Source organism: Saccostrea echinata, unplaced genomic scaffold (genome assembly GCF_033153115.1).
Source record: "Saccostrea echinata isolate AGI-Se365-2 ecotype Australia unplaced genomic scaffold, CSIRO_AGI_Sech_v1 ptg000014l, whole genome shotgun sequence".
NCBI classification, from domain to species: domain Eukaryota; kingdom Metazoa; phylum Mollusca; class Bivalvia; order Ostreida; family Ostreidae; genus Saccostrea; species Saccostrea echinata.
Genome location: NW_026889763.1, coordinates 6,671,539 through 6,815,717, shown reverse-complemented (window position 1 = coordinate 6,815,717; position 144,179 = coordinate 6,671,539). Strand labels below are relative to the sequence as shown.

General features: G+C 33.8%; 5 protein-coding genes across 6 annotated transcripts; 3 read left to right on the top strand and 2 right to left on the bottom strand.

Annotated features, from left to right (window-relative positions):
• Positions 1-3,228: 3,228 nt before the first annotated feature.
• On the bottom strand, positions 3,229-4,914 carry LOC133187039 (uncharacterized). The gene has a single exon (XM_061322409.1). The coding sequence runs from the start codon at positions 4,912-4,914 to the stop codon at positions 3,229-3,231; it is 1,686 nt and encodes a 561-aa protein (XP_061178393.1).
• Positions 4,915-45,992: 41,078 nt separating this feature from the next.
• LOC133187166 (schlafen-like protein 1) lies at positions 45,993-48,190 on the bottom strand. Its single transcript, XM_061322531.1, has 4 exons — positions 47,473-48,190; positions 47,092-47,244; positions 46,653-46,795; positions 45,993-46,285 (listed from the first exon to the last, which is right to left on the bottom strand). Exons 1-4 carry the CDS (start codon positions 48,164-48,166, stop codon positions 46,169-46,171), a joined length of 1,107 nt encoding a protein of 368 aa, XP_061178515.1. The 5' UTR covers positions 48,167-48,190; the 3' UTR covers positions 45,993-46,168.
• Positions 48,191-49,827: 1,637 nt separating this feature from the next.
• Positions 49,828-50,863, top strand: LOC133187165 (Golgi SNAP receptor complex member 2-like). The gene is made up of 2 exons (XM_061322530.1): positions 49,828-50,232; positions 50,477-50,863. The coding sequence occupies exons 1-2, from the start codon at positions 49,958-49,960 to the stop codon at positions 50,841-50,843; spliced, it is 642 nt and encodes a 213-aa protein (XP_061178514.1). The 5' UTR covers positions 49,828-49,957; the 3' UTR covers positions 50,844-50,863.
• A 2,038-nt stretch (positions 50,864-52,901) lies between these two features.
• Positions 52,902-107,918, top strand: LOC133186693 (coiled-coil domain-containing protein 13-like). The gene is made up of 17 exons (XM_061321949.1): positions 52,902-53,109; positions 54,729-54,800; positions 95,400-95,496; positions 95,593-95,735; positions 96,040-96,111; positions 96,267-96,386; positions 99,406-99,510; positions 99,684-99,857; positions 99,952-100,028; positions 101,583-101,682; positions 101,982-102,188; positions 104,436-104,605; positions 104,859-105,026; positions 105,562-105,687; positions 106,249-106,379; positions 106,592-106,724; positions 107,080-107,918. Exons 1-17 carry the CDS (start codon positions 52,927-52,929, stop codon positions 107,243-107,245), a joined length of 2,244 nt encoding a protein of 747 aa, XP_061177933.1. The 5' UTR covers positions 52,902-52,926; the 3' UTR covers positions 107,246-107,918.
• Positions 107,919-111,362: 3,444 nt separating this feature from the next.
• Positions 111,363-128,366, top strand: LOC133186690 (uncharacterized). Of its 2 annotated transcripts, none has more exons than XM_061321944.1 (15): positions 111,363-111,427; positions 115,022-115,228; positions 115,602-115,771; positions 117,381-117,486; positions 118,622-118,722; positions 119,208-119,369; positions 120,637-120,730; positions 121,219-121,282; positions 123,821-123,936; positions 124,379-124,641; positions 124,836-124,893; positions 126,360-126,574; positions 127,400-127,490; positions 127,639-127,756; positions 127,998-128,366. In XM_061321944.1, the coding sequence occupies exons 2-15, from the start codon at positions 115,117-115,119 to the stop codon at positions 128,209-128,211; spliced, it is 1,884 nt and encodes a 627-aa protein (XP_061177928.1). In that variant the 5' UTR covers positions 111,363-111,427; positions 115,022-115,116; the 3' UTR covers positions 128,212-128,366. The 2 variants fall into 2 exon arrangements, with proteins under 2 accessions (XP_061177928.1, XP_061177927.1); XM_061321943.1 differs by lacking the exon at positions 111,363-111,427 and adding an exon at positions 114,503-114,557.
• The last annotated feature ends 15,813 nt before the right edge of the window (positions 128,367-144,179 follow it).

The following is a 144,179-nucleotide window of genomic DNA, read 5'->3' as shown; positions in this document are numbered from 1 at the left end:
TCTTGTTAAATCCTTTTCTACTATAAAATGCTTTTACATAGGAAATAACTTTAAAATCTTCTTCTCAAGAACCACTAAGCCATGATTAGTCATATTTATATAGAAGCAACCTTAGATATTGTAGAATCAAGTATTTTCAAATCATGGGGGCACAACAGAGGGTCAACTAAGTTTTGCACAAGAAAAAATATAGGAATCATCTTGAAAAAAATCTGCTCAAGAACAGCAAAGCCATGATTAGTCATATTATTATAGGAGTTTTACATAGGAAAACATAGGATTGATTGATTGTATGTTGTTTTACGTTCCGTACAAGAATTTTTCATTCATATAGAGACTTCACCTTATACCGGTGCAGGGCTTCAAATTTAGACCTTTACTCGGCACTCAGGGCCATTGAGCAGTGGGGGATCTTTATCCTGCTTACGCCTGCCGTGACATGGGCGTCGGTCATTAAGGTCTCATCTGAAGGACCCGCAACTTTTACTTCAAAGTGCCGAGCGCTTTGCGGGGGAACAGTTGCTACCTATTTTTCATCGAATTAGGTCAGTCGCGGCCGGGGCTCGAACCCCTTACCTTCCGATCACGGAGCGAGCGCTCTACAGAATGAGCTACCGTGACGGTGGAAATCTTTAAAATTCTTCTGTTTAAGAACAGCAAAGCCATGATTAGTGATATTTATATGGAAGAATCCTGAGGTAGTTTAAATTAAAGTTTGCCCCCTCCCCCTTCAATACTGAACTGACTACTGCTTCTTCCTAGCCAATGAGCACAGGTGAGCGATGTAGCCCAGCCTCTTGTTGTATTTACTACCACCCGGTAAATTAAAAAAACTACATTATAACATTATTAATACCAGTGTCAAATTGTCCATTGCTCTTAATCACAACTCCTTTTATAAGGGGTCTAGAAAATGCATATCCATTGAAATCAGGCTTTATAACACCAAGATATTTTAAAATAGTACTCAGATTTTAAAATACTCATAGACATGGATAAATGATCCTTCATTTTTTCCATATGTTTAACTCATGTAATTTATCTGTAAACATACCCCCCACCCCCACCCCCAGGAACAACAAGAGTTTTGGTATGAATTTGTTAAATAATAATTCAAAATTGCTGGAAAAAGGAGAGGGGGATGTTTTAAAAATATTTTCCGTTGATTTCTATAGTGAAAAAAAAACAAGTTTTTTTTTTCAAAATTATAGAGCGCAGTTTCCGAATACTTATGATCGTACTTTCATTTTCATTTCTCCACAGCTTTTAGAAAATAGTAAAATGGCGGTTTTTACATTCAATAGCACATTTTGCTATTTTCGCGCGATGTTCTGGCAAATATTTTACATACTTGATCCGTTTTATTCTTGTTGTAGCAGTAGATTCAACTTTTCAGTTTCTTCAATACACATACTTGTAATCCCGGCTAATATGTAAAGGATTAGGCGATGAGGGAGAATTTGTTAGTTTATCCCAAGTTTTTCATTTTTATCCAGTTTGATATAGACTTGTTCTTAACTCTGTGAAGACTGAAAAATGAATTTAACACGAACAAAGAAACCGCGTTTCCTGTGTGTTTATTCAGAAATTATTTCTATAAATTTAGCAATCTGTTTGTTTGGCTATGTGTACGAGGTACGACGTAGTACTTTTGATGTACTTTTTCATTGTGACAGTTTTTTTTTCATCTTTTAATCATTAAAAAAGGATAACTGTGTTATCTATCCTGTCGCTTTAATAAAAATGCACTTTTCCTTTCAAAGTACACCAAGTACTAAAAAAAAGATTATTTTTTTTTTCATTTTTTAATAATAAATCGGAAGATTAGGAAAATGGCAATGATTGTATTTAATTATTTGATTAATTTTTTCTACTACATGTAGGACTGACACAAAATTCGACAGGGATTTCTGATACAATGGGTGCACGCAATCGGGGCGTTGGGTGAAAGACTATTACTACATGTATATATCTCCCAAAGCTATGGAAAATTCCTTGTATTAAATGTTGTTTATAGCTCAAAACGTGTCGTACATTAACTCTTCTTTACAAATAAATCATTTTTTTTAAATAAATCTGTTCCATATATCAAAAGAGCCAGTTTGTTTCACACTGAGCTCATGAACGATTTCATTGTGCATGTAAAACGTCAAATGACGTCATAGTGCATTTTGTGTATTTTACTCGTAAAAGTTCCGATATTCAACAACAAATATCTCTGTAACGGATACATGTACCTTATAATGTCCGGAATAAAAAAAATGTAAGGCATATTCCCAGCTTTCAGGTTATGGCATTTATTTTTTATTTTATTGCGTTTGTAATTTAGATAAAGCCAATAGAAGATAGCACAAAATCAGTCATTTATTGTAGTTTTATCAACTTCCTGCAATGATATGCAATATTCAATTCAAGTTTATGATAATTTCTCAACATCGCACAGAAAACTTTTGAGTAGAAAAAATGTTTAGTTTCTTCTGTAGTTTCAGAAAATATCAATTGTTTTGTTGTAACCCGAATATTTAGAAAACGCCAACAATTAAATATCTGTGATGCTGAAAATGCGTCTCTGGGGGTTAAAGGGTTAAGATATTTTATTTCATTTTCACAACTTTGAGTAAGTTATAATTTTAAACTAGTTTTAAACTAGTTTTCCACCGGTCACTTCTTTGACGTTTAACCATTTATCGAGCGATTTAAAAACCACTCCAAATTACAGTTTATGTATTAATATATGTAATTAAAGTCCTAATTGAAAGATCAATTTATCCACAAAAAAGCAGGAAACAATAAAAAAAAAAAGTATATATAAATATATAGTTAATGGTTATTCTATACTAAGTCTTATTTCAAATAGAGCATTTCTATTCTTTGTCAATGGCAATTTAAACATGTTATTTCTCTGAAAAATGGCGCATATTGAGTTCACGCATACATTGTCTATATATATATATATATATATATATATATATATATATATATATATATATATATATATATATATATATATATATATATATATATATATAGGTACAATTTTAAAAATGAAACACGAAAACGTTTAGTAAAGCTTTAGCGCTTTCATTTTCAATCTATAGGTAACATAGCAACATAACGTCATAACGTCATAATAAGCGGAACACAAATTCTAGCGTCTATAGTGACGTCATCGTTAAACAATGCGGGAAATTTGTAGAATGGAAACAATATGTACAATTGTGATTACGATTACGATAAATTGTTAAGTTTAGGTTTGAAAATATGTATAAAATGTTTTTCTTTTTCGCGTCTCCGGATGTCACTTTCATTTGAAAGTTTGTAAAAAGGAAATATAGTAAACTGTTTATTTCCACAGCGATCCAAATGCTCACTTAGAGGGATTTGTCGATATTCCGATGAATTAATATGTTGTCTGTGGACACGCACACGGGCGCGAAGCGGGTTGCTTGTTTCCCCGATGTAATACTGGTGGCATCCAGGACATGTAATTACATATATTACATTTTTAGTGTCACAAGACATATTTGCGTTGACTGTAAATTGTCTTCCGTTAAAGTTATAAGTTGATCCTTCTATGATATGTTGGCATGTACCACAACGTGCGTCCTCACACTTGGCGACTGCGCAGGTATTTTTAAAATGGGAAGAACACAGGATTCTTCTAAGATTCTTAGGTTGTCGTCTACTGTTGATAAATTTTACATCTTTATATATTCGTTTTGTTGATAGGTCATCTTTAAGAATGTTGTTCAGTTGGTGAATTATAGAGGTCAGGTTATGATTCCGTGGGTTGTGAGTATGCACAAATGGAATAATTTCCGTTTTATTTTCCTGGCTCTTTGTAGACAGTAATTCAGATCGTGTATATCCTTTGGCTTTCAACATACCGTTATCTATGAGGGTTTCAGGATATCCCTGTTTTTTAAGGTACGACTTGAGCTCTTTCAGTCGGATATCTCTAGTGTTATCATCGCTAACGATAGCACATAAACGTCCAGCAAGATTGTAAGGGATTGCTGTTTTTGTATGGTGAGGGTGACAGGAAGCAAAATGTAGGTACTGGTGGGTGTCAGTTGATTTGTAATAGATATCCGTAGAAAGTTTTGTATCTTCTTTGATGACTGGGACGTCAAGAAAAGGTAATTTAGTATCACTGCTTTCCATTGTAAATCTGATATTAGAATCCAAGCCGTTTAACAACCGGTGGAAAACCGATAATCTGTCAACATTGTCATTCCATAGAATAAAACAATCATCCAGAAATCTTTTCCACTTTGACATTATAGATTCATCATCTTCCTCTCCCCATAGAGTGGCTAGTTGGTGATGTAGTTTCTGTTCGAGATATCCTAAGGTTAAAGTGGCATATGTGGGAGCCACTTTTGTCCCCATCGCTGTTCCTTTGGTTTGTATAAAATGATCTTTTCCAAAGGCGAAGGTATTGTTCAGAAGTATTATTCTTAATCCTTCCAATATAAATTCTTTCTCAAAACGATCTTGTAGTAAATCTGGATATCTGTCAATCCAATATTTAACAGCTTTTATACCCAAATCCACTGGTATATTTGTGTATAAACTAACGACGTCGAATGACACCAGCTTCGTGTTACTTTGAATATGGTCTGGTAGGTGATTAATAAAATCTAAATCATCTCTAATAAAACTGGGAACTTTTTCATAATAAGGTTTTAATAAAATATCTAACAAGTGACTAAGTCTTTGTGTTGAACAATTAGGTCCCCCTACGATGGGTCGAAAAGAGAGATCTTCTGGATTAGGACAGCAGATGTATTCTCCTTTTTGAGCATGTATTGCGTTTTTGATTTCCGATGATTTATGTACTTTTGGTAATCCATAAAATTGACTCTCACTGGTATCAAAGTTTGTTAGATAGTCTTTCTCCTTAGCAGTCATATTCCCGGAAGATGGCCCACTGACAAGTTGTTTTGTCTTTGCTAACGTTTTTTTTTCTCCTGATTTGCATTAATAGTTCTATAGTAGACCGGATCCTGCAGCATATTCAAAATTTTACGTTCATAAAATGCTTTATTCATGATGACTACCCCGCCTCCTTTGTCGGCCTCTTTGATAACTATGCTTTCGTCATTATATAGGTCATTTAAATCTTTTCCCTCCTCTTTGGTGAGGTTAGATTTAGCATACTTAGTAACATTGGGTAGCTTTATATTATCTAGAGTATCACTTACCGCATCTAGAGTTCGGTTTCTACCTCGTTTTGGGATAAAGTGGGATTTATTTCTAACGAGATCCTCTGGTTCTTCACGTTGATTATTTTGTGTTGCTTCGTCGTCCTCCTCGTTGAAAAATTCCTTTAGTCGCAGTCGTCTTGTATATTCTTTTACGTCCGATTTGAGTTCTTGGTTATTCATACGTGGAGTGGGAGTATATTTCAAGCCTTTAGATAATAATTTTATCTCTGCTTTAGTTAATATCCTGTCGGAAAGATTGAACACTTTAGGATCACTTTGTATCGATTCCTGTGTTACATTTGTTTCTTCTACCTCCACTAAGTTTGCGTTTTCTTTTGATAAAATTGTGGCTTGTATCTCTGCCCTTGGTTGGGCTTGCCGCCTCCTAAAAAATAGTGTCGTACACCTCGTCCGATGAATGTTGTTTTTTCATTTCTGTAGATATTTGATGGTCTATATCGCTTAGTTATCCTTTGGTTAAGGTGGCCCTCATTGTTTTTCCTAGGGTAATTTATGTGTGGATTATTTCTCCTACTATTTTGGTCTCCTGGATAAGACTGGGTTGAATTTCGTCTCACATTGTTGAGCGTTGTCCATCGAGTATATGGGCGATGTAAATTTTGCTTTCTGGGCAATGATTGACGTCCTTTGTGATTTCTCGTAGAATATAACTTTGATCCTGTCTGTACGTATACTGTATCGTTGCTGACAACAGATGCATAACTAGCTTTTGTTGTTTCCTTCTTAAAGGGTGTTTTTTGTGCTGGTTTTCTTGTCGCCTGTTTTATTTGCGACTGTTTAGTAGACTCTTTGCCATATGTTCTCGCGTAATCTAAAAGCCAGGTTTCAGTGAATCGCCATCTGTTGAATGATTTGTCCTCTTCCTTTTGACAATCCGATTTCCATATTTTTAGAAGCATTTCTAAAATTAACCCAGTTGCGTTTTTCTTTAATGTTTGATCCATCTCCTCGTCTAACCTCAAAATATTTTTCTGGTTATTCTCTGCTCTCATCCGTAGCAACTCTATTTCACCCCTTACGCGATTTTTAGCAACATCTATACGTACAACACAAAGACTTAGTCACTTGTTAGATATTTTATTAAAACCTTATTATGAAAAAGTTCCCAGTTTTATTAGAGATGATTTAGATTTTATTAATCACCTACCAGACCATATTCAAAGTAACACGAAGCTGGTGTCATTCGACGTCGTTAGTTTATACACAAATATACCAGTGGATTTGGGTATAAAAGCTGTTAAATATTGGATTGACAGATATCCAGATTTACTACAAGATCGTTTTGAGAAAGAATTTATATTGGAAGGATTAAGAATAATACTTCTGAACAATACCTTCGCCTTTGGAAAAGATCATTTTATACAAACCAAAGGAACAGCGATGGGGACAAAAGTGGCTCCCACATATGCCACTTTAACCTTAGGATATCTCGAACAGAAACTACATCACCAACTAGCCACTCTATGGGGAGAGGAAGATGATGAATCTATAATGTCAAAGTGGAAAAGATTTCTGGATGATTGTTTTATTCTATGGAATGACAATGTTGACAGATTATCGGTTTTCCACCGGTTGTTAAACGGCTTGGATTCTAATATCAGATTTACAATGGAAAGCAGTGATACTAAATTACCTTTTCTTGACGTCCCAGTCATCAAAGAAGATACAAAACTTTCTACGGATATCTATTACAAATCAACTGACACCCACCAGTACCTACATTTTGCTTCCTGTCACCCTCACCATACAAAAACAGCAATCCCTTACAATCTTGCTGGACGTTTATGTGCTATCGTTAGCGATGATAACACTAGAGATATCCGACTGAAAGAGCTCAAGTCGTACCTTAAAAAACAGGGATATCCTGAAACCCTCATAGATAACGGTATGTTGAAAGCCAAAGGATATACACGATCTGAATTACTGTCTACAAAGAGCCAGGAAAATAAAACGGAAATTATTCCATTTGTGCATACTCACAACCCACGGAATCATAACCTGACCTCTATAATTCACCAACTGAACAACATTCTTAAAGATGACCTATCAACAAAACGAATATATAAAGATGTAAAATTTATCAACAGTAGACGACAACCTAAGAATCTTAGAAGAATCCTGTGTTCTTCCCATTTTAAAAATACCTGCGCAGTCGCCAAGTGTGAGGACGCACGTTGTGGTACATGCCAACATATCATAGAAGGATCAACTTATAACTTTAACGGAAGACAATTTACAGTCAACGCAAATATGTCTTGTGACACTAAAAATGTAATATATGTAATTACATGTCCTGGATGCCACCAGTATTACATCGGGGAAACAAGCAACCCGCTTCGCGCCCGTGTGCGTGTCCACAGACAACATATTAATTCATCGGAATATCGACAAATCCCTCTAAGTGAGCATTTGGATCGCTGTGGAAATAAACAGTTTACTATATTTCCTTTTTACAAACTTTCAAATGAAAGTGACATCCGGAGACGCGAAAAAGAAAAACATTTTATACATATTTTCAAACCTAAACTTAACAATTTATCGTAATCGTAATCACAATTGTACATATTGTTTCCATTCTACAAATTTCCCGCATTGTTTAACGATGACGTCACTATAGACGCTAGAATTTGTGTTCCGCTTATTATGACGTTATGACGTTATGTTGCTATGTTACCTATTGTAAAGCTTCTGAAGATTGAAAATGAAAGCGCTAAAGCTTTACTAAACGTTTTCGTGTTTCATTTTTAAAATTGTACCTATAATTTACCGAGCACTGTGGATTTATATTTATATTTCAATATATATATATATATATATATATATATATATATATATATATATATATATATATATATATATATATATATATATATATATATATATATATATATATATATTTCAATATATATATATACTCGTTGTGTGTTTTTATCCCCTCGCCAAGGCTCGGGGATAAAAAACACACAACTCGTTGGATAAAAATCATATCCAACTACAAATCATGGGAGATCCTATATTTATCCCATGTTTACCCCCTTTATCCCGTGGATATGACTCATTGGATAAATTTTTCATAATCCACAATTGTGACGTCACAATGGTTTTTGCGTTAGCGCGATGAAGTAAAATAAAGTGGAGTCATATATAAAACAGTGTAAAACATTGGTTGTGAAGTATTAAACATGGGATAAAAAGAATCTCCCATGATTTGTACTTGGATATGACTTTATCCAACTCGTTGTGTGTTTTTATCCCCTCGCCAAGGCTCGGGGATAAAAAACACACAACTCGTTGGATAAAAATTATATCCAACTACAAATCATGGGAGATCCTATATATATACAGTCAAGACCTTTCTTTGAGGTCGCCAAAAGCATTCTATTTTAAGTCCATTCCTTACTTTCAAATGAAAGCACAATAAACAACAACACACTGTTTGGACATAGCAACGACACGTAGCAGCTTTATTGTACAATGTACATATAACATGTAAGATATGAAAACCCATAATTATATACATGTATATCGTAATATTGGATTGAATAAATATAGATAAAATTAAAACTTTTATTGTGCACTAGTAATTCATTATAACACCAAGTAGAATATGATTTCTGTCTAATTAGTTCCTCAAACGAAAGAAATCATATTTTCAATAACTATTTCCAATTCACATTAGTACATGACATCTGAGGTGCTAAAATTTGTAATATCCAGAAAAAAACAATATGATAGCTGAGAAGGAATAATGCAATACATGTATTATATGCCAAGTATTATTCTCCTACAAAGATCACTCTTTCATTCAAAACATCAAGTTTCCATTACCAATATAATAAACTTCATTGGACAATCATTGAACATGCGTTAAAATTCTTGTAGATGAAAATATCTATGATAAGAATATTTTTCTTCGAATAAAAAAGGTCTTAATTTTAATTTTTTTTATTTCACAGAAGGGATTGTTGAAATTTTAAACTGGGTTACTTCACATCTTTGACTTTTGTGCACATATAGACCAATTTAAAAAATAACCTAAATTACAGTTTATATACTATATATGTAATTAGACTTCCAACGATTTAAGATATGCTATTATTTGTGTGAAAGATGGTGGAATTCCTCTTCCAATTTAAGCAGTAACTAATTCATCTTTTGGAATGTGATAGATGGTGTCCTGTAGATGTGCAATAAGGTTTCATATTTTTTATTTTCATCCTGGAGGCCAAATGGGAGTTGAAAAACGACGTTTTTTAAATACAAAAATCTGGTTCCCAAAAACTGCTATAATTACATTTTAAACAGTTGCCAATTCATTTGTTGCAAGATGATTTGAGTTGTCCTGCAGATGTGCAAGAAGGTTTTCGGAATTTTCATTTTTCATCCTTATGGCCAATTTGGGCTGGTTTTTCTCTTCTCTTTTTTCTTTAAAGAAAGAACATTTTTCTGAAACACACTGTATTAAAATCAGAATTTACTTCATCATAATCTTTAGTTTCAGACCAGTAATGAATGAATTATTTCAAATACAAACATAAGAGGCCCATAGTCATATGCTCACCTGTGCATTTTATGCTTAATTTGATACATGTATTCATATTTTATGTAAATTATAGAAATATTTTTGTGGCTTCTTTACTACCCAAGTACATATGGGTAGATTTAGAGGCAAACACTGACGTGCGGTTATTGCTGTCTTATGATGACAGCATCTAGTTAATGTTGTTATTGATGTACGAGCTTCTTTACCTTTCCATCTTTCAGAAAGACATATTGTGCATGTTTAAGTAAGTTATAATCTTGAAAACGATGCAGATTTATGTGTTGAAAAATAACACTTATTAAAGATTCTAATGGTTTGATACATTTTTTTTTGATTGGTTAATTTAATATAAATCAAGTTTTAATGCATTTGAGCCAGATATATAAATCAGCTGTAGGCTTAAGGGATTAAAAGAAAATTTCAAAATATGGAAAGACAGCATCTTTTTCATAAAAACTTCTTTTTAATTCTGATATATGTATACTAAAAACAAAACAACAAACAGTTTCTTTTATTAATATATAAAAATTGAAATAAACACTTTATATGGACTTAGTAATTTACAGTCTACATAAGAGTTTCAGTCTTCTCGAGAGAAATTAAAATTGATGAATTCATAATTTAGTAATTATATTTTCTACTAGTTAATGGTTCTCTTAAGCTTGTAAAATTCAGTGTAAAGAAAATGATACAACATAAGGACAACACTATATAACGATGAAATAGGAAAATATTCTTTTTTATAAGACCAGTTTTAGAAAAGTAATTCATTATATGCGGCGAGTAATAATAAACCTTAACGTCATTTCGAATGTTATGGATTTTTATTCAGTATGTTTTAATGTGTTATATACAAGCATAGAAAATACAAGTACTCACAAACAATATTTCATTTATTCACATTTAATCACAATATTAAAAAATAAAACAAACATGTAACTAAAATAATGATATTATCCATTTTTTAAAAAAATTATTAAAAAAAACCTAAATCAGTCATTAATCTCATGATGTTGTTGTAACAACCACACTGAAAAATCTTATTAAAAAACTGACATTCATAAAACATTGAAGTCATTTTCCGTGATAGTAAACTTTTACATAATAATAATAGCATTTCTGTAGAGAGATATACATATGTGTATATTATATTATAATACTTTCATGTTACTGTATTTAATCTTATATTTCGATGTTATCCGTTTGCATGCTACTTACAGCTGTTATATCCGTCTGAGTACCTAACAGTGTCTTTTTAGATTTAAAAAAATTCATTACTTGTGATGAAAACACAATACTAGCGAAGATAAAAATGCCCTGCGAGGATGTCAGAAAAGTTACAACGAAAGAGAAAAAGGAAATATGCATGAAACTATCTATAACCTGTAATATCCAAACTGCTCCTGTTAAACAAAAGAACTTACAATATACAACGAGTTCAGACCTGTTCTCATTGGACTTTGTAATGTGTATGATGGTTAGAGTGAAAATTATTATGTTGCTGATGCAAGTGGAAACAAGAGGGGCTATAAAGGTTGCTATGTTTTGAATGAAGTGTTCTACAAAACATACTTTGATACCATAACCAATACTACCGTCTATATAATAAGACACGAATAGATTAACAGACACCACTGTTAATGGAAACATGTAGCAAAATAAAACATACCTTACAAACACTTTGTTAAATGTTTCACCATGCACAAAGCTTGTATTAATAAACCCCTTAATAGTTAAAAACATATGCAAACAACAGATAAACATACAACAGCATAAACACAGCCAAAAGTAATGCAATAAAACTCCTACTATCTTACAGGACAAGGTTTCCTTCTCCAGAGCATTAGCAATCGTATATGTCAGCTGCATGCCCAGAAGAGAAAACGTTGTACTCATTCTGTTCCTTCCGGAAAGCGTGTGCATATCGGGAATGACCAGGTAAATGACGAATAAGAGAACAAGGGAGACAATACTGAATGCATTGACAATATTTGTCAAGGTATCCAGTGTCTGAGAAATACCTGGCATCACAGGTCGATCTATTAGGAACTCGTTGTAGACTTTTACCTGATTACTGTAACCCACAACGTATTCTCCAAGGTAAAATACCTCATTAGAATCTTTAACAATGATACGATAATTTTTGTGGTCAAATTCTATATTCTTGAAATTGATAATACGAAGACGACTAGTCAGTACTCTACTAACAATTACACCGTTGTCAGGGAAATCTATCAGAATTGCATTGTAATCTTTCCTGAATGAATGGTAATCCTTTTTTGGTATCAAATTCCACGATGTTAGTGTTTCACTTATATTGCTAAATGTGATACCCTTTAAGACAAACGAAATGTTCCCAGGTCCTTGGTGCACTATTTCTAATGTCTGATGAGTTTGTAGTAGAGTGTTTTCTACAGCATCTCTATCGAAACTATTGTAATACACTAAATAATAAATTAGAGTGACCTGTGCTTCGTAGTAGAATAACCCTTGATGATTAACCTGAACATCAGATGGTCTAGCTAGAATATATAATTTTGCTATTTGACCGGTACCAATGTAAGAAGAATTCAATAATTTTTTAAAAACAATCGACTTCACCTGGGACAAAACGTGTACTGTATCGTTCATTGATGCAGATACACTCAGCTTACACAGAATATGTAGATGGTACTTAATTTGGCGGGGGAAAGCAATGACCAGTCGGCAGATTCCATCTTCTAAAACACGCCCTGGATAGCAACCATATTCTGAGGACTGCTGAAAAGAAAAGACTTTTTCAAAATTGTTTGTATGAAAAAAGTTCATTTATAGCTGGGCATGACTCGTAAAAGGGAGAGATTAAGCCTTGTCCACCATACTTCTTTTCGCTCGTCTAGTTTCTCAAGCCCCTATATATATACCTCTGACTCTTGTTTCGCTGTACAGATCTCACTTATGTAGACGTAATCTATATCGCTGTTTTTACTCAATAACGATAAAATTATCAAATGTATGCACTCTTCTACGTCTGAACAAAAAGTATCATCAACTACACAGGTCAATGCATGCATTAAAACAAACATAAATGCACGTAAAACAATGAAATAACATGTAAAACTTAAGACAACGTAGGAAATGATACACATCTGCCATGAGTTCCAGGTGTGCACTTACGTATAACAAAGGCGAAGGGTGTATATACCCTAACGTTAATATCGGAGATAGAAAAACTAACGTGGTGTATTGCTATTTTCGAGTCGTGTTCAGCTTTAAGGATTAGTTTTACAAGATAAGGAAAAAGTTGAATAATGCCATGCTGCACTTAAACAAAGTAAAGTCAGAATTTCTTACTGTATCTTGTTTCTCGAATTTATTTTTGAAAGAATACCATCTGATATGTTCATATATTTCTTAAGACTTGAATACAATAAACAAAATCATTCCCTGATACAGACTGTATTAAACAAATGTGAAAAAAAGATATCTTATATAGAATGCTTAATATCTAGCATACTTGCCTCGGACTTAAGTTTGAATGTAGAGGCTCGCACTCCCATCATTGGAACAAATAAATCTCTCATCATTCTGGAAGACCGCGGTCTTATTCCCCCAAAGACAGGAATACAGCCCAGCGAAGAGTGACGTTGATGTGAGGCATTATATTCTTCTACACAGTGAGAACAGAAAATGTTTCTATAAGAATGAAATAGACGCTGTTGTCCTTCATCTGGTAATGTTAGACAAGCGTTCTGATACATCACATACTGGACATTAGATTGAACACAAACCTCTACCTTGTCAAAGACTTCCAAGGCACCAAATGGTTTGCATAGTTGACAAAATTCACTTTGGGACTGGGAACCAGTTTTTTCACATCTCCAATTTTCAGTTGAACGTGCATCAAAGAGCGTGTGCGTTCCTTTGCATTTATTTGTTCTTTTAATCGTCAGACTTGTTTCTTTATGGCATAAAACAATGTTTTCATCGCCATATGTAATATCGCATTTATTCCTTAAAGCCTGTTCAAGGACTTCACTGAAACGCATTAAGAAATCAAACTGTAGGGGACTGTTGCAAAGGATGTTGATATCCACAATTTCATATGGATCGGTAATAAGAGTTCCGTTTGCAATTGTATAGTTTGTGTTGCAAAGAAAACAAAATATATTTTTGTACGTAATTTTATTCGATAAAACAGGAAATTCAAAATCGTATAAATCTTCCTCACATAAGTGTTTAATCTTTTCTCTATGCTCAAAAGTATTTATTGTGGTTCCTTCATAGCAGTTTTTCACAACTTGCAGTTTCCTTTCTTGTAAAACATCTTGTTTGGAGAAAATAGCCCTTGCATTGCTGACACACCCTATCTGATACATTAACGCTGTATCTAAGCAACAGCTACAGGGATTTTTAAACAAACATGAAAAGGAACATTCACAGTTTTTCATGCTGACGTTTTGGATAATATCTGAAAAAATGCCTTGGTTACAAATTCGATGTGGATAGACAGTTGCCAGGTTTGTAAGGAGAGGTTTCACTTGATTTGAAGTGAATTCAGTTGTCTTACCAGGACTTGCATCCTGTTTCAGCACTGTATTCCAGATCTTGTTGAGAATAGAAACATCATTGTAATAATTATTTTGAAAATTCAGTAGATGTTGATTGTTTTGTTGTCCTACTATTTCTTCAGTTACATTGCTCAAAAAGTCGAGAAAAACATACTTTCTAGCTCTAATGACATCTTTGTGAAGAGAGCGATTTTGTCCAGTATTGTATGATGTTGGGATATTACAAAGGAAGCAGTAAAAATTTCTATACGGATACGTCATATCTGAAGCCGAATTATCTCTACATAATTTTTGAATAGTGTTTGTAACTGTTTTTGGGCAAGTATTTATGAAGGGCTGAGAACGTTTAAGCTTTTTCAGTTTACAAAGGTAGCAAAATACGTTTTTGTAAAGTCTAAATACGTTTACATATGATGAAGAGCATGCAATCTGAAGATCTCCCCCATCCGGACACGGATCCGTAAAATGGTTACTTTCTGTAAAAACTGGAAAAACCTTATTTTGAAGGATGGGTGGAGGGGTAAATATTACAAAGTTCTTCCGTTGTTTTATCACTGAAAGCAACTCATGCTTGGACTCCATGAAAAACATAAAACTTATACGCCAGTCAACAGATATGTCCCATTCCACAATGTCGGATTCTCTTTCGCCATTACAAAAGGCACAAAAAATATTGTAATATGAATAATTACTAACTAGAGACGTAACGAAATTCCGGTCTTCAATCCCACTGGCGGGATTATTACATTTATCAGCCTTCTCTGCAAATTCAGGACATGAATCAATTACAGAATATAATGGAAACTGAAGAGCCTCTTTTTTGTAAAATGACCATTGAAAAACTGAATGATGGTACCTTGTTATTTTTCTTTCGAAGTATTTATCAGGGCAACATGTATTTTTACGAAAACACGTATCTTCACAAGAGCATGGTGGACATCGAGACAATATTGATTTTCTCGGGTATTCTATTACTCCAGGCCATTTCTTACAAATTCCTTCTTCTCCGCAAGAATTGATATAAAGACCCATCAGGCTTGTAAGGTTTAATTCTGAACTTGTGTGAATTGTAAAAAGTGAAAAGGCAACGCATATGTATATACTTATTTGATACATGATGCCGACTCGATAGAGATTTTTCTTCTTCAGTTCATCTGAAAAAGCAAAATTTGCAATTAAAACATCATCGAATAAAAATTATGAAATATAGAAACAAGATGACAATTGCATCCAATCCTCTTGTATATCTTACGATATTTACGTTTATAATTCAAATAATCAAATTCTGTCGAGTTAAATAAGTTGAATAACCTTATACTTTTAATTAAAGATAATCTTCTGACACAAAGACATATTTGTTACAATACTACAGACTAGAATATACATGTACTAATAATGGATATAAATGGGAAATGATTTTTTTTTTTTTTTACACATTTTACAGAGCATCGCTGATACTGTGTTGTTACGAAATCAAGCTATTGAATCATGTGCTCTTTAGTATATGAGTTCATGTGAACAATTTTTTTTTATTTTTATTCTCCCCCTTTTTTTCAAAGAAACTGCTTTTATGCGGTACAATTTTGCTAATTTACAAAATCAGAAAGATTTGGAATAGTCCAAAAATTCTTTAGACAGAGTAAGAAAATTAATCTTTTAGTAAATAGACCCCTTGTTTCGAACTTGTAAATAGCTTCCCAATTGCAGAAATAAGGACAAACTGCCAATAACTTGACCGACACATTAACAGTATTAATCCAACATAGATTGCTAATATGCGGTGAATGCACGTATTGTGTGTCCTAGATGAGATATACATTTCCACCGTTTGGTTAAACCTGTAGAAAGTGTCACAAAAGGAACCATTTCGAGAACATGTGTCGAAAGACATGTGATGGAAATTTTAATTCTTCATATTCGGGCCATATATATGCTGTTCCATAGTAGGTAAACGATGTTTTCTTAAAGTTTGCATGAATTCTAAACAAAACAGTTAGAATTTCCTCTATCAAACAGACAACTGCAATATCATACGTTTCATGCAGAATGTCAGAATCGTACAATGTGGAGAAACAAAACTGTGGCACTTCAAACAGAGCTACATGTGGAAAACCAAAGATCATTCTCTTTGTAAAAGTCACTAACAAAATGTACTTTTCGGCATGTATTGGAGGATACAGCACATTAGGTTTTATGAATTTGATATGCATTATAGGAGAATAGCACTTTAATTTCCAACTTTTTAACAAATTCAGCATCAACCAAGAAGGGTTCCAGAATAGTCATTCCAAACCTTTCTGAATCAAGTAAGTCGTTGAGAAGACTTATACAATCAAGGATATTATATGGCACTGGTAATTTTAAAGTCAGTGTTGTGAAACAAGTCAGCATTAAGCCACTGCTCAAATACTTTGACGTCATGGAAAAGGTCAGATAATTCAGTATGACACATTTGAAATTGATTTGTGTAAATTGAATTGAAAGTAGGACAACCTGTGGCTTATGCATCACGAGTGCTCTTACAGACAAGACAACGATATGCTCAGATACAGAAAAAAAAATGTCTAGCATTAGTTTTTGCATGTGAACTTTCTTCAGCGTAAGCACGGAAAAGTATGTGTTACACTTCAATCTAGCTAAAAGAAGCCATTCTCTTTCTATTTTCAGCCTCGAAGCGCTTTCAGACGATGATTCTCCATCTGCTAGTAACCAGTTAGCTAGTTTGTTCCTTTTAACTCAGAGGTACTTTATAATGCTTTTTACCATCTCCAGAACTTCATACTGATAAGAAATTTAATTTCTGCGCCTTTGCATTGGAAATTCCGCAGGTCAAGTAACCATGCTGATATAGCTTCCAACGATCAGCCAGCCCTGGATTCAGAAAAACACTTAAAAATTTTCTAATCCAGTTCTCCGAACTCTGACAGCAGTTATACTTACTAGGTGATATAAAATGTAAGATGAAGAACCAGTAGTAGTACATATGAAAGGCATCTGGAACATTAATAAAGAAATAATAGCCCAGAGTTGATTGATCTACAAAGGCAGTCTTATAGTAGGCATAAGGAACATTAGAAAAGCAATAATAGCCCAGAGTTGATTGATCTACAAAGGCAGTCTTATAGTAGGCATAAGGAACATTAGAAAAGAAATAATAGAATAGAGTTGATTGATCTACAAAGGCAGTCTTATAGTAGGCATAAGGAACATTAGAAAAGCAATAAAAGCCCAGAGTTGATTAATCTACAAAGGCAGTCTTATAGTAGGCATAAGGAACATTAGAAAAGAAATAATAGAATAGAGTTGATTGATCTACAAAACCAGTCTTATAGTAGGCATAAGGAACATTAGAAAAGAAATAATAGTCCAGAGATGATTAATCTACAAAGACAGTCTTATAGTGATTCGTAGGCATAAGGAACATTAGAAATGAAATGATAGTCCGGAATTGATTGATCTATAAAAGCAGTCTTAATGTGATTCGTATAAGCATAGTATAGGCATAAGCTTCCAGAATCATGGACATGATATTAGGAATCAAAGTCTGTACATGTCTGTATATAAAAGCAAGGAATGTGAAGTATTTTAGCCATTTTTGTGCAAGACATGTACATATATACAGGCAACAAGCTGCACGACAAACAACCCATGGGACTTCTAACACAAAAGCCTGGAGTTTCCCAGCAGATACATAATAGTAATTGGAGTTTTTACAAATGTAAGTCATTTATGTATTTTTTTTTTTGTATACATGTACAGTTATGGATCATAATATTAGGAACAAATTGGAAGTTTACAATTCAAAGAAAATATTCATATTATTTGAAATTATGCTCGTTCCTTTAAATTCAGTCCGAATATATATTAATAAAAATCTCACGACTTGATCCAAGACATTAAAAAATGTACAGTCAATATACTTCTTATATTTGTTTATATTAATAAATATTAATAAATATATGTGTAAAAGGCAGGAAAGCAATTACTACTGACTTTAATTTTGTGTTACTTTACTGAATGATTATAGTACATTTTATTGTCTAAATCACTTTACATTTAACACATGATGACACTATAATTAATTAGATATTTATCAATGTAATTATACAAATGTAAAAGTATACATCTTGTTCTAAAGAAGCATAGAATTTAAAATTTTATCAAATATTGGTAAGAAAAAAGTTTAAATGGATGATTTCACAATTCATATATAAATCTAAAAAGAGAAATTTTCTTTTGCTCAAATTTGACCCACTGTTTTGAAACATCATGTAGTGAACAAATATGTAACAAACAAGAATATATATTGATTTTATTGATCTATCTAATACCAGGTATGTTATAAAATTTTCTTTTTGAAAGATATTTGTAAACATACTATAAGGGGGTCGCTGATTTGTGTTGTTGTGAAATAAAACCATGAAACATCGACTGTCAACAGTAAATGGTAGACACTAATGTGTATTTCTTAGCAAATATTATAATTAAGCAATATGATGAAAAACTTACCTTTTACGTGGTCTTTACTTCAATTAAATTATATGAAATGCATACCTTTCGGGAAAATGCATTATCTTATATATACCCTTTTGATGCTGTGTATCATTACAAGAGGATATATTGTTCATCAGTACCAAGTAATAGACGTTATTTCCTGAAATAAAATTTAATCTGTGAAAATCATGCAAAAAATAAATATATTTATTGACGTCACATAGGATACTGGTGTTATAAAACTCTCTCAGAATGCATACAGATTTTGAAAACTCGGAATTGTGTGGAATCCTTAATCGATCCTGAGATGAAAACAGCTAAATAAAATGAATAGAAAATGCCAAGATTTTGGCCTCCAATGTCTGATCCTTAATTGAGGAATCTAAGACCTGCAATTCTGATTAATATTAAAGAAACAAAAAAAGCTAGATTGGCCTTAAGAATCTTTGAATCATAGCAGGCAGAAAATTGTATGAAAAATAAACCGAAAACATTAAAAGGTAATAGTTTTATTTACAAACCAAATTCGCTTCAAGAAACACCATTTACGCATAAATGGCAAATTCATTTCCTCGAAAAATAGCCTATTTACAGATCCCCAAGTGCTTCTAGACGCAAAAATAAAAGGAATACCCACTCTGTTAAGGAGGAACAAACCATGCCAGGCAAGGAAGTGAATAAAGTCGGGTAAAATTTCCTTACTCCTCCAACGCACCTGTTTTAACCTATGGTGTTTCCAGGGGGCTGTTATTTGCCTTATTCACGATTTGTATTCTTCTTAGGATTTGTGAGGATCACAGATCGTTTTATTGTAAGTCAATGAAAAAGAAAGACTCATTTACAAGAACACATTTATCAGTCATCAATTGTGACTTCGACAGAAGGAAAGTGCATATTTTAACGCAATCTCAATTCAAAGATGGTGAGGAATCTTCAAATACTAATGGTACTTTGGGTGATATATTGTATTAAAAGAACAGAAATAACCATATTTTGATCTAAAATCTGACCGGATTTTCGGAATAAGACAATAAACAAATTCTTTTAAATATTGACTCTTAAAGACAGTATGTCAATCATTCTGTACAAGCGCCAAAGCAGCATTCAGACAGTTCAACATAAGAGTAGACGAACAGCTTATCACATTGAATACAAGACATTACACAATTATGAATTTTTTTATTCACATTGCCCAATATCATAACATGTATAAAAATAAGACAGATTATGAGCTCTTGTTACATTATAATCACTTTCACTCGCAGACACTATCTTACATACAGACTCACTCTTTAGAAGATAATAATAATGGCAAAATGGTTGAAAAGGATTTATAGTACATATATATAATCACAACTTTAGGCCAAAATAAAAAATACCTTTGTTTCCCCCTAACGCGACCGACCCAATGAAATCGCGCCAACTGAAAAGTTTTTTAAATAAGATAATTCTAATTCAATTTTTTTTATGTTTATCAACTTTCATAAAATTTCATCAAAATCTGTTTTCTAGATTTTGTTCTAATGTGATTTTCAAGCGTTTGTTTGAAAAAAAAATGGCCAACACAACATGTGGTCACAGAGGCTGAGAGGGTTAATTCGTGTTATAAAACAACAGCAACGTTTCAACCTTACCTTTAGCTTATTAGAATCCTACATTCTTGAAACATTTCGTTCATAAAATTTACCATGACTAATTAAGAGTGTTTTTGTGGTATTTACAAACCTGTCTTTTAAAATTAAAAATTAACCTTGTGAACGCATCAATCAAATTCACTGCATATTATTTAATTTGAGTTTTGATCTAATAATATGTTCCTATGTTTACTATACGGGACAATAGGATTTGTAGATATTTCTGCATAAGTCATCCTGTGAAAATAATTCAGACATCCTTTCTTCATGCCTTTCATTCATGGGTTAAACTTCGTGACTGACATTGTATATGGCATTTTTATCAAATTAAGATATGGTTTGGTTCCATTAAATATTGTTTACGTACTCTTTCCAAACAGTTTTGAAATCTTGATACAGTTTCCTGACACGTCCAGTGTATTTTTCTTTAATTAGACCCTTGAAGACTGGTCTCTTTTTTGGGAGGGGGGTTAAATCCCTTGTAGAATTATTGGGACGAAATCATTTGAATATTTTCCCGGTGAACTTGTACTCGAAACTTTTGGCCATTGAGCAGTGAGGGATCTTTTCATGCCAGCATCTACTGCGACACTGGACCTAAGTTTTTAAGCTCTCATTCGAAGGACCGGTCTCAACGTCCCGCACTGGGATCTTAACCTGTGTCTTAGAATTAGCTCCTTACTTCGGAAATCCAAAACGAAATGTTCTAGAACCACTTCACAATTCGAGGCCCTTGAAAAAGTACGCTACATATGTAAGCACTAGTTTGAAAATATTAAATATTCACTTTCAATAAATTCACTTTGTATGGCATGAGATATTTCACTAGTTCAATTGAATGTAATTGTGAATTAATTTACCTCCAATATTGCTTTTCAGTGGCATTTGTATGTTATTCTGTTTACAAATCGCTTTCTTTTGTATTTTTTCTTATTTATAAAGGTATAAAACCATTAAATTTCAGAATGGATTTTCAAAGCTGCTGTCAGAAAAAAATTATTTACCTACCTACCTACCTAACTTGGAATATATATCTACTACTTTTATATTGATTTATAGACACATCAATGAAAATCTAAATATGATAGCAAACAATGTAATAGTTTTAAGCTGATTGAAATATGTTTTTCCACAAGGACCACTCTTTTTCAAATTTTTCTATGTGGAAATTTTTAATAGCTATACATTTTTCAATATTATATTTCAATTTAATATGACTCAAAAGCCAAAACAAAAAAAATGGAATTTTACCTTGCATTAAACATGTAAAAATGTACTGTTTTATATATACATGTAATATAATATTTTATTTACTTTTTGCTATATGTCATTGGTAGTTCGCCTAAAATAATATTTTCAACATTAAGGATACATAACACAAACAAAAAATTGATGCATGGGTTGTTATATATTTTTTGACTTATTTTGAATGGAAATGACAGAGATAATAAATCCCTAAAATTTTAAGAAAACGTAAGTTTTCTTTGATGCTTAGATATGCGACTTTGTGACCTTTTCTATGTAATTCTATACAAAATTTTGCACATATTTTGAACATTGTGACAAAATCTTATAAAATTCTCCCACTTTGCCTGGCAAACATTACTCAGATTACCTATTTGAATATAAATCCATGAGAAATATTGCTGATATCTGAAAAAAAGTTTGTTTGTGTTATTTATCCTTAAAACCAACTCTTTTGTTCATGTGTTATAAATATGTAAACTGAGGTTGAAAAGAAATTATGGATTTTTAGCTTAATTATGGTGGTGAATATGGTTTGATATTTCAAGTGAAAGTTGCGGATCTTTCGGTTGACCTTAAAAATCGAATTCCCTTGTCAAGGCAGGTGTTGGCGCGAAAAAGATCCGTTCATGTTCAATAACCCTGAGTGCCGAGTAAAGGTCTAAATGAAGCCCTTCCGATGACGTCTCATATGAATTAAAAAAATCGAGCAAGGGACGTAAACTATAATAATCCATTAAGAAAAAAAAAGGAAAAAAAGAAACTATTTTTTAAAAAAAGGTGGCAAAACCTAACGAACTGTTTGAGCACATGAAAAAAGCTCCTCCTATTATATATATGCTTACCAATTTGCAAATTAAGAAAATTCAATAATTTACCCCCATAAAGTTTTTGGCTGATCATGTCGTTATTAGAAGAAACTGAATATTAAAAGATGCCAAAAAATCCGTCTTTGTCTGCAAAAAGGAAAAAAAAAACTGAAAATTCCAAAAGATTCAACGAATGTATTATTTAGACATATTTATGGAAATGATGTCACCTTAGTATGAATTTATTAGAATGTTAATACAGGTATGAATTTTAATGTTGATTTTAATATGAATTTTCAGTAATATTATAAAATTTTATATATTATATATCATATTATAAATATTATTAAAATTATTATTACAATATTATATATTCATAAAAAACATTAAATTTTTTAATCAAGCTGTGTAATAAGAAAATCAATTCATGATGTTTGGTTAATGATTTGTGATTTCTTCAGGTAAAATTATCTTGCTGCACAACCTTCAAGGGCCAATAAGTCATAGACACGGAAGCTGTTCACACCCTCACTATAAACTACTATTCCCTTGCGTCATTACTAAATATCTGCAACATCACGTCCACACTATAGCAATAGGGTGTGATTTCACCTTATATAAAAATCTGTCAGTTATCAAGGGTTTGTGCCAATCACTTTTTAACACTTTTCTTCTGTTGGTTTCTGATTCTTCTTCAGATTCTAAAGGTCTGTCAAAAGCTGGGGTTCTGGATTTTTTTGATTCTGGTTTTTTTTCTTCTGAAAATTGACGCTATTTCAAAATGCTGCATCTGAATGTTGCATAACACAAAATGGAAATTAAGTGACTGGAAGCGGGTGTACCACAGTCTACAATTGCAAGTGGTTTTAATGTTGTACCAAACACCATATCTCACCAACCAACAGCATGTTACAGCAAATATGGCAGACCACACGTGACATCAGCAGCACAGAATCTCAGACCGACAGAGTATGGCCACATCAACACCACTGAACAGTTTGATTTAGCTACCAACATGTTTATTGCGAGGCCTGGTGGAAGAATCAGCGTGCATAAGCTTCGTAATAAACATTTTATTGAAAACTGCTTCCGGGCTGTTGATAGATTTGGTGTTGGTAGTTTAATGATGTGGAAAACGTTCTTATATACAAACAGGACTGATTAGGTTCATAATTAAAGGGTTTTGATCGCAAAAAGTACTCTGAAGATGCCCTACCTGCAAATGTCTTTCAAATAATGCAGCACCCTGGAGCAGTATTTCCATCTGACATTACACAACCACATACGGCTCGTCTGACAAGCGCATTTTTGTAAAGCAACAGTATCCTGTTCTGCCTTGGCCATCTTAATCGCCAGCTTTAAACCCCACTGAGCATGAATTGTACAAAATACGAGGGCCGTTCAAAAATTACGCGAACTTGTTGCACAGAAAATATATTTGACGACATAATCAAGCAAAAAGTCATGAATAATATAAAAGAATCTTTTCATATATGATCATCAAAATTTCATATCAAAATATTGTAAATTGGTATCAATTTCAAGTGATTTAACAGGACATCTCATAAAGTCACGGGGCAGTACAACTTCCAACGTCACGGGCATTTTAAAAAATGGGAGCTTTCATTTTCTTAATATTTTCCCTTTGTATTTGATACTGTATAGTTTGGGTTACCCAATCCACTCAAAATAAACATCCATATACCATTTCCGATTCAGCTTAAAAAACTATAAAAATATAATTGTGTGTTTTAGTTTGTGTTAAACCCCAAAACTGCAGATATTTCTGAGGTAAAGTTTGACGTCAGTCGATCTCAATCCCATTCTTAACAGCCCAGATCAGTGTTTTGTCGATGAACTTCATCCATCCCTCCCGGATTGCCTTTTAACTAAGGTCTAACAATCTAAAATTCTTTTTTACATTTTGTAGAGATGCGTTGGATATTCCGCTGGTTTACTACATGTTTCATTAGGATTATTTGGGGTCTGTATCGGCGTTTTCCCAGCATGATTCATGATTTGACAAAAGTGCGCTGCTCCGTCAAATCACGAGACGTCATTTTTGCAGTTACATCGGAGAAAAATTACAATATTTCTGTTTGTACTTCAAATATTACGCCAAAAATCTAAATACTTAATATTAAAAAAATAAAAATAAATTATAGAGAAAATTGATAAATAATATCGTGAAATATGGAAAATAACTGAATAAAATTTTGGATACCGCATGTTTGTTTTTCAACATTTTTGCCGTGCTCCGTATATAACCATCAGCAGTATCAAGACGGCAATAATTTTATGAGATATTAAATAAAATAAAAAAAATTATCAAGAATTTATTGGAATTTTCAAGAGATATGTTCCGTGAAATTTCAATTCTATAAGACGTCTGTAAGAGTAAATAATAGAAGAGTCCGCGTAATTTTTGAACGGCCCTCTTAGATAGGCATATCAGCCAAAGACAACTGCATCTCCAGACTCTGTAACAGCTGACCCTAGCTCTACATTTAGAGTGGGAGAGTGTGCCGATACAGTTTTAGTACATTCATTTTCATCCATTCAGGTGATGTTTTATGCTATCATATGTGTCAAGGGGGGGGGGGATACCAGAGATTGATCCTTAATGACCTTGAACTGTCTATGATTGTAAAATTCTTGTGTAATTATTGTCATGTAGATCGCAGACATACTCAGTATTTTTTACCACATTTCTTTGTCATCAATATACCATTCTACTAAGTAACATTCATGTTCAATGCGCCACTAAAATTTTACTGTGCGTTTCTTTTAAAAGTAAATTATAGACTAAATAAAATTGGGTAGTTAATATGAATTAATATTGATCTGAAAATATGGAACTATATAAACCATGAAAAAGTTCATGTTTTGCCTCTGATACTACCATTTATCAGATGTCAATCTTTATTGAAATACAAACAATCAGCACTTTCATGCATTCTAGTTTTATTCTATATATCTTTGAATGCATATACAATATTGTGACCTCTAAGGAAGTTAGAGGGCAGAGTTTATACTCGATCTATCTGTCTATTTATCTGTCTATCTGTCAATGAGGTTTCTCAAGAAGCTGGAAAATGATTTTTAAAAAGTTCAAAAATATATATGGTTTTAAATTTGAAAAATTGATTAAATTTTAATAGATACAGAAACAATGTGGTAACTAAATGATAACAAATGACACAGAATGTTGCATGAGTGGATGTCTTTATATCTACGTGCATTAATGATCGATATATTTATTTCACAAACTTAAGTGGACAGATTTGTACTTAAAGAAAGAAAAACACAAAGAATTAGAAAGAAACCTTTCGCAAGAATTAAAATAGATCATCATAGAGAAATGTTTTGTCATATTAATGTTGCTTTTTGAGTTGCGGGGATGCTCAAAAGTTCATTATTTGCTAGAAAGTTTATTTGATTTTATTTCGTCCTTATTTCTATTGTTGACGCATAAAACAACTTCATCTTTAAGATTAAGCATGCTTAAGGAATGTTTGATGTTATCATTATTAACATTCGAAAATGTTTTATTCCAGGAGCAAGCTCATATGTATGAACCAACTTCACACGTTGAAAAATCCATGAAACATTCGCCGTCTGGTCAGGGAATGGTCATCTTTTACTTTTGCATTTACAATATACTTTCATCTACGTACATGTTTTTTCAAAAAATTAGTTACATAATCACTTTTTATCTCATCTGGGCCACAGGCTCAAGTGAGCTTTTCTGTATTCAAATGAAGGGCTCCGCCCCTCCCAAGAGGGGAGTAGGCAGTTAGAATAATCAAGGTAGTATAAATAAGCAGGTGATATGCGAGGCATACTTATAATACAATAAAATCATACATAAAGTGTTTCAATTTATGTTACCGAGAAGGTGTCGTTTGAAAGGAATAGTTGAATTTACTGCATGTGCAAATGAATTATGTTAATGATTATTTAGTCGTATACCTACTCAAAAGATAAAATGTAATAAAATTTTGGAGTTTGCATTGCATATAGACAAGTCCTCAACTTTCAGGTATGTTAAAAACCAGCTGAATTTGCAAAGAACAAGGTATATAAAGGGGTCGCTTCTACTTGTAAAGAAGTGTGCAGGTGTGACAAATTGGTGGATAAAGGATTGATTGATTGTTGTTTTTGTGAAATATATGGAGATAACGAACAGTATTCAAGCTTAAAAGTCCATTAAACAATACAAAATAAGAGCAAACACGGACCTCTAGATATCAGAGGTGGGATCAGGTGCCATGGAGGAGTGAGCATCCCCTGCCGACCGGTCACACCCGCCGTGTGCTCCTTGTCATGATCGGGAAATAACGGAAAAATCCGTCGACAATTCAGTGTATAAATAATACGTCTCATTCGAGAATTTTTCACTCATATATAGACGTCACCATATACCGATGAAGGGCTTCAAATTTAGACCTTTACTCGGCACTAAGGGTCATCGAGCAGTGAGAGTTCTTTATTGTGCCAACGCCGACCGTGACACTGGGCCTCGGTTTTAAAGGCCTCATCCGAAAGACACGCAACTTTCACATCAAAGTGCCATATGCTTGGCGAAGGAACAGTTGCTACCTATTTTTATCGACTTAGGTCAGTTGCGGCGGTAATTCAAACAAAACCTTCCGATAACGGAGCGAGCGCTCTACCGACTGAGCTACCATGACGGCCGCGCGTAAAGGAAGAACCTAGACATTAGCCTCGAAATAAGTCTGATTCTAAATTTTAAAAGAAACCTTAAATTTTAATATATTTTAAAGAAACCAGAATACGTGCATTATTTGTTATTGAAGTATAACAGGGCTCGGAGAGAATACCGAGGTTTTGAAATCAAATAAAGATAGAGCTCCTTGTTCTGTCCTTATAAATATTTTTCCTGTATGATTGATTGATTGTATATTGTTTAACATCCCATTCGAGAATTTTTCTCTCAAATAAAGACGTCATTGTATGCAGGTGAAGGGCTTCAAATTTAGAGCTATACTCGGCACTCAAGGCCATTAAGCAGTGAGGGTTCTTTATCATGCCAACGCCTACCGAGACACGGGACTCCGGTTTTTAAGATCTCGATCTCATCCGAAAGACCCGCGACTTTCACTTCTAGTGCCAGTGTAAAGACGAATAATGACCCCCGTAGAAAAATGACCCCATATCCGTTGAAAAATGTAAATTTTTGTAGAAATATTCCCTTGCCTTTTTCTGATTAAGTCTGGACACAATCAAAAGTATTTAACAGCATTAAATGTGCTCTTTTTATTAGATTTATTGTGATTTCAGCATACCAGTGAAAGTGCACAATAGATACGTCACAGTGGCTATTGGTTAAAGCTGTTATGTCGACCAGAACTTTAGTTAGGACGACATATTGTTATCGCTAGACCTATTATTTTGTCCGAGCATTTTTTCAGAGATGTCTTGCACTTAAAATGATACTTTTCAGAAATCAAGGTCAGCAAATCTAAATGTTCATTAAATATTTCAATTTTCTAAACTTACCACAATTGCCATGGAAACAAAAAAAATTGACAAATTTTATCAACGAATGTTTCACGGTTGGCTTGGACAATTTTAATGAAACTTAACAAATTCATTTACATTTAAGATTTTAAAACCATTGCCATGGAAAAGGTTGGACAAACCTTTTTACATAACGAACGATTTACCTAACTTGTACAGTTCGATTTTTTTTTCCGGGAGGTAGAAAATCTGTCCTCATGTGATCATTATGTATGGATCACTGTGCATGCCTATTGCTTGCAATAGCAAACATTCTAGTCTCAATCTCTTTTTATAATCTGTTTCAAATTTCAATATTTTCCTCATAATAGATGTTTATGACCAACTATCAAGCGGAATCGGCTTCCCCATCGCCAACTTCTTACATGTATTTATGTAGTAATATTCCATTATCGCCTGCATATGGTGTTTTTTGTCTACCAACTTATTCGGTACGCTAGAGCATGGTCTGAGTACAAAATATTTATGTGGATAAATAACTTCTTTCTTCGGACAAATTAAATATATTCGTACTCTAGAAGATTAATTGTTTTTATTTTGAAGAATCGGATGTTTACTTGTATAATTTAGCGAATTACATATTTGTTCGAACAGATCTGATGTTTCTTCTTTGGACCAGACTTTTCTCTGATAAAGGAGAGCATCCAGAAAATCAAACATAGTACATGTATAAAGCACATGGATCAAGCGCACGTTGGTTACGAGATATGGATATTTTTTGTATTGATTCTATTCCTTTGCAGTTTAGGTTAAAATTGCTTTCATCTCAACTTTTGTTTTCATATTTAGTTAATTAATGCTTCTTCTTTCGGTTTTCATGAAAATGTACGAAAGTCTCTAAAACATCACGTAATCCTTCTTATTCATATTGTTCATTGTCTTAAAAAACAGACACTTGGACGCAACTTAATTAACAAGCAGATAGACATTATCAATGGGGTCTTATGTGCCAGGGGCACGAAGAGGATAGGTGAGATGAGGTGAGACATTATCAACAATTCTCTAGACTCTAGAAGTGTTTGCTAAAAAAAGATCCCTCATTGCCCAAAGGCCGTAATTGTTGAGTACAGTCTAAATTTGCAGCGCTTCATGAGCAAGTGGTGACGTCTCAATATAAGTGAAAAATTCTCGAAAGGGACGTTAAACAACAAATAAACGAATCTCTCTCTCTCTCTCTCTCTCTCTCTCTCTGGATAATTTAAGCGAAAAATGAAAAAAAAAATCGATTATATTGTTGTCAATTTATCATTAAAAACATTTGAAAGATTTCATGAGAACAAACGATCACCGCTGTATCCTCAATTTACATCAGATGAGCATTTTGATCCACGGGCCTCTTGATTTATAAATCTTAGTCTTTTAAACCAAAAAGAAAATATAACCCTAATAAAATCTACAAGGGGTCATTATTCTCCAGGGGTCATTTTTTTTTACGTAGGGTATGCAGATTTTAAGGGTGATGCCACTTTTCTACAGGCAAAAGCGTCATTTTCAACGTCGAATAATGACCCGGAATCATCTCTCGACGTCGAACAATGACTCCTGGTCATAATTTTATGGGGGGTCATTATTCGTCTTTACACCAGGCGCTTGGCGAAGGAACAGTCACTACCTGTGTCTCAGTTTTGACGCGGCGCGGCGAACGAGAATCGATCCCGGACCTCCCGATCACGAAACGAGCGCCCTACAAATTTTTTACATTTTCATTCTACACATGTTGTATTACTGTGGTAATAAATATGAAATGTGAAAATGAGGAACAGTGATCATTCTTAAAAGTCCATTAAACAATCAAATTATGAGCAGAGCCAAAAATAAAGGTGGGATCAGGTGCCATGGAGCAATAAGCATCCACTGCCCAAAAGGCCATTCCTTTGTCATGATCGAGTAAACGAAAAATCCGTAGATTTCAGTGTGACAATATGTATGACCTGACAATATGTATGAACAAGATGTGTTTGTGAAACACTGATGCCCCCGTAAGGCAACTTATAGCAAAGGTTAAACTTTCTCAAATGCAAATCAAATATGTTGGTACCCAAAGTTAGGTCTTGTCTCGAAGAATAAACCTGTGAAATATGAAAGCCCTAGCAGCAATCATTGAATAAATATGGAAAAGGTTAATTTTTTTTCAAAAGTATGTCAAACATCAAGATCAAGGTCAAATGGTCAAAATTAATGGTACCCAAGGAAAGATCTTCTCCCAAGAAATACACAGGAGAAATATGAAAGCCGAAGCACCAATCATTCAAAAGTTATGACCAAGGTTAAACTTTTCAAAAAGTAGGTCAAACTCCAAGGTCAAGTCAAAGGGTCAAAGTTGTTGGTATCCAAAGGAAGTTCTTGTCACAAGGATTACACATGTGAAATATAAAAGCCCTAGCACCAACCGTTCGAAAGTTATGGCCAAGGTTAAACTTTTCCAAAAGTAGGTCAAACTCCAAGGTCAAGGTCAAAGGGTCAAAGTTGTAAGTATCCAAAGGAAGGTCTTGTCACAAGGATTACACATGTGAAATATGAAAGCCCTAGCACCAACCGTTCGAAAGTTATGGCCAAGGTTAAAGTTTTTCAAAAGTAGATCAAACTCCAAGGTCAAAGGGTCAAAGTTGTTGGTATCCAAAGGAAGGTCTTGTCACAAGGATTACACGTCAAGTATGAAAGCCCTAGCTCTAATTGTTCAGAAGTTATGGCCAAGGTTAAAGTCTCATAAAATTTTGCAAAACTGGGTCAAACTCTAAGGTCAAGGTCAAAAGGTCAAATATGGTGGTACCCAAAGAAAGGTCATGTCACAAGGAATACACATGAATGTGAAAGCCATAGCTCCAACCAATCAAAAGTTATGGGCAAGGTTAAAGTTTTTGCGGACAAACAGACAGACAGACAGACAGACGGACAGGGCAAAAACTATATACCCCCAAATCTTCGATACGGGGGCATAAAAACGTCAGTCAACTTAAAAACAGATTGTATTTGCAAACAAGTTCATTGAATTGACCGTTGAATTTGCGAAATGTTGACTTTAAACAAGATTGTTGATATCCATGTATCATCAACTTATTTGTCAATAGCCTTCTTCGTTTTAGAAATTGTTCGTACGTTGAGCATGGTCTTGTGTATCGAATCAACTGGAAGACAGCTCCATATGTAGGTGAAAATGGTATATCAATATATAAGTAAGGGGAAATGACGACAGAAAAGTTGAGTCACATTTATCATAAAGTTGTCATTTTGCCATCAATGTCTTTCTCTAGTAAAACATTCAAATATGAAACAGTAATATCAGGTTCTGTTGTGTCTTTTATTTCGAGTTCAGTGGAATACATTGTATTCTTTTCATGTAGAAGTTTGTTTTTTTTTTAATAGATGAGTATACAGGACATAATAACATACTTTTTTTTATTGCTTCATCCATCTTATTCATGCATGCTGCGTTAATAAATTGGAAACACGGACAAAAATCGGCCTTAATATATACCACTTTACTGTAAATTAATACGAAAATACATGCACAGTTTGATTGTCTGGCCTTTAATTAGATAAAATACATATGTATATAATAAATTATGTTACAATCCACTAATTTTCAGATTTTGATTCATTGTTCCTTTCGTGGGACATTCTCATATAAATCCTAAGATGTAAATATGCAAAATTTCCTGTTACTTTCAAATTTGGAAGTGTTCACAGATATAATTTTGCGACACTACTTTAAAAAAAAAATGGCCAAGACAAATCTGTAAATCAGGCTCTGAGGATAGAAAAGTACTGCACTGTAGTTTGATTTTATTTATTTAATATTTTTTTTAATTTATTTATTTAATTAAAATAATGTTGTATAAAAACATGCTTCATGGATACACAGCACATATATATGATCGAGGAATTGTCCCAGCGGTGGTTTCCATCTGCCCTGTAGTGGTGTCTGTCCTAAGATACAGCTGATTGGAGCCTGTACCGGGTTCTCCGGAGTCCCACCGGAAATACGTCACTGGAGTACCGTCATCGTACAGGAAAGGATCCGAGACAGTGGCCCGTTTCCCTTGGAAATACGTGATACAGAGGCCATTCACATCTGAAATGCCGTTTAATTCAAAATGATATAAATACTTTTCCTCCACAATTAATACTACTAAGATTCTAAAGTGGTGCGGTTTCTAATTTTGACTATATTTGGCTTGAAGGAAATACTTGAAGGAAAGTATTACCTCCTCACGCATTTGTACAGTTTAAGAATATGTATCGCCGTTCGAAATAATGCGTACTTAAAAGAATTAATGCATTACATGCCATTTTAAAAATTAAAGGCCATTATTTAAACTTCACATATGACCGTGTTCTATTTGTTTTCTTCTTTCACTACTAGCCTAAGTGACAGACAGAATCTGTAGGTATACATATAATGTACCGGGTATGTGTTAATGTTTACCAGTGAATTCGATATTTCAAGAAATTCAATATGTTTGAACAAATTATAAGCCGAGACAGCTTACTGAAAATAAGTTGAATACAAGGGTGTCTCTCAACATTTTGCGTATTCTATGGTAGACAGAATGAGTTTCTTGCGAAACGATCTGTTGCCAGGTCGAATATTTACCGACGTTTTTCTGAAACAAATTGCTAGGTCATTATTTTCATGCTGAATTGTCTCGACGGATAATTCCCTTTATCGATGAAGAAAAAGGACTCGGGTCGGGTGCGATCGGTGGGCAGGGAATGCTTACTCCCCAATGGCACCTGATCCTCTCATTTTTTCTTGCTGAATAGGACCTTTAAGCATGAATACTGTTTGTTATCTTTACATTTCATGTGTAGTATTCCTTCAGTTTTAAGAAACCAAGATACATGAATGTATCAAGAGGATACATATATTGAGTGATCCGAGTTTATTTCGAAGAAAAAAAATTAACTTAATGTAATACGATACTAGTTGTAAAAATTATTTTATGAATAAAATAGAATTAATTCATTTGTAGGACCCCAAGAAAAAGATATGAGAAGATATTTTGATGCTGTGTATAATTTTGTTTCAATATTTCCAAGGCAAGAAGGGTATAATTATATGTAATATGTTCCCAATCGCTTGACACATAGTTCTAATTTATATTCACAATTACCAATTTTTCTCGAAGAAAACAAGGATTCAAAATTATAAAGTATATCCCCATTTTTTAACTTTTTTCTAATAATTATGACCGACAAATTTTCATTGCATAGTTGCTTCATAATGATATTGGAATTGTAGAGAACAACTGTTTCTACAAATAAATGCATGTACTCCATAATTTTTTTTATAAGAGTATATAATTAAATACGTGCATGTACGTACCAATCTGTTCTTGAACAAAGTCATATATTGCATTACTGTTAATCCGTATCAGTTGAGCGTTAGGTCCGTCTGCATTACACGCGGAAGTCGCGTCAGTGACGGTAAGTCTGGGTTTCCTGACGACTTTGTAGCATATATTGTAGGTGTTATCGTATTTATAGGCAGGGTAGGCATCACAATAGGATGATGGTAGAATTAGGACAGCTGTGGCGAGTGATAGCCCTAGCCACTCTGGAAATGACAAATCGGTGACTCCTGCTGTAGAAATGAGAGATATTGCTAGATCTGATGTATAAAGAAAAATAAAGAACTTTACAAAATTGTTGTCCATGTGTTGATATTGAATAAATGATCTTTTAAACTTTTTTGATTTATTAATTAAGTACTGAATACGACGACTTCTGTCTAGTTGAAAGAGTCTGCCAGCTTTTACATCGTCGACTTTCCTTATTATGTAATAATATTCCGATATCAGCTGCATATGGTGTTTATGTCTCCCAACTTATTCGTACTCAAGAGCATGTTCGGAGTATGATTAATTTCAAACTGAGCAGGCTACTGACTGATAAGTTGATGTTACAGGAATTTCAACAACCTCGTTTACAGTCAGCATTCCATAAAGTCTATGATCGTGAAAATGACCTTGTTAGCAAATATAACCCATCACTGGGTCATATATTTTGACTATTTCATATCAATTATTAGGCCTTTGTTTTGTTTTTTTTTTTGTTTTTTTTTTTTGTTTTTTTTTTTTTTAACTAAATTTGGCTACGGAATATTCCGTCTACATGATCAATACATAGGGCTCACAGCGTTGTGACCATTCGACAGGGGATGTTTACTCCTCTTAGGCACATCTGGATTATCCGGGGGTCCGTGATTTCTTTGCTGTTCACAGATTTGTATTATGGATTTTTTTTTTTGAGATCGATCACTATTCGTTATCTTCACCTTTTCATAGGACATGTTACTTTAAGCGTACATTTATTACCTTCCTGGTACATGTATATGGTGAATTTGGGATCATATCACACTAATTATTTATTGTTCCATTTTTTTCTTAAACAGGTTTGGAACAATCGCCGAAATGGGATATAATAACCCGTCTGGGATATAATATCCCAAATGGCATATAAATTTACAGTGCAAAATATGAAAATTGTTATTTTGGCTATAGATATCATAAATCCGCATCAAGATACTTTAAAGGAATAACGTTTGGTTAACAAGTTTTTTCTGAAATCTTACGGGTTGTAAGATTGATCCCCAAGAAGTTTAGGAACTTCTGATGGATCAATCTCTTAAACAGTGGGCATACAGAAAAACTTGTTAACCAAAAGTTATTCCTTTATAAGTATCTTGATGCGGATTTATGATATTTATAGCCAAGATAAAAATCTTCATATTTTGCACAGTAAATTTATATCCCACTGGGATACTATAACCCAGACGGGTTATTATATCCCAGACATGCGATTGTTCACAACCTGTTAAATAAAATATCGGGATTCCGATAAAAGTATCCAATTTTTATAGTTAGGTCTCTTACCAGCGTTGGACGCTAGTTGAGATACAACAGCACCAGCCAGGAGAGTTTTTACGACTGGAGTACGTGAGTGAGTGACCGGAAGTGTTAGATAGGCCAAGAAAACCAGCAGAGGGAAAATCCGGATATTCATCTCTCAGCAAATTTAGGTCTGAGCTGTAATGCCCCCGAGACTGTAATAGTTACATTTTATTCTACAAAACACAAGTTAATCTGTAAGAAACAATTTGAAACATACGTATACGCACTGTCAATTTCTTCACAGGTATTGAACGAAATGCTTTTATGGATATTTATTTTTACTGGACATATATTCTTTTTCAGAAATTATGTGAAGGAATTTGACACAAATATGAAACTACAGAAAGTGTTCTTCAACTCTATTTAGGGTTACATGAAAATAAAAGAACATACTCTTGAATAACTAAACTTATTACAATATGGATTCGATTAGGAAACAAACCTTATCTGAAGACAATTCACTTCTTTAAACTACATGTATTTATATCCACAATTTTAATGTTTTTTTCCAAGCAAATGACGAGTTAAAAAAAACCAGCAGAGATGAACATTATAAAAATAAAACTTTCAATAAATGGTCCTGTAATAATCCAAGCAAAACATAATATAAACATACTACATGTTTGTAATGGATATATGCCGAATACTGTTCTATATGTAAAATTGTCAGACTGTTTGAGGCCCGTTAGGGCCGAAAACAGTCTGATAATTTTACATATAGAATTGTATGAGGCATATATCTTACTTAAAACATTGCTATTTAAATGTCCAAAAGTTACCTGGAGGAGTCCGATAATTACACAATAGGAGTTCAGGCATATAGTTTTCTACCTGAAACCATCTAATAAGTAGACAAAAGAAAAGAGAATTTTTTTTCTTTAGACAGTAAAATCAGTGAGTGAACTCTTTTATTTCATTCATTCAATGGCAGTCGTTTGGCTGAGCAGGAACTATGGACGGTGGTCAGGTAATGAAGGATTTTTTAATGATTCGGAATATTTTTTTTTATTAAGTGCGTTTGACATTGATACAGATCGATGTTGGATGATATCTTCAAAATGCATTTAAAGTAAAAATACGGATTTTGATCTAAAATTTTGATTGGATGATATAATGAAAATCTTGGGTTTCAAAAGTGCGGTATTTGGCGAACAAACCTCGTTAAATGAAGAGATTCGCAGACTGGTTCTTTATCAGAAATGGATTTAAATTGGCTTATTCACAGTGCTGTATCGAAAATGCTTTGAAAAAAACACACATGGAAAGTGTTACTTTTGAGGAAGTTTAAACTCCAGTTTCTTCTTGGATTTGCTATTTTTAACAACTTAATTTCCTCGCGTTCGCTTTCCCTGAATTTTTTCTCCCTAACTTTTTTTTTTTTTTTTTTTTGGTTTCTGGACAAATTAAACCTTGATTTCACTCTAGTTGTTGTTTTTTAACTACTGTACGATTTTGTTATCACTGCCGTCCGATAATATATTATTGGACTGCTTATTATTATTATCGGACGGCTACAGGTAAATTTTTAGACAGCAAGAACAAAGGCATGACGTCACAGCAATGTTTTAAATACATGTAGATGTAAATGCGCAAAAGACAGTTTACACATACACGCTCGAACACATACTCAAAGGGCCAGTAGTGTACAACTGTGCATCAAATACATTTTAGAAAAGGTAAACATCTATATATATATATATATATATTTATTTATATATATAAACCTGCGGGAGGTGGCTGAAAATGTTCGAGAGCATATAGGATGTTCTAAGATCCCACATCAGTACCTTGTCTCAATTTGCATTTACAAATTTCTAATTTGAAATTAATAATTTGTCATTGCAAATTGATACTTTGTAATAACAAATTAAGAAAAGCCCCTGGTGTGACCCTTAGAAACATGTAGATCTGCGCGTCATGAATTTGATGAGGATGTAGTAAAAATGCATGGTTCCACTTCGCTTCCTGTCTTGTGATTGTTTAGGAAAATCAGTAAACTTAAAAATATATGTAGGCTACTGGTATACAGGATGGTTTCCTAAAAGTTCGTGGGCAGTTACGAGTACATTTTTAAGATAAATTAATATCATATAAATATTGCACCCCAAGAAAACCATTGTCAACCGAGGCGCAGTCGAGGTTGACGATGGTTTTCGAGGGGTGAAAATTTTCAATGTTACACTCAGCTACATGCAATATTTATTATTTTATACTGAATGTTTTATACAAATACATTTAACAGTGAACTTTGCGCGCATAAATGTTGCGCAGTCACTATTGCTTGGAATATCACCCGTCGTCAAGCAATGTTGACTGTTGCTACGCTTGAGGGCGTGGCTTCATCATTCAGCGGGCAATAGTGTGTTTTAACAAATGTCTCTCGACAAATCAGATTCAATTAATTTACATGAAAGTATGATATCAATAATTATACTGTTGGATGCATAAAAACATAAAGTATACAAAACTCTTTATCAAACAATTGACACAAATCTGATCAATATTTGTGTATAAAGCAATATTTCTCCTATTCATGTTATGAATCACGGTAAGGTTAAGAAAAATATGAAATACACAATGGAACCAAAGCCATTCGACCAAATTGAAATTTAGAAATTAGAAATAATTTAAACACTAGTATATAAAAATATGGAGGGACGATGAAAATGAAAGAAAAGATATAAAATAAATCTTTAAATTAAAATCTAAATAAAATCAAATATACAAAACCATTCCTATAGCTCCATAACAAATGAATACAGAATTACTTACTTGATTTAAAAATATTTTAGACCATCTGGACATAAACTTCAGCACATTTTACTGGTAGGTCAAGCGTCTACGATGATTTGGTGACGTAACTGACAAGTATGCTGAAGGGTCACAGAGGTGACGTAATTAGTCGAACACCATAGACTACGTATATTCCCATTTCGCCCCAGGAAGAAAATTAATTTTTATTATTCCTTCAATAGCTTGTACTTTTCAGAAGATTTTTACATCTACTCTATTAACCCCTAAAGATAATTGGGGCATAGAACTCCACCCTAGCCTCACCCCCTTTGTTTTGTTTTATGTTTTTCCTAATCTTGATACTAGCTGAGATCGATGACAAACTTTTCCTTCTCATCTTTCTAACTTATAAAATTGTATAAACATTATTTTGTTGACACAAACACAATTACAGTAATTAGCAAAGGTCCAAGGTGTAAACCGTTTAAGACCATAGTAAAGATATGCATCAATCAACATTTTATTTCATGTATCATTTGCAAATATTTGTTAATAAAATTAATGAGCATGTTATTTTTAGTATATTTTAAACATTTACTTCACAAAGCTTAACTTTTGGAGTGTCTTACTAAGGTGATATTCCAAACTTTTATATAACAGATGTTAAAAGTATGATTATCTCTTTTGACATATGAGTTCATCATTAAAAGACTACAATAAGCTCTCAACTAATTGATGTATTTTTTTTCTGTCAGAGAAAATGGGACAAAAATGTTCTTATGTTTGCAAACAAGACAACCGAGCTCTTTAAATTTGCTAACTAATAAATAATATCAATACATAACAATAAAATCAAATAAAACATGTCAAGTTGACATTTTAGCATTTCTTTATCATAAGAAATAATTCATGAATATGAAAAGCATAATTTGTTCACTTTTTTTTAAATATATGGATGAAATATTCAAGAAATTGAAATAAAAATTTCGAGATTTAAGAAGAATCGTTATACAAGGTTGTATAATACAGTACTCGGGTGACCGTCAAGGCCCTCGGGCTTCTTGTTTTATGTAAAATTAAATTTTTTTTTTCAAATTCAAAAAATAATGTCAATATAACGCAGTTGCCACGGAAAAATCAAATTGCTTAATAAGTTAAGCTAATTTGTAAACTATTTAACAGCTAAACGATCTTTTTGTGAAAAGTTTAATATTTCCACTTAATATCCACTCAACTTGGCATCAGCTTCTTTTTGATCGGCATAGTACTGTAGACTATTTTTTTTTCTATTTTGCAATGTTGTTTTGATTTCTTTTTTAAGTATGATTGTATAGTATTTCTTTCATATATGTAAAATGTTTTTGGAAGAAATCCATAGATTAAAAATAAATTCACAAATTGTGATTTTTTTATGTTTATAAATATTTTTATACTAAAAAAATTAAAATGCTAACTGACTCTTCTTGACATGTTTTATTAGATATTTTAGTATTCATTAATATTAACAGCAAATTTGAAGCTCTCGGATGTCTTATTTACCGGTACAACAAAAACTTTTCCCCTGAAAAAATACAAAAAAATTTTATTGAAATAATTAAGATAATTATTTTGGTCTTTAGATGATGAAATCATATTTCATAAGAGATACTTTAAACATCCAGTAAATAAAACTTTGGTGTGGCACACCTCCTGAATCTCATTCTTCTATCAATAACTGATCGGTTTGGATTTCTTCTGAGTATGTCAATTTATCCGTGGTATGTAAAAGTATAAAAAAAAATCACGCGATAAAACTTTAGTTTTGGTGAATTATCAATTTTTGTAGCTTAAGATTCTTCTTGTAAATATTGAATTGTTATTCTCTTAGTAATTTGTTTTATTGAACATTCTTTTTTCGTACTGTACAGCAGGAAATTAACTCGCGGAGTTAATATTTGCGGAAATAAAAATTCCGCGAATTCAACATACAGTGAATAATTCTTCAAAAATTGATAAGGATAAATTGAAATATTACCGATGTCTGCGATTAGATTTGTTAACTCTGTTTGTGTTTTCTTGCAAATATAAAAGCAGTAATTAATATAGCGGAGATGTAGACTGTCTTTCTAATTATGCTGGTGTACGGATCAATTACTAACACGTAGTTGTTGTTTTTTTTAAAGCTTAATTGATAAAAAACATCTATAATAACATTTAATTCTGCCACCCAGTAGAGGTGCGATGTAATTGTCTATAAAACACGTATTGTTAGATTTCACCCGTGCGTATCACTTAGTCTTATTATCTTACGTAGTAAAGACAACACTGTTACACATTAATTCAATTTTATTAATAGTTCAACATTCTGACTATCGGTACTGACAACTGATTTAGATTCAGAGGGATTTAAACATATTGCAATAAATACTACTCTTTACTCTACTCAAAACATACCTATGAACAAACACCTGCCAAAGAGCTTCTTTTCTTTACATGTCATTGAATGTTTTGGATACGACTTGAAATCACTTGAATAAATCACTCGAGTCTAGACTCATATGTATTTCAAAAATATTTAATAAAAAGAAAGAAAGAAAACACGAGAAAGAAAGAAAATTTATCTGAATGCGTAACATTGTAAATCGTGCGACATTTTGTCTTCTAATCGGGATCAGTACGGTGTTTCGTTCTATTTAATCGGGTTCAGAATTGACACAATACGCAAGAAAAATATTTGCAGTGCTGAAAAAGTTTTTTTTTTTTTTTTTTATAATTTTTCCTTTCTGCGAATACAAACGACCGCGATTTGCTGCAAGTTGAACAAATTGCTATCTTTTCAGACCGCGATTTTAACCAACTGTACAGTATTACATGAAATTGAAAAACTTAATTTGTTGAAAATGGAAAAAATATTATTGTTGTTATGATGTGATCAACGTCTCTTTTACAAATTGTTAAGCCGTTATTTTCACGTTGAAATGTCTACGGATTCATCCGTTTACCCGATGATGACAAGGAGCACACGGCGGGTCTGTCCGTCCGACAGGAGATGCTTACTCCTCCATATGACACCTGATCCCTAGATTTAATCTATATTTTTGAATATACAATAATTATAATGTACCTAACAAAGTGAAAAGAAGGTTGAGTTTTCATCCCTACTACATGTATCTGTCTGTTTATCCTTCTACAAGTCCATAAGATTTCTCAATAAACTGAAAAGTGATTTTTCTTTAAGTTAAAAAATATATTTGCTTCAAAATGTAAAATAAAAAAAAATGATTAAATTTTAATAGATACAGAAACTATGTAGTGATCGAATGATAACTAATGATACAGAATGTTGCATTAATGATTACCTTAGGATCTACATGCATTTATGATAGAACGCTCGCTCCGTGGTCGGGAGGTCATGAGTTCGAATCTCGGCCGCGACTTACCTTAGTCGATAAAAAATGGGTAGCAACTGTTCCTTCGCCATGCGCTCGGCACTTTGAAGTGAAAGTTGCGGGTCCTTCGGATGAGACCTTAAAAACCGAGGTCCCGTGTCACGGCAGGCGTTGGCACGATAAAGATCCCTCACTGCTCAATGGCCGTAAGTGCCGAGCAAAGGTCAAAATTTGAAGCCCTTCACCGGTATATGGTGACGTCTCTATATGAGTGAAAAATTCTCGAATGGGACGTAAAACAACATGCAATCAATCATATTTCATTAGTGGACAGATTTGTAATAAATATATCATTAGTGGATGCTATGTTATCCTCAGATGCTTCATCATATCATAATTGATTTTATATCATATGTAGCTGCTGAACTGTAGTGTTACAGTTTTATATTTTAGTCTTTGACCATAACGCTAATATAATGCAAATATGGTGCAATTTAGGCGGAAGATTTTCTGCGCATGGTTGGGGATGTATTTCTCCACTTTCCAGCATTGGTCAATCAAGTAACTTTCATTCCCTAATTCTTGACATATTCTATTATCAACCTTTATATTTTATCCACATTCCAACAGTTTGCCTGCAAGATGCCCAGGAGCAGAGAAGATGATTTTCAAAGAAATAATGCATTTTCACCATACATTCAACATGGGCCAACCCTAACATTAGAACCCTTGACCCAGGGGCCAAGAAATTCACAAGAGGCATTCTTGCTCATCATAACCAGGCACTTAGTTTGTTTGCTTAATACCTAGGGGCTGAGAATTTTCAAAGAAATGATGCATTGTTACTATATATTCAAAAGAGCCCCGCCCTTACACGAAAAACCCTGACCCAGGCGTAATGAATTTACACTTCTTGAAAAGGCATCAATGCTTATCATAACCATGCACTTAGTTTATCTGCTAAATACCCCAGAGCAGAGAAGAAATGTTCAAAGAATTAATGCATTTTCGGTATATAATCCAGCCTTAAAACTACAACCCCTGACCCGGGGGCCATGAAATTCACAATTTTTGAAGAGGAACCATTGTTCATCATAACTATGCGCTTGGTTTGCTTGTTAAGTGCCCAGGAGCAGAGAAGAAGATTTTCAAAGAAATAACTTAATGTACTTCTACTATAATCAATAGCCCCCCCCCCCCCCCCCCACCGCAGAACCTCTCACTTTAGGGCCTAAAATTTCACAATATTGAAAGAGGCACCCTTGATCAACATAACCATGCACCTAGTTAATCTGCTTTAAATACAGAGGGAAAGAATAAGATTTTTAAAGATTCTATGCATTTTCTTTATATGATCATTAGAGCCCCATCTTAACTACAGAACCCCTGACCCTGGGGCATAAAAGTGTTAGTCTTTCCCTCATTCTGTCAATAACCAATTTTTCCGGTTTTCCTCTGAGTTATGATCAATGTACCTCGGCGTTTAGAATTATCAAAAATCAGTTGATTAAGTTTTAGTTTTGGTGAAATATATTTTTTGTAGATAATATATAGTTTTTCTCCGATTAATTGAAGAAGTAAAGAAACGATGGGAGTAGTGGTATTTCAATTTGTGTGGACTCTTGCTTCATAGATTTTAAATGCTTATGTATTATTATAGTAATAAAATGGCTCCAAAATTTTATACATGAGTATACAAAAACAAAGGTCTAACAATTAGTATGAAATGTATCATCAAAATACGACCCAATGATAGGTCATATTGCGTAACAAGGTCATTATAACGACAACAGAATTTACGAAATGCTGACTTTAATCAAGGTTATTGAAATTCCTGTAACTGAAAAATATACTCCTGTCTATGAAGGTTGTCTACCAAAATCTACAAGGAGCATTATTAGTTTTACAGTGTATACCGAGTACTTCCTTTATAAAAGTAACATGCGTAATGTGAATTTTTTTTTCTATAATTACAGAATTTTCATCCGTATTATTCATGTTATTATAAAAACCTCAATTTTCACATCAATGAACTGATGTTACAATCAATAGATATGAAGCCATTACTAAGGAAATACAGATGGATCGGCTACGTCTTAAGAAAGCCAACAAATGACAAAACGAGAGTGGCACTCAGATGGACTCTAAAAGGGAAAAGGAGGAAAGGTTGACCAAAAACAACTTGGAGGCGAACAGTTGAGCAAGAACTCAGAGACATGGAATTTCCTTGGGGAGAGATGGAGAAAATAGCTCAAGATAGAGCAAAGTGTTAATCCCTTGTCCTTGCCCTTTGTGTCTCCGGGTGCAGCAAGGACTATGTACAGGTAGGTAGGTGTTACAACAGTCAAAAAGTTTTGCTTTTTAAGGTAACACGGACAGCATAACCAATAGTTTTATGAATCTTAGTTAAAATAGGCTTTTCTGACCTTTTCCGTGAGAACTGTCATAACGTTGTTGAGCTCTAATATGTATTTTTTGAAAATAATGTATGTTGACAATATAAACGTTTTGGCTCATTGAGTTATTTGCAATAATCGCCCTTTCAACTGACACTCATTTTTAAGGAATGACTGTCTAGTTTTTCGGTTAAAATTACATGATCAAAAAGTTTGCTCACATGATAATTTGCGTTTTTGCATAAAATTATCATGAGAACAAACTGTTTGATCATCATCATAAAACAAAAAACAAACAAACAAACAAAAAACAGGACAAAACAAACAAAAAAGTTTTTCCTTATATTTAAATTTTTACCTGGTCTTTGATTAAATAACCAAAAAATAAGATATCTGCGTTATTTTTATTCAATAATTAGAAATTTAAGACTTGTCTACAAGCCCCGTCCAAAATGTAAATACAAGTAAGTAATTACTAGCAGCCAGAAGGCAGTTCCGTCACGTGATGAGTAAAAGGCTTGATGAAAATATAAAGCTTTTCCCCTTATTTGTAGTTTTATCTCAGAAAATTGAAAATTTTAAATGTGTATGGAACAAAAAGAATTTTGAGACTTTGAAGCTTTTGGAAGTTACGTGTTTACATATTGATCCAAAAAAGATCAAAACTCAAAATTTTGTCCTACCTTCACTATTTTGACAGAGCTGCGCTAGTAGATATGACTAACATCGACTTGCAAATGCATAATGTTGTTGTTTTGCAGTGTTGTGAATGAAATAAGGGGTCTCCAAGGTAGATTTACATGTATGTTAGTCATATCCTCAGAGGAGAAGTCTTTGTATAAGCTGATACAAAAACTGGTTATAATTATCTCTGAATCTACATTGTAGATTCTTTTCTGAACTATACAATGTAGACTCTTAGTACTGCATAAAAATAAATAGCTTTAAAACTAAAAATCACAGAGTTTAAAAAAATATATTTATTGACTTCCAATTCACAATACTGATATATCATATCACAGATAAGCAAAATCACAAAAAACTAATAACCGGGAATGCATATATGTATGAGTATAAAATATAAGATGACAAAAATTACACATTCAAGAAATATTTTTATATAAATTATGGATGTATTCTTCTGATGTGTCAGTCATTTTTACTATTCTTCTCTCCATCAAAATAAGCATATTTTTTAAATTTGCCCACTAATTAACAACAACCCCAACCTTTGATTCTTTGTAATTTTGAAATCTTTAAAAAAAAATATTTTAAAAAATTCAATTCTAAATCATTTGTTTTCAAAGACGACTTCATTCAAGTCAAAGAAAAAGCCAAAGAAATCTGGTTTCTTGCAATATTTTCAATGCCTTATATCTCAAAAACCTGATCACTAACTCATCTTTTTTCTTTGTTTCAAAAAATGAATACTTAGTACATCAAATTGAAATAAAAACTGAAAAGTTGAATTTAATTTATCTCTGCAGAGTACACGTATTTCCATAAAGGAGAATGACCTTCTGCTCACTATTTTGTTATGATGACAATTTTCGGACGGAAGAACGAGAAGATGGAGATGTATATTTAAGGAATCACTGTCTAGTTAGTAGAGTATGCCAGGGCATCAACGATAGTTGGAAACGTGGGATAATTTGCATAACGGGCAAAGCCCGTTATGCATAAATTATCCCACGTTTCCAACTATCGTTGATGTCCCTGGCATACTCTACTAACTAGACAGTGATTCCTTATATTTCCATTTCATTGTGAAATAAAATTGTAAATTTAGATTTTAAAAATGTAGATTAATAGATTTAAATTACATGAGGCCTCACATGTCAATTTCAATAGTCCCCGCCCACTGACGTCAAACACAAAGACAGCCGCACGAGATTTACATGCATATTAGGCCTCCTTAGAGTCAGACACAAAGACAGCCGCACGAGAATTACATGCATATATTAGGCCTTCTTAGCTCCTGACATTTCGCTTGGCGAAATTTGCATTCGAGTGGAATGATCAAGAAATCAACTCTCCTAACTTTCAAAGAGTTATCACAGAGAAAACAAATCGAAATGGAAATATATAATATATAATAATATATATAAAATTAAGGCAAATTTGGCATAATATACAGAGCCAATTTTGAGACAAATCATTGAAGATGAAAATTTTATAAGGATTGAAAGTTTTACAAAGGAAACATGGCAGTTTATCAATGTAAGTGTAATCTTTCTAGGCAGAGGGTCGTTTTTCCTGAATCATGTTTTTTATCCTATCCTGGAAAAGAGGTGCATCACATTTTCTATTTTAGAAAAGAGGTGCATCACATGTTTTCTATCCTAGGAAAGAGGGGCATCACACATTTCCTATCAAGGGACAGTCGTATCTCAACTTTGCTGATTAAGTTGAACATAAATCCTAATACACAGAAACAATCAAATTGCACAAAAGAAGTAAAAGCAAAAAAAATATTATGCATACTAATGTTAATGATTTCAATTAAAACAAATCACAGCAAACATATATTCTTTTTAAATTTAAATTGAACTACATGTACTGTTAAACAGTGGTATCTATTAAAAAGCTTCAATATAAAAATCTTAAGGTGCAACAAGACTTGGAAGTCTTAAAAGCTATTGCTCAATGCATTGAAAGTAAATGAATTAAGTGTCCTGGATTTTTGTGTGTTGAGCTAGGAGAGATCTTTTTCCTCAGGTGAACAGAACTACATGACAACACAGACTCTGGATTTCTTGTCCTTTTCCTCCTGTGTTCTCCTCTCAAATAAGTCCTCCTGTTTCTGGAGCCTTTCCTCCAATCTTCTTATTTCTTTCTGGTGTTTCTGATGAGGAAATTTAATCAGAAATCAAATTTTAATTGTAATTGCATGCCTTTTACTTCCAGCATTGGACATTTTAGTGGATTGAAATGCCTTTTAGCAGAAAAAAAGTGGACGTTTAAGCAGAAAATTTATGGATATTTTAGCAGAAAATTTATAGGACATTTGAAATTAAAATAGGATGTGGACATTTTAGCAGAAGATTTATTGGATACTCTAAATAAATTAAAGTAGGATGTGGACAGTCAGAAACACAGTATATTTACAGTGTTTACATCTCTGCTTAATATTTCTATCTGAAAAAAGGCTTACAATGTTTCCAGTTGATTAATTAACTGTTCTCATTATTTGTATCTGTATTTGGATTTACCTGAATTGACCACTCCTGAATCTCTGGGACAGTCAGTGATTGCACCCCTCCATCCCTCCTCAAGAAAACTCCATGGGGAGAATGATACAATCGGTCTATATCCCCTGTGCCATGGACTATTATTTCTATTACTTTATAATCCTCTGTAATTGTCAAATTTTAGCTCTGTTACTTTCTGCATGCATATGAACATTTTGAGATTAAACAAATGCTGGTACAACTTATTAAGTCTATACTTTCATTGCAACCTTTCAGATATGGATTGTAATATGTTAGCATACATGTAATTTGTTACTAATAATAAACATATTTTTTCCAAGATAAAATTCTTTTTATTCTCTCTCAAAAAATAAAAACAAAGTACAGTATTTGTGGCTTAATATCTAAACCAATTAAAGCCACAGAATACTTTTCTTTTATTATAAAGGTAATGTCATACCTTTGGGGACTCCTAATTTATAGAACACAGGTGTGAACTTGACTTCGTAGATGTTTGGGAACACAGGAGGAATGATAGTTTTTATTGCTTCATCAATGTCCAACCTTACCCCATCCTCTCTGGCCTGTTGGCAAGGGATTCCCTCAACACACCCTAAAAGGGAAAATGTGTGGATAATAATTTAGTTTGAGCCATTAATTAAATCACCTTTCTTAATTTTTTTTCCCTCTTAACTGTATATATAAACCTTTACTCTAATTTTATACCTGTAATTTGAAACATATCTACCCCATAATGCATTTCTATTAAATTACACAAGAAATGCTCTTACATAATGAGTGTATTTGAAAGTTTTTTTTTTAAATTAATCTATATACTTACCATTGTCATTCACCCCTAGATACAAAGTACCCTCCTCTCCGCTGTTCAGAAAAGCACACACATACTTTGAAACGTGTTTTTTCATTACATTTTTAACATATTCTCCTCCACCTTTTTTGAATTCCTTATTTCTAGTTTCATTGCCAAGTTGTTCTCCATCTAAGTATATCCCAAGAGCAGGCTGGTCAATTTTCTTTGTTAAACCTAAGAAGTTCTTTCCACTCTTTAAGGAGGGTAGGCTAGTGTAATCATTCTCTTGAAGCGGCTTTTCTCGAGTTAAGTCCTCTGGGTAATATTCATCAAATTGCTCTGTAATATCAGGGGAGTCATTACCCTTTGGTTTTCTCTTCTTTCTTCTTGATTTCTTGTTTTTGTGTTTTGTTTCACGTTTGTAGTCGATCAACAAAGGCTGAGATCCTTCACAAATGGAAGTAAAATTAAAGCGAGTGTGTCTCCTAGACTCCCATGTCTCCAGCTGATCAAGGACAAATTCTGCTTGGTGTTCCTCGTGACAATTTACAAAAGCATACCAGGAACCTTTCCCATGATTCGTGTGTATAAAGATATCATCAAGGGTAATTCCGATACCCAAGTAGTGTCTGAATAGATTTAGGATGTTATCTTTGAGGTTCTTCAGGCCTGTGTCACTGCGAAGATTTCCTAGATACACCACTCTATAGTTGATCAATGCCATGGTAAATGACAGATGATTTCACTATGATCATCACTGTGTCCCTAGAACTATAAGTGAAAGATCCATGCTACATAAATGAGGAGTCATTTGAGAGAATGGTCAATTTCAAATCCAAAAATTTTACATTATTTTGTACAAAACCACAAAATATTCTACATATATGCACTCTAAAACTATATTTCTTTGCAAGCTGTCTAGAAGGATGGAAGATTTAAATTGTAAAAGTTTGTTGCTTGAAGTTACCATAAATGTATTTGGTGTGTATGACATTGGACAGAAATTGTTTTTTCAACAAATAAGCATAGATTTGATTTAGCACTTTCTGAATGTGCTTTATATGTCAATGAATATACAGTTGAACTTTGGTATCTCGAACACGGATATCTCGAATACCATGTATAAGTTGAAGTCATTTTGAAGTCCCAATCGCTTATTTCTTTTCTAAATTACGAATCAATCCCCCCCCCCCCCCCAAATAAATATAGTAAAGTTTTACTCTTCTTCGTCTGTTGTGAATTAAACATTGAAGTATATTTTTTATGGCAATAATATACATTTATACAACTTAATTATATACATGTATTTATAAATAAATTATAATGCGGCGTATTTAGCTTGAAATAATTTTATATTACGTGCTATGTGTACTTATAAAAACATACTACATGTATATCACCATAATAAGATAATTTGTTGAAATCCCGAAAAATTTAAAGTCCCGAACCGTCTTTACCCAAGTCCCGAACTGTCTTGTCGCTAGTCCCGAAACGTCGTATTAGTCAGGTCCCGAAACGTCGGGGTCCCGAAACATCGTGCACCCGACATATTCATGCTCATCCACGCGAGTTCACATGGAAAATCACAGTCCTATTCGAAAAGAATCTTAAGGGAAAGTTATTTAATAGAAATGTATAAATATATTAGTTGATGATTTTGATACCCTGCAAAAGGTACATAATGTACACAAAAAAGAATGAAAACTTCAAATGAAAGAAACCCACAGCTAAAAGACAGAATTGCAAAAGAAATCAATTGCATCATGTATAGGAAAGTTGATGAAAAATATATTTTATGATAGAGTGTGTATAATAGCTACAAAAAAATCCCTTGCTAATGCAGCAGTGGTTGGAGCATGGGATTCAAGGAAAACATCAAATTAAGGGACATATAAAAATACATATTTAAGGGACGTATATAAATACATAATTATTTAAGAATGGTGTGAATCCAAGTCAGTTCTGTTAGGCTGTGTGTGCGGTTTTTTTTTTTAATTTCTTGTCATGCTAAATTAAATGTTTAAACCAAAAAACTATCGCAGAAACAATGATTTTACTAGCAGTGTTTAAAACTGTTACTAGAAATTAAAAAAAAAAGAATAAACTCACCATTGAAAAAAAGAGAAAGGGTTTTCATGCTTCACGCATTGTAAACAAGGAAGTCCAATGTAAACATTGTAGATGCGCGGTGAATAAATTGTGACTAGTAGGCCTATGTTTATTAAAAAAAACAATAACTGAAGAAATATTTTATACTTCATATTAAGGTTTAATTTTTATAACTTTTATATTATCATGATTATACAATATTTTAAAAAGAGCATATTGTGGATCTTACACGAACCAGTTCATGTACGAAATATCACACATCTGTCAGAGCGGAAGTGGCTTTTGTACTGACAGCTGTCTTGGTATGACACGTAGATTTTTGCTATTTTAGAGCAATATTTTCGTTGATGAACACTTGAGTTTCTTTTTAATACGTAGATTTGGTATATTCAAAGGCGTTTCTTCAATGGAGTCCTTATATACCAACACAAACAAACTTATTCAGGAGGTACAAAGTGATCTTGGGAAATTGGCCAGGTTTACAGATAAAGATGGGGTTCATCTTTTTGAGAATGAAATTCAAGCAAAAATTGACATCATTGTTAGTAACTGTGAGCGACTTACCATTCTAGTCAACAAAGAACCTCCCACAAGGAGAGCCAATGCCAAACTGAGAGCCGACCAGCTGAAGTATGACTGTCAACACATCCAGTCTGGACTTCGGCAACTACAACAGAAAAGGTAAAACTCCTGTTTCTGTTAGTTTCATTTCTTAATTTACACAACAGAAGGTGTAATTACTGTTTTTATAGATAAATTGCAAGTAATTATTTGAACTTAGTCAGAATCAATATTTATCTATTGACTAACCGTATTTTGGGACGAGCACACATTGTATAATCCATTGCAATAATATGCAATATTTCAAACCTTGGAATGGATTTATTGCCATTTGTTCCTATCAAACTTTATCCTTTTTTACAAGGCATATGTTGGAGCAACAAGAACTAGATAGAGAGGAGTTGATGTCAAGGACCTTTACGGCTAATGATCAAGACACCTCAATTGAAATAGACCATGCTGTTCAGCATCATGACAGACTAGCGTTTTCTAACAGGGAAGTGGACAACATGATTTCATCAGGCCATGGAGTTCTTGAAAACTTGAGGTCTCAACGCTTAACACTGAAAGGGGCACAAAGAAAAATTCTGGATTTAGCCAACACACTCGGACTATCGAATACAGTCATGAGACTTATTGAGAGGAGAACATACCAGGATAAATTCATATTATATGGTGGAATGATTTTGACTTTGATTATTATGTTTCTCATTTGGAAATATTTTTCATGATTAAAATGGTTAATTTCTTATTGTTGTATTTTGTGTTTAAATGATATATTGATTTTATTGACACTGGTGATGTGCATTTTAAAATTATTTTTATAATTATGTGAAGTCTACATGAATTTTGTGATAAAGGAAGTTTTATCACATACTTGGCCAAAGTTCAAAAGCTTCTAATGTGCTTAAAATGATCTCATTTTCCCTAAGCTTTAAAAGCAAATTAATTTATTATTCTGTGTTAAATTTCACTGCTTTGTAACTACTTTAGGAATGGGCAATAAAACCCATCTATTACACTAGTGAAATTGATATTTGTCTTTTGCATTACATGTTGAAAATTAACAATTTATATTATGCTAAAAAAGATTACATTGAATGTCAGAATATGATGATGGGAGAATTGACATTATTTACAAACATATGCATAAATTCATGAAGAAGACAAATTTTCAAACAACAAATACTTGTACTTAAAGGAGATTCATCAATAAATGAAAATTAAAGAAAAAATATTGTTTGATAATCCTCTGAATCAATATCACTAGAATTTAAGCTCACCTGTCATTTGTTGTCTAAGCTTTTCATATTTTTGACATTTTCTCTAGAACCATTGTGCCAGTTTCAAACAAATCTTGCACAAAACCTCATTGGTGGGCTTTTGAGTTTATTGAAATGACTGGTCACACCCTTTCAAGGGGAGATAATTAAAATAAAAAAGGTGAATATAACAAACAGTGTTTGATATCAAAAATCTTTTAAATAAAAGAAATTTGTGAACAGGGCATAAAACACAGACACCTTGATACTTCAGAAGTGGGTTCAGGTGCCTCTAGCTAGGAGGAGTAAGCATCCCCTGTAGATCAAATGACTGAACAGCTACTTGTCACAACTGGCCTTATAATTATGGTATGAAACGTGTCAGTCAATTAAAATGCAACCCATTGATTGGTTGTATATGCAAATAAGGTTGTTATAACAATCATAGAATTTTTCGAAATGCGGACTGTAGAAATCCCTGTAATATAACAACTTATTTGCCAGTAGGTTTGAGGTCCCAGGGTGGGGCCTAGTTTGTTATGTATTAAAAATGCTTTACATTCACACATAACTTTTTGTATACTCTAAGTCAACTGGCTAATTGCATAAATGATTGTAATGAACAGTTATCAGTTTACCAACATTGTGAAATTTGTCCCTGTGTCCAGGGATCAGGCCTAGGGTGGGGGTATAAGTAGTCATCCTCACAGTGAGTCCACTCATGGTTTTGGGACCCCTGACAAACTTCATTAATTTTTTACAGCTTCTCTCATGGAGAAGCACAAATCAAATGGGGGCCTTCATAAGTTGATATAAGATGTGAACAGAAAGTATAAGCAGTTGACACCTTTTGTTTGTAGTCGAAAGGTTTAATGTCATTTGTCAAGGTATATAAAATTTATATTCTTTAGAATTTAACAAAATGGGAAATGATATCAGCTATAGATATCAAAATGTAACATAGGCATAATATGTCAGGAATTCATGTTTTAGGTGCTTAACAAAAATCATAATATTATAGATGTGTTTGGGGTATTAGGCCTACATCATCCATGTGTCACGTGCCTGTATAAAACATAAATCATTAAATATTTTGTAATCCTATATAAGTATGAATTACGATGTAAAATACAGAGATTTTCTTCTGTCACTCAGAGTATTTCCCCTTTACAAGATTTAAATTTCCCGCATTTTCATAACAAAAAAATCAACCACTCAGAGCGCGCCGATAAAGTCGGTGCGATTCTAAAAATGCCATTCATCGACTTCCGTTTTGTTGCTACCTACGCGAATGGAGACACCTGAATGATGCTCTTTTTCGCGTTTATCTATCAAAAATTAACATTCAAAAGGTTTGGGGAAAATCACGAGGTAAGTATATCATAATTAGTTCAAATATTTTCTTGTTCAATTATTTTATTTGATACAAAATTCAAATAAATAGCCAATATATACATGAATTTTTATCCGAATTTTCTCGCTATATATATAGATATTTGTGTTATGTAAATTTAATTACAGAACCGAATAAATTAAATACATTCACTGGATCATGGCCACAGAAACAGCAAGTGAGACACTAAAGCAACAATTTTTACTGCTGCAAGAACAGCAACAACAAAAACTGTTAAGACGTAAACAAAGAAAAGAAGAGAAAGAGAAGGAGAAATCAAGCCTCACTAGTAGAACAAGCTCATCGGTAGCATTTGGGGTAGAAGATAACTTAGACCTTAAGGTATACAGATGATAAGTCTATAAACTCTGTAAGAAATAATTGTACTTTGCAATAAATTCATTTAATAGAAATCTCATCCTACAAAATGCAGGACCATTATATTCTCCCTCACTCTGGTTGTCTGAATATAAATTAATTATACTTTAATGTTAACAAAAGACTTTGTATAAGAATGATGCTTGATTTGTTTATTTATTTTCAGTAACATTTATTACAGCATTCATTCAAACGAAATAAAATGACATGTGTATCCAGCTATTATCAGTGCAATTTATCATAGCGCTTGATCATTCAAATAGCATATAGAGACATATGTATCCAACTACTCATATATTAATAAACAAATAATAATTTGGCATGATGAACAATCTTGTAAACTTTAGTTCTAGTGAGTAGTTGAATGACTTGAACAGCACAGACTTACTATGTATATCATCTATCAGTCACAAAAACCATAATAAAAGTAAAAACTTGTCCAAGCATATTATAATTAATAATGTTCATATTGGGATCCATATAACCAATTTTTTTAAAATTATTATTATTATTTCAAATTCATAACTTTTATCTCAGCATTAAACTTATTATTTATATTTATTATTATTTTTTAAAATAAAAATCTAATGATAGCAGCTGCTTACACATGACTAGAGGAAGTAGGGGTGCCTTTATTTTATCTTATAAATATTTAAATGAACAGCAATAAACAAAACAGTCTGAATTTTAGGACTTGAACTCATAAAATAGTAATAGATCTAGTTAATGAAGTTAACATATTTTGGGTGTGTACAAGTTGTTATTTACACCATCATTTTGTTTCTCTTTGTGAACAAAAAAAAAAAAAAAACAAAACAAAACAAAACTATTTTCAATGACTCCATTGACAGCATACTGCAACATCTAGGGCATTGTCAAATCACCAGTTACAAGTTCAACTCAACCTTGACACACAATAAATTATAATTATGTCCTTATAATGAAAAGTAAAGAAGAGTATCAGTCATTTTAAAAGTTATCAAATGAAATATTCATAAATTATAATAATTATCAGCTTAGGAATTGGAATTAAAATATTTTAGGCAGTACTTGTATTAAATTTTTAAAGTTGTGTGCCTTGTATTTTAAATTAACAATTAGCAATTAAAACCACAACACATTGTTTATTGGAAAGTGAGTTAATTTCTCCTGGATAAATATGGGGGAATTCAACAGGATTTTCACAAAAAATTAATTCAACTTCATTCATACAAGTAACCTTCGTGAACACATTTATGAAAAGTTAATGTTCACAGCAATTAATCGAAACGTCACCGTTTACACAATCATGAAATCATTTCACTCCTAGTAGGAAGCAATTTCAGTTGGGGGAACAGTTGAAAAGAAATTCCTTGACAAGAAAAAAAAAAGTAAGAAAAGAAAAGAAGAAAAGTTAGCCATCAGATGTTAGTGTTGAGGAGGCGAAACTGCTATAGCTCTATTTTCTATCTTATACATTAGCAAAATTGTTCCCCTTCTCCCAGAAAATCATTTTTTATCAACCCCTCTCTGGTTCCACTTCCTATTGCCATCATAATGGTCATTATTATGAAATATTTGAATGAATATTTTACATTTTCCAGTTAGCTGATCCCACTGCCAAATCTAGTTTTGTCTCAGAAGAGCTTGTGGACCACCTTAATGACCAAATTAGAGTAAGTATATACTGATATCTCTGTAAGTCATTTCAGTTTTATATAAACTGTACAGTTAGGGTGAATTCACCATGCATCGGACACCCTCGTACTTCAACAAGTTCTAGCGATATCGCTACCGATCGAATATTATCAAAACAGAGCTTAACATGTAATATGGGATTAAAATATAAATTTTTGACACAAATATATGCTATTTATTGAGAAAATATCACTAAAAACCGATTTTTTTTAAATGAGCCAGATTTCACCATGGATCGGACAATATTCACCATGCATCGGACAAACGGTTTTTTGAACCAGAAAAATGTCATAGCTTTATCTCGGTGGTTTAAAATTAGTGATCTTGAAAATTTTTTATCTTTTATTTAAATATTAACCTTCTAGTTATGTTCCCCAAACGAAGTTTGGGAACATATTGTTTTTACTCTGTTTCTTATTATTATTATTAAGGTCTTCCGTTTTCACGGAAGACCTTATAGTGATTCTACTGTTTCTTATTATTATTATTCTTCTTCTTATTATTATTATTTTTTTGACCAAATTTTGTGCAGGCGTTTTCTCGAAAGCTATTCATTGGTTCTCCGTGAAACTTTCAGAAAAAATTGGTCATTGTATGAACTTGTTTCATCACAAGAAAAATTTGGAAAATTCCATTTTGGTTCCAAGTTACGGGCAATTTCCTGATTTTAAAATGAGATTTTGTCGCCCCTTTTTTTCAAGAATGGCTAAAGATATGAACTGGAGACTTATTGGAGAGCATAGAACGTGACTTCTAAATTTGCAGAATCGCATTTTCGTTCGTCGTCGGCACTTCCGGTCGTTTACGGAAGTGATCAAAGATATCGTAAAATTTCAACTTTCTTTTTTTAAATCAATACTTAATCACATTATTGCACCTCTTTTGTAGTTTCGAAATATGTTGGTCCCACCGGAAACAAAAACGTCAACTTCCGGTTATAAGAGAAAAACTACATAATTTGAGTATTTTTCTTTCCCATTAATATCCTTTGAAGATAAAGTATTTGAAATGAATTTTAAATATGTTATTTAGACTGCAAATATCTAGAGTAATGTCAAATATCTTTGAAAAATTCACTTCCGGTCGCGTGATTTCCTGTCCTCAAAATGAGAAGTTGTGTGAGCAAGATCTCGGAAACGGTAAGAGATTATGACACCAAACTTTTATGAGCAACAGATCTTAAGATGTAGGCAAAACCATTTGGGTTAAGAGCGTCAGTCGTCACTTCCGGTCGTCACAGGAAATGATCAAAGAAAACGGGAATTTCAAGTTTTCTTTTTTTAATTAAAAATTGCATCACTTTATTGCATCTTTTTCGCAGATTGAAAGATGTTCGTCCCACCGGAAACAAATACGACAACTTCCAGTTAGATGAGAAAAACTAAATAATTTGAGTTTTTTTTAATTTCTTGTAAATATTCTTTATAGATAAAGTATTTGAAATGAATTTTAAATGTGCTATTCAGAGTGCAAATGTCTAGAGTAACCTTAAATATTTTTTCAAAAATTCACTTCCGGTCGCGTGTTGTTCTGTCCTCAAAATGAGAAGTTGTCTGAGCGAGATCTCAAAAACAGGTAAAAGATTAAAACACTAAAATTTTAAGAGTAATGGACGTTGAGGGGTAGGTGAAACCATTTGGGTTAAACGCGTCAGTCGTCACTTCCGCTTCTCACAGGAAGTGATCAAAGAAATCAAAAATTTTAACTTTTCTTTTTTAAATTAAAACTTACATGACTCTATTGCATCTCTTTTGCTGTTTTGAAATATGTTAGATTCCACTGGAAACAAAAACGTCAACTTCCGGTTTTAGGAGATAAACTACGGTTTTAGGAGATAAACTACGTTATTCTTATGTTTAACTTTCTCATAGATATCGCTTATCGATGAAGTACCTGAAATGATTTTATGCATGTTGTAGATATTGCAAATGTCTAGAGAACAGTCAGAGATTTTTATAAAATTCACTTTCGGTTGTGTGTTTACCTGTTCTCAAAATTAGAATTTAGTCCCACAATATTGTTCGGCAACAGTAAACGACTGAGGACTAAAACTTTCAAGACTGATGGTCAGTCATCAGTTATATGAATCGTGAGAAAATCTTGCATCGCCGTTACTTCCGGTCATGAAAGGAAGTGATGTAAAAAAGTGAATGGTTAATGGTTAGCACGTTGGATTTTCACGCTGGCGATTAGGATTAAATCTCCAGAGTGTCTGAATTTCTTTTATCACTTTTTCAGCTTGAATTTTCGTTTTTTATTTTCAGAATCGGACGGAAGACCTCTCATTGCTCGCAATGAGTTTCTAGTTATTAAGTCTTCCGTTCACAACGGAAGACTTATAGTGATTGTATTGTTTCTTTTTATTATTAAGTCTTCCGTTCACAACGGAAGACTTATAGTGATTGTATTGTTTCTTTTTATTATTATTATTATTATTATTATTCCTCCCAAATTTTGTGAGCGCGATTACTCAGAGATGGTTGGATAGATTTTCACAATTTTTCACATGATAGTAGGCTGATATATGAAGTTTATATAAAATTCCGTTTTTTGAAAAATTCACTTCCGGACCGAAGTTACGGCCGAATTTCCAATTTTTAAATGGACTTTTGTCCGGAATTTTTCTCGAAAACGGTTTGAGGTAAAGATGTGAAATATACAGGGGTATTAGATCATGACATTCTCTTTGTTTCGAAGTTGTTTTCGTGTGTTTCCGGTACTTCCTGTCCGAACCGGAAGTGAACTTGTGTTTGGTCAATTTTCAACTTTTTTGTTTTTTAATATTTTTTCAAGATATTATTATGTATAACAGAGGTTATTCTACAAATACTAAATATATAATTTGTTTTGAAATCAGATTCCACATTTTGCAGATTTTCGGTACCCTCATTTTCCCTATTTACCTAGTGTGTAGACAATGGGCAAAGAAAGATAACTCTGACTTGTAAGTGAGAATAGAACTTTCGAGATAAAGGCGGAAATAGTATCGATGACGTTAGAGACATATACACTCTCCATATCAAAATATTTAGACGTGCTATATTCACTCCTCAAAATTTAAGAGGACGTTGGTTACCGCTTCCAGTGCATGTAAAGTTTGAAGTTGCCAGTGTAGTGTAAGTCTGTATTGACAGTTAGTTAATTTACACATGAATATATCTAAAAAAAATTAATATATATATATATGCTAGGTAGCTAATTCAAGTAAATATATTATAAGCACTGAATATACATTTATAGTGATGGACAGGCATGCAGTTTTATCTATTTCGTATATTAAGTTCAGAATACGATAGTTATAAGCCTTCTATAATGCAGACGATTTATTATTCTTTATGATCTGAATGCGAAATTATCCCGATTTCCGAGTTTTACTTTCGATATTAAAAAATATTACATACACTCAAAAAAGGAATTAAGCGATAGAAAATTGTAATACAGTACTGTTTTAAAGCCTTTATAAATAAATTGATATCTGCCACTGAAAAGAAAGAAAATCAATCTATAGATTAGATTTGGTTATTACATATATATTTGATAAAAGGTTAAATTATTTATGACACATGATCTATACTCTATATACCCAAGTAATTATAAAAGATGTGAAAAGGCGATTCTTGGATTCTTGTGAAATACTCAAAGAGTTAAAGAGTGTGTGAAATAATGGTACGCTATATGTTTCTTTTGGAAAAAAAAACATGATAAAAAAATTGTACAAGTCTGTTGATATGTGGGATAAGTATATCTGAATGAACACAATTTTATGCAATGATATATAATCATGTACATGCAACTGACGTCCGTACTTTTCCTTGTAATTCATAAAATTATCTAATTCCTTTGAAGCCCCCCCTCCCCCCCGTCTTGAATTTGAATCATATATTCGTTTTAGATTTAAATCTGGAACATGTGAATAACATTACCATTTACATGTATACAGAATTTCATATTTTATAATTATGAAATGTTCAATTTACATGTCTGAGAGAGAGAGAGAGAGAGAGAGAGGAGAGATTCCCTCTTAATCCCGATCCAGACCAAAAATTAGTTCTTTATCGGTCACACCCATTCTTTATTAGATGTTTTCTGATTTCATAGTCAGTCATGGTCACATCCTGTATATTTTTCAGCTTAAAAAGTATCACACGAAGTGCACGTGTGTTGACCTGTCAATCAAAATCACTTGACGCTGTATGTACTGCAATTAAGTAGCCTGAGTTCGAAATGATCTTGAAGTATGATCTTTAAGTAAATCTGCTGCAACAAACTTGTGAAAAAAAATAGAATAAAATAAAAAATAAAATATCTCGGTATTATGAACTTCGACTGTGGGACGTGGAGACCGGTCCTTTGGATGAGATCGTATAAATCGAGGTCCCTTGTCGCAGAAGATGCTGGCATAAAAAAGATTCCCCACTGCTCAATTGCAATAAATGCCAAAGTATAGGACAAAAATTTACAGTCTCCACCGGCGAGTGGTGGCGTCTCCATGTGAGTGAAAAATTCTGGAGAGGGACGTTAAACAACATACGTATAATCAATCAATCAATCAATCAATCAATCAATCGATTGCTGAAGAATTACTGTAATTGAATAATTTGTCTTATAGGTATGTTGTCAAATCTTGATATTATAACTTTACAAAACTCAGTGACTTTACGTTTAATGTGATACTAAATTAATTCATTATATTTTTTTATAACACCATCACAATTATGCCAAAACATACACACAGTGAAGTTTATGATAGTACGGTGTTCGTTCGTCTGTTTGTTTGTCTTAGAAATGATTGCAAACATTTTTTTTTTAAATTGCTAATGATATACGGATATCTCTTATAGGTGCCAAATGTATTATACAAGATTGATAATGAAAATCAAAGTACCTTAAGTACTGAAAGGACTTTTTTCCAATTATTTTTTTCTTTCACAGTAAATATGATATGTATGTTTTTTACACAGAAAAAAGCAAATTCTTACAGATTTAGAAGAACGGAAGACTTTTTTGTTGCCATGGCAACAAGAGTCTAGTTATTATTATTATTAAGTCTTCCGTTCACAACGGAAGACTTATAGTGATTGTATTGTTTCTTTTTATTATTATTATTATTATTATTATTATTATTCCTCCCAAATTTTGTGAGCGCGATTACTCAGAGATGGTTGGATAGATTTTCACAATTTTTCACATGATAGTAGGCTGATATATGAAGTTTATATAAAATTCCGTTTTTTGAAAAATTCACTTCCGGTCCGAAGTTACGGCCGAATTTCCAATTTTTAAATGGACTTTTGTCCGGAATTTTTCTCAAAAACGGTTTGAGGTAAAGATGTGAAATTTACAGGAGTATTAGATCATGACATTCTCTTTGTTTCGAAGTTGTTTTCGTGTGTTTCCGGTACTTCCTGTCCGAACCGGAAGTGAATTTGTGTTTGGTCAATTTTCAACTTTTTTGTTTTTTAATATTTTTTCAAGATATTATTATGTATAACAGAGGTTATTCTACAAATACTAAATATATAATTTGTTTTAAAATTGGATTGCGCATTTTCTAGATTTTAGGTACCGTCATTTTCCCCATTTACCTAGTGTGTATACAATGGGCAAAGAAAGATAACTCTGACTTGTAAGTGAGAATAGAACTTTCGAGATAAAGGCGGAAATAGTATCGATGACGTCAGAGACATATATACTCTCCATATCAAAAATATTTAGACGTTCCATATGCACTCTTCTAAATGTAAGAGTACGTTGGTTACCGCTTCCAGTGCATGTATAGTTTAAAGTTGCCAATGTAGTGTAAGCCTGTATTGACAGTTAATTGATTTACACATGAATATATCTAAAAAAAAATAATATATATGCTAGGTACCTAATTCAAGTAAATATATTATAAGCACTGAATATACATTTATAGTGATGGACAGGCATGCAATTTTATCTATCTCGTATAGTAAGTTCAGAATACGATAGTTATAAACTTTCTATAATGTAGACGATTTATTATTCTCTATGATTTGAATGCGAAATTATCCCGATTTCCGAGTTTTATTTTCGATATTAAAAAAATATTACATACATTCAAAAAGGAATTGAGCGATAGAAAATTGTAATACAGTACTGTTTTAAAGCCTTTATAAATAAATTGATATCTGCCACTTAAAAGAAAGAAAATCAATCTATAGATTAGATTTGGTTATTACATGTATATTTGATAAAAAGTTAAATTATTTATGACATGATCTATACTCTATATACCCAAGGAATTATAAAAGATGTGAAAAGACGATTCTTGGATTCTTGTGAAATACTCAAAGAGTTAAAAAAAAATATGTGAAAACGCGATTCTGTGTGAAATAATGGTACGCTATATGTTTCTTTTGAAAAAAAAACATGATAAAAAAAATTGCACAGGTCTCTTGATATGTGGGATAAGTATACCTGAATGAACACAGTTTTATGCAATGATATATAATTATGTACATGCAACTGACGTCCGTACTTTTCCTTATAATTCATAAAACATAAAACTATCTAATTCCTTTGAAGCCTCCTCCCCTCCCCCCCCCCCCCGTCTTGATTAATATTTGGAGACGTTCGTGCAGCTAGGCATTTGAATTATATATTCGTTTTAGATTTAAATCTGGAACATGTGAATATAATTACCATTTACATGTATACAGAATTTCATATTCTATAATGGTAGATTTGTCATTATGAAATGTTCAATTTACGTCTGAGAGAGAGAAAGAGAGAGAGGGGGGGGGAGAGAGAGATTCCCTCTTAATCCCGATCCTCCTATCCATTTACATAGACCAAAAATTAGTTCTATATCGGTCACACCCATTCTTTATTAAATGTTTTCTGATTTCATAGTCAGTCATGGTCACATCCTGTATATTTTTCAGCTTAAAAAGTATCACACGAAGTGCACGTGTGTTGACCTGTCAATCAAAATCACTTGACGCTGTATGCAATGCAATTAAGTAGCCTGAGTTTGAAATGATCTTGAAGTAAGATCTTTAAGTAAATCTGATGCAACAAACTTGTAAAAAAAATAGAATAAAATAAAAAATAAAATATCTCGGTATTATGAACTTCGATTGTGGGACGTGGAGACCGGTCCTTTGGATGAGATCGTATAAATCGAGGTCCCTTGTCGCAGAAGGTGCTGGCATAAAAAAGATTCCCCACTGCTCAATTGCGATAAGTGCCAAAGTATAGAACAAAAATTTGCAGTCTCCACCGGCGAGTGGTGGCGTCTCCATGTGAGTGAAAAATTCAAAAATTCTGGAGAGGGACGTTAAACAACATACGTATAATCAATCAATCAATCAATCGATTGCTGAAGAATTGCTGTAAATGAATAATCTGTCTTATAGGTATGCTGTCAAATCTTGATATTATAACTTTACAAAATTCAGTGACTTTACGTTTAGTGTGATACTAACTTAATTCATTATATTTTTTATAACACCATCACAATTATGTTAAAATATACACACAATGAAGTTTATGATAGTACGGTGTTCGTTCGTCTGTTTGTTTGTCTTAGAAATGATTGCATACAATTTTTTTTTTTAATTGCTAATGATATACGTTTATCTCTTATAGCTGCCAAATGTATTATACAAGATTGATAATGAAAATCAAAGTACCTTGAGTACTGAAAGGACTTTTTTCCAGTTATTTTTTTCTTTCACAGACAATATGATATGTATGTTTTTTACACAGAAAAAAAGCAAATTCTTACAGATTTAGAAGAACGGAAGACTTTTTTGTTGCCATGGCAACAAGAGTCTAGTTATTATTATTATTCCTCCCAAATTTTGTGAGCTCGATTACTCAGAGATGGTTGGATAGATTTTCACAATTTTTCACATGATAGTAGGCTGATATATGAAGTTTATATAAAATTCCGTTTTTTGTAAAATTCACTTCCGGTCCGAAGTTACGGCCGAATTTCCAATTTTTAAATGGACTTTTGTCCGGAATTTTTCTCGGAAACGGTTTGAGGTAAAGATGTGAAATTTACAGGAGTATTAGATTATGACATTCTCTTTGTTTCGAAGTTGTTTTCGTGTGTTTCCGGTACTTCCTGTCCGAACCGGAAGTGAACTTGTGTTTGGTCAATTTTCAACTTTTTTGTTTTTTAATATTTTTTCAAGATATTATTATGTATAACAGAGGTTATTCTACAAATACTAAATATATAATTTGTTTTAAAATTGGATTGCGCATTTTCTAGATTTTAGGTACCGTCATTTTCCCCATTTACCTAGTGTGTATACAATGGGCAAAGAAAGATAACTCTGACTTGTAAGTGAGAATAGAACTTTCGAGATAAAGGCGGAAATAGTATCGATGACGTCAGAGACATATACACTCTCCATATCAAAAATATTTAGACGTTCCATATATATGCACTCTTCTAAATGTAAGAGTACGTTGGTTACCGCTTCCAGTGCATGTATAGTTTAAAGTTGCCAGTGTAGTGTAAGTCTGTATTGACAGTTAATTGATTTACACATGAATATATCTAAAAAAAAAATTAATATATATACTAGGTACCTAATTCAAGTAAATATATTATAAGCACTGAATATACATTTATAGTGATGGACAGGCATGCAATTTTATCTATCTCGTATAGTAAGTTCAGAATACGATAGTTATAAGCCTTCTATAATGTAGACGATTTATTATTCTCTATGATTTGAATGCGAAATTATCCCGATTCCCGAGTTTTATTTTCGATATTAAAAAATATTACATACACTCAAAAAGGAATTGAGCGATAGAAAATTGTAATACAGTACTGTTTTAAAGCCTTTATAAATAAACTGATATCTGCCACTTAAAAGAAAGAAAATCAATCTATAGATTAGATTTGGTTATTACATGTATATTTGATAAATAGTTGAATTATTTATGACACATGATCTATACTCTATATACCCAAGGAATTATAAAAGATGTAAAAAGACGATTCTTGGATTCTTGTGAAATACTGAAAAGAGTTAAAAAATATATGTGAAAACGCGATTCTGTGTGAAATAATGGTACGCTATATGTTTCTTTTGAAAAAAAAAACCATGATAAAAAAATTGCACAGGTCTCTTGATATGTGGGATAAGTATACCTGAATGAACACAATTTTATGCAATGATATATAATTATGTACATGCAACTGACGTCCGTATTTTTCCTTATAATTCATAAAACATAAAACTATCTACATGTAATTCCTTTGAAGCCTCCTCCCCCCCCCCCCCCCCTCCCCGTCTTGATTAATATTTGGAGGCGTTCGTGCAGCTAGGCATTTGAATTATATATTCGTTTTAGATTTAAATCTGGAACATGTGAATATAATTACCATTTACATCTATACAGAATTTCATATTCTATAATGGTAGATTTGTCATTATGAAATGTTTACGCGTCTGAGAGAGAGAGAAAGAGAGAGAGAGAGAGAGAGGGAGAGAGAGATTCCCTCTTAATCCCGATCCTCCTATCCATTTATCCATAGACCAAAAATTAGTTCTATATCGCACCCATTCTTTATTAAATGTTTTCTGATTTCATAGTCAGTCATGGTCACATCCTGTATATTTTTCAGCTTAAAAAGTATCACACGAAGTGCACCTGTGTTGACCTGTCAATCAAAATCACTTGACGCTGTATGCACTGCAATTAAGTAGCCTGAGTTCGAAATGATCTTGAAGTATGATCTTTAAGTAAATCTGATGCAACAAACTTGTGAAAAAATAGAATAAAATAAAAAATAAAATATCTCGGTATTATGAACTTCAATTGTGGGACGTGGAGACCGGTCCTTTGGATGAGATCGCATAAATCGAGGTCCCTTGTCGCAGAAGGTGCTGGCATAAAAAAGATTCCCCACTGCTCAATTGCGATAAGTGCCGAAGTATAGGACAAAAATTTGCAGTCTCCACCGGCGAGTGGTGGCGTCTCCATGTGAGTGAAAAATTCTGGAGAGGGACGTTAAACAACATACGTATAATCAATCAATCAATCAATCGATTGCTGGAGAATTACTGTAATTGAATAATCTGTCTTAAAGGTATGCTGTCAAATCTTGATATTATAACTTTACAAAACTCAGTGACCTTTCGTTTAGTGTGATACTAACTTAATTCCTTATATTTTTTTATAACACCATCACAATTATGCCAAAATATACACACAATGAAGTTTATGATAGTACGGTGTTCGTTCGTCTGTTTGTTTGTCTCAGAAATGATTGCAAACAATTTTTTTTTAAATTGCTAATGATATACGTTTATCTCTTATAGGTGCCAAATGTATTATACAAGATTGATAATGAAAATCAAAGTACCTTAAGTACTGAAAATGGACTTTTTTCCAGTTATTTTTTTCTTTCACAGTAAATATGATATGTATGTTGTTTACACAGAAAAAAAGAAAATTCTTACAGATTTAGAAGAACGGAAGACTTTTTTGTTGCCATGGCAACAAGAGTCTAGTTAAGGTCTTCCGTCTCCAACGGAAGACCTTATTGTTTTCGTTCGGTTTCTTTTTCCCTATTATTATTATTATTATTCTTTTTTTTTCTTACCGATTTTGTGCACGCGAGTTCTCGGAAACAACTCGGTCGATTTTCATGAAACTTTCAGATCTGATAGATATTGATCTGAACCTTATTGGAAATTTTTTATATTGATGACGTCACTTCCGGTCGTGAGATATAGACAATTATCTGATTTTCAGAGGGTCGGCTTGTCCTGGTAATCACTCCAAAACGAATAAAGATATTGAGTTGAGATTCTCAGTGACGGTAGAGGAGGGATTGTAGATGTGCTTTTTTGCGTCCATATCTTTCCAGTGCAAAAGGCGCCAAAGCTCGCCTGGGCTCGAAAAATAGGCTCACAAGCATCTCGCAAATTTTGACAAGTTTTCTATCATATCTTTATACCTGTAAATATTTTGTTAAAACATAAACAAAAGTTGTGCAAAATGATATGTGCTTTCATATGATATCAAGAAAAAGGGGCTGACCCCTCAAGTTAGGGGCTCAGAGGGGCCAAAAGTCTTTCATCTATAACTCTTTAACGATCAATATTTTGTTATACATTACTGAAGCAAAAATGTTTATCTTAACAATTTACAACAATATATGATAAGATTCTGATCATACGTTACGTAATAAGGGGTCACAAGGGGCCAGAATGCTAAATCTTTGACGCTTTATATCTCGAAAAGGGCGAATATTTTGATAAGCAATACTGAACAAAAGATGGTCAGAATAATGCTCTAAACAATATGCACCCTTTCAATTTTTGTCAAACGGCCCCATTAAGGACTTGGAGTGGTGGCCCCTAAATATTTCCATTCAGCATATCTCCACAACGAAAAGAAATCTCTGAATAGTTGTTGAACAAAAAATGTTTAAAAGCACAAGACTTTTCATTTGATGCCAAGAAAAAGGGGCTGACCCTTCAAATTAAGGGCTCAGAGGGGCCAATACTTTTTCATCTTTAACTCTTTAACGATCAATAATCTGTAACACATTACTGAAGCAAAGATGTTTATCTTAACGATTTACAACAATATATGATAAGATTCTGATCATACGTTACGTAATAAGGGGTCACAAGGGGCCAGAATGCTAAATCTTTGACGCTTTATATCTCGAAAAGGGAGAATATTTCGATATGCAATGCTGAACAAAAGATGGTCAGAATAATATTCTAAACAATATGCACCCTTTCAGATTTTGTCAAACGGCCCCATTAAGGACTTGGAGGGGTGGCCCCTAAATATTTCCATTCAGCATATCTCCACAACGAAAGGAAAAATCTGAATATTTCTTGAACAAAACGTTTTCAAAATCACAAGACCTTTCAATTGATATCAAGAGAAAGGGGCTGACCCCTCAAACTAGGGGCTCAGAGGGGCCAAAAGCGTATCATCTATAGCTCTTTGATAATGTTATATAAATCAAAAGAATGAAATCTAATTAGGGAAGTCTATATATTATTATCTTTTAACAAAGATCATAGTCAAAATCATAACTCATCTTATCGAAAAATCGGACGGAAGACCTACTCGTTGCTCGCGACGAGATCTCATCTAGTTATTATTATTTTTCTTCCTGGGTACTTTTTTGTCCGTGAGTGATCTCCGAAACTACACATCCGATTGAGGTGAAACCTTTTTAGGGTTACTAGGCATGTTATGTAGATTTGCGGAACGAAGGTCATTTTGCGCTCACGCACATGCACGTGCGTGCGCGTGCAATGCGTAAAATGACCAATATACTTGATATAGCTGTAACTTTTATATTTTTTGATAAAATGCTTTGATACTCAGAATATAAGGATATATTAAAAGTGTGAACAAGATGACATGGTCATCATGCACATGCATGCACATGCGTGCACGCGCAAAGCGTAAAATGACCAATTTACTTGATATAATTGTAACTTTGAAACTTTTTGATGAAATGCTTTGATACTCAAAATATTTATATGTATTTAAAGTGTAGACAAGACGACATGATCATCATGCACATGCATGCATATGCATGCACGTGCGCGTGCGTGCAATGTATTAAATGACCAATTTACTTAATATAGCCGTACTTTATATATTTTTTGATGAAAAGCTTTGATATTAAGAATATACAGATATATTAAAAGTGTAGACAAGATGATGTGGCCATCATGCACATGCATGCACATGCGCGCGCGTGCAATGTGTTTAATGACCAATATACTTAATATAGCCATAACTTTTATATTTTTGATAAAAAGCTTTGATACTAAGATTAAACAGACATATTATAAGTGTAGACAAAATGGCATGGTCATCATGAACATGCATACAGGTGCGCGTGTGCGCAATGCTAAGATGACCAATATACTTGTTATAGCCGGAACTTATATATTTTTTGATGAATTGTTTTGATACTGAGAATATAAAGATGCATTTATAGTATAGATGGAATGACATGGTCAACCTGCACATGCATGCATGCACGTGCGCGCGCGTGAAATGCGTTAAATGACCAATATACTTAATTGCCTTATTTAATGAAGCTTACAGGAAATGACACCAAATGGGAGTTGGGGAGCGTTTGGGGAACATCTGTAACGGTCCCCGTTACAATTAATACTAGTTAAATTTGATTTACTACATCGATCCACAAATGAGGAGATATTTTAGTTGCATCACATCGCATTAGAAAGGCTTTATAATGCTATTTATATGTCAACTCGCGCCTTTGTCTTGTGGGTTATCATACTCTGGTTTGTAAAAATAAACCGAGTCCACTTCTAGACGTCATATATCCATAACTTGTATATTCACCAAAAATTTAGAGTTTTTAATTTCTATTTCCGCAAAAAAAAGATGTCAGTTAGGTTTTGAATGAAAATGGAAGTGATAACCCATGCATCGGAAAGTGTCCGATGCATGGTTAATTTCTGTCCGATGTATGGTGAAATGAACATACTAGTAAAAAACAACTCTAAAAAAAACTAGTGCTAATTGTAACGGGAACCGTTACAGATGTTCCCCAAACGGCTCCCCAATCCCTTATGATGCCCCATTCCCTACAAGCTTCAATAAATTAGACAATACTTTTGTAATATAGATGGACACTTTATTTTCAAGGGTATTTCATTGGAAAACTACTCCGATATAGCCATATGGGTATTATCCAATCAAATTTCAGCGCGTGTGCTTGCACATGTTTTCTTCATTTTTCACATTAATTATCTTATAGTGTCTCACAATACATACATTTGTTTTAAATATTAAAGAATTTCATTGAAAAATAAGAGAGATGTACCCTTTAAGTATTAGCCAATCAAAATTCAGCATACGCGCATGCATGGCCTTGCATTCAATTTTGATAGTATCATAATGTAGGAGCTCTATGTGCCTATCCATGTCATAAATTTCATCCTGTTTTGTTGAAAACCAAGGGAGTTATAGACATTTAAAGTTTCAACCAATCAGATTGCAGCACACCTGCATGCGCGTGTTTTCAAGAAATTTCCTATATAACATGTTGTAGCACCTTATAATATATACTTATATTCTAATTTTCAAAGTATTTTGTCAAAAAACAAGGAAATTATTGAGATTTTTGTATCAGCCAATCAGAGAAGAGCGCACGTGCATGCGCGTGAGTTCACGCTAATTTGACCATGTTATCTTGTCTAGACTACTAATATATCTTTATATTTTGAGTTTCAAAGCAATTCATCAAGAAATATAAAAGTTACGGCTTCATCAAGTATATCAGTCATTTCACTCATTGCACGCGCGCGCACGTGCATGCATGTGCACGCAAAATGACCTTCGTTCCGAACACCTACACAACATGCCTGTTAACCCTAAAAAGGTTTCATGTCAATCGGATGAGTGGTTCTATGAGAACACTCCCGGACAAAAAAGTACCGGAGAAGAAAGTAGAAAAAAAGAATAATAATAATAACTAGAGCAAAGCTCGTTGCAAAGCAACGAGTGGGTCTTCCTTCTTAGCTTGTAAGTTGACGTCGTAATAAAAGGATAAATATTTGTTTAATTTCCACCTAAAGGTTACATGTTTCTGTTTAGATTGTCAACTTTGCTAACATTCTCTTTCTTCTTTGACCCAAATATCGAGAGACCTCATCTCCAGAACTCTGAATCTGGAGTGAGAATGAGGATATATAATTCAACTGTACTCTCTCCAACAGTACTCCTGAAATTGTATCCAAAACACTAATACCCCCAGACCCTCATTTCTTGAACTTTGACTTTTGATTTTTAATTTCTAGACTTTTCTATTCATCTAACATCTTTGATGCAATCATGTTAGTAACACGTGTCATACTACAGAATCATCAGTGTTTTGCTACATCACTGACATAATAATTGCTTGACAAAACATTTACACAGCATAACTACATAGTAAGTAATCCAAATGTGTTACTGATTGAGATATCCATTCTTTGACAATCAGTAAGTAGAAAAATACTCTTACAAGAAATGCACAGGGATGATTTCAGTAAGACACGGTGTCACTTGTGGAAAATTTTAACATAACATCTTTTTTAGCCTTTAACTTAAAAGTTAAACTTAATTATCTCAAAAACCGATATGTAAATACATGTACCATTTATATGGTGAAGTGAGTTGGTACTCCCAACCCCTTATTCTTTAAGTTTTTTACCCTGCATGGTTATTTGGAGTCATTGGATATCTTGATGTTTAATCTTGGTCCAGTTGAAATTGAGAAAAAATGGTTTTATTGTACTTCTTGGGTTCATTTATTCAAATGTTTTACAAGGGGGGAAAAAGACACATATTTAAATTTTTGTATATTACACATATATTCAAGTAATTTTTTTTAATAAGAATTCATTAAAAATATTTGAATCCATTGAAGTTGATTGCAGTAGATATAATGTGAATTATGAGCCTAAGACACAACAAGCAAATTTAAAGAATAGTGGTCTCATTCTGTCATTTGTCCACTGAAAAAGTTTGATGATAATAGGCCTGAAACTGTTCAAAATATGCCTCTAAATCATTTTGAAATAGAATGGCTGCAAAATTTAAAAAGTAGGTAACCATGAACTACTTTTGAGTCAACATGATACGAGGTCCTTAGATGCATCAACTGACAAGATTTGATGATCCTAGTCCTTATAGTAAGCAAAATATCAACATTTTAATACCATGTAATTTTTGGTCAACTTTGAAGTGACCTTGAGACCAAGCCCTTTGTCCCAGAGCGATTCCCTGTGCAAATTTTAATCTACAATATATCCTCATCCTTTTGTGAAAGTTTGGTGATAATCTGCCAAGTGGTTCTTGAGAAGACGATTTTTTAGCAACCAGTACTTTTGGTTTTATTTACCTAATTATCTCCCCTTGTTTAAGGGTCATAACCCTAAGTTTACTATAAAAGGGAGCCCTTGGGCCATTGATACACTGTGACAAATTTGACAATAATTGGCCAAGGGGTTCTTGAGTTATGGCCCATATTCTAACAAGAAGCCCATGGGCCACAACGCTCACCTGAGTTACTTTGGCCCTGCTGTTCTTCACCAGACCCTCCCTCCCTTGTAATACTTATTGCGGCTCCATCTTACCCCCAGGGGCCTAGATTTGAAAAATTAGAATCTACACTACCCCAGGATGATTCCACATATGTTTCAGTTCTCTGGCCCAGTAGTTCTTGAGAAGATTTTGCCTATATATTTTAAACTTTGATTCCCTATTGTGGCCCCGCCCTACCCGCAGGGGCCATGATTTGAAGAATTTAGAATCTACATTACCCCAGGATGCTTCCACATAAGTTTCAGCTTTTCTGGCCCAGTGGTTCTTGAGAAGAAGATTTTTAAAGATTTTGCCTATCTATTTCAATGTAAAACTTGGATTCCCTATTCTGGCCCCGCCCTACCCCCGGGGGCCATGATTTGAAGAATTTAGAATCTACACTACCCCAGGATGCTTCCACATAACTTTCAGCTTTTCTGGCCCTGTGGTTCTTAAGAAGATTTTTTAATGACCCCACCCTATTTTTGTCTTCTCTTGATTATCTCCCCTTGTAAAGGGGGTTGGTCCTTCATTTTAACAAACTCCCCTTCACCCAAGGATGCTGTGTACCAACTTTGGTTAAATTTGGCTCAGTGGTTCTTGAGAAGAAGATGAAAATATGAAAAGTTTACAGACGGACAGACAGACAGACGACGGACAACTCATGATCAGAAAAGCTCACTTAAGCTTTCAGCTCAGGTGAGCTAAAAAGTTTAAGTACACCGCACAAATGGCCATAGCATTAGCTCTTTGAACCTTTGGCTCACAAGAGCTAAAAAGATAAAAAGAATTATGTATCTTAGAGTTGTCTATTTGTAATCGAAGTTATAATGAAATCAGACCAATTTCTTGAAACAAAAAATTGCACTGTTGTAGTGCAAAAAAATTAATGATATTTTACATGTCCCTACAATATTCAAGAGAGGGCATGTTGCAAAATTTTGAATTAAATTAGAGGGGTTATGACTGTTTCATTGCTAATTATAGATGATCAAAGCGAAAACACAAAGTTGAGAATTGCAATGTCATTGAAAGTCTTGGAGATCACTGAGCTATTAAAAAATTATTTCTTCAGACAGGTCATTTTTCAAAGTGCACAGTAAATTTTCCTTAAATCAATGTGTCCGCAAACTTTTCTAACAATCCTCTTCATGTACATGCCCTTAGCACTGAAGTCATTTGAAATATGCACATATGTTAACATTTGTTGTTGTATATGCCAAAATAGCAGTTCTCTCTAAATTTTTTTTGTAAAAATACATATATTACAAGTTCTTAATGTATTAAGGCTTGATGTGTCCATAATCCTAGATGGAAGGACTTTTATCCTTGTGTGACTGTTTAAATTTCACTATGCTGCTTTTTCTTCGTCATCTCCAAACAGATGCTCTTCTGGCAAATATGGTCATGCTTGGTATCAAATTTCAGTTATCAGATGGCAGTCACACCTACCCAAAAGAAATTGAAATTTCTCATTTAAAATAAAAAAAAAAACTGTACAACTTATAAATGATAAATAGCGATGTTAATTTTACTCGGACAGCTAAGTCGCACAGTCAGAGGCTTTAGTCAAATGAAAGTCGAGTACTCGTTGAAATTTAAATTAATTTTTCATGTCATTTTCCTTTTTGTCTTTAAGAGACTGCTAGCCTGTACAATATTTAAACTACGTTATAACCATTATACAACAAATTATTGAATCATTAACATTTTTGTAGTAATAAATATATGTATCAAATGTATTTGATTTCAAATATAATATTTACTGCCAGTGGGTTTTTTTCAGTACTTTGGGACTGGGGGCTGGGGCAATCAGAATTGGGAATTTCAGCATCAATTAGGCTAAATTGGGAATCTCCCAGAAAGCCCAATCACTTAAAAAGCTTTGTCAAAAAGCTTTGTTTTTGTCTTTGTATTACTTTAACAAACAATTGTTATAACTAATCAAGACTATTCTTGGTATGGATTATCTAATACTTGCATCAAGAACAATAGTGGTATGAATTATCTAATTATGAAGAAATCCAACTTGGCTGAGGTGGCAGAGGATAGTTTTTTTTAATGCCAAACATGTGCCGAGGGGGTACACATATATATGCGATCCATAAAAACATGTACATGGGGACAGTTTTCCAGGGGCTAATTAATTACACTTCATATGCCCATGGCTCACAAATTATGTCAACAAATTACATGTAATCTGCCTAGTAGAGTGCACATGTACCAAAAATGAACCTGGGGTCTCCCCAAATTTTGGCTTGTTTTTCCAAGATTTGGGCCTCAGTCGCACCCATACAACCCACCCCCAGGCCCGAGCGAGCAGGATAAAACACCCAGTAGTCTGTAAATCAATGCATGCCCTAATGAAAATTCACCAATTGATATGGGGCCATTCACCTTCACTCTGAGATATACACCTTCTTCTAAGGCCTACTGCTTTTCAGCTGAATTTCCTCTGCAACGGACCACGTGTCTTAGGTTTGCATTTACAACTCTGTATATGATTAGCGTCATAGTGACACCTACAAGTTGCACATCATTTTTTTCAGCAAGCACTTTGCTACACTGCAAATGTGTCCCATAATTATTCTAATTATTTTTCTACATAAAATATCACATCAAACAGGGGATATCTCAATTCTTTAAGAAATTTGACCGGGTCTTTAGTACGAAACTATCCCCTGCCACCTTTAACTTTCAAAGTTTGCTTTTTAATTAAAATAACTTTCCATATTTAGAAAGTGCAATCAATTCTGAGTAAAAATATACTAAATATGTCTTATTTCAATGAAAAATAAAAAAGTTAGAGGCAAATAAGTGACCCCACCAATTGTCGGTCAACCACCTTAACCCCATATTCTTTGTGTTACTTCAAAAATGACCAACTCCTACAATCCAAAAGAATCTATTTCTTATCAAAACAGTGTTTAATGGTAACTTTCATCAATTTCAAATGCAGCTACATATAAAAAATTCAATAAGAATTGCATGCCTTGATGAAATGTACTCGCATGAAACACATACTCTCCTATTTTGAGAAATCCCATTTTACCTCTTAATTGCTTGAATTTACACATCAGATCTATAGCTTGTTTGCAAAAAGAAAACCTAATCTATTTTTCAGGATATTTATTGTAATATACAAAAACCCCTCTTGCATCAAAGGTTCAAGAAGAAGTGTCCTGAAAATTGCAGTTATCTACCCTACCCCTCCAACCATTACCTGATTCTATAGAAAATATATTGTGGAAATCTGATTTTACTGACTGTCCTTTTTCTGAGTATATTTCCATTCAATTTCAATGTATCTGAGTGATCAAATACATGCATTTGATTCCCCTGAATAATTAAAGTGATCATCCTGTCCTTACCTGGCATTTGTGAGTAAATTTCAGGTGTTAAGTAGAATCCAATAATTACATGAAAATGTACATATTTCTGATATTTTGTTCATTAAATATGCAAAAAGACCATCTGTTTTGTTATAATTTAAAGAAAAATATATAATCTATATGAAAATAATGAAAAGTTTAAGTTCTATCACATTATATAAGACAAATGAGGGGGAAAATGAAGGGGAGGGGGGTATTTTTTTATGTAATTATCAATAGTAAGATGGGTCTAATTTGAAAAAAAAAATTAAAGCACAGCAATTCTTTGAATAAATGTGGTTCTGTGAACTGATATTTTTGCATACTGATTCATTCTTTTCTCAAAATAATGATATTTACTGAAAATACATGTAAAAAAGAATAAGTTTATAATTTGTAATTTCAGTGATATCGCAATAACTGAGCCCCTTTAATTTTAATTAATACTAAGTGATTGCATCAAAATTTGATAAAATATATGTGACAGTGCCCAAACTATTATTTTCAAACAAATAAATTTTTCTCAGACAAAAATTGCCTTACTCTGTTAAGATTTGTTATGCTGATGCTTCAAACTCTTTGAAAATGTGTACTAGGAAAGGTTTACCCCCCTTGTGTTTAGGTCTCTCTACCTAAATGAATAAGAGTCAAATAAAAGAAATATGGTGAGTTTTGAAAATGGCATACATCAATAAACTTATTTAGAGAAGAATTATACTAAATTACATATTTCTGAAAATTGGTGTTTTCTTGAAGGTGGCAGAGGATAGTTTTTTTAAATGCCGAACATGTGCCGAGGGGGTACACATATACATGCGATCCATAAAAACATGTACATGGGGACAGTTTTCCAGGGGCTAATTAATTACACTTCATATGCCCATGGCTCACAAATTATGTCAACAAATTACATGTAATTTGCCTAGTAGAGTGCACATGTACCAAAAATGAACCTGGGGTCTCCCCAAATTTTGGCTTGTTTTTCCAAAATTTGGGCCTCAGTCGCACCCATACAACCCACCCCCAGGCCCGAGCGAGCAGGATAAAACACCCAGTAGTCTGTAAATCAATGCATGCCCTAATGAAAATTCACCAATTGATATGGGGCCATTCACCTTCCCTCTGAGATACACACCTTCTTCTGAGGCCTACTGCTTTTCAGTGAATTTCCTCTGCAACTGACCAATGTGTCTTAGGTTCGCATTTACAACTCTGTATATAAGCGTCATAGTGACACCTACATGTTGCACATCATTTATTTCAGCAAGCACTTTGCTACACTGCAAATGTGTCCCATAATTATTCTAATAATTTTTCTACATAAAATATCACATCAAACAGGGGATATCTCAATTCTTTAAGAAATTTGACCGGGTCTTTAGTACGAAACTATCCCCTGCCACCTGAACAACAAAACCTGCTTGAAAAACATGCAATAAACAAACTAAATTTGATCACATATTTTGTAAGTTTTTCTTTGGGAAAACTTCCATTACATTTTGGGAAAATACAGGCATATTTTCAATTGGGACTGGGGCCAAATTTCAGCCCCAAGTCGGCCCTAAAAAAAATCACTGACTGCACATTTTATCTATATACAGAACATCAAATGCTCGTATTTATCCTTTCTTTTCCTGCTGCTAGTACATGTACCCGTTATTGATTTCTTACCTGAAGCCATTTGAATGTGTCTTATCAGTGACCCGTGATTGTTAAACAATTAAAGTGTAACTCTTATAAAAACAAAATTTTAATTATGAGATTTTTTGCATTCAATCAATACAATTTAATAATGATTGATATTAATATCAGAAAGAAACACCTTTGAATTATGCTCATAACCATTCCCCAATTTACATGTATTTATAAAGTTTTATTATTCTTCATTAATTGGCAGTTGCATTATATGAGATCTGAGATCTTACGAAATTGCAGGTTGAAACTTTACAATTTGGATCCGACATCTTTTAAAGTACATGCCAATGCATGTTTGTTGAACAACAAAATTCCTTTGAACAATTAACAAAGACTGGTTAAGCCTTTCCCTGAGTTTGAACACTGATACGTTAATAAATGAACTAAGCAGATCCAATTTTTTTTTACATTGAATTTAAGAGTAGCAAATTTTAAACGAACAACCAACTTAACAAATTTTAGTCGATAGTCAATATGATTGAATGATAGTCGAGTACTCAAATATTCATTGACACCCCTAATGAAACCATCAAACAGAGTTCAAAGATACTGTCACATTTTCTGTGTATTATTTGTAAAAAGTACTCTATTAAATAGATGTTTACATGCAGTCAATTTGAGGATGTAATTACAAAATATAATATAAAAATAGGGATTAATTAGGAGTTTTTTTTTCATGATTTCACAAAGGAAATGCACATAACTTATACATGTAAAAAATTTATTAGGGATGGCAATGGTCAACTGGGTAACCATCTAATCAGTCAGAAATATAGTAACCGGTTTAGTATGGGATGACGGGTTATGATTTTCATAACCAGTTAGTCGGTATTTTTTGTATAAAATTATGTACTTTTTCAATAATATACCAGTATACATATTTTTTAAAAAAAATTACCACTTAGATCATGTAGATAGCATGTGTAAAACTAGTCTCATTCAAGCAGATGCTCGACTGTCTCCATAAACTCGATCCTGCTCGTTGGAGTTTACGGAGACAGACAAGCATCTGCTTGAACGAGATTAGTTTAAAACTGAAAAGTTGCTATCGACTTAGGCCAAATAAAAAAATATGTGTGGTTCTGGTTACATCTCCAAACAAATTAGGGTAGGTAGGTAGTTTTTTTAACGTCAAAAATATCATTGAATGTTCTTGAATTAACTATTGGTGATATTGGTGAGATAATACTATTGCTTTCTTTCAAGTGGTGACATTTGTAACTGACAAAACACTTGTACTGTGTGTTGAAACAATGTTGTCAAAGAAGGCCACCATTGCTGAAACTAAAACTAATACTGAAGCCAATGAGGGAAATTGGGGAAAATTCCGGAAATTTGAAAATAGTCAAAAAAAGTTTAGGGTCGGGGGTATAAAATAGGGACGGTTGGGTAACCGGAACCACACATATTTTTTTTATTTGGCCTTATTAAATTATTCACAATATACAGACACTGTGAAAACAAATCCCCATTATTTTGTCATTACAGTAAAACATGCTTATAAGTGCCAGGGACAAATAATTTTGATTCATTATAAATGTATTCATTTTTCAGTTTAGTTTTCAGTATGTTTTAAAACCACAGGGAATGAAAATCACTTCACTATACGCTTCAATTCCTTATTTAAGTCTGTTCGCAGTAAGCGTGTTTTACTGTATAACCCAAATACCACTCTAAGTTTACATACCCCAATCATAAAAAATTCTATTTTCTAATTTCAAGAACTAATTTTTTACTAAACAATGTTTTACATGGTAATTAATCTAGTTCATTATCTGTAATGGTAGCCTAGTTGTAGGGCATTCATTTTGTAATCAGGAGGCCTGGGCTTGATTCTCATTTGCTGTGTCAAACCTAAGACATAAACATACAGGTAATGAAGGTTCCTTCACCAAGTGCCAAGCATTAGAATGAAAGTCAAAGGTTTTTCAGATGAGACCTTAAAAACCTCTCAGTAGATGTTGGGACAATAAAGAACCCTCACTGCTCAATGGGCCTTAGTGCCAAGTATTAAGGTCTATGTCTGAAGCCCTTCACCAGTATGTGGTAATGTCTCTATACGAGAGAAAAATTCTCAAGTAAGATGTAAAACAACATACAATCAATCAAAGTGTCAGTAAGAAGCTGATCCTTACGTTGCAGGTTCGAATCCCACAGCTGGATGTGGAGATAGGTTCCTCGGATGAAACCGTATGAACCGAGGTTCCGTGTCACAGAAGGTGCTGGCACGAAAAAGATCCCTCACTTCCCAAAGGCCGTAAGTGTCAAGTACAGGTGTATATTTGCAGGCCTCCACCAGCAAGTGGTGGCATAATAATATGACTAAAAAAATTTGAAGGGGCAATAAACAAAACACAAATCAATCCTGCAGTCTTATCACAGAAATAATTCAAACTTTTATGTATAAATATATTTCCAAATTTCTTTTGCAATTTAACTGAGTGACATTTTTGAGATTTTCCAATAATAATACACATTTACTAACTGGGTTCGAGGGCAACATGTGTTTTGTCGGACCCAAGAACCAAACTGTTTGCCTGAGGCCATTAGGCCGAAGGGAAACAGTTTGGTTCAAGGGGTCAGCAAATTGCATTTTACCCCGAGAACACGGTCAATAAATGTTTTGTTATATCTTTTACTTTCTTTTTTTGTTTGACATACATGTATTTTGTAGTGGCTTCCGTGATGTAAATTTCCTTTACCAGCACTGAGGTAAAACTCTGTCAATTCCGTAACTTTCGAACACCAACGAATGCAAATGAGATTTAACTAATCCCGCGCATACTGTAATATGTAAGCAGTCCAATGATCTCATCGACAGGTTCAATATCTCACTTTGTGGTTCAACATAGATTTTTTATGATTGCTCATAAAACCTTGGAAATGTTAGACATTTTGAGTGTACACTGGTATAGATTTATACATGTTATATAAGAACAAATTTTTAAAGGTATAACAAATTATAATATTAATTAAGGCCCTAGTTATAACAGCTATTCACACTTGTTGAGGAATATATAACAATAATTATTATTTTTATACATGTAGTATGTTAGATAGTGTATTGCTGAATTTTTGCATTTTTTTTTTTTGTTTCAATAAAAAAAATAAGTCTTGGTGAAATTACATGCTCTCATGCATTTAAATATAAGGTAAAGCAATGGGGATTTGACAATGTCATGTCAGGGCTAACAGACAGACTGAACCATAAAATAGATAACATACATCAGTGTTTGTGCGTACATTTATACATTTGCTGGCATATACATGTAACATCAGTGCTGTAAGCAGCTGTTAAATTTTAGATAAGAAAAATTCTAACCTTCATTTCCATGGTCCACGCCAATCATATATTAAAATGTCACCGTGAACTCTTTCATCACTCGCTACATTTATCACAGAAAACTCCGACACAAGACTGTTCATCGCTGTTAATGTGATCGTCAGAATTTCCTCGTAAACAATTTGCGCAAGAATATATATATATCCCTTTAATACTAATGCTCCCTGTACGCAACAAAGGATTTTATGTGCTTCGTAGATGTGGATTAAACGTGCATGTCTACATACGGCTCGTACGTTAAGAAAATGTACAACTGTCACATATTTTCTTCTCATTTTCTGTCTGTAATACCGACTTGCATGGCTACTTCCGGGGACGTACTAAAGACTTGATATACTAAAGACCTGATATTCGACCTGATGATTTTTCAAAAAATAAAATAATCAGATTGAGTGTTATACATGATTTATTTTTATAAATTATTGATTATGAAGCATTATGCTATTATATACTAAACTACACTTTTTTTTAAATATTTGCCAACAAAACATCAGATCATATCACGTTTTTCGTATATCGGGTCTTTAGTGTCTTCTTCCCACAATGCCGCTCGTAATTGTTTACATCCAGGTTACAAACAAGAGGCCCCGATTAAGACTCTTTCTATACGGATGCATTTGTAAATGTTGATTTACCTTTACTTGTGTAAATAACTTGCATTTATAAACGATTTATATAACAGAAAACAGAGAAATCGAATCAAAACAATTTATTTAAAACACAACAACTATCTAAAACCGTACAAGCATGTGTTACGATGCCCTAAAAGGCGTGGCTGGTTTGTAGACAACTTGTTCCTGTACGATTCTCGAATAATTATTATATAAAATAGAATAAAATATAGCACGGAGCTTGTTTCTCTTTATACCACATGACAAGATTTAATATGTTAGAAATTATGTCATTCAAACTTTTTCATAATATTTTCATATTTTTAGCTATCCAAAAAATACTTTTATGACCTGCTGTCCCCTGAATGTAGGGGCCAGCCCCTTTTTCTTGATGTTATCTGAAAGCTCTCGTAATTACACACAACTTTTATTCTATATGTCTTACCAAATTTTTATCAGTTTAAAAGTTATTAAACAAAAAGCAGCAAAATTTCATGGAAAAATAATTCTTAAAACTTGCCGTCACATAGCTTCCAAACTTAAAAAAAAATAGCCTACAATTTTAATGTTCTGCGCATCTGCAATGTATTAGTTACAAGTTCTCCAGTTTTCATGCAAATATCATGTGTCGTTATTGAGAATTCTACTGGACAAGAGACCCTCCAAATATCGATTAAAGGGCAATAACTCATGAACGGGGGTATATATCAAAAATTTGAAAAAACCGTTTTTAGGCAATAACACATTGTATCTACCCTGAAAGTTTCATAGCAATCGGACAAAAGGTCTCCGAGAAATCGCCTGCTGAAAATCGGCGGGAAAAAAAATATAAAATAACTAGAGCAAAGCTCGTTGCAAAGCAACGAGTGGGTCTTCCTTCTTAGCTTGTAAGTTGACATCGTAATAAAAGGATAAATATTTGTTTAATTTCCACCTAAAGGTTACATGTTTCTGTTTAGATTGTCAACTTTGCTAACATTCTCTTTCTTCTTTGACCCAAATATCAAGAGACCTCATCTCCGGAACTCTGAATCTGGAGTGAGCATGAGGATATATAATTCAACTGTACTCTCTCCAACAGTACTCCTGAAATTGTATACAAAACACTAATACCCCCAGACCCTTATTTCTTGAACTTTGACTTTTGATTTTTAATTTCTAGACTTTTCTATTCATCTAACATCTTTGATGCAATCATGTTAGTAACACGTGTCATACTACAGAATCATCAGTGTTTTGCTACATCACTGACATAATAATTGCTTGACAAAATATTTACACAGCATAACTACATAGTAAGTAATCCAAATGTGTTACTGATTGAGGATATCCATTCTTTGACAATCAGTAAGTAGAAAAATACTCTTACAAGAAATGCACAGGGATGATTTCAGTAAGACACGGTGTCACTTGTGGAAAATTTTAACATAACATCTTTTTTAGCCTTTAACTTAAAAGTTAAACTTAATTATCTCAAAAACCGATATCTAAATACATGTACCATTTATATGGTGAAGTGAGTTGGTACTCCCAAACCCTTATTCTTTAAGTTTTTTACCCTGCATGGTTATTTGGAGTCATTGGATATCTTGATGTTTAATCTTGGTCCAGTTGAAATTGAGAAAAAATGGTTTTATTGTACTTCTTGGGTTCATTTATTCAAATGTTTTACAAGGGGGGAAAAAGACACATATATTTAAATTTTTGTATATTACACATATATTCAAGTAATTTTTTTTAAATAAGAATTCATTAAAAATATTTGAATCCATTGAGAAGTTGATTGCAGTAGATATAATGTGAATTATGAGCCTAAGACACAACAAGCAAATTTAAAGAATAGTGGTCTCATTCTGTCATTTGTCCACTGAAAAAGTTTGATGATAATAGGCCTGAAACTGTTCAAAATATGCCTCTAAATCATTTTGAAATAGAATGGCTGCAAAATTTAAAAAGTAGGTAACCATGAACTACTTTTGAGTCAACATGATACGAGGTCCTTAGATGCATCAACTGACAAGATTTGATGATCCTAGTCCTTATAGTAAGCAAAATATCAACATTTTAATACCATGTAATTTTTGGTCAACTTTGAAGTGACCTTGAGACCAAGCCCTTTGTCCCAGAGTGATTCCCTGTGCAAATTTTAATCTACAATATATCCTCATCCTTTTGTGAAAGTTTGGTGATAATCTGCCTAGTGGTTCTTGAGAAGACGATTTTTTAGCAACCAGTACTTTTGGTTTTATTTACCTAATTATCTCCCCTTGTTTAAGGGTCATAACCCTAAGTTTACTATAAAAGGGAGCCCTTGGGCCATGGATACACTGTGACAAATTTGACAATAATTGGCCAAGGGGTTCTTGAGTTATGGCCCATATTCTAACAAGAGGCCCATGGGCCACAATGCTCACCTGAGTTACTTTGGCCCTGCTGTTCTTCACCAGACCCTCCCTCCCTTGTAATACTTACTGCGGCTCCATCCTACCCCCGGGGGCCTAGATTTGAAAAATTAGAATCTACACTACCCCAGGATGATTCCACATATGTTTCAGTTCTCTGGCCCAGTGGTTCTTGAGAAGAAGATTTTTGAAGATTTTGCCTATATATTTTAAACTTTGATTCCCTATTGTGGCCCAGCCCTACCCGCGGGGGCCATGATTTGAAGAATTTAGAATCTACACTACCCCAGGATGCTTCCACATAACTTTCAGCTTTTCTGGCCCTGTGGTTCTTGAGAAGATTTTTTAATGACCCCACCCTATTTTTGTCTTCTCTTGATTATCTCCCCTTGTAAAGGGGGTTGGTCCTTCATTTTAACAAACTCCCCTTCACCCAAGGATGCTGTGTACCAACTTTGGTTAAATTTGGCTCAGTGGTTCTTGAGAAGAAGATGAAAATATGAAAAGTTTACAGACGGACGGACAGCTAGACAGACAGATGGACAGACGACGGACAACTCGTGATCAGAAAAGCTCACTTAAGCTTTCAGCTCAGGTGAGCTAAAAAGTTTAAGTACACCGCACAAATGGCCATAGCATTAGCTCTTCGAGCCTTTGGCTCACAAGAGCTAAAAAGATAAAAAGAATTATGTATCTTAGAGTTGTCTATTTGTAATCAAAGTTATAATGAAATCAGACCAATTTCTTGAAATAAAAAATTGCACTGTTGTAGTGCAAAAAAATTAATGATATTTTACATCATGTACATGTCCCTACAATATTCAAGAGAGGGCATGTTGCAAAATTTTGAATTAAATTAGAGGGGTTATGACTGTTTCATCGCTAATTATAGATGATCAATGCGAAAACACAAAGTTGAGAATTGCAATGTCATTGAAAGTCTTGGAGATCACTGAGCTATTAAAAAATTATTTCTTCAGACAGGTCATTTTTCAAAGTGCACAGTAAATTTTCCTTAAATCAATGTGTCCGCAAACTTTTCTAACAATCCTCTTCATGTACATGCCCTTAGCACTGAAGTCATTTGAAATATGCACATATGTTAACATTTGTTGTTGTATATGCCAAAATAGCAGTTCTCTCTAAATTTTTTTTGTAAAAATACATATATTACAAGTTCTTAATGTATTAAGGCTTGATGTGTCCATAATCCTAGATGGAAGGACTTTTATCCTTGTGTGACTGTTTAAATTTCACTATGCTGCTTTTTCTTCGTCATCTCCAAACAGATGCTCTTCTGGCAAATATGGTCATGCTTGGTATCAAATTTCAGTTATCAGATGGCAGTCACACCTATCCAAAAGAAATTGAAATTTCTCATTTAAAATAAAAAAAAAAAACTGTACAACTTATAAATGATAAATAGCGATGTTAATTTTACTCGGACAGCTAAGTCGCACAGTCAGAGGCTTTAGTCAAATGAAAGTCGAGTACTCGTTGAAATTTAAATTAATTTTTCATGTCATTTTCCTTTTTGTCTTTAAGAGACTGCTAGCCTGTACAATATTTAAACTACGTTATAACCATTATACAACAAATTATTGAATCATTAACATTTTCGTAGTAATAAATATATGTATCAAATGTATTTGATTTCAAATATAATATTTACTGCCAGTGGGTTTTTTTCAGTACTTTGGGACTGGGGGCTGGGGCAATCAGAATTGGGAATTTCAGCATCAATTAGGCTAAATTGGGAATCTCCCAGAAAGCCCAATCACTTAAAAAGCTTTGTCAAAAAGCTTTGTTTTTGTCTTTGTATTACTTTAACAAACAATTGTTATAACTAATCAAGACTATTCTTGGTATGGATTATCTAATTACTTGCATCAAGAACAATAGTGGTATGAATTATCTAATTATGAAGAAATCCAACTTGGCTGAGGTGGCAGAGGATAGTTTTTTTAATGCCAAACATGTGCCGACGGGGTACACATATACATGCGATCCATAAAAACATGTACATGGGGACAGTTTTCCAGGGGCTAATTAATTACACTTCATATGCCCATGGCTCACAAATTATGTCAACAAATTACATGTAATTTGCCTAGTAGAGTGCACATGTACCAAAAATACACCTGGGGTCTCCCAAATTTTGGCTTGTTTTTCCAAAATTTGGGCCTCAGTCGCACCCATACAACCCATCCCCAGGCCCGAGCGAGCAGGATAAAACACCCAGTAGTCTGTAAATCAATGCATGCCCTAATGAAAATTCACCAATTGATATGGGGCCATTCATCTTCACTCTGAGATATACACCTTCTTCTAAGGCCTACTGCTTTTCAGCTGAATTTCCTCTGCAACGGACCACGTGTCTTAGGTTCGCATTTACAACTCTGTATATGATAAGCATCATAGTGACACCTACATGTTGCACATCATTTTTTTCAGCAAGCACTTTGCTACACTGCAAATGTGTCCCATAATTATTCTAATCATTTTTCTACATAAAATATCACATCAAACAGGGGATATCTCAATTCTTTAAGAAATTTGACCGGGTCTTTAGTACGAAACTATCCCCTGCCACCTTTAACTTTCAAAGTTTGCTTTTTAATTAAAATAACTTTCCATATTTAGAAAGTGCAATCAATTCTGAGTAAAAATATACTAAATATGTCTTATTTCAATGAAAAATAAAAAAGTTAGAGGCAAATAAGTGACCCCACCAATTGTCGGTCAACCACCTTAACCCCATATTCTTTGTGTTACTTCAAAAATGACCAACTCCTACAATCCAAAAGAATCTATTTCTTATCAAAACAGTGTTTAATGGTAACTTTCATCAATTTCAAATGCAGCTACATATAAAAAATTCAGTAAGAATTGCATGCCTTGATGAAATGTACTCACATGAAACACATACTCTCCTATTTTGAGAAATCCCATTTTACCTCTTAATTGCTTGAATTTACACATCTATAGCTTGTTTGCAAAAAGAAAACCTAATCTATTTTTCAGGATATTTATTGTAATATACAAAAACCCCTCTTGCATCAAAGGTTCAAGAAGAAGTGTCCTGAAAATTGCAGTTATCTACCCTACCCCTCCAACCATTACCTGATTCTATAGAAAATATACTGTGGAAATCTGATTTTACTGACTGTCCTTTTTCTGAGTATATTTCCATTCAATTTCAATGTATCTGAGTGATCAAATACATGCATTTGATTCCCCTGAATAATTAAAGTGATCATCCTGTCCTTACTTGGCATTTGTGAGTAAATTTCAGGTGTTTAGTAGAATCCAATAATTACATGAAAATGTACATATTTCTGATATTTTGTTCATTAAATATGCAAAAAGACCATCTGTTTTGTTATAATTTAAAGAAAAATATATAATCTATATGAAAATAATGAAAAGTTTAAGTTCTATCACATTATATAAGACAAATGAGGGGGAAAATGAAGGGGAGGGGGGTATTTTTTTATGTAATTATCAATAGTAAGATGGGTCTAATTTGAAAAAAAAATTAAAGCACAGCAATTCTTTGAATAAATGTGGTTCTGTGAACTGATATTTTTGCATACTGATTCATTCTTTTCTCAAAATAATGATATTTAGTGAAAATACATGTAAAAAAGAATAAGTTTATAATTTGTAATTTCAGTGATATCGCAATAACTGAGCCCCTTTAATTTTAATTAATACTAAGTGATTGCATCAAAATTTGATAAAATATATGTGACAGTGCCCAAACTATTATTTTCAAACAAATAAATTTTTCTCAGACAAAAATTGCCTTACTCTGTTAAGATTTGTTATGCTGATGCTTCAAACTCTTTGAAAATGTGTACTGGGAAAGGTTTACCCCCCTTGTGTTTAGGTCTCTCTACCTAAATGAATAAGAGTCAAATAAAAGAAATATGGTGAGTTTTGAAAATGGCATACATCAATAAACTTATTTAGAGAAGAATTAGACTAAATTACATATTTCTGAAAATTGGTATTTTCTTGAAGGTGGCAGAGGATAGTTTTTTTAAATGCCGAACATGTGCCGAGGGGGTACACATATACATGCGATCCATAAAAACATGTACATGGGGACAGTTTTCCAGGGGCTAATTAATTACACTTCATATGCCCATGGCTCACAAATTATGTCAACAAATTACATGTAATTTGCCTAGTAGAGTGCACATGTACCAAAAATACACCTGGGGTCTCCCAAATTTTGGCTTGTTTTTCCAAAATTTGGGCCTCAGTCGCACCCATACAACCCACCCCCAGGCCCGAGCGAGCAGGATAAAACAACCAGTAGTCTGTAAATCAATGCATGCCCTAATGAAAATTCACCAATTGATATGGGGCCATTCACCTTCCCTCTGTGATACACACCTTCTTCTAAGGCCTACTGCTTTTCAGTGAATTTCCTCTGCAACTGACCATGTGTCTTAGGTTCGCATTTACAACTCTGTATATAAGCGTCATAGTGACACCTACATGTTGCACATCATTTATTTCAGCAAGCACTTTGCTACACTGCAAATGTGTCCCATAATTATTCTAATCATTTTTCTACATAAAATATCACATCAAACAGGGGATATCTCAATTCTTTAAGAAATTTGACCGGGTCTTTAGTACGAAACTATCCCCTGCCACCTGAACAACAAAACCTGCTTGAAAAACATGCAATAAACAAACTAAATTTGATCAAATATTTTGTAAGTTTTTCTTTGGGAAAACTTCCATTACATTTTGGGAAAATACAGGCATATTTTCAATTGGGACTGGGGCCAAATTTCAGCCCCAAGTCGGCCCTAAAAAAAATCACTGACTGCACATTTTATCTATATACAGAACATCAAATGCTCGTATTTATCCTTTCTTTTCCTGCTGCTAGTACATGTACCCGTTATTGATTTCTTACCTGAAGCCATTTGAATGTGTCTTATCAGTGACCCGTGATTGTTAAACAATTAAAGTGTAACTCTTATAAAAACAAAATTTTAATTATGAGATTTTTTGCATTCAATCAATACAATTTAAAAATGATTGATATTAATATCAGAAAGAAACACCTTTGAATTATGCTCATAACCATTCCCCAATTTACATGTATTTATAAAGTTTTATTATTCTTCATTAATTGGTAGTTGCATTATATGAGATCTGAGATCTTACGAAATTGCAGGTTGAAACTTTACAATTTGGATCCGACATCTTTTAAAGTATGCCAATGCATGTTTGTCGAACAACAAAATTCCTTTGAACAATTAACAAAGACTGGTTAAGCCTTTCCCTGAGTGTGAACACTGATACGTTAATAAAAGAACTGAGCAGATCCAATTTTTTTTTTACATTGAATTTAAGAGTAGCAAATTTTAAACGAACAACCAACTTAACAAATTTTAGTCGATAGTCAATATGATTGAATGATAGTCGAGTACTCAAATATTCATTGACACCCCTAATGAAACCATCAAACAGAGTTCAAAGATACTGTCACATTTTCCGTGTATTATTTGTAAAAAGTACTCTATTAAATAGATGTTTACATGCAGTCAATTTTGAGGATGTAATTACAAAATATAATATAAAAATAGGGATTAATTAGGAGTTTTTTTTTTCATGATTTCACAAAGGAAATGCACATAACTTATACATGTAAAAAATTTATTAGGGATGGCAATGGTCAACTGGGTAACCATCTAATCAGTCAGAAATATAGTAACCGGTTTAGTATGGGATGACGGGTTATGATTTTCATAACCGGTTAGTCGGTATTTTTTGTATATGTACTTTTTCAATAATATACCAGTATACATATTTTTTTTAAAAAATTACCACTTAGATCATGTAGATAGCATGTGTAAAACTAGTCTCATTCAAGCAGATGCTCGACTGTCTCCATAAACTCGATCCTGCTCGTTGGAGTTTACGGAGACAGACAAGCATCTGCTTGAACGAGATTAGTTTAAAACTGAAAAGTTGCTATCGACTTAGGCCAAATAAAAAAATATGTGTGGTTCCGGTTACATCTCCAAACAAATTAGGGTAGGTAGGTAGTTTTTTAAACGTCAAAAATATCATTGAATGTTCTTGAATTAACTATTGGTGATATTGGTGAGATAATACTATTGCTTTCTTTCAAGTGGTGATATTTGTAACTGACAAAACACTTGTACTGTGTGTTGAAACGATGTTGTCAAAGAAGGCCACCATTGCTGAAACTAAAACTAATACTGGAGCCAATGAGGGAAATTGGGGAAAATTCCGGAAATTTGAAAATTGTCAAAAAAAGTTTAGGGTCGGGGGTATAAAATAGGGACGGTCGGGTAACCGGAACCACACATATTTTTTTTATTTGGCCTTATTAAATTATTCACAATATACAGCCACTGTGAAAACAAATCCCCATTATTTTGTCATTACAGTAAAACATGCTTATAAGTGCCAGGGACAAATAATTTTGATTCATTATAAATGTATTCATTTTTCAGTTTAGTTTTCAGTATGTTTTAAAACCACAGGGAATGAAAATCACTTCACTATACGCTTCAATTCCTTATTTAAGTCTGTTCGCAGTAAGCGTGTTTTACTGTATAACCCAAATACCACTCTAAGTTTACATACCCCAATCATAAAAAATTCTATTTTCTAATTTCAAGAACTAATTTTTTACTAAACAATGTTTTACATGGTAATTAATCTAGTTCATTATCTGTAATGGTAGCCTAGTTGTAGGGCATTCATTTTGTAATCAGGAGGCCTGGGCTTGATTCTCATTTGCTGTGTCAAACCTGACATAAACATACAGGTAATGAAGGTTCCTTCACCAAGCGCCAAGCATTAGAATGAAAGTCAAAGGTTTTTCAGATGAGACCTTAAAAACCTCACAGTAGATGTTGGGACAATAAAGAACCCTCACTGCTCAATGGGCCTTAGTGCCAAGTATTAAGGTCTATGTCTGAAGCCCTTCACCAGTATGTGGTAATGTCTCTATACGAGAGAAAAATTCTCAAGTAAGATGTAAAACAACATACAATCAATCAAAGTGTCAGTAAGAAGCTGATCCTTACATCGCAGGTTCGAATCCCACAGCTGGATGTGGAGATAGGTTCCTCGGATGAAACCGTATGAACCGAGGTTCCATGTCACAGAAGGTGCTGGCACGAAAAAGATCCCTCACTTCCCAAAGGCCGTAAGTGTCAAGTATAGGTCTATATTTGCAGGCCTCCACCAGCAAGTGGTGGCATAATAATATGACTAAAAAAAATTTGAAGGGGCAATAAACAAAACACAAATCAATCCTGCAGTCTTATCACAGAAATAATTCAAACTTTTATGTATAAATATATTTCCAAATTTCTTTTGCAATTTAACTGAGTGACATTTTTGAGATTTTCCAATAATAATACACATTTACTAACTGGGTTTGAGGGCAACATGTGTTTTGTCGGACCCAAGAACCAAACTGATTGCCTGAGGCCATTAGGCCGAAGGGAAACAGTTTGGTTCAAGGGGTCAGCAAATTGCATTTTACCCTGAGAACACGGTCAATAAATGTTTTGTTATATCTTTTACTTTCTTTTTTTGTTTGACATACATGTATTTTGTAGTGGCTTCCGTGATGTAAATTTCCTTTACCAGCACTGAGGTAAAACTCTGTCAATTGCGTAACTTTCGAACACCAACGAATGCAAATGAGATTTAACTAATCCCGCGCATACTGTAATATGTAAGCAGTCCAATGATCTCATCGACAGGTTCAATATCTCACTTTGCGGTTCAACATAGATTTTTTATGATTGCTCATAAAACCTTGGAAATGTTAGACATTTTGAGTGTACACTGGTATAGATTTATATAAGAACAAATTTTTAAAGGTATAACAAATTATAATATTAATTAAGGCCCTAGTTATAACAGCTATTCACACTTGTTGAAGAATATATAACAATAATTATCATTTTTATACATGTAGTATGTTAGATAGTGTATTGTTGAATTTTTGCATTTTTTTTTTTGTTTCAATAAAAAAAATAAGTCTTGGTGAAATTACATGCTCTCATGCATTTAAATATAAGGTAAAGCAATGGGGATTTGACAATGTCATGTCAGGGCTAACAGACAGACTGAACCATAAAAGAAATAACATACATCAGTGTTTGTGCGTACATTTATACATTTGCCTGTTTGCTGGCATATACATGTAACATCAGTGTTGTAAGCAGCTGTTAAATTTTAGATAAGAAAAATTCTAACCTTCATTTCCATGGTCCACGCCAATCATATATTAAAATGTCACCGTGAACTCTTTCATCACTCGCTACATTTATCACAGAAAACTCCGACACAAGACTGTTCATCGCTGTTAATGTGATCGTCAGAATTTCCTCGTAAACAATTTGCGCAAGAATATATATATCCCTTTAAAACTAATGCTCCCTGTACGCAACCAAGGATTTTATGTGCTTCGTAGATGTGGATTAAACGTGCATGTCTACATACGGCTCGTACGTTAAGAAAATGTACAACTGTCACATATTTTCTTCTCATTTTCTGTCTGTAATTCCGACTTGCATGGCTACTTCCGGGGACGTACTAAAGACTTGATATACTAAAGAACCTGATATTCGACCTGATGATTTTTCAAAAAATAAAATAATCAGATTGAGTGTTATACATGATTTATTTTTAAAAATTATTGATTATGAAGCATTATGCTATACTAAACTACACTTTTTTTTTTTAAATATTTGCCAACAAAGCATCAGATCATATCACGTTTTTCGTATATCGGGTCTTTAGTGTCTTCTTCCCACAATGCCGCTCGTGATTGTTTACATCCAGGTTACAAACAAGAGGCCCCGATTAAGACTCTTTCTATACGGATGCATTTGTAAATGTTGATTTACCTTTACTTGTGTAAATAACTTGCATTTATAAACGATTTATATAACAGAAAACAGAGAAATCGAATCAAAACAATTTATTTAAAACACAACAACTATCTAAAACCGTACAAGCATGTGTTACGATGCCCTAAAAGGCGTGGCTGGTTTGTAGACAACTTGTTCCTGTACGATTCTCGAATAATTATTATATAAAATAGAATAAAATATAGCACGGAGCTTGTTTCTCTTTATACCACATGACAAGATTTAATATGTTAGAAATTATGTCATTCAAACTTTTTCATAATATTTTCATATTTTTAGCTATCCAAAAAATACTTTTATGACCTGCTGTCCCCTGAATATAGGGGCCAGCCCCTCTTTCTTGATGTTATCTGAAAGCTCTCGTAATTACAAACAACTTTTATTCTATATGTCTTACCAAATTTTTATCAGTTTAAAAGTTATTAAACAAAAAGCAGCAAAATTTCATGGAAAAATAATTCTTAAAACTTGCCGTCACATAGCTTCCGAACTTAAAAAAAATTAGCCTACAATTTTAATGTTCTGCGCATCTGCAATGTATTAGTTAAAAGTTCTCCAGTTTTCATGCAAATATCATGTGTCGTTATTGAGAATTCTACTGGACAAGAGACCCTCCAAATATCGATTAAAGGGCAATAACTCATGAAGGGGGGTATATATCAAAAATTTGAAAAAACCGTTTTTAGGCAATAACACATTGTATCTACCCTGAAAGTTTCATAGCAATCGGACAAAAGGTCTCCGAGAAATCGCCTGCTGAAAATCGGCGGGAAAAAAAATATAAAATAATAATAAGAAACAGTAGAATAACAGTAGGGTCTTCCGAAGGAAGCTCGGAAGACCCTAATAATAAGAAACAGTAGAATAACAGTAGGGTCTTCCGAAGGAAGCTCGGAAGACCCTAACTAGCTAGACTCTTGTTGCCATGGCAACAAAAAAGTCTTCCGTTCTTCTTAATCTGTAAGAATTTGCTTTTTTTTCTGTGTAAAAAACATACATATCATATTTACTGTGAAAGAAAAAAATAACTGGAAAAAAGTCCTTTCATTACTTAAGGTACTTTGATTTTCATTATCAGTCTTGTATAATACAGTTGGCACCTATAAGAGATATACGTATATCATTAGCAATTTAAAAAAAATTGTCTGCAATCATTTCTAAGACAAACAAACAGACGAACGAACACCGTACTATCATAAACTTCATTGTGTGTATATTTTGGTATAATTGTGATAGTGTTATAAAAAAATATAATGAATTAAGTTAGTATCACACTAAACGTAAAGTCACCGAGTTTTATGAAGTTATAATATCAAGATTTGACAGCATACCTATAAGACAGATTATTCAATTACAGTAACTCTTCAGTAATCGATTGATTGATTGATTGATTATACGTATGTTGTTTAACGTCCCTCTCCAGAATTTTTCACTCACATGGAGACGCCACCACTCGCCGGTGGAGACTGCAAATTTTTGTCCTATACTTTGGCACTTATCGCAATTGAGCAGTGGGGAATCTTTTTTATGCCAGCACCTTCTGCGACAAGGGACCTCGATTTATACGATCTCATCCAAAGGACCGGTCTCCACGTCCCACAATCGAAGTTCATAATACCGAAATATTTTATTTTTTATTTTATTCTATTTTTTCACAAGTTTGTTGCATCAGATTTACTTAAAGATCATACTTCAAAATCATTTCAAACTCGGGCTACTTAATTGCAGTGCATACAGCGTCAAGTGATTTTAATTGACAGGTCAACACAGGTGCACTTCGTGTGATACTTTTTAAGCTGAAAAATATACAGGATGTGACCATGACTGACTATGAAATCAGAAAACATTTAATAAAGAATGGGTGTGACCGATATAGAACTAATTTTTGCTCTATGTAAATGGATAGGAGGATCGGGATTAAGAAGGAATCTCTCTCTCCTCACTCTCTCTCTCTCTCTCAGACGTAAATTGAACATTTCATAATGACAAATCTACCATTATAGAATATGAAACTCTGTATACATGTAAATGGTAATTATATTCACATGTTCCAGATTTCAATCTAAAACGAATATATAATTCAAATGCTAGCTGCACGAACGTCTCCAAATATTAATCAAGACGGGGGGGGGGGGGGGGGGGGGGAGGGAGGAGGCTTCAAAGGAATTAGATAGTTTTATGTTTTATGAATTATAAGAAAAAGTACGGACGTCAGTTGCATGTACATAATTATATATCATTGCATAAAATTGTGTTCATTCAGGTATACTTATCCCACATATCAAGAGACCTGTGCAATTTTTTTTTCATGGTTTTTTTTTTTCCAAAAGAAACATATAGCGTACCATTATTTCACACAGAATCGCGTTTTCACATATATTTTTTAACTCTTTGAGTATTTCACAAGAATCCAAGACTCGTCTTTTCACATCCTTTATAATTCCTTAGGTATATAGAGTATAGATCATGTGTCATAAATGATTTAACTTTTTATCAAATATACATGTAATAACCAAATCTAATCTATAGATTGATTTTCTTTCTTTTAAGTGGCAGATATCAATTTATTTATAAAGGCTTTAAAACAGTACTGTATTACAGTTTTCTATCGCTCAATTCCTTTTTGAGTGTATGTAATATTTTTTAATATCGAAAATAAAACTCGGAAATCGGGATAATTTCGCATTCAAATCATAGAGAATAATAAATCGTCTACATTATAGAAGGCTTATAACTATCGTATTCTGAACTTACTATACGAGATAGATAAAATTGCATGCCTGTCCATCACTATAAATGTATATTCAGTGCTTATAATATATTTACTTGAATTAGGTACCTAGCATATATATTAATTTTTTTTTTAGATATATTCATGTGTAAATCAATTAACTGTCAATACAGACTTACACTACACTGGCAACTGGTAGAGTGTATATGTCTCTGACGTCATCGATACTATTTCCGCCTTTATCTCGAAAGTTCTATTCTCACTTACAAGTCAGAGTTATCTTTCTTTGCCCATTGTATACACACTAGGTAAATGGAGAAAATGACGGTACCTAAAATCTAGAAAATGCGCAATCCAATTTTAAAACAAATTATATATTTAGTGTTTGTAGAATTACCGCTGTTATACAGAATAATATCTTGAAAAAATATTAAAAAATAAAAAAGTTGAAAATTGACCAAACACAAGTTCATTTCCGGTTCGGACAGGAAGTACCGGAAACACACGAAAACAACTTCGAAACAAAGAGAATGTCATGATCTAATACTCCTGTAAATTCCACATCTTTACCTCAAACCGTTTCCGAGAAAAATTCCTGACAAAAGTCCATTTAAAAATTGGAAATTCGGCCGTAACTTCGGACCGGAAGTGAATTTTTCAAAAAACGGAATTTTATATAAACTTCATATATCAGCCTACTATCATGTGAAAAATTGTGAAAATCTATCCAACCATCTCTGAGTAATCGAGCTCTCAAAATTTGGGAGGAATAATAATAATAATAATAATAATAATAAAAAGAAACAATACAATCACTATAAGTCTTCCGTTGTGAACGGAAGACTTAATAATAATAATAATAAGAAACAGAGTAAAAACAATATGTTCCCAAACTTCGTTTGGGGAACATAATTATACAAACATAGAAGTGAATTTTTTTTAAAAGTTCTGTAAAATTACCAATCATTGACAAATTTCACCTGAGTCCGACTCGCTCCATTGAAGTCTAATTAAAGAACAACAACTCTAAAATTTGCAAAATCATAAAATTTTGGTTACTCCCCTTTGATGATGTAAAATATGACGTCACTTCAAGGCCATTCTCGGGATATTTTTATCGCAACATGATAATAAAAATCGGCATCAATAAAAAGTTTAAATCTTCGGCTTCAAGACAGAAACAAGTAAAAACACGGGAACACTCAGATTTAAAGAAAGTTTATTGCTTGAAGTTGTCCGAAGCAAGGTATGTGTCCGATGCATGGTTAACTCACCCTATACCTTTAATTTTGTTATGGGGAAAAATTGGGGGTTTTTAAGACTGAAATTTTTTGAAGTTTTGAAGGATGTTGACTAAAACTCTTAAAATATAATCATTTTTTTGCAATAGGAACTGAAAGATGAGAATGCAAGGGTTTACAAGCTCCTCAGTGAGAAAGATTTTGAAGTTCGTCAAATTAAAAAGAAGCGAGAAGACCAAGCAAGAGGTACATGCTTACATTTTAAGATATTCATTAACATTAAGCATGATTATAAGATTTAATCGTAAGTCAATTACATACTGATATTTTTGCAACCTTTAGTTTCAGGAGCTGTTACTAATGAAACAGCTGCAACAAAAATTGTGGAATTATCCAAAAAGGTCCGAGATCTGAATGCTGAATTAGAATCAGAGAGAACTAAATCTAGGCAATATGGCAAAAAATGCATGGATCTACAGACTCAGGTAGAAGTTATAATTTTGTATTACGTGGATGATGTAGTCTTGTGTGTGCATACATTTTGATGATGCTGATTTTCATGAGGTGATCCAGATTTAGCTATTATATGGTCTTATGTCTCATATGTGTGCAGAAAAGGAAATTTTTTCTGAATCTACCTGAATATGGAATTTCAATTACATTACTCTTTATACCGGTATAGTATAGACAAATGAAACTCAGATTTACTTATCCACGGAACTATTAGTATACCCATGCAGTGTAAGGTCATTTAGATTAAATATTAAAGGGTTTTTTTTATTTTTATAGCTGAATAAAATACCTGAAGATACTAGGTCAATGATAAGTTCAGCGACCAGCCGGTCCACATTAGAGGATAAGGTATTTATACTTTATAGTTGTCATCCTTTTAATTTCATTTGTCATATGTATCATGTTGTAGTACTTCCATAAAGGCAGCTTCTGCTTTCAGGTAGCATGATATTAAATTACAATAGCATGTTTTATGAAGGTTTATTGTTTATTTTTACTTGTAGCCAGATGATTCTGTAGATATGAAGGCTTTACAAGACAAATTAAAATATGCTGAAAACAAAATGGCTGAATTCAGAAACCAGACCTCCGTACTAAAACAGGAACTCAAAATGGTTCATAAGGTAATATATACATTTGTGGTATCTCTCTCTCTTATATAAACATACAGAGAGCAAATATCTTCATACCTGTATGAAGTTTTTCGAAGGTCATAGGTCATTTCGTGACCTAATCACACAGCTCAGTAATATCTACATAAAAAGACTTACTCTACTTAGCAATATATTATGTTTTTCATGTATAAAAATGTACAAAATACGCAAGTAAAATAATAATCATTTTATTAACAATGTTAACAAGTATTTAACACAGTTCTTGATCGCTTTTACATAGAGAATAGAGAGCTGCATGTTATAAGTTTCATGTCTGAGCTGCAATATGTTTACCCTTATTTTTCTTGTAGACCTCTGAATGCTATAATTTTTTTTTCATTAAACTTTACTCACAGTAAATTTGAAAATCTGTTGAAAAATATCAATGTAATGCAATCACGCCACAAACAGCTGACAAACACTGCAGTTCGGGAGTTCGGTAGGCACACCTCCATCTCGAGATCGTTGTCTTAACAATGTAAGCTGTCGCCAGTGTCTCCATGTCAACATCATAATAAATATGCCTTTATACTGAAATCGTAGATATTATGTTTCTGATCCAATTTTATACTTGATTTCAAGTTAACTGGTCAGGACAAGTGTCTCCATCCATCCCTTTCCGACCGAAATTCCTCCAACATCTAATTATCAAACATCGGACGTGTTTCTTGTGTTTTTTTAACATCGAATATGTGTTCTCATGAATACAAAAATATTCCCAGACACCAATATGCTCCTTTCACAGAATATTCCCTTCAAAACAGAATCCTTTGCCAGATGAATTTGAACGTAACCACTTTTCAAGCTGATTTACACCTTGCATAATTTGTCAAAATCTACGACGAACAGTTAGTGCAATATTTACATCTGATTGTCTGTCTCAAATGAATATATAAGTAATAAATAACAAGTTTAAAAACTTCACTGGGAAATGAAGTGGGTCGGTACGTGATCAAATCTTCTGAGAAGGCCTTTGGCCTTCACAGGATTTGATCATGTGACCGACCCACTTCATTTCCCAGAGAAGTTTTTAAACTTGTTATTTATTTCTTAATTAAACTACTTTATTAATTGAACAGTCTGTATATTGCTTCAACAATTACCAACTTATTGGTATCTCAATTGCTTTTGATTTGCATAGAACCATTCGCATACCAAATTTCATTGCAATTCATGCTGTCATAGCATTACCACAATTCCTATGCCTTGAGGAATGTATAACAAAACTCATAAGTTCATTTCACATTTATTAACTTGGAAACAGTAGTATTGCACCAATTATTATAGTCACACATTTTCAAATACAACAATTGTCAACATTCACTGTAAAGTCACTGTAAAGTCTACGGATAATGGACATAAATGGCCACATTGTCCCCAAATCTTATATGAGGTCTGGGGTTACGGCCGAAATACCAACACACAAAGGTGCATAACGGGCATGACGGAGGCCTTGTGTTGAGCACAAGTGCCGGTGAAGTCCCAATGCTTGACAACTAGCATGTGGACGGGAATGGCCTGGGACATATCTGTTTACGCTGTTTCCAGAAGATTGCTCCCTGGTTCGATAGTACTTACTGACACTGAGTACTCCAGACTGTGAGCCTTCCCTCCTTTTAAAAGAGGTGAAGGGGGCACCAAGTATGGCTTAAACTTGTAGAACCCCAACCATAAACTACATAAGGGGTAATACTTTCCCCACAAACAACAACTGCCCTCTGTCCTAGTTGACAGATGGGGGAAACACAGGCCAGAAATGTCTCGAAAACCCCCCTTAGGTCCCCCCAGACCCGCCAAACACAAAAGAGGACAATGCGACAGATTAAGGGTATGTAATTAAAAGTCTTTGGATAGTTGATCTTAAGTTTTGATTTGTGTCACTAAATGAGGTTTGAAAAGAAAATTGTTCATGATTATAGGGTCCTGAACAAGGATTAGTTTTCCCTTCGGTGGTCTGGCTGTTAAGATTTATCGTCTTGGATGCCGATTGGTGTTGTCAATCCCCGACTCAACTTTTGGTGAATCTGAAAAATGAAAAACTGGACGCAGATTACTGTTGCATTGGTTAAAGTGAACATTGTATAACATTTTGACATAATTTATTACAGAAAAAAGGGGGGCTGGGGTGGGTGGGTTTTTAGCTATACTTGGAACTAACAATGTGACTGCTTCAGCGGGAAATTGTGAAGAGGAAGTTGAGGAATTTGTTAAGTTGTACCACAGTTCACTTCCTGTGGGTGTGCTTAAACAAGTTGTACCTAAATGATTCTTCTTTCCATATGACTTACATGTAACTTCCGTCAATTAAGAGTGATTATTTGTATATTTCATAAAATAATCTTTATTAAAAAAAATCGGGTGTAAAGTTGCATTCAAAAAGTGAAGCGAAGAGTTGTATGAAGCAAAGCATGTCAACTTACTTTATTTTGATTAAATGAACAATTAAAAAAATAGCAAAAATGTAATTCTTATGTAAAAGATGTAAGACATATTAGAAGTGACTACTGCAGTTTATAATACATTACAATACTTTTTAAATGACATTTATTATAAATACTGGTACAGAGACATGGTAATTGTAATTTTAAAACCTGCACATTGATTGGAAATCAATATATTTCTTTCTGTTAAAGTATGTGTATATGAATTGAGGTGAACGAATTTAAAGAAAAAGTATTCTCTAGTTATCAAACAGAATAAAAATGACACACAGAAACAACTACATTTGAACTTTGGTATCTCTATTAAACAACACTATCTCAAATACCTTGAATATGTTGAACTTAGTTGGCAGTCACAACCACTTGATCTTTAGTATTTTAGCCTCAATATCTTGAGTCCTTGGAATATTCATTTTTTATTTCTTGGTCTCTTAGAGTTTGAGATAGCAAGGTTTGACTGTACTTTCAATGAGTTTCTTTGATTAGAGTCCTTTGATCTGAGATTTTTAAAGTAGATGGCTATTTTTAAGAGGTATTGTGTCTTATAGGTGCTAAGTCAGGAGCTGGGAGACAATGTTAACATTCAGTCACTACTGAACAGCCAGAGCAACTGGAAAGGAAGGGCTCAACAAATTATGATGCTACAAAAGAAGGCAAGCACAGATTGAATAAGTTTTGTAGATTTCTCTCTCTCTCTCTCTCTCCCTTCTTTTATTTAATGAAAAATTTTCCAAGAATTTTTTATGTAAAGCAACATATATAAGCTTTAAGGTCCAGTCTTTCTATAAATACCTGAAAATCATGATTCTTCTTTTTGGTGGTGTAGGTTGATGAGCTAAAGGCAGAAATTTCTACAAAAAAGCCACAGAAAGAGAAAGAGTATGATCTGGAGGCTGAGATGCTGGGGACTGGAAATAGTTCTGCTCGACAGAGAACGGCCATAGAGAAGCACAGAGAACAGCTGAGAAAGATCGAGAAAGAGAGGAAGGAATCTCAGGAAGTAAGAGAAAACCAAGACTTAATTACTCTAAAGTCTTTAAAAATACTAATAATCAAAGAAAAATGTTTTGCAACTTTGGCATTAACTTTTCTAGAAAGCTGCCAACGAGCTCAAGGCATTAGAAGAAGAACATGCAGCATTAAAGAAGAAGTTTGATGCTGCCAGAACTAGGTAGATAGCAACTAAAATTTCAGTATCGATCCCTTTTTGGAATAATTTTTTATGCCCCCTTCGAAGAAGGGAGGGCATATTGCTTTGCTGCTGTCTGTCGGTCGGTCGGTCTGTCTCACAGTTGGTCCACCAACAGTTTCCATTCATTTTCATTGCAGAGGTTGTACATACTGAAGTGAAATTTGGTATATAGATTTATAAAAATATCTAGGTCAAGTTCTGTTTCGGGTACAGTCGAGCAATTTTCGATAGAGTTATGCCCCTTGGACTTAGAAAAATTCCAATAATTTGGGGAGGGGGTGGGGCATAAGTGTTTCACAAACATCTCTTGTTACAATTATTTCAGAGTAACGGTAGATATTTTTAAAACTTGCTCACTTTATTGATTGTGGAGTGGAAAAAATAATACTAAAAAAAAAAACAGAAGAGTGAAATACAAATGACAATGAGGATTATTCCTTTCGAATTTTCAGGAACCGTATTTTGTCAAGTGAAATCCTTGCCTTGAAGGGTCACTTGAGGGTATTACTTGACAAGGGGACCCATGATGATGAGTTGATAGAAGCTTTAATGGTATACACAGAGCAGATTTATCTCTGTCACTAACAGATGGCTATTTGCAATGATATAATGATTGCTTATGTTGTAATTTCAGTGCATTTCAGAATTGATGTATGCATAAGTTGACTATGATGTTAGCATTACCTTAAATAGATTTTTGTTGCAATTTAATGTCGCCAATTCAACTCTGTTGTTTGATAAATCAGAGTGTGTTCTATTGGACATTTGTGGTAAATAGAACTTTGATAACAACATTAACTTTTCAGTTGCTTTGAAAGCATGGAGGCTTAAATTTGTTTCCAATAATACATAAAACTATGTTTCTTGCATGAACATTAACATTAGTCTAAAAAGCATACTGTAAATGTATTATATTTAGTATGTACAATACAGTTGAACTTCAGTTTCTCGAACACTGATATCTCGAATACCATGGATATGTCGAAGTGACTTTGAAGTCCCAAGTGCTTATTTCTTAAGTATTTTACCTTGGATATCTCGAATCCTCGGATATCTCGAAGTATTTTCTTGGTCCCATTCAGTTCAAGATAGTGAGGTTTGACTGTATTTGGCAGATTTTGATTTTTCAGCAAGCTGGCATAGATTTCCGAATGTGCAAGATATAAATGTACTTGATTTAGCAGAAGCTGCTTTCCACCATAGGCTCTCAAAAGAATACCCAGCCAAATGAAATACCTTTACAGTAACTTGACTGAATTTAGACAACAGTGGTTCACACTGTTATAACCTGTATACCTGCAGTTTATCATCGTTGAGGTTGACGTCTTTACCACAAATGTCCATTACCCTGAATAGTTTGATCTTCAGTGTTGTTCATGTTTGATCAGATTTTAGATTTAATACATGTATGTTTGCACTTTCCGTGTTCAATTAATGTAGTCATTAATAATAATATTTAGTAGTTGACAATGATTTTACTGTTGATTGCATGCATCATCTGATTTGAGCTCTGTTTGAATGTGTTGCTTACAGAAATAGTGTGCTAGCAAATCAAAACAAGGGCATAAAAGAGCAGATGAAGACATTGTTGGATAAAGGACACCATGATGATGAACTTATTCAGGCTTTGATGGTAGTGAAATCGCTGTTTACTCACAAATGCTTTGATTTAATATTTTTCAAAATTTTGCCTCGTACAAGGACACAATTAGGAAATTATGTTTTATCCAAGTATTTGTATCAATTCAAGCTACTGATATGTTTCTTTATTTTTTTAGAAAAAGACTAAATAGAATGCACTTATTGTGCAATTAATTTACATGTAATGTACATCCTTAAAAATCACATAAGTATTAAAAAATGGAATAGAATGCACTCACTGTACAATTAATATATCCTTAGAAATCACTTAAAAATATAAAATTACCACAGAAACAACAGAGCCATCTACAGCAATTGTTGGAGCAGACTGCCAATCAGCAAAAAGAAACATCACAGAAGTCACAAAACGAAATTAAACAAATGTCCATGAAAACCCAACAGGACAGTAATGTGGTGGAACAACTCAAGGCCATTGTTGCTGAAAAAGAAGCCAAAGTTCACAGGCTAGAAGATGAGATTCAGCAACTTAAACTCAATGTAAGTTATAAGGGAGGGGACACAACAGAGTATAATACTAGGTTGATAGGATTAAGTATTTTGAAATGCTTCATGACTTTTTTTTTAAACCATTTTAAACATTACATTAATAATACTTTATCCAAGTACAATTGAATCTCGTTATCTATAACTTGATGGGACCAAGAAAAAACTTCAAGATATCCAAGGGTAAAATACTTAAATAAAAAGTGCTTGGAACTTCCAGTTCACTTTGATATATCCATGGTATTCGAGATCTCTGTGATGAGATTCCAAAGTTCAACATTATGAATATGATTCTAATTCAACAGAGCCTATAAAGCTCTGTCTATTACCGGTAATTTTTCAACTTCTTCTCAATAACCACTTGGCAATTTTCAACAAAACTTGGCACAATTCAAGCATCTGTTGGTGAATGAGACACAAATTTGTTTAAATGGAAAAGTTTATCCTTTCCTGTTAAAGAATGAGTGAACTTAACACCCTATTTTGGATCTTTTTAAGATTCCTCTATCAAGCTGTAAATGAAGTGAATCCAAAATATATTACAAGCAATAGAAAGAGCTACATATACATGGTTATATTAGGTAGAAAATTTGTACAAAAGCAATGCCTTGTTGCTATGAATCAAGATTGAAGGAACAATTGATACATTAGTGTCGCCGTCCTGAATTTGACATGTACCTGGAGTGGTTTTTAGGTCATATAATCAATATTAATAGGAGGCGGGGCTATTGATCGGCGTCAGTGTCGACATCTCTCTCTCTCTCTAGAAATTCAAATATGTGTATGGTATATTACAGCAATGTCAATATGAAATTTTAGAAAATGTGAGGACACGCAAAATTATAATAACATTTAATAAAATTTGCTAAATTCTGAAAATTGCAACCAAACATGCTCCAAGACGTGATTTAGATTGAGGTCAGGTTGAAGAATACAATGTAATTGTTTTCACGAGTACACTCACAGGTGGACATCATGTGATGAATTGTAGTATTCAACAGGTCAATTGAAGTCAAATCAAGGTTAACGCAGTCATAATCTTCAATGGAAGCGAGAAGTTTGTTTTGAACATGTTTTTTGTAAAATTAAGTATGAGTGTATGTTTGTCAGCTCTTCTCCTTTTAATATGACATTATTTTCTTCAATATACAACTCAATTTTCTTAAGAAGAGCTGACAAATTTGCACTGACTATGTATTCAGACGATGAAAAACGGGCGACCCTGATTATCTATTGATATTCAAGAAATCTGCGGGTCCCATGCCTTCGATATTTATTTTGTTTTTCTTGAAAAGAGAATTTTAAAATCACATCTGTACCACTGATATATGGGTAAGATATCGGGGATTTATATAATGGAAAGAAATAAGCATTTTAATACACTTTAATTTATGGCATTTTTTCAGGACACTTGAGTCCACCCATTCTGTGATGCCATATATTGTTCACCTCTTGACTTTCAAGTAAAAGTCCTGGCAAGGGCAAAAGAATCTGGGTTGATTTCTGGGGTTGGGGGGGGGTGTTACATTATGGAGGGTGGAATGTGGTGGTCAGACAGGTTCCATCATCAGTGGTCAGACAACTCAGTTGGTAGAGCACCTGTCGTAAGAGTTCATGGGACTCTGATTTGAATCCGGGTACATGTTTGTTGCATTGCATTTTCTCTATTCATATTATATTTGGAATATAAATATTCAATATTTATATAAATAAATGCCAAAATAGGGTAGGATAATTTAAAAATTCTCTTCTGAAGAACCACTGAGACAAAATTCCTGTGAAAGCTTCCTTATGTGTACACTTTTAAGTTTGTAAATCATGATCCAGAGTCTGTGCATGTGCACAATAAAAAAACATTTCAACCACAATTAGTCAAAGTAGTATGTAAAAAAAAAAATGGATTTTAGTAATCAGTACAAATAATATGCAAGATTGATCCCCATTTAGTGTGGATTGTAAATTCAGATTTCCTCAATTGTGGCCTTGACGTAAAAGTTGGGCCACATAAGTTAGGTCAAAAGCTAATACAGGCATAACTAGTAACAACAAGGTTTTGTGAACTTACTAGCAATGAGTATAATGCAGCTAGGTTATTAACTGTAAAGCAATAAAGCATTTCATTTTACACATTTTCTGTCAGATAACAAAAATATGACCCAGGTGAGCATAATGACCTTGGGGCCTCTTAAGTTGGCTTTTAGTTTTGTGTCACATGTTGATTTCTGGATTGATTCTTTGCAGCATCTACAGAGAGCTCAGATGGAGTCGGCAAATATGCTTTTCCAGCCAGCAGGACAAAGACCACCCTCCTCAGCTCAGGTGACCCAGAGGGATTCCAGACCTGCAACAGCTGAAAATGGGGACATCCAGCTGGACTTCCAGTTAGATCCACACACCCCATCAAGTTCAAGGTAGAAATCAGGATTTTTAATTAAGAATTACTTATCATTCAATGTGGTAAATATCATTATTTGATATTTTATTGACATGATTTGGAGGCAGATCAGAAGAATTAAATTCACTAAGTTATATGCATTGATTTGAAAACATTTTTTGAATCAGTGCTTATAACTTGCATACTTAGCTGCATTTTCTCTTGTGTAACAATGACATCATCAGAAACAACCAGGCTTGATATGTATTATGATTATATGCTGTTTGCAGAATGAGTGATAAACCTCCAGTCATAAACAGTGCACTGGACCGGTGTCCCTCTGTCACCAGTACAGTAGACACAGCACGTCCACCATCCAGAAAAATGGACAACAATACAGCAGAGGTGACCAGGAGTGCCTCTAGGAAAGGAACCATACGCACACCTTCATTTCACATGTAAGAAATGGACATAGTACATGTATTGGTTTAAAACAGTATTTCTGTTACATACATATACTTATCAAAACTTTTAGTGATATGTGTATCAACATTATGTCTTGTACATGTAGATATATTCCTAGTTCTTGGCATTTTAGAATTTTACTAATACATTTATAAGCATTTTTGATGTTTATGGTCAGTTGTGTTCAATGACCAAGCATTACCAAAAGAAACCAGTGTATATTTTCATAAGCTGTATACAGAGAAATTTTTGCCTCCATTTCATTTCCACCCTTGTCGCAAATGGGTGAATTTAAAATGGGGCAAATTCAAAGGAAGCATCATTATCACTTACTAGTACATCAGCTGTGTCTGGTTGAATTTAAAATGAGGCAAAATTGTTTGCAAGTGTGAAAGGGCAAAAATAACATGGGGCAGAAATAACTCTGTATACAGTAGCATTGCAACTCAATCGAGTGGCGGATTTGAAGTTTCGATTATAAGTACATAAGCTTTGACAGATTTGATGATTACCTTTTATTTTCACCAGGAGTAATACTGATAAACAAGCCATGGCTGAACTCCAGGCCCAATGTCAGGAATACAAGACTATATATCAGGTGGCTCAGGTGGAAAGAGATAAACTATCGGAACTAGTCAAGGTGTTAGAAAAGAGGTAGGTCATCCATCTTATTACAGAGAAAAGAGAAGGTACATGTACTTTTATTAATCTGATAATTTTGTGGGCAATGTTTCGAAAGTACAGTTGAACTTTGGTATCTCGAAAATGGATATCTCGAACACCAAGGATATGTCGAAGATTGGGATGTCCTAATCACATATTTTTTAAGTATTTTACCCTCGATATCTTGAACCCTTGGATATCTCGAAGTTTTTCTTGGTCCCATCAAGTTCGATATAACAAGGTTTGGCTGTACAGTCAAACCTTGTTATCTCGAACTCGATGGGACTGAAGAAAAACTTCGACATATCCGAGGATTCGAGATATCCAAGATAAAATACTTAAGGAATAAGCAGTTGGGACTTCCAAATCACTTCAACATCTCCATGGTATTGGAGATATCAGTGTTTGAGATATCGAAGTTCAACTGTATTTCATTTTTGAAAAACTACATATTTTCAGTTACATTTATTCATCACAGATACTGAACTTGGAATGCAAATCACTTATGTATTTCAAATAAAGAGAAACTTTTAAAAATTAATTTGATTATAGGAATGAGGAAGCTTCCCAAAAATATTTAGAATGTCAGAATGAACTTGTCCAACAGAGACGCAAGAATGCTCTGCTTGAAAAACAGGTCGGCAAAAGTAAAATAGATCAGACTGGAACAAAAGGGGGAAGTGGTGAGTAATAGATATTAGGAAATTGATGAGATGTTTTCTTTTCAAGTTTCTTGTGCACTTAGATTGACTTTTAAATGCTTATATAAAATGCTCAGAGAGTTAAAAGATGAGACTTTAAATAATCCAACATATGCAGTAATGATAATTTTAAATTTTAAGTGCATTTTAAGTGCAAGGAAATGAATTAAAAGTAAACAAAGAATGATTTTTAGCTGCAGTTGGAAAGAAAAAGGTGCTTGGAAACAGGGCTAGCAGCATGACAAATGTGTCAGTGTCAGCCAGTTTTTCTGCAGGTTTGACAAATGAAGAGAACGAATTTGAAGATTATGAGGAAATAAAAACGAAGTAATTATGAAATTTTTTCCATTATTTTCATCTGAAACAATAAGAATTTTCATTAAGCTTGTATTACTCCATGTGTATTTGAGTTTTACTTAAAGATTTATTACATGACCTTTTGAGATAACTGTCACTGGGAAGAAAAAAAATCATTATTCCTTTATAAAATTGTCAAGTTAAAAATTGATTTTGGTCGAATTTTGCCAAGCAAAATTTGCTGACTTTGTGTGTATTCTAATTATGTATTAAATCTCTTTTTGAAACATAAGTTTAAGGTAATTTTTTTAAAGAATGAGCAGAGGATTGTTGAACCTTAAACAAAAGAAAAAAAAATGATGTCTCATTTCTTTCTTTTCTTAAGTCTGGAGATTCAGAGGGATGAAAATGAAGCTCTGAAAGCAGCCTTACAAAGTACTCTTAAGGCAAAAGAAGAGGATCTCCGAATGTTTGGAGAAATGATGGAAGAGACAAAGCAAGTGTTTCTACAGGCACTGAGACAGTACAAACAAAATGCACAAGGAACATAGTCTTAATAATTAGGAATTTTATTTATTTGTTGACATTATTTAAAGACTGTTTTGACATTGTGCTCAAGTTGTTGTAAATAAAGTAATGTATACTTGTGCATCATCGTTGGATACACACGAGTGATCTCGTCTTTTAGTCATTGCCCGTGGTCAAACACGCTGAAATATTGTCGTATGTAATTAATATGTGCATTTCATTTGATTAGCTGCTCCACAGAGTCGCGATGGCAAATCAACAAATTAAAGTTTACGTTACGTATGTATGTTTGGCGATGACTAAAACTTTTCCGTAGTTAACACATGGATTGCAATTAAATCCACTCACCAGTGCATTTCGCTGTTTGAGAAAGGTACTCCCATATAATTTCTTACTGGCATTTGATATAAGTGACCTGTAAAATTTGTCTTAAATTGTTTTAAAACAAAGTTTGCACCTTTTAACGAGCGTCAAGACATTAAGCATAAAAAGCAAACTATTCAACATATTTTCAAAATTGAAGAGTTCCAATTTTCTGATTGGCTGTCTATAATCAACAAATTAGCATATTTTACAACGATTATTTTGGCGAGTTTGCCCATGGGTGATGGGTAAAAGACGAGATCATCCATGGGTATGTGACTATGCTTGTGTATGTATTGTAAGGTTTATTAAATTAACAACAGGAGTCCTAAATTGAAGTGTACATGTTCTTCATTCTCTGAGAAATAATTTTGTAACATGTCAGATGCAATCCAATTTAGGATTAAATCCATCTTTTTTATTTTTTTTTTGGTTAACATTTACTTAATTTGTTGGCTTTTTTGGCTCACCTCCTTGAAGTCGAGATAAGTTATGCTATACCCCAGCCTAGGCGTTAGCCTCAGCATCCCAGTTAAAGTTTCAGGAGCAAGTCATTCCTAAGCCAAACTTTCATGGATGATGCATCTATGGAGTTCACTACCAGGCTTGATCCAGATCATGGATCTGACTTACATTTTCCAGATGAGTGAACAGGCTTAAGTTTATGAGTATGTACATTCCAAAGTTACTTACCAATGCAAACTTGCAGGGATGATGCATCTCAGGATGTACACTATCCAACCTGCTTTGGATGCTGGATCTGACCTACATTTGATGCATATATAAGGATGGACAGTATTAGACTTGCATGGGATTCTGAATCTGACCTACATTTTCCTGCTCCACAAACTAAATTAACTCATCCGGAAAATGTAGGTCAGATCAAGCAACCAAGCAAATCTGGTAGAGTCCATTCCTAGACCAACATTCATGCATTACTCCAAAAACTTTAACTTGGTCATTCATCTGGGAGTAGATACCTATCGGACTTTCTTTGGATGCAGGATCTGACTTACATTTCCCAGATGAATGACCAAGTTAAAGTTTTTGGAGTAATGCATGAATGTTGGTCTAGGAATGAACTCTACCAGATTTGCTTGGTTGCTTGATCTGACCTACATTTTCTGGATGAGTTAATTTAGTTTGTGGAGCAGGTACATTCCCAAGTGACAATAAGTCCTACTGAAATGAAACTTGCATGGAAATCAATTTTGATGGATACTCTAACTAGGAACAAAATTTGGTGTGAGACTTGCCTTTCTCATAGGTAACATTTGTCAAGGTGAGCTTCATAATCTTTGATTACCTGTGTTTTGGGGTAACGTACATAATAATTCCCATTACCAGTTAAGGGAAGAAACGCACATTTCTTATAAGGCACCTAGCTCCACTTTTTTTCCTCTAAAAATGAATAACTTCATCATCCATCTGTGCACTTCTAAAATTTTGCTTTCATGCTAATGATTTTCCAGAAGAAATCAAATTCATAATTAAATACGGACAATTTTTAAGCATATCTTATAGCTGGTTTCTTTAGTGATGTAAATAATAAAATTTGGCGGTTTGTTTGCCCAAAGATGTGCCAGTAATTTGAAGGATTTTTTTCTGGCAGACACAAAGTTCCACGACATTGCAAACCAGTAGAATTATGCCACTCAAAAGGAGAATGCTGCAGGTATCTGATATTTGCAAAGAAACACTAAAACCAATAATTTTACATCAAAATAGGCCAAATCATGAATTACCGTCGTAATGAGTTCAATGCAGATGTGCAGAAAAGGATCTTTGAAACTGATCAAAGTTATCTTTCTTGCATTTAGTATATATACACAACCGGGTGAAAATTTTGCAATTAAAATTTTAGCCGATACTGCAAAACACTAAAATAAGCCAAAGTTAGCAGGTGCTAAAAATTAATTAATTCTTGCCATACAGTAACTTCCTATGCATAATTTGACATAATCGCATCTTAACTTGATAGTTTTATGTAGAAAGGAATCATGAAAACGTATCCCAAAAGCTTGATCAAAGTGTAGATGAGTCTGATAATCTTCCATATGTCTTTTGTTGTCTTTTAGGATATTTTTTTTAAATGTTTCTCAAGAACCTCCGAGTCTGTTTCATGCAACTGAAAATGAATTGATACAATATGTCACTGCATGGCTGAATGGGATTTAATTTTGTGTAACACGAAGGGAGAAAGATGCAACAGACCAGACCAGGATTCAGGTGCTCTACCAAGATGTCTGGCCTCTAGCGATCAAACCTATCTGACTTTGGGCCCCCTGAATAAATAAGTCAGGTGCTCTACCATCTCAGTTATCTGCATGGCCACCGGATAATCAAACATGCCTGACCCCCAAATTTGGTCAAATGAGAAGTCTTTTATCCTCCAAGGAAATAAAATTGAGAGAGAATACATGCATGTATATGAAACACAAAGATGATTCATCCCACACAAACAGACATCATTTTTTGGTCACCTGCAGAGCGACACTTATAGGGATCACTTTAGCCTGTGTCTGTCTCTGACACTTCATATCTTGAGAACTGTAAGAAGTATGAATTTAATGTTTAGCACATACTACATACCTTGGCACTATGGCTTTTGTAAAATACCAACCCACCCTCTTGACCTTTGACCTACTTTTCAAAATACTTCATAGAGCCAACACACATGTACAGCTTATTATTTTTGACATTTGATTTGAGAGGTAAGTCTATGCTATTTAGCATGTGCACTGTTTATCAAATTAGATACACATACCAGGTACTATGAAAATTATCAGCATGACAGTCCACTTAACCATGACCTTTGACCTCCTTTACAAATTTTCAATGCAACTTTATTTAGTTTCTCCAAAATCGTTTTGGAGCGATTGTGATATTTTCTGCTACATTGCCGGTATATGGGAGACATTCTGACTGTGGCGAGGGCCTGTCCTGAGGCACAGTTAGATTATTATACCCCACACAACAAGTTGCGGGGGGTATAATGTTTTTGACCTGTCAGTCAGTCTGTCAGTCCTGTTTTTTTTTGTCAGCGCAACTCCTCTTAAACCGCTGCACAGAATTTCGTCAAATTTTGCAGATATTTAGGACACAATGTGTAGATGTGAATATTTCCAGGAAATTCCGATTCCTTTATTTTTCTGGGAATTGCGGCACTTTTCAAATTAGATTTTTGGCCATATCTTGAATATAGAGATGAACAGATTGTTAGCACAACTCCTCTTAAACTACTGCACAGAATTTGGTCAAACTTTGCAGATATTTAGTACACAGTGTGTAGATGTGCATATTACCAGGAAATCCCAATTCCATTATTTTTGCCCTAAGAGTTTTGCCTATTATTGAAGAAACTTTCCAGCTAGGTAATAAGGAAATCCACTGGAATCAGCTTTAATTAATTTGTAATGAAATTTTATGTGAAATATTTTATGACCTTAAAAGACCCCCCCCCCTCAAATTGGTGCTATACAGGAAAAGAATTTTCTTCTCCATAACTGAAAGGCCATGTTAGTCATATTATTCTGAAACATCCCCATGTTGAGAGGACAGAGATGGTCTTAGAGTGGGGCCATAATATGGGTTTCTAATCAAGACTTGAAACCAAGTCCACTGGAACTCAGTACATCAACTCGTGACGATTTTTCATGGGAATATAAATTTTTTTTATAATCTGTAGAACCAGCAGGGCTAAGTTACTAAGGTGAGCGTTGTGGCCCATGGGCCTCTTTATGAAAGAGTTATCTTTCGTTGCGTATCTCGAAAAGATGGAATCGATGAAAGCGGCAAAGACAGAGTAGACCAGATGTTGTATAACAATTTGTGGAATATTTGTGAGTAGAATTTTTTTTCATTAGACTAGTTGTGTCGATAAACACAAGTTTGTGATGAGTTAACCATTCATTATACTGCAAAACCAAACGAAGTAATCCTAGTTTCACTTTCACTTTGAAGTTGGAACGTTCATATACTACGGACTCGGTTTAACCTGTTAACGATATGTGGTGAGGGTTTGTCCCGAGAAACAATTAGATTATTCTAACTACTTTGAAGTAGATTCTAAATCAAGTAATTGAATTTGAAGTGTTTGTCACAATAGAATCTTTTTTTTCATTTCATTAGTTGAAAATATTGATCATTTTGATCAACATGTAAATATCCTTCAATGTAGATCTACATGTTCAAGACGAAAATGATTGATTCGTGCTTTTTTAAATAGAAGTGGCAATGTTTTTAGACAGTAGTGTGAATACATATCACAAATATATGTGTGTAATTTGTGAATAGACATAGTATATAATCAAAAAATTATAATGCATATGAATTTATGAATAAGCAAGCCCAGTCCAAAGACTATTTCTACCTACATAGCTATTATAATAGCTACGTAGGTATTTAAATCTATCGAAAGTAGCTATTTTACCTACTTTTTGCATCACTTGCATTTTGTGGCCAAACAGCTGAACGGCACAACATGGTGAGTACCAATTTTCTTGCTACAGTAACACTAATGATGAATACAACAAAATTTTGACCAAAAAATGATTACTTCATAAATTATCAATTTTGCATAGTAATTAATGCAAAATTGTTAATTTACGACGTAATCATTTTTTGGCCAAAATTTTGTTGTATTCATCATCAGTGTGACTGTATTAAGAAATTTGGTATTCACCATGTTGCGCCGTTCAGCCGTTTGGCCACAAAATGCAAGTAATGCTAAAAGTAGGTAAAAATAGCTACTTTGGGTAGGTTTAAATACCTACGTAGTTATTAATAGCTACGTACTAGGTAGAAATAGTCTTTGGACTGGACCTGATAAGATGTGATTTCCTTGATGCTAGAAATTGATTTTAAAAGGCGCTTTATGATTAACATGCATATATATATATATATCGGTAATTAAATCAGTGCAATTTTATCAGAAAGTAAGGCCAAGAATTAAAAAATTATTTCCACTTTCAGGCTGAAAAAAAATTATAGGTAATATGTCACGTAGGTAGGCACTTAAAAAAAAATCCTTGACTTAAAAAAAAACATCCAAGAAACACTGATGACAAAAGAAATAGTGTTTTTAAAGAATTCTGTGACTTAATTAAATTGATTGCAGAGATTCTTAAACATCAGACAAAAACTGAAAATTCAGATTTTCACTAAAAAAAAAAAAAGCATTAAAAAAAATTTATATATAAGGGTCGGTTGGGAAAGTGGAAAGAAACGTTTTTTCTAGGCCTACCAAATCATAGCTTGCTGAGAGATGAGTATTCATTTGATATCCTAGCTGATGCTTATAGAGTAAGCACTAGGTCCTACATATATAATACTACAAGTTCACGTTAAGAAGAATTTAAAACTTTAATTAATTAAATTCTTATTGATACATAATGTCTGCAGGGACCTAATACACTATACTACTATATACTACATGTATGCAAGTGACTCATTAGCTAGCTTATATAATTTTTTTCTGTATTAAATAAATAATAATAGAGTTGTCATTAAGCATGATAAGTATACACATGTATGTTGTTAACACCTGTCACAAGGTCTAATTATCAAATACCAAAATACTTGGGAAAAAAATACAATGTAGAAATCTGCAATTCTTCATTAAAAATGTTTATTTTCCATTTAAATGGCTATAATAACTTAACAAGGGCACCGCAAAGTGGAGCATCCCCTCTCAAAAGAGCACATCAATCCTGATATGAATTATTACTTGCTTAACTTTTGTTAGGCACCCACTCACTCTCCTCCCCCGGGCCCAAACACACACACACCTTTACCATCGAATAAAATTTAATGATACTTTCACAGATTCTTTATTACATAGTACCATTGTGCACCTCCTATTTTACTATTTGATCAGACACATATTTTGGTTTTCCAATAGCACAATATAGAACACTACCATTCTTTCTGTAATATTCAGGGGTACCCATCTCTTATCCACAACTCCTCCTTTACCACTGAATAAAATTTAATGATACTTTCACAGAATATTTACCTGATATTACAAAGTGCCATTGTGCACCTCCTATTTTACTATTTGATCAGACACATATTTTGGTTTTCCAATTGCACCATATAGAATACTGCCATTCTTTCTATAATTTTCAGGGGTACCCATCTCTTATCCGCAACTTTTCCTTTACCACCGAATAAAATTTAATGATACTTTCACAGAATATTTACCTGATATTACAAAGTGCCATTGTGCACCTCCTATTTTACTATTTGATCAGACACATATTTTGGTTTTCCAATTGCACAATATAGAATACTGCCATTCTTTCTATAATATTCAGGGGTACCCATTTCTTATCCGCAACTCCTCCTTTACTTTTTGATCAGACAGTTAAATTGGGTCCCCCATAGCAAAACATGGATTTTGCCATTATAAACATATGGGAGGCAGAGGGTATCATTTTGTGAGCTCAGTGCTCACAGTACCTGTACTTAGTTTTATTACAATCTTTATGGCCCAAGATGTACATCTTATGGCATTTAATCAATATAACAAACATGCAAAAGTGGATTCTCAAAATGTTCTCAAAATTTACACATGAGTAAACTAGTTCATTGTTTTGAAAAGCTTATTACAAAACTTGGTTTGAACACTATGCTTTATTGAGAGTTCACTTAAATATTATGCAAAATAGGTAGTTTTTATTTGAGAAAGAGTATTTATTGAAAGTAAGTATAAATTGTATAATTATTTGTAATGCTCACAGAGCCATGATAAATTTGATACATACAATGTACTTCTGAGTCAAATAATGATGTTTATTCAGCAGTTAAAGGTGTGATCAGGTAACTGGGGCATGACTTGTCTTTCCAATAGCTATCCCTTAATTTTTAATACCAGTACTTCTGTATTATTGTACAGAATACTCGCACTGTAGCTGAACTGTTGATGTGAAGTACAGAGATATTGACATTATCTTTGCTCTGCTGTGACAGGTGAGATTTCTATTTACAGCATAGTTTTTGTCTGCAGCAGTGTTGTGTTTGAAAATTCGGGTAGCATTACAATTTCAAGCACCTGTTGTGAACTTTAAATTATTTAAACAGAGAGGGTTATGTAGTGTCATGCCCAGGTACTTGTTGAATATACATGCATGGTGTTATTAGCAGATTCTACACATGCAAGCATTTATTTATGAAACTGTATAAAGGATCTTGCTTTGCATATTATAGGACTTAATAGTACATGAATGTAGAAAGATCAATACAGTGTTATAAGCTTCTATTAGCTTTCTATGTATATATACATGAGGAAGTAGCAATTATAATCCATAGTATACTAACGTAATGTTGGAGGAGGAGTTTGACAGTGTAGTCCTTTAGCTTTAGTAATTTACCTGAACTTTTTTTTACTGTGGGAAATTAAAGATAAGTTTTTAATTATCCTGAACATTTTGCAGATTACCTGCCAGTGGCTAATTATCTGTAAGGATGCTCAAAATGCTGGTGTATGTCACTGCATGGATGCTAAGTGATCTAATTTGACATCACCATTATGGAGCTCATATTTAAGGATATAAGTGTAGAGGTGGACAAAAGGCTTATTCTAAACAATGTGAGTGGATTGGCCAGTCCAGGAGAGTTGCTGGCCATTATGGGGCCCAGTGGTAAGATCAATCTTTTTTTTTCACATGCAATCTTCATGTTATTGAAGGTATATTTATATACTATACTGCATACATTGCTTTGCTCAATTATACAGAAAAAAGTGCTATAATACATGTATATGAATTAGCATCTTCATTTAATATACATGTAGATTCACATGTTTCAACTTTGTTCAAATGGTGGAGACAGGTGGTCTCTGTAGTAGACATGGGGCTGAAAAAGAGGATCCCTTATTAAAATTTCAGTTATATTAAAAGAAGGAAACATCTGAAAGATTTTTTTTCTGTAAAAATAAGGGTTTTATTCTGGACTGTTCAAAGACTAGATTCTTTGAGCAAGAAGTAGCACATTGATTTTGGATTTTCATATCAGGTGCAGGGAAGTCCACCTTGCTAAACACATTAGCTGGCCACACCCCTCTGTCCTCAGGAACCATTACTGTGAATGGAAACACCATTACAAAAGACCTGAGGAGAAAAATCTGTTATGTCTTACAACAGGATATTTTTTTCCCAAGCCTCACACTCCGGGAGACATTGCAGGTATTATAAATTTTATTGATGTGTGACCTTCATCTTGAGTCCATAGTTAGGGCCCCGCAAGGATTTGCGGATGCCTATAGTAATCACTCTGTCTGTCCGTCTGTCTGTCCAGCTGTCTGTCTGTCCGTCTGTCAATCTTCCGTCCACAAATTTTCTGTTTTTTTCTAATAACTTTTTTTATGGTCGACCAATTAAGTTCAAATTGGGTATGTTGGTTGAATAGGCAGTGAGACATATTTTGATGCTAAGTTTGGTTCTCTATGTCATCCGGTTAGGAGCTGGGGTGGTTGGGTAGATTCCCTAACTTTACATTAGAATGATTGCCAGGGCAAAGAGAGATAACTGCTGAGAATGTTCCTATTGAAATTTATGAAAGCTGCAATGAGTCTCTTGGGATTAATTGACTCTCCTCTTGAAGAAAATCCAAAGCATTTATCTTTATCTGTCACATTGAGATTAATTAACACCTTTGTCTGCAAATGAAGTTTGTTTTGAAGTTAAATTCAATTCTGAATAATGTTTACATTCTCTGAAATATGGATTTAAATAATATTTTTTTTTTTTATTAAAATACACAATGAGGTATGATTTTATTGAATTCTAAAAACAAAATATATATAGATAAAGATGTCTTTTTATTTTTTTTTTTTTATTATTATTATCATTTTTTTTGGCTACCTTATGTAAATTCAAGAATACTATTAATTTTAACAGGTAATCAGATAATAACCTCATTCTGTCATTGCTGAAAAAGTTTTTATTGTAAACTTAGAAGAAAAGATGAGAGAGCAGTACAATTAATCCCTTGGGATTAATCTGCTGCAGAAAATTTAGGCTTATCTTTATCTGTCACTTTAAGATTAATTAACACCTTTTAACAAGATATTATGGGTTTTTTTTTTACTTCCTTATGTAAATACAAGGATACTATTTACAGATTGTTGGATATTTAGGAATTTTCTTAAAGTTGCTGTTGCTCATTTTTGAATTTTTGTAATCAAGTAAAATTCTCATTCCGTAAGCTGCACCCTTATTTTTCTATCCCTCAGCGGGGCCCTTGCTGACTGGTCAGTCTTCTAGTTATAAGAATATGTTCTACCAAAGTTCATGGACATAAATCATTTTTGCAAGATTTTGTTGAAACTTGAAAAAGAATAGTTAGGATACACAGGTATAAAACTTTGTCTGTGCAAGTCAAGATTACTTTGTAGCAGAGAGAAATAAGCAGTCCTTACTAATAACTTGGAGATTTTGTCATAAATGTAAAACTGTCATTTATGACCTTTCATGTTGGTTTGAACTATTTAGAATATTAAGATTTTATCTGGCCAAATTGAAAGCTAATGACAAAGCTTCAGGTCTGACAAATACTTAAGGTCATGTATAAAAGTCAAAATCTAAAGTCTTTGTCAACTCTGGAGGAAATGAAGTATATATACATTTATAGAAATATTGTTCAAGAAATATATACCATTGTATATTACATGTACATGTATTCAAGATAAACATAATTGAAATTCTTTTCTATAGTTCTTTTCTTTGAAAGAACTGCTTTACTTCAGTAACAGTCAGATAGCCTCACTTACTAGTAACTAATTCAATATTGCAGTTTACAGCCAAAATAAGGTTACCAGATAAAATGTCCAATGAGCAGATCACATCCAAAGTTGATGAAATTATCAAGGATTTAGATTTGTCAAAATGCGTAGACACAAGTAAGTGCTTTTACACTGAAAATAATATATATATATCCCAATTCGCTGACCATAATTATACAGTGTCAAAGTGTACAGACCCTCGCTGCGGCACATGTGACTACATTACAGAAGGGACGAGTTATAGTTTTAACGGGCGTGAATTTAAAGTTAATGCCAACATGTCATGTGATACGAAAGATGTCATATACGCCATCATATGTCCTGGATGCAAAGAATATTATATTGGTGAAACTGGCAACAGTCTCCGTGCCCGTGTACGTGTACATAAGCAACACATCAGTACACCTGAATATAGACAAATCCAGTTAAGTGCACACCTGGAAACTTGTGGAAAAAAACGATTTAACATTGTCCCTTTTTATAAACTCAGATGTGCCAGTGATATCCAGAGACGGGAAAAAGAAAAACATTTTATTTGTATTCTAAAGCCAAAACTTAATAGTCTCTTATAAACTACCTATGATTTTCCCGAACTTTTTCATCATCATTGCAGTATTTTATCTATGACGTCACAATATAGACATTAAACGTTCCGCTTAGTTTAACGTCATAATCATTGTTACTATGTTACCGTTGTATACATTTTTGTAATGTAAAGCTTCTGAAGATTTTTAATGAAAGCGCTAAAGCTTTACGGAGAATTCTTGTGTTTTCTTTTTATATTTGTTTAATATTGTAATCCGATTACTGAGACTTTATTTCAATTTTGGATATATATATATATATATATATATATATATATATATATATATATATATAACAGACTATGCTAAGTTCAAAAATAATTCTTGGGGGAAAAGTCAAAAATATATTACATACTGTAAACCATTATTCGCATCATCTTTTATTCACTTTTCATCAGTTTGAAATCAATCCAAGACAATTAATTATTGCATACTGAGGAAACATTCTCTTCAAATACAAAGCAAAATAAATGGTTTGCAGTGATTAATATTCGCAAGTTAAAGTAGGTCACGAAAATTGTGGATATTTCTCGCATGCGAAAAAAAGTTGGTTTACAGTATCGATAAATGTACATATAAATTTGAAATGGTCCCTTAGCCTCTGTGGAATCTGATGGTAGATTTATCAGATATTTGACATATGACATGTATCTTCATTTGTCTGGCAGTCATGGGGGATGTCTGGGTGAGGGGTTTGTCTGGGGGAGAGAAGAAAAGAGCCAGCATTGCCTGTGAACTTGTCACAGATCCAGTTATGATTCTGTTGGATGTAAGTACATTACTGTGCCATCATCATCATCATCAGGTGATCAACTGACCATCAACACTATTTTTTATTAAACACATCTTGAATTAAAGATAGTTTTCATTAGGGAAATGTGTTTTGCAAATATGATTTATTTTGGAAATAGTAGGAGTTAAATTCCATTACAAGAATTTTAATGGTATTTTCATTCAAATGGGGAATCCCCATTTGAATTAAGATAATGGCAAACAATGAGTGAAAATACCAATAGTGATTTTCATGCATTACATTGGTAGTTTTAATTTTTACTAGCCCAAGGGGCTACCTCCGTGCAGAAAACTACTAGCCTGACACCCAAAAGTGGTAGCCCCGGGCATCGGGCGATGATAATTGCACACCCCTGTGGGATTCTTTGACAGGAAGTGAATTGGAGGTTGATATCTCAGTTGAAGGTGACCCGGGTAAGCCCTGTGGCCTGAGAGCCTCTTGTATTTGTTTTTCATTGACAGGAGCCCACATCAGGCCTGGACTATAGTACAGCTTTCAGTCTGATTGAGATGCTACAGTCCTATGCTAGAGGTCACAAGAAAACAGTCATTACGACGATTCATCAGCCTTCCAGCTATATCTTCTACCAGTTCCACAAACTACTGCTCATCTCTGATGGAGAGGTAATATCCCCCCCCCCCCCACCACCACCACCACCAAAATACATGTGAGATTTTTATTCCTTCAAGCATGTTTGTAAACTTTTATTGGACTTGAATTGCAGGAGTTCTATAGGAATCACATTGTCCATCTGTCCATCAACACTTTAGTTGTGACACTATAACTCAAACAGTTTTCAATGAAATGTTTTCAACTTTTGTACAGAACTATTTTACTATAAGAGCAAGACACCTACAAAGTTTAGGGTCATATCACTTTGTCCATCTGTTTGTTCGTATGTTTGAATGTACATGTATATCCATTGCACTTTTGTTGTGATGCAATAGCTCAAATAGTTTTCAGCATAATGTTTCATGTTTTGTGCAGACGTACTTTACTATAAGAGCAAGACCCTATAGATTTGTCTGTCTGAATTATGTTTGAATGCACATGTATATTCTTGACACTTTTGTTGTAACTTCATAATTCAAACAGTTTTAAGCATAACGTTTTCAAATTTTACATGGAAGAATTTTACTAGAGAAAAGCTGTTAAGGGTCATGTCACTTTGTCTGTCTGTATGTATGTATACTTAAATGTATATCTTATAAGTCCTTTAACAGCCCTTAGCAGGGCCCTCTATGGCTGTCAGTTTTTTGGTTTGATTTAAAGTCCCATTAAAAATGAAAATAGCATTTATATTGCCTGGTAACATATGGCTGTGTGCTTTAGATGCATGTAGATGAACCATTGCTTCAGTTTGATTATATTTCCTTACATGCTTATTTTGAAACTAACTCACTCACTTTTATGTTGTAGATACTGACACTTGTGTACTGAGTGTGCATGTGATTTTTCCAGCATCTAACATGTTTGGTTTTTATCATGGTAACTTTCTAACCTTCATTTTACTAACTTGAAAATGACTTGCTTATGTTTTCCACATTTATTTTCCTCGTCATAAAGCTTTAAAGATGCACATAACCATCTGTAGTGTTTGTCTTTTTGTGTTTGTTATGACCACTTTTAAATTCATATAATGTCAACTCATCACTTAATTTATGATATGAATAAGAAGTCACCAAGGCTTCAGAGAATAATCTATGAAACCTGGTATATTTCATTAAATTGAATATCAATATTATTACATGTAATGTGAAAAACAATATTACCTAATGTTTAGAAATTTTGCACTGTAATTCTGTCTTTTTGCACCTTTCTCCTACTTATAAAAATAAAATTGTATTTGAATGTTAAGAATTTGTGTATCTTTTTTTTTTGTTATTTCAGTTGGCCTTCTATGGGGATACAGAGAAAGTGGTGGATTTTTTCCACAAAGCTGATGTTCCCATGGCACCACACTACAACCCAGCGGATTTTATATGTAATTGTCCTACTCTAATATTTTAAAAATACAAAGTATTCCTTTGAAAATATACGGAATGTATCTGTACACACCTGCTAAGATGTTGTAGGGGTAAAGTGGCTTAAAAATCTAGAAAGTTCCATGGAGCTACTGCTTAGAAAACCATTGCACAGTTTACAACTTGATATGCCATCAGAAACTTCAGAGGGTCCATTCATACGCCAGAAAAATAGATAACTAGAGTCATCATGTCTATTGTTTGTCACTGCATGTTCATCTGCCCATACAATTGTATGTCTGTAGAGGGTTTGGTATTGGTCCGCATTTAGGTCAGTTCCAGGTTTATGACAACCCCCTCCAAAAAAAAAATATATATATCCATCTGGTTTTCTTTATGAATATATGAGCATAGGTTGAATATTTTAGAACATCTATCTATTCAAAACATCTTGTCAGTTTTAGTTCATGTATGTACTTTGTGATGGTTTATTTTTGTGTATTTTTAGTGGAAAAACTTAAAGAAGATGACAAAACAAGATTAAAAATCATAAGTGCAATGGATCAGATAAGGTATGAAGGAATATGTTTTTTAGCTCACCTGAGCCGAAGGCTCAAGTGAGCTTTTCTGATCACATTTTGTCTGTAGTCCGGCTGTCCGTCTGTCTGTCTGTCCGTCCGTCCGTCCGTCCATCTGTAAACTTTTCACATTTTCGACTTCTTCTCAAGAACCACTGGGCCAATTTCAACCAAACTTGCCAAAAAGTATCCTTGGGTGAAGGGAATTCAAGTTTGTTCAAATGAAGGGCCATGCCCTCTTTCAAGGGGAGATAATAAAGAATTAGTGAAAAATTAATAGCATCTTTTAAAAATCTTCTTCTCAAGAACCACAAAGCCAGGGAAGATGAAACTCATGTGGAAGCATCCTCAGTTAGTGCAGATTCAATTTTGTTCAAATCATGACCCCCGGGGGTAGGGTGGGGCCACAGTGGAGGATCAAAGTTTTACATAGAAATATATAGGAAAAACCTTTAAAAATCTTCTTCTCAAAAACAGCAAAGCCATGATGAGTCATATTTATATGGAAGCATCCTCAGGTAGTGTAGATTCAAGTTTGTTCAAATCATGACCCCCGGGGGTAGGGTGGGGCTACAATGGAGTATCAAAGTTTTACATAGAAATATGTAGGAAAAATCTTTAAAAATCTTCTTCTCAATAACAGCAAAGCCCTAATTGGTCATATTTATGTGGAAGCATCCTCAGGTAGTGTAGATTCAAGTTTGTCCAAATCATGACCCCTGTGGTCAGGGCGGGGCCACAATGGAGGATCAAAGTTATATAGGAAAAATCTTTAAAAATCTTCTTCTCAATAACAGCAAAGCCCTAATTGGTCATATTTATATGAAAGCATCCTCAGGTAGTGTAGATTCAAGTTTGTCCAAATCATGACCCCTGTGGTCAGGGCGGGGCCACAATGGAGGATCAAAGTTATATAGGAAAAATCTTTAAAAATCTTCTTCTCAATAACAGCAAAGCCCTAATTGGTCATATTTATATGAAAGCATCCTCAGGTAGTGTAGATTCAAGTTTGTTCAAATCCTGCCCCCCCCCCCCCCCCCCGGGGGTAGGGCGGGGCCACAATGGAGGATCAAAGTTTTACATAGAAATATATAGGAAAAATCTTTAAAAATCTTCTTCTCAGGAACAACAAAGCCCTGATTGAACATATTTATGTGGAAGTATCCTCAGGTAGTGTAGATTCAAGTTTGTTCAAATCATGACCCCCTGGGGTAGGGTGGGGCCACAATGGAGGATAAAAGTCTGAAATAGAAATATATAGGAAGATATCTTCTGATGAAGAACTGCAAAGCCATGATTAGTCATTTTGATATGGAAGCATACTCAGGTAGTGTAGATTCAAGTTTGTTAAAATGATGACCCCAGGGGATAGGGATGGGCCATAATGGGGGATCGAAAATTTTACATAGGAACATATAGGAAAATATCTTCTCAAGAACTGAAAATCATGTTTAGTCATTTTGATATGGAAGCATCCTCAGGTAGTGTAAATTCAATTTTGTTCAAATGATGACCCCTGAGGGTAGGGTGGGGCCCAATAGGGGGATCGAAAGTTTTACATAAGAACATATAGAAAAAAATTTCTTCTCAAGAACAGAAAAGCTATGTTTAGTCATATTGATATGGAAGCATCCTCAGGTAGTGTAGATTCAAGTTTGTTCAAATGGTGACCCCTGGGATAGGGAGGAGCCACAATGGGGGATCAAATTTTTACAAAGGAATATATGGGAAAATTTTTTTTAAAATCTTCTCAAGTACAACAAAGCCATTTGTTATATTGACATAGAAGCATCATCAAGTAGTTTAAAATTCAAGCCCCCCCCCCCCCCCTAATCTTTTCAATACTGAACCGATTTGTGCTTTTGCCTTGCCAATGTGCTCAGGTGGGCGATGTGGCCCATGGGCCTCTTGTTTTTGGTATTATAATCTATACATTTGTAAAGTACTTGAATGAAACTAAACTTGATATGTTTCCCATCCCAGCCTGACTCACATGTATGTTGAATTCTTTGACTTGAAAGATGGAACTTGATAATAAAAGTTTCTTACCATACATGTAGAAAAAGACAAATATAAAAAAAAAAAAAGCAATAGACTGCATATATATGGTAATTATGTACTTTTTTTTAGCTTATTTTAAATTTGTTCTTTCAATAAACTGAGAGCAGAATTTGACAGAAATGGGCTTTTTTAACAATTTTGTACAGGAATACTGTACATGTAAATAAATTGGCATTTTCAAATTTTAGCGCAATCACTGGATATGTAGTTATTGGCGAAATCATGAATTAGCGCTATACATGTCTGTGTCGTAAATTGTATTTATAAATGATTTCTTAGCGGTATTCATGAATTAGCACATCATTGTCTGTGCTAAAGCTGCTAAAATATGAAGCCCGCTTTTTTAAGTACTACCTTAGTGAGAGTTATCTCTCTTATCTGAGGGTCAATGAACCATAAGATTTGATGAATTTGTTTTTCTTAAACATTTTCTGCCTTTTTTTCTTTCATCGAAGACATTGTATATTGCAGGAACAGTTCTAATTGGTCGGTGAAATTAAGAAGCACTGGACATATTACATGTATAGATGAAAACATGGAATCAGAACCTACATACTCTGAGGACATTATGGAACAACCTTCTAATGGTAGCAGTAATGCATTTTACATGAACCTATATTACATAAGGAATGTTTAATCTCTCTATATATTTTTTTTCTTTTGAATAATGCTTTAAGGACAGATGATACAAACAAACTTTTGTCAAAAATCTGGAAAATAACATCTTAAGTTATGTTCAGAGGAGTAAAATGAATAACTTTAACCACATAGATTTTCATTTTTCATTCAAATTTTCACAATAATGGGATTTAAAGTGGCGAAAAGTTGTATAGATTAATAAGGATGGTTACAGAAAGGAAGAATTTTGAGCATCATAGAAAGTTTACAATTTCTTAATATTTTAGAGATTTATTATTTGCATAATTTACAACCAAAATAGGTCAAAAAATATATATCAATCCAGGCATCCATTTTTTAGTATCATCTGTCCTTAAAAGACATGCATTAATATTTCATTTCTCTTTTCAGAAAATGACAGTGTCCATGTCAGTTTAATGGAGTTAGATAAAACTGATGATAGTTCATCTCCAAACCCACTCCATGAGAAAAAGTGGCCCACCGGCTTCATCACCCAGTACACACAGCTTACAATCAGAACATTCAAGACGTCAAAGTCCCAGTTATTCAACAAATTTAAACTCATAGAAACTCTGGTGCTAACAATTATTGTGAGCTTGATTTGGTTCCAACTACCAAGAACTGAAGAAACTCTAAGAGACAGGATGGGTGTGGTAAGTGATACATAGAATTAGGCTAAACATGTGATCCATGAAAATAAGCTAAACAAGTGATCCATGAAAATAAGCTAACCAAGTCATTCATGAAAAAAAAAATCAAAGGTTTCATGTACCTTTTGTAATTAAGAAACAAATTTGTAATGTAGACAACATTGTATTTTTTAATGTTATTTTTCATCATTTTTCAGCTGTTCTACATGTCCATGCACTGGGGATTCACTCCTCTCTTTGACACAGTAACTACCTGTAAGTACATGTATTTGATGTTAAATATGACATAGTTCTGTATAGCCATTTTTAGCTCACCTGAGCCAAAGGCTCAAGTGAGCTTTTCTGATCAAAATTTGTCCGTTGTCTGTCATAGAACAGCAAAGTCTTGATTGGTCATATTTATATGGAAGCATCCTCAGGTAGTGTTGATTCAAGTTTCTTCAAATCGTGACCCCCGGGGGTAGGATGAAGCCACAGTGGGCGATCAAAGTTTTACATAGGAATACATAGGGAAAATCTTTAAAAACCTTCTTTTCAAGAACAACAAAGCCATGATTGGTCATATTTATATGGAAGCATCCTCAGGTAGTGTAGATTCAAGTTTGTTCAAATATCCATCCTGACCCGGGGGGTAGGCTAGGGTCACAGTGGGCAATCAAAGTTTTACATAGGAATACATGTATATAGGGAAAATATTCAAATATTTTATTCTCAAGAACAGCAAATCTGATTGGTCATATTTATATGGAAGCATTCTCAGGTGGTGTAGATTCAAATTTGTTCAAATCATGACCCCTGGGGGTAGGGTAGGACCACAGTGGACAATCAAAGTTTTACATATGAGTATATAAGAAATATATCAAAAAATCTTCTCAAGAACAACAAAGTTATGATTGGTCATTCTTATATGGAAGCATCCTCAGGTGGTGTAGATTCAAATTTGATCAAATTATGACCCCGGGGTAGGGTGGGGCCACAATGGAGGATCAAAGTTTTACATAGGAATATATAGGAGAAATCTTAAAAAATCTTCTTCTCAAGAACAGCAAAGCCATGATTGGTCATTTTTATATGGAAGCATCGTCAGATAGTGTAGATTCAAGTTTGATCAAATCATGACCCTCAGGGGTAGGTAGAGGCCACAATGAAAGTTTAAACTAGTAGGAAAAAAGTCACAGTTAGTCAAAAAAAATATGTAAGCATCCTTAGTTAATGTAGATTCAATTTTGTTCAAATCATATCCCCCCTCGCTTTTAGGGGTAAGTCAGGACCACTTATGCATTTAAGCATTGCAATACTAAACTGATTTTTGCTTTTTTCCTAGCCACAGTGCTCAGGTGAGCGATGTGGCCCCTGGGCCTCCTTTTTTTAACAATTACCTAAAGGAAATGACGGGGTATTTTAAGAATTATTCCTTGCAAGTGAAAAACAATGGAGTTCCTTATAAGGATTATTAGATTTTACTGTATGGAATGTTTGATATATTTTAAATAATTTTTGATGCATTATTGTGTACATGTATTTATAATATGGGTGTCTTTGAATTCTGAATGTTTATGAATACATCTACCTTGGATAGTAGCATTAATCATTTATTAACCAGTTCCTGTTTTGTTTCATTTTCAAATTGATATTTATCTTAATTAATCTCTAAACACCATTTGTTTTTTAATAAAACCTACTTCATATAAGCAAATAAAAGCTAGTTTTCTTCATTTCAGTTCCCTTGGAGAGAATTGTTATAAACAAGGAAAGGCAGGCTGGATGGTATCGACTCTCGGCATACTACCTGGCAAAAATGACCAGCGAACTGGTGCTCATAGTCATACAGCCTTTGGTCTTCATCACAGTTGTATACTGGTGTGTGGGTCTAAATGGGGTTTGGTCATACTTTGCCACACTGGGAACTCTGTTTATACATGCTGTGTCTGGACAGGTGAGTGTGTACATGAACTTCCATTACAAATATCAATTAAGTCCTTTTTTTCCAAGATATTTTTTTAAAAAAAAATTTTAAGTGTACAAAAAAAAAACCTTTCATTTTAATTTTAATAGAACGCAAGCAATTTACCTGACATTGTGTACGTTTTATGTAAATGAAGTGTACTATTTGAAATGCACTGTATTTAGTGGTTCATAAGGTTCATTGACCTGATGATAAGATAGATAACTCAGTATCTCACTGGGATAAACGACTAGCATTCCTTAATAAAATTGTCACTTTGAAAGGCCATTCTTTCAAAATTTATTCCAAATAGTCTGCTGAATTATTAAAGCAAAATTTATACTAGATGCTGTCATGAGACAGTAATACCGACACTAAGGTGTTTGCCTCTAAATGTACACTCCTTCATATTTGGGTAACCAAGGAAAAAGCCACGATAATTCCATAATTTACACAGTACATGTATTTGTCAAATCGAGCATAAAATGCACAGGTGAACAATTGTGGCCCATGGGCCTCTTATGTAAGTATTTCATAAACATAATTCATTACCAGTCTGAATTTACAGAATTTAATTAATGATGTAAATTATTTAAAAAAAAAAAAAAAAAGAGGGGGGTGTAAATTTTGGCCCATAATTGGAACTTTTTTATTTTCAAAAAAAAAACAAATATTATTATTTTAGTGCATATGGTTTTTGATGAACTTTAAAAAAAAAAATTAGTTGCCAACTTTCAGAACTGATCAAATGAATGATGTACCTTAAGTTTACTGTTGCCATAGTGTTATAATACTGGTGTTTTATATTTAATACAGAGTGTGGGACTCTTTCTGGGAATAGTCAGTATGGACATCAGGAAAGGAATGACCCAGGCCACCATCTATATCATGGCAACAATGCTACTGGGTATCATTACATCAGAAACTTCACATTTGTTACCTCTACTCAAAAGATAAAGCCCTCCTTTCTTTTTTCAAATGAATGCTAGAATTTTATATTTATATTTGAAAGTGTCATGTTTAAATACTAACAATATTTTTCTCAATTTGTTTAGGTGGCTTTTATACCAGGAGCCTACCTTTTTGGTTGGATTGGATCAAGTACCTGTCTTTTCTGCAGTATACATTTAGTGCCATGATGTATCTGGAATTTTATGATGGACCAAATATAAAGTAATTTCTTCAGTAAATAACATTGCTTATTACTCAGTGTTATTTAGTTTGTGGGTTAAAAACAAGTAATTGTGTGTATCCTACATATTGATTGTTTTCAATTCATACATGTATGTACATTATTAAATTAAGAGGAAGAAATACAAGAATTTTAAGATGTTATTATTGATTATCAGATTTGGTCAAAAGAATGAAATTGCTTTCTCCTGTTTTCTGAATACATCTATCATTTCCTTTATAGTTGTGCCATGAAGACTGCAGTATCAGGGTCCCAGTTCAGCATCTGTCTGTATGGTAACTCCACTTCCATTCCTTCCAATGAAGTGCTCCACTTGTACGGGGTCAATCAGCCATATTGGACGTATATTCTGCCACTGTTTGCCTTTATCTTCATCTTTAGGATTGGAGGATACCTCATGTTGAGATTTAAACAAAAGCCAAACCAAACACACTGAGCTCTCCACTTCTTTTTATGGGATTTTATCCTAAAGACTTTAATGCACTGGTTCTTTACACCCTTGCTTGACTCAAGTATTAAGAAAATACAGAATGTTTTACATTTACACTTCAGGGATAAAATAAATATTCGGACATATTTATGTTAAAGAAAATTTGTTGACTATATTGTTGTTATAGCAACATATTTAAAAAATGTATATTTTCTAATATTAATATGTATACATTCATATTCAAGAATAAAGTTTTCGTCTTGTGCTTAGTCCCAGTCCATTTAAGACAGTTCCAAAAGTCATATAAATAGTTATTAATTGATTCATGCTTGTACCCATCCTTGTATTAGGGTATATTGTGATTTTTTGATATCTTTGATATTTTTTAACATATTAATAATTACCATTATTCACTATTGTGAGTAACAGTTATGAGGTACATGTACTATTATAAAATAATACATATCTGGGGTTTTTATGTTGTTAAAGGATTTTTTAAGTCAGGTCTCATCTGAAAGACCCACAAAATTTTCACTTTAAAATGCCAAGTGCTTGGCGAAGTAACAGTTACCATCTATTTTTCATCAACTGTCTGTCGTGGTGGGGGCTTGAACCTATGACCCTCTGATCAAGCGACAAGCATTGCGGGAATATCATAAATAAATGTATGTCCCCATGCAGCTTTAACAAATCTTGTCAATGCATAAATTCATACAGGTGTGAAACTGCAAATTTCCAAATTTTGTGAATTCACAACGTGGTTGCTCTATAGGCAGTAGTCATTATATGAGTTATAGAATCAATATCCCGTACTTTCATCAAGGCCATAAAGTTGTGTGTAAAACTAAAAGAAACTTTTCCAAGTCATTTCTCAGATTGTTTCAAACCTTTGGCATAATGCACATAGGTGGATTTAATGAATGGAATTACACTCCTGACTTCTTACAATGCTGTAGAAAAGCCACATCCATGTAGATTCAGTGACAATAAATCAGTGTAATAATGTTTTTAAATTTTATTTGATACAAGTTATGTATATCTAATGAAACACTTCTTTAGTTTACATCTTCCACAATAATACAACAACCACAATAATACAACAACTGCATTTCTACCATTTTACAGGACAGAGAATTCATAATTAAAGAAGCTAATTCAGAGAAATTGTATCCCCCGCTTAAGAAAAAAAGGAGAGGGTGGAAGAACTGGAAAAATTTTGCAGATGGAGAAAGAAAAAGGGTCAACCTTGACCTTTCAGCTTTTGACCTGAAAGTCAATAGGAGTTTTTTTTAAAGTTAAAGAAACTAATTCTTATCTGAAAACTATAATTTGCAATGTATTTCTGACTTTGACCTTTAGACCTCAAAATCAATATGGTTTTTTTAAGGATATGAGGAGTTGTTATATAAAATTTCATTGCAAAGTCTTTTTAAGATATAGTTAGGGATAGAAGTGTTACACCGACAGAATGTATGAATTTATACCTCTGATCTTTTGACCTCAAAATCGATAGGGTTCTTCTGTAGGCCATAGGAGGTTGTTATATTAAATTTTATCAAAGAAAGCTCAAAGAAAAAAAAACTAAAGTTATCATCTGGAAAATGTTATTTACAATGTATGAATATATGACCTTTGACCTCAAAATCAAAAGAGGTCTTCTTTAGGCAGTAAGGAGTTAATGTAAAATTATATAATTTCGTTGTAAAAGCTCAAAGACTTTTTAAGATATCATCTGGAAACGAAATTTTACACACAGATGTATGAATTATTACCTTGACCTTTTGACCTCAAATTCAATAGGGGTCTTCTTTAGCTCATGTGGAGTTGCATTATAAAATTTCATCGCATAAGCTCAAAGGCTTAAAATCGTCATTGTCAAAGACTAAAATATAAAACTATAAAACCATAACTATACAGTTCTGCATGGACGGTCAGACAGATCCAAATTAATATGCCACACTTTCAGTGAAAGCGGGGGACAACAATAATATACAGAGAGAAAATCAAAACAAAACAAAAACAAACTTTACTACATTTTTTCTTTCAAAAAAAAAAAAAGGATTGTGCAAAAAAAAAAAAAAAATCAATAGCGCTCAAAGTAAATAATAATTTACTCCTGAGAATAAAAGAATTGGAGGAAGTCAAATTTTTGTTCAAACCTAACATGCCATATATTGAACAAGCATTCTGAGAGTATTGCATTAGCAATACTAGTCCCCTACAGGCAAGTGTAATCTGGTTCCCGCTAAAAATTGAAAATGCCATAATTCCGTCAAAAATCAAGGTCACCTCAACCAAAAAATGAGCTGATAAGTTGTGTATTCAAAGTTGCCCTTGACCTTTAATTATGGTTATTCCTATTTATTTTTACAACAAAGCATGGATTTTAACTCATTTCTTAATTGTGTAATATGAGAACAATATATGATCGGGTTCAAAATGGAATTAAAATTAGCTGCTGCAAAGCTGACAATAGTAACGCCTTGAGGAGTGGTAGTAAAAATGAGAGAAATATTAAATGGCCCAGTGAACAGGAACAGGGCCAGAAGGATCTTGCTCACTAATTTTATCGATTTAATGACCCTCTTTCTCTTTATATCCTCCATCTTCCCAGTATCTGGGCCAGTTGACATATTCATGTATCGTTTCCTCACCTGATAAATCGTAAGGACATAGAAAATCAGGGTCAGTGCCATAAGGGTTGCGCTTAGGGAATATAGTATCAGGCGTGCAATGTTCTGATTTCTACCAAAGATAGTTGAATAAAAGCATTTGGATTGGTCTCTGCTCGGGGAAATGAGTGATGAAAAGAGGGTGCTTGCTGTAGCCCAACTAACAATGTAAATGTAATATTTCCAATTGCCATCAAAGAGGCGTTGTGCCCAGGCATTTTCTGACAGAACAAGGAACCGATGAAGACTAATACAAAAAGTCTGAAAAAGCGACATGATCAAACTTGTTGTGGCGCATAAATTCACCATGATGCACCAAACTACTGCCCCAGCAAATTCTGGAATGAGTAATCGACTTCCAGCCAAGAAGGAGGTGCACCCCATCAGAAAGTCACTCAGAGACAAGCCCATAACGAGATTATAGTTTGTGTTTTGTCGGAGTTCAGAGTTTCTTGCAGAGACCACCATTACTAGAGCATTTATTACCATGACAACAACCCCCACGCCCATCATAGCTGCAGGGATAACAGTGGGCATTGGAATCATCGTGGGGAATGAACTGTTTGTCCATTTGTATGTGGAGTTATCAGTCTTGTCGTCAACCCAGCTGGAAGGGGTGGACGTTTTATAGTCTGTCGTTTGATATATTTTGCTGCTTGTGCTGTGTTGTTTGTACTAGGCTTGGTCATTTTGGTCCACTCACTAGATGTGAAGGAGTCCTGATAAAATTCAGTGGTTCTGTTATGAGGTTCCATTATTGTAATCGTCGAAGGCTTGGTCCATTTGTATGATGAGTCAGTCGTTTCTTTGCTTTCAACATTCATAATGTCAGCAGTTGCATGGACCAGCACGATCATCAATAAAGTCGTCGTAACCACACATTTCTGAACTCTCGCCATAATAAGGATGGTTGTTCTAATTTGAATGATATGAAGAGCCCCCGTTAGCTTGCGCTTACTGTTTGTTTCACTTGTTGGTTTAAACCTGCATAGTAAAGATAATTCTTGACATATGTATGGTCTGATACATGTATCTGTTTCATATTTGGAAATTTTACTAGAAAGAAAAAAAAACGTAAATGGTAACCTAACAACAAAACTTAATGATAATAGTGATGACTTTAACTTTCCTATCGTCAACTTCCCTTACTTATGGAGCAATATACCGGCCCTTATCACTTGCATATTGGGTTTATGTCTCCCAATTGATTTGATACGCAAGAGCATGCTGCACATACGAACAATTCCTAAACGAGGCTAGCTATTGACATACAAGTTCAGGTAAGCTATTGACATACAAGTTGATGAAACAAGAATATCAACACTCTTGTTTGAAGTCATAATTTCGCAAGTTCTAGCTAAATACAATGACCTTGTCAGCAAATACAATTTATCATTAAGTCAAATGCTGACTTATGTTTTTCATACTAATTGTTAGGTCATTATTTACACATTGATATATCTACGGATTTTTCCCGATCATGACAAGGAGCACACTGCGGGTGTGACGGTCGTCAAGGGATTCTTACTCCTCCTTGGCACTTGGTACCACCTCTGATGTTTTGAGAGGTCCGTGTTTGCTCTGCTCCCAATTTGTATTGTTCACTTTTGAGCTTGATTACTGTTTGTTATCTCCATATTTGATGGTATAAATTATTTTCAAAATTTCTTAATTTCAGTAGAAAGTTCAAGAAATTAACACTGATATAGTTATTCAAAATGTATCTATCATGAATAAAGATAATCGGTTTCTTTGATTTCTTTTTCAAAAACTATTTTCAATGGATTGGTTTTAATGTAATTTGATCAAAGAAAAACAGAACAATGGTCATTATTTCGGTGTATTCACTGATATGACCATTGATTGATTGTTGTTGTTTTACGTCCCATTCGAGAAGTTTTTACTCATGTATATATAGATGTCATGTAGTGAAGGGCTTCAAGTTTAGACATTTACTGGTACTCAGAGCCATTAAACTGTAAGAGATCTTTAACATGCCAACGCCTACCGTGACACAGGGCCTCGGTTTAAAGGTCTCATCTGAAAGACCCGCAACTTTCATTCCAAAGTGCCCAGCGCTTGGAGAAGGAACACTATAATCATCTTTTTTTATCAACTTAGTTCTTTCGCAATCGGGGCTTGAACCTACGACCTTTCGATCACGGATCAAGCGTTCTACCGACTGAGGTGATGTGACGGTTTCGTAGATTTGATATGTCTGTTATTTCTGCCTTAAAGCTGTATTTTTTTATCTGAGAGATCGACAATGTCTAAACATGTCTTTTAAACCCGGTCTCTGTATCTTAATATGGAATTTTTTAAATGAAAATTTTACCTAATTATTACTAACAAAACAAAGAGATAAAAAATACCTTTAGACAACTTTAGTATACCATACGTTGTAAAATATCATAAAAGCCATTGTTGCAGAATGAAATTTCTTGACTGTAACACAGTGATTGATCAGTTTGAGTTATCTCTCTTATCAAAGTGTCTCTCCTGTCCGAAATAAGAGTTATCTCTGTAAGCAAAGTGTTTCTCCTCCCCAAGTAAAAGTTATCTCTCTTATCAAAGTGTTTCTACTACCCCCCCCCCCCCTGCACACCCCCAGTAAGCGTTATCTCTCTTATCAGAGTGGTTCTCATCCCCTCCCTAAGTAAAAGTTTTCTCTCTTACCAGAGTGTTTCTCCTCTCTAAGTAAGAGTTCTCTCTTATCAGAGTGTTTCTTCTCCCTAAGTAAGAGTTATCTCTCTTATCAGAGTGTTTCTTCTCCCTAAGTAAGAATTATCTCTCTTACCAGAGTGTTTCTCCTCTCTTAGTATGAGTTACCTCTCTTATCATAGTATTTCTCCCCCCAAAGTAAGAGTTATATCTCTTATCATAGCGTTTCTACTAACCCCCCCCCCAACCGCACCCCCCCCCTCTGTTAAGCCTTATCTCTTTTTTCAGAATGTTTCTCTCTAATTAAGAGTTATCTCTCTTACCAGAATGTTTCTCCTCCCTAATTAAGTAAGAGTTATCTCTTTTACCAGAGTATTTCTCCTCCCTAAGAAAGAGTTATCTCTCTTATAAGGGTGTTTTCCCCACGAGTAAGAGTTATCTTTCTTACTAGGGGATTTTTCCTCTTTAAAGCCACGTTTTCAGCAGTTTGAGACTCAATTGCAATGTGTTTGTCAAAAAAAGGGGGCAAAAACCATGAACTACCATGAAAAAACTACACATGAGTACTTTTTTTCTGGTATGAGTTGGCCACTTTTATTTAGTTTCTTGAATTAAGCTTAAATTTGGAAGACGAAAAAAAAATCAAGCGGCATACCGGGTATGTTTTCTTTGAAGTAGAAAATAAGCATGACAGCTTTAAGACACGAAAAACAAGTCTTTTGTATAATTAAAGTTTATAATGATCATTATATTTAAAGGCATTTTAAAAATGTTTTATGGTTCATTAATGTATAATTCTGTTCCTTTCAAAATTTACATACCTTCAAAGAAACAATATAGGAATATTTCCTGTAGTTGTCCGTTCAACTTCATTAGCATTTGGTTGAAGAAGAGTTTCTTCATCAATTGAAGGCTCTGAAAATTTTAAGGGCTTTTATCTTTTACATGGTTATATAATACCTTTAGCTGGAAAGCTTACGCATTTAATTGAGGAAAATATTTCAACAAAAGCTGGATGCATTTTTTCACAACTTGTTCCTCTAATGATCTTGTCAAATTCACAGATATACTAATTAGCCTTTAATAAGCCTTTCTCTAATTTTGGACACAAAACACTATTTACCTTGATATAGACTCCGTTAGAATTTAAAGTACAAAGCTTGGTTTGAAAGCACATATTTTGGTTTAGTTCCATCTGTTCTCAGAAAGACCTCAAACGGTAGATAGGCAGTGAAATTTTTTCCCCAGAAATTTTTAACATCAGTGATGAGTTAAATAAATTTATTGAAATTGAAGGTTTAATATGATAAAAATAGCTGTCGAGTGGATAAGAAAATTTCGGAATGAATGAATAAATTCAATCATTTCCTGGAGATTTAAAAAAATATTTGAGTAGGGCCATTTTAGTCAGTCAGTCGGGAGAGGACAAACGGACATTTTTTTTTTTAAAGATGGGCTTATTGTTTTTTTTTAACTCTACCTCAAGATATTCAAACATTTAGATTATCATCAAAATTATATTTATTATAACAATGCAAAACTAAAACTGAGAGATTTTATATTGAGATTTTAAGACGCACGAAACATTATTCCTGCAGACTAGCATTGTCGGAAACCCACGGATAATCTCGCATATACGCTTATTGATAAGCGTATGCGAGATTGGCCGTGGGTTTCCGACGATGGCAGACTAGCAGACCACGCAGGAAAACACTCTGCTATGAGAGATAACTCTTACCCGGGAGGAAAGACGCTCTGATAAGAAAGATAACTCTTATCTGGGAGAGGAAAGACACTCTGGTAAGAGAGATAACTCTTATCTGGGGAGGAAAGACACTCTGGTAAGAGAGATAACTCTTATCTGGGGGGAGGAAAGACACTCTGGTAAGAGAGATAACTCTTATCTGGGGAGGAAAGACACTCTGGCAAGAGAAATAACTCTTATCTGGGGAGGAAAGACACTCTCATAAGAGAGATAACTCTTATCTTGGTAAGAGAGATTACTCTTATCGGGGGGGGGGGGGGGGGGAGGAAAGACACTCTGGTAAGAGAGATAACTCTTATCTGGGGGGGGGGGAAAGACACTCTGGTAAGAGAGATAACTCTTATCTGGGGAGGAAATACACTCTGGTAAGAGAGATTACTCTTATCTGGGGAGGAAAGACACTCTGGTAAGAGAGATAACTCTTATCGGGGGGGGGGCACTCTGGTAAGAGAGATAACTCTTATCTGGGGGGGGGGGGAGACACTCTAGTAAGAGAGATAACTCTTTTCTGGGGAGGAAAGACACTCTGGTAAGAGAGCTAAATAACTCTTATCTGGGGAGGAAAGACTCTCTGGTAAGAGAGATAACTCTAACCCAGGGAGGAAAGATATTTGATAAGTGAGATAATCACTTTGTTTCAGTCAAGAAATTTTCATCTGCAGCAATGCCTTTTTTTCATATTTAACACGTATGGTATACTAAATTTGCTTCAATGTATTTTTTTATTTCAAATTTCTGTTAATAAACCAACATCCTCTTCCAAACATTGCAGAAAATATATATTTTTTATTTTAATGGCATTTCATTTTAATTAAATTAAATAAATCTATAATAATAATTGCCGGTGGGTCTTGTTTTGCTGGTTATTCGCAGGTACCAGACAGTTTCAGTTTCAAATATCCTCAAATTAGATTTGCAAACTCCAAAGATCACCGAATTAGGCAATTAAAGTTTTGGAGAAATAAAAACAAAAGTGTAATAAAATATATTTATGCCCCCGTAATCGAAGATTTGGGGGCATATAGTTGTTGCCCTGCCCGTCCGTCTCTACCTAGCTGTCTGTCTAGCTGTCTGTCTGTCCGCAAAAACTTTAACTTTGCCCATAACTTTTGATTGGTTGGAGCTACGACTTTCATATTTCACATGTGTATTCCTTGTGACAAGACCTTTCTTTGAGTACCAACATATTTGACCTTGACTTTGGAGTTGTAACAAGAGGCCCAGGGGCCACATCGCTCAGTTTAGTATTGAAAAGCTTAAATGCATAAGTGGTCCCAACCTACCCCTAAAAGGGAGTGGGGGTATGATTTGAACAAAATTAATTCTACACTAACCCAGGATGCTTACTTAATATTCTGACTGTGACTTTTTTCTCTACAAGTTTAAACTTTCATTGTGGCCCCACCCTACCCCTGGAGGTCATGATTTGAACAAACTTGAATCTACACTATCTGAGGATGCTTCCATATAAATATGACAAATAGTGGCTTTGCTGTTCTTGAGAAGATTTTTAGCTCTTCTGAGCCAAAGGCTCAAAGAGCTAATGCTATGGCCATTTGTGCGGTGTGCGTAAACTTTTTAGAATATGGGCCATAACTCAAGAACCCCTTGACCAATTATTGTCAAATTTGTCACAGGGTATCCTTGGCCCAAGGGCTCCCTTTTATACTAAAACTGGGGTTGTGACCCTTTAACAAGGGGAGATAATTAGGAAAATAGAAACAAAAGTACTGGTTGCTAAAAAATCTTCTTCTCTAGAACCACTGGGCAGATTATCACTAAACTTACACAAAATGATGAAGATATGTTGTAGATTAAAATTTGCACAGGGATTTACCCTGGGGCAAAGGATGTGGTCTCAAGGTCACTTCAAAGTTGACCAAAAATTACATTTTATTAAAATGTTGATATTTTGCTTACTATAAGGACTAGGATCATCAATTCTTGTCAGTTGGTGCATCTAAGGACCTCATATCATGTTGACTCAAAAGTAGGTCACGGTGACCTACTTTTTAAATTTTGCGGCCATTCTTTTTCAAAATGATTTAGAGGCATATTTTGAACAATTTAAGGCCTATGATCATCAAACTTTGTCAGTTGATGCATCTTTGGTCCTCAAAGTACGTCAACTAAAAAGTAGGTCACCTTGACCTACTTTTTGAATTTAATGGCTAATCTTTTTTAAAACAATTAAGGTGATTAATTTGAATACGGGGAGGCTTAGAATCATTAAATCTTGTAAGATGATGCATCTTGGGACCATAAAACATATTTATTAAAAAGTAGGTCACAGTGACCTACTTTTTGAACTTTGCAGGCATTCGATTTCAAAGCGTTTTAGAGGCATAATTTGGACATTTTAAGTCCTATGATCATAAAACTTTGTAAGTTGATGCATCTTGGGTCCTCAAAAAAGGTCAACTGAAAAGTAGGTCACCGTGACCTACTTTTCAATTTATATGACTATAATTAAATATTTCAGGTACTAATTGGCTTAGAATCATCAAACTTTGTCAGTTGATGCATCTTGGGTCTTCAGAGTAGGTCGACTAAAAAGTAGGTCACCATGACCTACTTTTGAAAACGTATGGCTTTAATTAAATATTTCGGGTACTAATTGGCTTAGAATCATCAAACTTTGTTAGTTGATGCATCATGGGTCTTCGGAGTAGGTCGACTAAAAAGTAGGTCACCGTGACCTACTTTCGGAAAATTTATGGCTTTAATAGAATATTTCGGGTACTAATTGGCTTAGAATCATAAAACTTTGTCAGTATATACGTCTTGGGTCCTCGGAGTACAACAACTGAAAAGTATGTCACAGTGACCTACTTTTGAAATTTTATGGCTGTATTTAATATTTTCAGGAATTATTTGGCTTAGAATTGTCAAAATTTGTCAGTTGATGCATCTTTGGTCCTCGGAGTAGGTTGACTGAAAAGTAGGTCACCGTGACCTACTTTTGAAAATTTAATGGCTGTAATTAAATTTTTGGGTACTTATTGGCTAGAATCATCAAACTTTGTCAGTCGATGTATCTTTGGTCCTCGGAGTACAGCAACTGAAAAGTAGGTCACGGTGACCTACTTTTGAAAATTTATGGCTTTAATTAAATATTACAGGTACTAATTGGCTTAGAATCATCAAACTTAGTTGATGGGTCCTCAGAGAATGACAAGTGATAAGTAGGTCACCATGACCAACTCTCAGGTACTAATTGGCTTAGAATCATCTTGGGTTCTCAGAGTGTGAATTGGAATTTCAAAGGTTTATCTAAATATACAGGATACTTCGAGGCTTCAAATAGAAGTGATAGGTTGTACAGTTTATCAGAAGAGCGATTCAAGGCCCATGGGCCTCTTGTTAAAGATTTTTCCAGTATATTCCTATGTAAAACTTTGATCGTCCAATGTGACCCCACCCTATCCCCGGGGTCATGATTTGAACAAACTTGAATCTACATCACCTGAGGATGCTTCCACATAAATATGACCTATCATACCTTTGCTGTTCTTGAGAAGAAGATTTTTGAAGATTTTTCCTATATACTCTATGAAAACTTTGATCGTCCATTGTGGCCCCACCCTACCCTGGGGGTCATGTTTTGAACAAATTTGAATCTACACCACCTGCAGATGCTTCCAAATGAATTTGACCAATCATGGCTTTGCTGTTTTTGAGAAGAAGATTTTTGAAGATTTTTTCTTATATACTCCTATGTTAAACTTTAATCATCCATTGTGGCCCCACCCTAGCCCTGGGGGTCATGATTTGAACAAACTTTAATATACACCACCTGAGGATGCTTCCAAAGAAATATGACCAATCAAAGCTTTGCTGTTCTTGAGAAGAAGATTTTTGAAGATTTTTCCTATATATTCCTAATATGTAAAACTTTGATCGCCCATTGTGGCCCCACCCTGCCCCCGGGGGTCATGATTTGAACAAAGTTGAAACTACACTATACCTGACAATAATTCAACATGTGTTTAATCTTTCCTTGCCCTTTGGTTCTTGAGAAGAATATTTTTTAATAATGCTATTAATTTTTTGCTATTTCGTTATTATCTCCCCTTGGAGGAGGGCATGGCCCTTCATTTGAACATTTTGGATCCCCTTCACCCAAGGATACTTTGTGCCAAGTTTGATTGAAATTGGCCAAGTAGTTCTGGAGAAGAAGATGAAAATGTGAAAAGTTTACGACGCCAACGACGACGCCAACGACGCCGACAGACAACGGACAAATTTTGATCAGAAAAGCTCACTTGAGCCTTCGGCTCAGGTGAGCTAAAAATTTTACCCAATATTAACCTTGGCCATAACTTTTGAACAGTTGGTGCTAGAGCTTTCATATTTCACATATGTAATCCTTATCAAGACAATACTTTGGATACCAACAACTTTTACCTTTTGACCTTGACCTTGGAGTTTGACCCACTTTTTAAAAACTTTAACCTTGGCCATTACTTGTGAACAGTTGGTGCTATGGCTTTCATATTTCACACGTGTGATCCTTGTGAAAAGACCATACTTTGGATGCCTACAACTTTGACCTTTTGACCTTGGAGTTTGACCTACTTTTTGAAAAACTTTAACCTTGGCCATTACTTTTGAACATCTGGTGCTAAGGCTTTCACACTTCACATATGTAATCCTTGGGACAAGACCATACGTTAGATACCAACAACTTTGACCTTTGACCTTGACCTTGGAGTTTAACCTACTTTTGAAAATCTTTAACTTTGGTCATAACTTTTGTATGGTTGGTGCTAAGGCTTTCATATTTCACGTGTATTTCCTGTGAGAAGGCCTTTCCTTGGGCACTATTAATTTTGACTATTACACCATGACCTTGATGTTTGACTCACTTTTGAAAAACTTTAACCTTTTTCAAATCTTTTCAATGGTTGCTTTTAGGGCTTTCATATTTCACAGGTATATTCTTCGAGACAAGACCTTACTTTGGGTACCATGCAACAATATATATTTGATATGCATTCGAGAAAGTTTAACCTTCGCGATGTTGCCATACGGGGGCATCAGTGTTTCACAAACACTCTTGTTCATCTTATGCCAGGGGCATATCCAAGATTTTTTTCCGGGGGAAGGTCCGCATGTGAGACTCGGCCGGATTTGTTGACAAGCCCCCCCCCCCCCAAAATAACTTTCCTAAACCTGAAAAACCTACTAGTACTTCAGTGGAAGGGGTGAATTTTCCTTACACAATTTTCTTTAAAAACATGACTCTCCTTACCGTTTAAAGAAGGGTCCATGCTTCATAGGATTTGCAAACTCCAAAGATCGCGCGTTACTCAATTTGTTTGCACACACGGTTGCAGTTATGAGACTATATCTTTCAAAAAATAATGATCAATGCTTAAATATAGCGTACTGATTAGGGATGCGCGATTTTATCGGTATACCGGTATATCGTGATTTTTTATTGCGTGATACGTATCGTGATACGGAGACTAAAATACCGGTATTTGGTACATAATTAAAAATTCAAGAAATTATGCATTTATTTCTTTGAATTATTAAATAAAAATTACAGGAAGTCTAAAAAATGTTGAAAAAAATTAAACTATGGCATCTAAACATGCTTTATAATATATTTAAAAAAATGAAAAAAGTGAAGTTATGTTTTTACAGCGTATTTGTAAGAAAAATTATAGAAATTCATTAGAAATTCTAGTAAAAATTCTGTGTAAAAATATCACGATATTATCGTGATATTTTGGAGAAAAAATTGTGATATACATGTATCACGATACGAAATTTTTTGCGATACCCATCCCTAGTACTGATATGATTGATCTGATTTGTTCTTTCCAAAAGAATTTCATGGCTTGCAATGGAATTTACTAAGGTTTTTTGGTGGACTTGTAATTAAAACGCATACCCACACACACCCACTCACACACCCTCACACACACCCACACCCACACACACACTTGGTCCGTTGATCTGCTTATATTGATGATTTAATTAAGTATGAAAGTAATTTGTGTAAGTTGTTTAAAAAAATCTATGAAATATGATTAGTTTGTGATCTTTTCTTTTTCTAAAGTTTAATCCAATCACATGCGATTTCCCAGGATGATTAATTTGCAAAACTGGTTACACAAACATTCACAGGTCTCCGTTTTTTGTGGGTTTTGTGTGTGTGTGTGTTTTATATAACTTTATAATTTTCGTGACATGTGAAACAACAATTACATCGTTTTCTTTATAAAAAATTCGTCTTCATAAATTGGGCTCTACATCGTGCAAGTTCTGTCTACATGCGGGATACCTTAATTTAACAGCATATCAATACTCCGCTTTCAATAACAATCCTAACGTGTTAATTAGACGTCTCGTTATTTTTGTCAACAAAGGCTTAGTGAGAATCTTCTGTAGTTACAATATTAATTAAGAGTTACTTTTTAAAAAACCTTTATCACCTTGTTTTTGAAAGAAAATGTCGTACATCAAGGCCACAAGTTAAGTTGTACTTATATCATAGGCGTCGGGGGGGGGGGGGGCTAGGGGGGCTTAGCCCCCCCCCCCCACTTTTTTTTGCAAAGATAGATAAAATACGAGTATAGGGATTGAAAATTGGAGCTTACCTTTTTTTTTTAGCCCCCCCCCCCTCACTTTCAATTACCACCCTCCCCCCACTTTCAATTTGCTTCCGACGCCTATGTATATAACATGTTTAAAATGGATAGCCTACCTGTGCATTGTAACAACTAGTGTTAATCTTTAAAATAACAGAAAAATTTATATGATTTTTACGGATGACATCACTAATGATGGATACTCGTTCGCGGGGACTTAAGGATAATGTCCGAGGATTACGTGATTCAACCTTTCTTACGCCTTTACATCCCCTCGAATGGTCTTTGTTAACGTATCGTTGCTGTATATACTGTATATATAGCCCCCCTCCCTTCCCAAATGCGCCCACACGAAGAAGTAAAATTTCGGTTGCCCAATAACATACCCCCCCCCCCCTCGAATTAAAATGATTCCAGAGATCAGTGATAATAAATAAAATGTTTTCTCTCTTTCGTCTTTGTTTCTGAAAGTTGTCAAATACATATACATGTATTATGTATATGTATTTATATATACATGTACTATATATCTATGTGACCGTGAACATAAATTTTTTTTTAACGATTCATAGAATATTTATTAATTACTGCTTATATATTTACATTAATTTCTTAATTTGGATCGTCTATGTGTTCTAGCATGTAGATTTTACTGATATGTTAGAAGAGAGAAAGTGGGCTATTTAAATACAAATAAAATCTTTTGATATTATAAACGTGTTGAATTCGTTTATGAAGGCGATCACATTAAGATTATGGTTTCTTCTGATTGTGGCGTTCGAACTACAAATTTCACAAGCAGAAGGCTTTGGTACAGCTGTATAGATAAAAATGTACTACTGAAAAAAGTAATCTCTGGAATATTTATCTTAAATATACTGGTACCGCGTTTGAATACTTCAATTGTTTTGATAAAAAAAAAATGATAATAAATTCCAGTCCTTTTTAAATCTTTTTTTTTTCGTGTTAAAAATGAGAATATGTTTCCAATTTTCGGTACTTTCCCCCCAATATTAGGATGTCTATTCTTTATCCATGAACTCGGAGTTTCAAGAGAATTTGCAGTTTGTTAGAAAAAAGTTAAAAATGCGCACTATTAATTCTTTTAAAGAGAACAACAGTTATTAGGAGACACCTTCAATTGAATTGTCGCGCACATCAAATGAGTTAAAGATGTCATATATTAAAATTTATTACACTTCTGTTAAAATGTTTCCTATATAAAGTTAGGAAGGTAAAATTACTATCTTTATAGTCTCAAAATTTCCACACATAGCAAAGCTATACCCCGGGGTATAGTTTTTGTTAATAATATACAGTTAAAGTATATCATAGATTCCAGTTCCCCAAGGCCAGGACTATTTCCCGAGGCGAAGCCGAGGGAAATAGTCCTGGTTGAGGGGAACTGGAATCTTGCTAACTCCCTCAATGATACACATTTAACTGTTTTATTACACCGATACAAACATAAAATTTAGAGGATTCAGATAGCGTGATTTCACAGGAGGGATTAGCTCACTGAACTAACACATGGGGATTAGGCCTAGTCCATTCACATATCATACCAATGTAAAAGTAAAATCTAGAGGATTACGGATAACCAGGAATTAGCTTTTGATGCAGGGATTAGCTCACTTGACTAACGCACGGGGATTAGTCCATTCATAACGATTTCTAGGGAATTAGTCAAATCTAACGATCTAATGTTATATAGGAAAAAAAAATCAGTAGAGGTATGGGATGATACCTGGTTAGTAAATTTCATACCTGGCGAGGCGAAGCCGAGCCAGGTATGAAATTTACTAACCAGGTATCATCCCGTACCCTGTCACTATAAAACTATGTAACGATTTTACCCCACCGATAAAATATTTATGCATTGTCTGTGGTTTGTAAAATTGTTTTTCTCACTATATATATATGTTTCCTCACTCATACAATGTCTATTATGACGTCACGTTGTGGTACGTAGTGTTGTTTTGCGAGTGTTTCGTGCTGTAATAACGTACTGACAGTTTTGAAGACTTTTGAACAGAAAAGGGGGAAAAAGGTTCAATCTCGTTACTTACATTAGTTAACTGTTAAATTGTCAACAGACACTCGGCAAACCTCGTGAACTCAAGTTGTTTGAACGTTACAAAAGAACGATAACTCCGTATCGACCATGTATTGATTTTCAAGCGACTATAGGTATAAGTAATACACCGACTTCACGTGACAGATTTCAACCAATCGTAAGCCAGGATTTCGTCGAAAAATCAACAGAGGTGGGGT

Coding starts and splice junctions, on each gene's coding strand:
- LOC133187039 (XM_061322409.1), bottom strand. CDS start 4,914: ATGACTGCTAAGGAGAAAGACTATCTAACAAACTTTGATACCAGTGAG.
- LOC133187166 (XM_061322531.1), bottom strand. CDS start 48,166: ATGGCATTGATCAACTATAGAGTGGTGTATCTAGGAAATCTTCGCAGT. Junction 47,245..47,472: donor TCTAGGGGTGAATGACAATG/GTAAGTATATAG, acceptor TTTCCCTTTTAG/GGTGTGTTGAGGGAATCCCT. Junction 46,286..46,652: donor TTCAGGAGTGGTCAATTCAG/GTAAATCCAAAT, acceptor TTTCCTCATCAG/AAACACCAGAAAGAAATAAG.
- LOC133187165 (XM_061322530.1), top strand. CDS start 49,958: ATGGAGTCCTTATATACCAACACAAACAAACTTATTCAGGAGGTACAA. Junction 50,233..50,476: donor CGGCAACTACAACAGAAAAG/GTAAAACTCCTG, acceptor CTTTTTTACAAG/GCATATGTTGGAGCAACAAG.
- LOC133186693 (XM_061321949.1), top strand. CDS start 52,927: ATGGCCACAGAAACAGCAAGTGAGACACTAAAGCAACAATTTTTACTG. Junction 96,387..99,405: donor AACTCAAAATGGTTCATAAG/GTAATATATACA, acceptor TGTGTCTTATAG/GTGCTAAGTCAGGAGCTGGG. Junction 106,380..106,591: donor TGGAACAAAAGGGGGAAGTG/GTGAGTAATAGA, acceptor AATGATTTTTAG/CTGCAGTTGGAAAGAAAAAG.
- LOC133186690 (XM_061321944.1), top strand. CDS start 115,117: ATGGAGCTCATATTTAAGGATATAAGTGTAGAGGTGGACAAAAGGCTT. Junction 121,283..123,820: donor AGTGCAATGGATCAGATAAG/GTATGAAGGAAT, acceptor TGTATATTGCAG/GAACAGTTCTAATTGGTCGG. Junction 124,894..126,359: donor CTTTGACACAGTAACTACCT/GTAAGTACATGT, acceptor TCTTCATTTCAG/TTCCCTTGGAGAGAATTGTT.